Here is a 141,147-nt window from a genome sequence, read left to right as displayed (position 1 = left end):
AGAAATGAGATGAGATGAGATGAGATGATATGAGCGGGAGGGAGAGGGAAGGGGGCTGCGATGGGAGGGGAAGGGAAAGGGAAAGGGGGCTACGATGAGGGAGGGGGAGGGATTAGGGTTTGGAATAATATTTTTAATTACAAATTCCAACTCAAAATAAACTTCTCTTGTCAGCAAAAACCGGTGAACACGTAAGCATCTTACTCGCCAGAGCCATGGTCCGACAAGCTCGAGGACACGCTTGGCAAAATTTTAAAACATTCAGGTATCATTTTGTCAATAACAATAGTCAGGTACCAAAATGTCAGCATTTGAATATTTCGGGTACTGATTTGGTCATTACCTCTATATATATATATATATATATATTATTTTAGAGGTCGTAATACCACACCACCTCTATTTTATAGCTTAAGCGTAAAGTTCTGTGTGGTAGGTAGTTACAATACACATATCTGTTTGATTCCTAAAGTGGCTAACACTAAGAGCATGAAGCAAATCAGATGATCGACCTTAGTAGTGTGGTTTATAAAATTGTTTCAAAAATCTTTTTCACAGGATGCAGAATGTTATGGATAAGATCATCAGTGCTAATCATAGTGCCTTTATCAAAGGAAGACTCATAAGTGATAATATCCTTATTGCACACGAATTCATACATTTTCTCAAGAACAAGAGATATGGAACTCAAGATTTTGCATTAAAGTTAGATATGAGTAAAGCATATGATAAAGTTGAGTGGAATTTCTTATGGACTATTTTAAAGAAGGTGGGTTTTTGCCAAAAGTGGGTTAACTGGTTAAAGAAGTGTGTGACGACGGTCTCTTGTTTTGTTACTGTGGAAGGACAACCACATGGCTTTTTCAAGCCATGTAGAGAGCTGCGTCAAGGCGACCTTCTATCCCCTTATCTATTTCTTTTTTGTGTAGAGGACTTGTCCCACCTGCTCCACAGAGGAGAATAGAGACAAGAAGTTACTGGTTTGAGACTGAATCGCAGATGTCCTACAATCAGCCACCTTTTCTTTGCAGATGACTCTATCTTATTTAGCAAGGCAACGGAGGAAGCTTGTAATAATTTAATGAATGTCCTACACACCTATTCATTGATTAGTGGTCAAGTGGTTAACCTTGATAAATCCTCTATTTTCTTCAGCCACAATACGCCATTCTCCAAATTTCCCAAGTTGGTAATCAGGATAGATATCTTGGGTTGCCAGCAGTAATAAACAGGACAAAGAGGGCCACCTTCAACTATGTTAAAGATAAAGTTGCTAAGAAGCTTCGGCAGTGGAAGAGGTCCTTGCTTTCGGTGAGTGGAAGGGAAGTACTAATTAAGGCGGTAGCTACAGTTATACCGATATATACTCTCGGTTGCTTCAAACTCCCAAAGACATTGCTAGAAGAGATACATCAGATGATTACAATTTTAGTGGGAACAGAAGCGGGCAGAGAGAAGAATGCACTGGGTTAGATGGAGCATTTTGTGCAGGCCAAAAATCCAGGGAGGATTGAACTTTAAAGACCTCAGAGCTTTCAATCTGGCGATGTTAGGTAAGCAAGGTTGGAGACTACAAACAAAGCCTAACTCACTAATCTACAAAGTATATAAGAGCAAGTATTTCAAGTATTCGGACTTTTTCAAGGCAGAAATTGGAATCAGCCTCTCTTGGAGCTGGGGAAACTTGTTAGAAGGATGGAAGGTTCTGGAAAAAGGTGTACGATGGAAGGTTGGAAATGGTCATTCTGTGAGAACCTGGGAGGATACTTGGATCAAGGATCATCTGGCCCTATCTACCCAAATGGTTTCAAGTGGTGACTCAGAATTAACATGGGTTAATCAACTCATAACAGATACCAAACAATAGAACCAACAGCTCATAACAGCACAGTTTAATGCAGAGATCGCTCAGGCCATTCTACAGACAGATATAGAAGAAGGAAGTGATAGACTCACCTGGAATCATGGAAGAAGTGGAAATTATTAAGTGGCTTCAGGATATGACTTAGCTCACCAGTTCTACCACCCTCCCCTTGAGTTGATGCCTACACAGTGCCGGCAGAAAAGACTTTGGAGCTCAATTTGGGACCTGAAAGTACAACCTAAAATCAGAGTTTTCTTGTGGAAAGTAATGCATAAAGGATTACCAGTGGGTCAAAGGATTCATGAACGAATACCTACTGTTTCCCCAATCTACTAGAGATGTAACCAAGTTGATGAATCTATCCAACACTGCTTGATTAGTTGCATGCAGTCCCGAGATGTATGGATGAGTTCTAGAATTGATGCTCCTGATTTTCGAACCGGGCAAGAAACATGGGAATGGTGGTTCGAACTAACCAAAAAATTGAAGAACAAAAGGAATGGTAGGATGCAAATGAGAACAGCTGCGTACTTGATTTGGAAAATTTGGAAAGCCCGAAATAACTTCATCTTCGAGGGTGGTAGCTTCGATTGTCAATGCATTGTTGAAATAGTAAGGAAGAATGTTTCAGAATTTCAATATTGCTGGGCAGTCTGAAGAATATAGTGAAGATGCTGATGCTAGGAAGAAGAAACCCAAATGTTACTCTTATCTCTTTTCATAGGTTGTTTCATGACTTTTTACTTGTGGGAATCCCCTGTTTTGTCATTGTTTGAGGTCCAGTGTGAACCCAAAAAATTATTTTCATTAAATGAAAATTTATCTTTGATAAAAAAAAATTACACAACATCATATTAGTAAAAATAACTACCTTTTACATTGACCAAATAGTTATTCAAAAGAACGGATATGATTGTACGACTGTGTCATCAAAATTAAACTCGTATAATTTTTGATAAAATAATATGCTCCAGCATTCTCTATTTCTCCTTCCTTGGCTCATTATCCGATTCTGTTGATCCGCTCTACTTAGTCATAGCTTTGCCTTTAACTCTCTGTTGTATGGGTTTGCTTCTGCTCGCACCACAATCCACTTCTATGTTGGTCACCATTCCTCCTTTGTCTTGGCTGCTAGTTTAGATCTATTTCTACTTGCGTTCCTCCTTCTTTCGTTGTCATTAAATGTTGTTTTGTATATGTGCACCTTCTTTCTCCTGCATTTGATGCTTTTTCATTTTTTATCAACATCGTCTTGGTCAGAACCTTTTGGGTTCAAATTCGATTTGATTCACCGATTTTTTGACAGTTTTGTGGTTCATTTGCAACAATTCATTAGATTAAACATTGGTTTAATTTTCGGTTGATTTGTTTGATTGACGAATTCGGTCCATTTTTAGGACTATAGTGTTTAAACAAAAAAAATGACGTAATTGTATCATCAAAAAGGTATGTTTTAAAGTTAGTTTATTGTGTTTATCAAAATTAAAATACCTTATTAAATACTATTGTTATTATTTATGTTTATTAAAAGTAATTTTTATTTTGATTTATGTTAAATACTATCATTTTTAAAATTAATTTTATTAAATTATTTTAAAAAAATAAACATATTATCAAACCTACCATTACTATGATATTTGCCCTCGTAATGAAACTGTAATAATGTGTTTAGGGTAAAATAAGAATAGGTAAAAAATACAATAAAATAAATGTGTAAATAGTCATAGTTTTAAAAATCAAATCGAATCGAATTAGTTGGTTCAATCAGATATCAATTTTCTAATCGGTTCAGTTGTACTAAAAAATAAAAAATTGATTAAATTGATAATTAACCGATAAATGGTTTGGATCGATAGGTTTTTTTAAGGGATAGTTGTTTATTAAAAAAAAAATTTGTTTTGTCGCCCTAAACCCATTCATTATCACTCACACATACATAAGGCTGTGTTTGTTTATAGAGATAGAACACTGAGACAGGGACACAGAAATACAAAATCGTGTTTGACAGAAAAGACATGGACAGAGACAATGTATTTAGAGACACTAAATTAGTGTATTTTGTGTCCATCCTAACAGGAAGGATACGAAAACACTAACAAGGGACACAACTTATTTTTCATTTTTTCTTTCATTATTCTTGTTAATTTTTCATAATTATATTTTTTTATTATTATATTTTTTATCTCAAATTTTTTTAATGAAAAAAAATGAGAATAAATTGAATTTTTATACTTTGTTCTAGTTTGTCACCAAACAGAATATAAGAACACAAAATTTTGTGTCTCTGTCTATCAGTGTCTTGTTCTGTCTTGTTCTCATGTCTTGTCCTGTCTTGTTCTCAGAAACAAACACAGCCCAAGAGATGACTAGCCAGCCACCATAAACTGCAACCCCCAACTTCTCCACCTCCAAACTACTCTCCGTTAGCCAGAGGGTGTTGCACCACCGGCGTCTCCTTTATCGCAGTCCTCTTCTCCTTGGCATCTCCCTCTCATTGCTCACACTCTTTCACCGTCAAGAACGTCACTCCTCTTGCCCGCCTCCCTCTCTGGTTCCTAGCTACTACTACATCTCACGAACGTCGTTGAGTTGTCGCCCAAAAATTGCCGTTGGCCTCTCCTCTTGTCTTCGCCGAATGACATCTCTGCTTGTTTCTTCAGCGTGTCGACGGTAAGTTCCTCATCCTCGCCTCTGGTCTCTGTTTGTCGCTAACCCGTGTTTATCCTTGTCCTCGTTCCTAAGTCCTTTAGCCTCGTCCTCGTCTTTGGCCTTTGGCCTTTCTTCGTGCCCAACCCCAACCTCCCTGAGTCCCTGCTGTTTTAATTTGGTTCAATGATTTCAATGGCATAAATAAATTATTCTACTAGTCTTGAATAAAACGATGTAAATCAAAATAGGAAAATGCTAGGTAAACAATGACTATCTTGAACAACATGAACAATCACCAATCAAATAAAAATACACTACACTCTAATTTAATGCTATTAATTAAATTTACTCTTTTAACTCTATTAATTCACATTGTTCACACATTGTTCAAAAAAGTTGTTGATTATTTATACTTTTCCATCAAAATAATATAACTTGCCATTATTCTCATATATTGATACATGTTAAGAAAGATGGCATAATCTCTTTATACTCATTTAAGATTTAGTCGGTTCAAATTTTTTTATCTTTGATTAAAAAATAATAATTTTTTATTATATATTTTTTTTATTAATTAACTAAAAGTATCTTAACATATCAATTAACTTAATAAAATTTAAATATGTAAATTAGTTAATAACTTAAAACAAAAGAGACAAAAAACCAATTTCAAAATTTAATAATGTTGTATTTAGTCGGTTGATGTCTCCAGCAAGTACATATTGTCAAAAAGACATCTATATTTCAAGTACTAAAACTAAAAGTGTAAAAAAAATTTAAAGTAAAAAATTTAATAAAATAAGTGAATATCTCGAGTGCATTCATTATATCTATTTTTTTGTTTTGCCTCATATTTCGAATGTATTCGAACTATGTTCAGTTTTTAGTGTCCTGATGAGATAAGCCTCAATATAGTTCCTGAAGTTGCACTCGAGTCTCATAGTAGTCCCTAAACTTAAAAGTTCTTCAAATTCATCCCCGAACTTGCACTCCGGAACTCAAACTTGTCCTTCCGACAATTTCTGGACATCTAATGCAACCGGAAAACAGAGCTGGCAGCCTTCGTGACACGTGGGCTTTACTGAAACGACGCCGTTTTGGCTGTGGCACCAAAATAAGATGAAACGACGTCGTTTCATGCTGAAAGCCTCCTCCCTCAACGTTACACTAACCTATGATCTCCCTCCTCCTCTCAGAGTCGTCAATGAGAAGGTCGTCGGCATCGATTTGGGAACCACCAACTCCGCCGTGGCTGCCATGGAAGGAGGCAAGCCCACCATCATCACTAACGCCGAAGGTCAGAGGACTACCCCTTCCGTCGTTGCCTACACCAAGTACGGTGACAGGCTGGTTGGCCAGATTGCGAAGCGGCAGGCGGTGGTGAACCCGGAGAACACCTTCTTCTCCGTTAAGAGGTTTATCGGAAGGAAGATGTCGGAGGTAGACGAGGAGTCCAAGCAGGTCTCCTACAAAGTCATTAGGGATGAGAACGGCAATGTCAAACTCGAATGTCCCGTCATCCGCAAGCAGTTCGCCGCCGAAGAGATTTCCGCTCAGGTTTTCATTATTCCTCTTCGATTCTTTTTTTTTGTCTATTTTCTTCAATTTGTGCTGATAGTGTTTCATGCCATAGAATAGAGTTCATGTTCCGTGAGTGATTTTGGGGCATTTTTTGGGTGTTAGGTTTTAAGGAAGCTTGTGGATGATGCTTCAAAGTTTTTGAATGACAAAGTAACAAAGACTGTGGTCACTGTGCCTGCTTACTTCAACGATTCTCAAAGGACTGCTACAAAGGATGCTGGTCGGATTGCTGGTTTGGAAGTTCTTTGTAGTATAAATGAACCAACTGCTGCCTCCCTTGCCTATGGATTTGAAAAGAAGAATAATGAAACAATCCTTGTGTTTGACCTTGGCGGTGGTACTTTTGATGTCTCGGGTATGGAAAACAACACAATTCTGGTGTCCCTTGTTTGTTAAAATAGTTGTCTCGATACCTGTATTCATTTGTTTTTTACTCTGGTTCAGTGCTTGAGGTTGGTGATGGAGTGTTTGAAGTGTTGTCTACTTCTGGAGATACACACTTGGGTGGTGATGGCTTTGATAAGGTTGGAATTCTTCCATTCTATTTTAGCATGATAAGTTATTGGCTTTTGTTATGTATACTGTATTATATCTAAATGTTTCATGCTATTATCGTGTGGCTGCAGAGAATTGTCGATTGGCTGGCTGAAAACTTCAAGAGGGATGAAGGTATTGATCTTTTGAAAGATAAACAAGCTCTTCAGCACCTTACCGAGACAGCTGAAAAAGCAAAAATGGAGCTCTTGTCATTGACCCAAACAAACATTAGGTATTTTACTTCTTCTCGCAGCAGTCTCCAGCCAAGCTAATAGTTTTTTGAATGTGCTTTCCTTGCTTTGTGAAAACTTCTGAGATATTGATTTTTATGTTTCCAGTTTGTCGTTCATAACCGCGACAGCAGATGGCCCCAAGCTTATTGAGACCACCCTTACAAGGGCTAAATTTGAAGAATTATGTTCAGATCTTCTTGATAGGTAATGATAGCCAAATCCCCCCCTCCCCCAAATGACAAACCTTCTTGATGCTCCATATCTAAAATGCAGCAAAAATACTCATGTATCATGTATAATGATGTATAATCTTGTATAATGATGCTACTTGCATGAATTCTGTGACAGGCTATCTTGTATAATGATGCTCGCGCTTGCCATAACCGTCGGACTTTAAGGATGGAGAAGACAAGAACACAGAACCGAAGAGAAGAGAACAGAGTGAGCACTGTGGCCTTCAAATTTGGGGATTAGGATTTTAACTTCAATTGAGGGACCAAATTGATTCGAAAGAGTTTACTCTGCCACATCAGCTAGCCGTTGTAACGCCCACGTGTCACGAAGGCTGCCAGCTCTGCTTTCCGGTTGCGCCAGGTGGTTAGAAATTGCCGGAAGGACAAGTTTGAGTCCCGGAGTGCAAGTTCGGGGATGAATTTGAAAAACTTTTAAGTTGACTACTACGAAGCTCGAGTGCAATTTCAGGGACTACATTGAGGCTTATCTCGTGTCCTGATTGAAATATGTGTTTAATGCAATTAGATTTACACTATCCAAAATAAACAAAATTACGTATATCAATATATATTTTATGCGTTACGAATTTCAGTAAATAATACATTTAATTAATTTAAATAAAGAAAAATCCAATATTGGAACTTGAGTGGCTGGGGTTGGGAGAGACTGTACAGCCTTTGATTGCCAAAACTGGGCGCTACGCCTGGCCTTTCCTTTCCTTTCGTTTTCCATTTCTACCAGACAACTCCAAAACACACACAAACTGAAAAAGTGAAAAGTGAAAATAGCGGAGCACAACCCCCAAGTGCCCCAACCCCTTTCCCTTTCCTTCTCTCCCACTCCAAAAAATTAATTAGGTCTTCATTGACAGAACACAATCAAGTATCAACCAAAGCCGCAGCACACACACTCTCTTCCTCTCCAATGCTTGTTCTCTTGCCCCAAATACCACTTTTAGGTTTTTAGTGAAGAGAAAGAGAGAAATAGCGAACAGGGAAGGGAGTGACCGCGGCGAGGGATAAAGGGCGAGTGCCCGGGTGAAGAAATCGGAGAGGCACCGCGACTCGTCGGAGAAGAAATCGGCTGCGGCTCCGTGAACGACAAGCGGCGGCCGCGGTAACCGGAGGTGGCAGATCCTCTCCTTAGTTCCCTTGGTCTGTACTCTCCGTCTCTCTCTTCACGTACATTTTGCTTTTTTTTTTCGGTATTAAAAGGATAAGTAAAGAAGCTGTTGTTGAACTTAGTTTTAGGGTTTTGGATTACTAGAATTGTGCTGATCTTTGCAATGAAATGGTAAAGCTGAACCTAGACTTGATGAGGTGAAGATGATGATTTGTGTGTGAGTTGAAACTAATTAATTAATTATGGGTAAATGGTTAGAGTCTGCTCCATAATGTGTCATCATATTTCATTAAATGCTTCCATTTTGCTTCATTTTGATATGATCACTTGATTGGTTTGATTCACCTATTTATTACCACTTTGAGCTGAATTATTATTATTATTATCATTATTAATAATGATAATGATAATGATAATAATTGATTTGAATATCTCTGAAGATGACATAGATACCAAGAAACTTATCTTCTGATTAGGAGCCTCAACATTTTGATTCATTTTCTTGGTTTGGAAAATTTATATGTATCAATTCACCCATATCACCTCAAAGGAACCTTTACTCTGTTCTGTACTTGATAAAATATAAACTTATAAGGGGCCTTCTTAGGTCAGGGATAGGGATACTGACAAGGATGATTAGGGCAATTGCCAGTTTCATGCAGTAATATTCCCAGATTGAGAAGTTTCCTTAGTTTTCAAAAGAAACAAGTAACTTTCAGAACAGAAAATTTTAAAAACATAGAATATTGCTGCTGCTCATTCAAAACTAAATGTAATAAATAAATGCTTTGGATAGTTATGTTTTTAATTGATGCATCAGTATGAAGTTTAAAAGAATGAAAATTCTTCCCAAACAGATTTTATGTGCTTGTCAAGCATAAATCCAAAGTTGATTGTAGTTCTTTAGGGTATTCCATTCTCAAACTGAGTACTAGAATATATGAGACTTTTTTGGTGTGTTTCAAGGTTTGGGATTTTAACACAAGAAGTTAGAGCCAAGGATGTCTCTTCGTATAAAGGCTGTGGTAGATAAGTTTGTTCAAGAGTTGAAAGAAGCATTAGATGCTGATATTCAAGATAGGATCATGAAGGAGAGAGAGATGCAAAGTTATATTGAAGAGCGTGAGCGTGAAGTAGCGGAGCGTGAAGCTGCATGGAAGGCTGAACTTTCTCGTCGTGAGGTATCCATTTCTCTAAAATTTATAATGTTTGTAGTGGGTTTTGCTACACATCACTCTCATGATTAATCATATATCCTTGTATGATCATATGGATATATTTAAAATGTTAAAGAAATTAGAGAAAGGAGAAAGCAGTAGCAATCTAGCAATGCTAGTGTCACTTGACTTTTGATGATTATCCACTGATTTGATGGATAACCTGATTTTTGTTTAGATGAATGCTTTGAATTTGGATATCACTAAGTATCCCTTTACCCTGTAGTCATGCATGACCATTGACCAAGAAATGATTGTATGAATTCCAATTCTGATGTCTAGATGAAAGCTTGACAAAGTGAGATGTAGCAGTTTAATTTAAAGTTGATGGTATTGAAGATTTGATATAAGTGAAATTTTAATGAACTTTCCTGAAACCATAGAGACAAAGTAATGTGGCTTTTAGGTACTAGGCATTATACAGAGCAAATTATTTGACTAATCAGTTAGAGTTGGCAAGTATCACTGAAACAGTGGCTTCATGGTTGATTTTTAAGATGCTTAGCTGCTGCAACTTTCTGCAAAATTAGTTCTCCTTAGACTAGGACATTATACTTTTGAGATGCATATACATAGGACAACCTTTATCTAATATTTTTGTTGATATCATGTTTCACACGTTCAAAGGTACCACTTTTCATTGTTCTGTAATGATCTGGGACATTTTGTGAGTCACCAGCATTTTGACGGGAAAAAAAAGATGGAAATTGACTGAAGAAACTTTTTGGCATTATAACAATATTTTCTTTTATGATACTGCTGGTTTACAAAAATTTACAGTTACTTTTTTGTTTCAGGCAGAGATTGCGCGTCAAGAGGCAAGGCTGAAGATGGAAAGAGATAACCTTGAGAAAGAAAAAAGTGTCTTAATGGGAACTGCCTCAAATCAAGATAACCAAGATGGAGCTCTTGAAATTACAGTGAGCGGCGAAAAGTACCGATGCCTTAGATTCGCCAAGGCAAAGAAATGATGCTTGATGCTCTGCTTAGCAGACCAGAATGGGAAAAAAGTACGTTTTCCACTCCTCACCTCCAAAAGAGAGGGTTAGTCCAGCTAAGAGATGAACATGCAATTTCATGTCAAGTTGTGGTTTATTTGTTCATTATTCATTGCTCAATTTGGAAAGTCATTGGTTGGTCCATATTTTTTCATCTGTAAATTTTTAGAATTACAGTTTCACACTGATGAGTTGGTACTTTTTGTAGTGAAAATATATGGTTTCAGTTACATTAAGGACAACTTTGCCAAATTAAATACAAAGTTTTTATTGTTATCCGGACAATTGTTACGACTTCTGCATTAAAAATATGTAGCTTATGTTTTCTTAATCTTACATAGAATTGAACATAATTTAAATAATTATATACTTTCCACTTGATTTTATAGTGGAGCAGCATGTTTTTAAAATATGCAACAAGATTTTTTATCAGATAGTAGGAGTATTTGCTCTATTCTAAATTAAATTAAGATTAAGAATGTGTCCGAATGGTGAAGTATCTTGTCAATTCTAACATAAATTGATATTTATTTTATATGCATTATTAATGTAGAGGATTTTGTTTTTTATAGTTTAATTATTTGTTCATGTAGCAAATTCTCTCTTATTGATTTAACTCTTATTGTTCTTGGAGTTGCATTAATTTATGAATAATGATAGGAAATGATTGCATCATATTTTAAAATATGTTAACCATCCGGAAAAATTAGGCTTAATTATATGATTCATTAGCCAATTCAAATGAAACAATCCTAGGATAATTCATATCCTACTTTTGTTTGAATAATACTTAATGATGAAACCTGATTTAATCATTAGTATTATGTATTATTATAGATAACTTCTAGTTTCAACATTGTGATGAATGAAAAGAGTCCTGAAATTGGAAAATGCTTATAATAATGGTTTTGACAATGGATTGAGGACTTAAAGTGGCATCAACCGTAAGTATTCCCTCAGATTCATCAATCTTAAGCAAATCCAACTGAGATTGCAAAAGAGATGCCGGCATATAATGTGTCCCTTCTGCAGCTCTTTTATTTAAACGAACACTTAGCACCTCAGCAGGAGCTTCCAGCAGTACAAAGCTAACAGCACTTGTTTCATAACTTCCCATTTTGTAATCAGGGTCACTTGATCTTAATGTTTCTCTATATTGCTTCTTCAATGCAGAACACCCAAGAATCACACCATTTCCGTTAACTATGTGTTCTTTTGTGGCATCTCTTAGTGATTCAAGCCATGGCATTCTGTCTTCATCAGTGAGTGGGATTCCCTTGCCCATCTTTTCTGCAATATTTAGAAGAAACAAAATAGGGGGGAGAAAATTAATAGAAATGTTATTTCAACATTGCTAAAAGCTGTCTATATAGTTGGTAACTATGTAAATAATTTGTAATTTTAGCTTGAAAGGAATTGAACTTCTAAAAAGGTTTGTGACTTTTAAAGCCTTAAAGGAGGAATTTTTGAGAGTAAAGAACTTTGTAACTTCTAAATGAAATTTTTGTTATTATCAATGCAGGGAAAGCTCTGCTATGTTTCGGAAGGAAACTTTAGCAGAGAGAATGTATGTACCCTACATTTTTATTATACTCCATAAAAATTGTTAGACAATTTTTGAGTTATTAAAATAACATAACCTAAAAAAGTAAAAGAACAACATAAACAAATAACGAAAGAAACAAGACAGATAGAAACAAGTTCTTTATTTCAGGATAATATCACTCAAAGATGCATTGCATTTGTACAATTGTGCATGTATGCTCATATACCCACCTTTGTTTGATTCAGAATGAAAATCATCAGCATCAAGATACTTATATTTCATCTCTTTTCCCAGCATCTGCCCTACTGTGCTGTTGAGTAAATTTTCAATTGATTGATAAGTTTTGAAAAGAAAATAGTTAACCAATCAGTTTCATTCATCAGCTCAAAAATTTAAGAATGAAGATAGAACTATCCAACATATCATTATCAAGGCGTTAATCCAGAGAAATTGTTCAGCAGACTAGCAATTAGCGGAGCCATAATCTAGAATTATTATCATTATCAACACAAGAAAATTTGAATCTAAAACATATTACTTGAACTTTTTACAATATATGTGGGTTAATTTAAGATACAATACAAACTAAGTACACTTATCCTTACTTTATCTTAATTCTGAAATCAATTTTTTTTTTAATAGGAGACAATAGAGGTTTTGGTTATTGGATGGATGGACACTTACGTTTTTCCGGCACCGCTGACACCCATGATTACGATAATTTCACCTGCCAAATCATATGATATATATATAAGCAAAGATTAACATCTATACTTTCACATGGAAATTGAATTCTTATATACAAAATGAACCAATTGATTCACCTTTTTTCTTTGGAGCCATATCTAATGTAGGTATCTCTGTGTCTGATGAAGGGATGAAAAATCAAGTGAAGAATCAAGAACGATATATATTTTGACTTCTAGAAGAATAGAGGGAGCGAGCCTTGACAAGAACTCATCGCATAAGGATAAAAATAATGAGCCAAATGATGATAGTAATAATGATAGAAATTGAGCATTAAATGTTGCCGGCTATCACGTGACTCAGCTCCAGCAAAGCAATTGAGGTTAAGCTCTTAAGTCCTAGCTACATATATAATAACCACAAGAATAACTTACGCGCTTATAAATCTCCAACCATGGCATTTGCGTGCCTTAACTGAATTTTGCTCTGCATTCTCTGTATTATGGAATATAACGTGTAAAAATATAATAATGTTCTTTCAACTTTTAAGTTGGTGTCTCATTTAGACTTTAGTAATAGGGTAACAATGAATAAGATAGTATAAGATTTGGAATTAACTCTAATACTATTTGCAGGTTGAGGACATTTTAATTTTAAGTTTTTAACTTTATTCGTTGTTAATGTGCGAGTATCTAATCTTATTTGCAAGTTACATATTATATAACGCGATGAGCATACAAATTAAAGATTTATTAATTGAACATTTTGGTTGGGTGGTTAAATTTTTTTGTACCAAATAAAAGGTCTTTGGTTCAATACCCATTTAAAACATATTTTTATATAAGTATATAATATATACATATATAGAGTGCGAATTAGTCAAGATAGGATTGAGACTTAACTGGCATCCTATTCGATCTGCACTACCCGCTGTGGATTGGATTGACAATCTTATCCGATCGGATTAGGTGGGTTGGATACCCATAAATAAAATACACACTACCACCCCTATTTAGTATACCGTTAAGGGAAAATAAATTTTGAAAATTCTTTTTTAATTTCTAAATTAAATGGGTCATACTACTATGTTGAAGTGAAAATTTGTTAACATCTATTAAAATGAGGTGAATATTTCTTATTGAAATAACACGGAGGGTTTCTCCTCCAAGAACTTGATGTAAAATTATGTCACCAATTGTTCTCAATTGTTGATGCTAATGGCTTTCAGCTTAGCATACCAGGTAAATGCTCTTCCCGTCAACGACTTTGAAAATTCCTTGAACTCTGAATACCCTGAGATCGTTCAGGAATGATAGGATGTATTCCTTGGCAGTTCTTGTACCATCAAACTTGCGAATGGTAGGCGGTTAATAGCACTTAGTGTACAAATTTACTAGAATATGATGTCCAAATCGTTGATTTATCTCCCAAGTGGGTTTATTTGTCTCTCCTTTATCCTTTAGAATGTGTGCCAATTCCCTACAGTTATAGTGATGTTCTCATCTTTCTCCACATGCTCCTGGTTCATGACAGGAGGTGACGAAAGAGTTCTATACCTCATTTAGTTCCTAACCATCATTTCAGTAATCAAAGCCTGCATCTTTGCTTGGTTGTCTATCATATGGTTGTGCACGTGAGCAGGAATGGTAATGTGGGTATGCAGATCAATAGTACCTCACTACCTCCATCATGAGGTATGAAGAAATTTCCATGGCCGAAAGCTCCTCCTCTTTCTGCACCCAAATTCTGCTACTCCATGTGTTACTCTTCTTGGTTGCGGTTGTCCTCGTCTTGGGATGTTTCCAAGCTAAGATTGAGATTATGAGGGGTTATTAAATGTTGCTTAGGTGGTTAATTCTGTTCAAAATGAGTATTGTTAAACTCTGCCATTGTATCGAAGTATTCTTCTCCTGTAGAGTTACCAAATGATTCGAGTGTAGTTTTATGAGAATAAATTAAGAAAGATTAAGAAGAGAGATTAAAAATAGATAAACTTATGAAAAAAAATCTTCTATTATTGGTAAATAACCAACACAATAACTAAAGATGTGAAATGGTGATAGAAAACACGTGTTGAAACCTTCTCTAATGTCACAAAAAGATGAATGGGCTCCTTTAAAACCCAAAAACTATAGTCACATTAAAACACACTTTGAATTGTGGGCCATCCTATCTTTGGAGACTATCAAAGGTACATTGATCATTTTGCTAAATTTTGAAAAGGGAAAAACTACAGAGTGGTTTATCATATCATCAAATAGTTTATAGCTTGAGTATAAAAAATGGATAATTTCTTTAAACAATTGTAATTTCTGAAAAAGAGAAAAGAAAAAAAGTTAAAAGATAAAATAAAAAACACATTATAATTGCTCTTTTGAAAAAATATTAAAAAAACTTAAGTTGTTGGACGATTTTTGGTGTCAAAAAACATTGTTAAGGAAGAAAATACTAGAACCATCAACCATTCCACATACCTCTTTGGAAAGAGAAAAATGAATACCTTGAACTATAAATATAGCAACTTTCTTTCAAATCACTCCCAAGCAATCATTCTCTTTGTCATCTATCCAAACAAAGATTTTAAGAAACAAAAACTCTAGAAACTCTTATAGGAAAAAGCAATGAAAGACAGGAAAATAAACATTAATATATTCAGTTATTCACAATGCAATGCAAGTATATCAACTCATGCTACTTCTCTGAATTGCATACAGATCTGAGATTATATATATCTACTTGAACAAATGGGCAAGAGCAGGATCATCCAGATCCACATCCAACAATCCATTCAACTTCATGTACTCCACATAATGATCTGGTGGCTTTACTGCACGAGTATGTTTCGGAACAAAGCGATGAATTCTCTCAACATCTCTAGCAAGCCACTTGGCATATACCTGGTCCACAGGAGGTACGATCTTCAAAAATATTACATCATCCTTCTCTTGCTTCCCCATTTTGTTTCCCATGGAAGGCAAAAACAATCTGATCAGCTCCCAAATTGAGCACTGACATGTAAGAATAACTTGCGCATAGAATGAATAGTAAGTACTATAGCTATCAATATTATGAAGAATTCTGCAAATTTCATCTGCATTTGAATATGAATAAGTTGTATGCTAAAAATGGTATGCAATTGCAAACACTGGAATTAACAGAGCAGATTGATTCAACAGAGGGTGTTACATATTCATGAAAATTTGAGCTTGACATGGACTAGACCAAGTTATTACGATCATAAATAATTGACAGGTTCCATTACTGAAACTGAAATCTAGGTATTTGGCCTTTTTGCTTTTCTATATTTCTTTTGGGCACTGCACAAAAAACAGAAACAACCAAGAAGGAACCAAGCATTCCAAGAAGAATATTTCATCTAGCAATGAAACCTTTTTCAATTAACATGACATAACAAGAAGCATCTTCACAGATATTGATGTTAATTGAAATCAAAGCAGAGAGAAAACTGAACATTAAAGGAAAGGAAAGAGAATTCAATAGAATATGGCATAATCCCGAAGGATTTGGATGGATAGTAAAAAAGAGGTGAAGATTTACATGGGTGAATTTGATGCACACACGTATATAAAATTACACATGGTTGAATTAAACACTTTTTGCTTATATGGCAATACATAATTAGATATCTATACATCATTTTATTTACAGACATCCAGGACGCAAAATAACCCTTAGAATAAGAGTTAAAAAATGGATGTTACTGGAAGCATATCAATTTATCTATCTACTTTTTCCTGAAATTTTCTCCTCATAGATTAATCAGAATAATACACTTCAGCCATATATAAAACTTTTTAGCATTAAAAAAACAATATTATAGAGTATATTGACCCTATTATGACCAACTAAAAAATCTCTTAGAAAAATAACATGGCCATATATAAAACTTTTTAGCATTAAAAAAACAATATTATAGAGTATATTGACCCTATTATGACCAACTAAAAAATCTCTTAGAAAAATAACATGGAACAAGTGTCTACTGTCTACATGTAAAACAATCGTAAGCTTAGAAACAATTATTAAAAAAAAAATCAAATACAATCACAAGCTTAGAAACAATTATTAAAAAAAAATCAAATACAACAAATTCATAAAGGCTAGATTCAAAAGAGCTTCATGAGTAATAAAAAACACAGATATGAAAATCCAAAATTGACTTTCTAATATCAGATTTTAAATTTAAACTAAAGACTAGAAAAATTAACTAATATATGGAGTACTATCTTATGTTACCACTGTGAAAATGATCAAGACAAATTTCAGGCTCAACAAGATCAAATACCATTATCAATTACTCTTTAATTTGGAGTTTTCTAAATAATTCTCGGTTCTTTGTTGCTATCATGCTATTGAATAAAGAATTTGTTGTTGATTAAGGTTAACTTAAAACTTCTATGGTACATAAGTTAATGTTATTATCTTGATTCAGAAAACAACACACAAATAACTTATTATGAGATATGACATCCACTTCAATACTTAGTGACCTTGGTCTTTATCGGATTAAGCTAATCAACAAGGTTCCTTTGTTTACATTGAAAAACCATATTAACATAGCAATAAGGAAAAATCACTACAGTTGATAAACTAATCACAATAACAGTTAAGAAAATTCACCAAGATGGTACACTAATTAAATAATTCATACACTAGTCTATTCACCGAGTAAAACCTCCAATTGGTTTAGAAACGTTTTTTGAGTGGCGACTTTAGTCTTTCATTGTTGTTTTTCAACCATTATTCCCTAATTTTCAAATCATTACAAAGATTAGCAATTAAACATGCAAAAGAGGAATTTTAGTCCCCAATCAAATTTTACAAAATAGTACTCATCTGTCTCACAATGTGCACATCTAGGAACTAAAAGCTAATAAACCAAAACAAAAGAATAAAGTTGCCACTGGAGAAAAAAAAAGTTTAGGGAAAAAATTTGTGGTTTTTACTCTCTCTCACTTGGATCATGACATTAACATGGTTATCCAACTTATCGACTTATCCTCAAGCACCATTACCTGAGGCATCTTCACTAAATTGGAATGAACCAAGCCAATTTTTTCCACATAAATTTCAAACACTTTGTGGAGTCAAATTATGAGTATTAATTAGAGAAAATAATAGCAACGAGCATCGTCGGAGACAAATAGAACTCACGCGAGAGCGGAGGGTCAATGTTGTTGGTGGAAGAAGAAAGCGGCAAGGACGGTAGAGTCGAGAGAAGCTTCGCGAAGCGGAGCAGTGTTGGATTAGACGAGCGCTTTTCCTGTTTCAAATGAGAGAACCATAAATTGCAATTTCAGATTTCACAGCCACAACACAAACCACAGATTCGTGGGAAGGACTGATATTATTAGTTTATTACAGCCGAGACTTCTGGACTGGGAATTTACGGGAAAAAAGAGTTTTTGTTAACTTTGCGTCCTAATAACATAGATTAAACATATCATTAAAAAAAATATTTTATAAAAGTTGTTAAATGATAATTATAGAATATAGAACTCCCTTTTTTAATATCTTAAGTTGGTAGATGATAATTATAGAATAATTTAATATATTTGACTAAATTATTATCTAATAGTTTTAAACTATTAATTTTATAAAAATATTTTAAGAATAAAAATATATATTTTTTTAATGAGAACAACTAGGGAACCAAAAACATATCAGCCAAAAATCAGCCAAAATGTGTTTGGGCTCCATGAAAAATTGGGTTTTGGTTTGTGCTCCGTGATCCCAGGAGCAGTTTTCAAACAGATTATTCAAAAAGTGATTCTAATTAAACAGTTTTGTTTACTTTTTGGCTGATCACCTTTTGGTTCCATATACTTTTCCTTTTTTAATTATGCTAGTAAAAACCACATAAAAATTTATTTATCATTCATATTTTTCTTTCGATATTATTTATGTCACCAATATAAAAACAAAAATACTAAGTATCCAAATCTTTTTATAATAAAGTTTTTAATTATGTCTGTGCTTCTCTTTCTCCTTCTTTTTCTTCCTCCTCTTTCGTTGTCGTCGTCGTAACATCATTATTGTTATCGTCATTGTCGCCATCGCCGTCGTCATAGTTGTTGTTGTTATTCTTTAATTTCTTCTTATCTTTTTTTCTTCTTCATCTTCTTTTATTATCATTATTATCATCCTCATCGATTTCATCTTTTTCTTTTTTAATATATGTTCAAAAAACTAGAACATAAACATTTTGATGCATATACACAAATTTTAGTATATAACACAAAAACTTTTTAAATATTACATATTTAAAACACTGACACCCAACTAATAAAATATACAAACACATAAATTTTAGTGAACATTACAAAAATCTTGTTCCATAGCACGGAATTTCTAAGAATATTCAAAAAAGAAGTTCTATATATTGATTATATTCTCACAACTAAGGTGATAAACTCAATTAGGAAGATTTAGAAGATCCAAAATTTTGTATCATTATTGATGACAACAGGGATGAATAGGAAAAAACGAGCAAGTGGTTATTTTGTTGAGATTTTTCGATCTATATGCCATTGTTCGAGACAAATTTTGGAATCTTGTTCATGTTGGTGATGTTAGTACATCAACTTTAAAGAATGAATTAGTATCGGAAATGAATCTTCTCCATTTTTTTAACACTTGAGAGAATAAAGTGTGATCTCTCATCTTTAATTCTATAAATGGAACCAAAATTAAATAGGAAAGAAAGAATAATAAAGGGTGAGATCCTACACTGGATACCATCCAGTTTTTTTTTCTACTGGAGAGGATCCACTCCCATTAGTATCTACTTTTTCCAATCACAATTTTCAAATTGAAAATATTTAAGGCCGATATACTAGTGCTAATAGTATGCGAGGTGAATAGAATGAATTACTAGCTATGATTTTCAATAATTATCTATAAATATATTATGTACATTGTTTTACTCATAGATTGCGGTTAACACTTAACACTGATTGCAGCTTCAAGAAGTACTTCGAACTCATAAGATCTTTACACAAGTAACTGCATTGTCAATATTGTTGGTGCTTTTTGTAAGAGACATGATCAATTAAAAATCACTTAGGCAATTGAAATAAACATGATTGTTCTCGATGAACTCGAATTGGTAGAGGAGCAAACTAAATAGGGACTCTGAATAAAGATGAATAATAAATTTTTTGTAGATAATTTAGTAATTTATATTGAGAAAGAGATTGTTTTTACTTTCGGTACGAATTCTATAATCTATGATTTTGAATTGTAAGTTCTATCCTTTAGAAATTGTTTTTTTTTAGTTCATTCTTTTACACTTTTCACTTGCATCTAATTTTTTATCTTCAGCCAAAAAGAAACCGAGTGTTATATTGCTAGGACAATTCTTAGAATCTAGGTAGTTATTTTTATATGTTGTGACTTCTATTTTAGAAGACATATTATTAGCCCTATAGAAAACGAAACCACAGACAAAATAAATTTGATTTTTTTAAATAAATAAAATAAATTTAAATGTTGTGGAAACACTAGAAGAATCAAGTCCTAAAACTTGTCATGATGTTGATACTCCACTTCCTCCTCCTCCTCTTCCGACTCCACATCTAGATGCACTATCCGAGCTCTCGGGTAGTGGATCTTCTCCGCGAGTTGCCTTGTGTCTAGGTGGAACATCATTTGACAATTTTGCGAGTCTGGGATCGGCTAGGATGTCATCAACAGACAAGAACCGAACGCGACATTGTTCAAGCCACCAATTAAAATACTCCTGTGTGAGACGGGGATTAGGCTCAGGTGTGATTGTAATCATGTGACATGGCTGATGACGAGCTCTCCATCGATCGTACCACTCTCGAAGCACCTCAGGCCACCATACATCATCCCCTCGTGCCGTAGTAGATAAGTATTTGTCCACATTGACAGGATCCTCAGGAATCTGTTGGTCTGACCCCAACTGCCTTTTAACTCTGTCAATATGAAACTCGACAAAGTTGAAGCAAACTAGTGGCACAACCGCCCTCCATGTGTGGATCTCATGCCCACTCCTCAACCAGTCAGGACACAAAGCCTGCAACTCAGGTCGGTCATAGGGTGTCCATCGGAACTGAAAGACATGAGCTTGTTTGGACTTCTAAGAAAAGATCTTTTTTTGAGTTATCTTTTTTTAAAAGATCTTATGAAAAAGTAAAAGTAATTTTATGTTTGGATATCTCATGCAAAAAGATCCTTTTATTTATCAATTATATTTGAGTATAACGATATAAAAGTACTTTTTTGTTTATTTATTACATGAAAAACATCTTTTTTTTAAGAGAAAAAGATCGTTTAAAAAAAGATGTAAATTACAGCTTCTCAAAAAAGATTTTTTTTTTAATTTTTCTAGTGCTTTTACTTTTACTACTAGAAATTTGCCAAACACGCTAAAAAGTAAAAAAATATATTTTTTATTGAAAAAATATCTTTTTTTATCAAAATAATGGCGCCCAAACAAGCACTATATTTAAAAAGGTTAAGACATAATTAGTTAAAAGTATACCAATAACATGCTTCCAACTAAAGTTGTTCATAATATACCTGATCAAAACACACGGTGTCCAACCTGTGTCGCCATCTCAGCAGCCTCCCCTCGTGGTGGTCCCTGCTCTGCTGCCCTAGACCGACCAACCTAGTACATCACAAATTAACATTATGCATTAGTTATGAAATTTTATAAAAATTTAAAAGATAAAAAACAAAAGGGAACGTGGCTACATCTCTGTCGCTAGGTCCCCATTGAGGGAACCTGTGGTATATCCAAGATATCAAGAGCGGGATGCATCCAACAATGTCTGTCACATCGCGGTGGATCGCCCTACAAAGAGAATGGTACGTCCATGCAAGCACTGCCAATCCCCATGACATCTGTCGGCATCTATCGAAGTCTGCTAGCAATGGGAGCCACCGAATATGGACAAGAATGTTCGACTTGTCTGTTATCAAGTATCCCCCAATCAGCATTAAGATATAGCAACGCACGTACTGCCGCAAAGTGATCGTACACTCACCCCATGATAGATGAAATGTGTGTCTCCGGCCTCCATCTCTCAACAAATGCAGATATTAAGGTATTGTCAAAGATAAAGTCCTTAAGCTGGATAGCGTCTCCAAAATGAGCCTCCTTGAGAAATGGCAAAGGTACCTCTGGTGGAGACATAGTGTGACTACTCCGCCTAGGAAGTAATAGTCGATATCTCTATGGGAAAAGATTAAAAAAAATAAGATAAAAGAAAAACTAATACCATTAAACTCAACCAATAAAAATAAAGAAATATGAGTATATTAATACAATATAAAACATATATATGAGAAAAGGTAAACGAAATAAGCATATTAAAAAGTTAAAAGAACAACAAATTTAAAAAAATATATACTTGTTAACCAAAAAGTAAGTGTCATGTTCAGTTTTTCCTTTAGGCTCATGTTCACAAAAAAAAATCAGTTATCAAAACATGTTGCCGAAAAAATAGATGTTCACAGAAAAAAAAATGTTAAATTTTACCTAAAACAAATTATTGGAAGATTTTCAAGTGTACCGTCATACCGGTATATCAGTAATTTTTAACCGTTGATCTTAATTATATATATTATATATATTTTTATAATTAAGATCAAACGGTTAAAAATCACTGAAACACCGGTACAACGGCACACTTGAAAATTTTCCCAAATTATTATACCTAACACTATCACTTTATCTAATTTCATTCAAACATATGAAACCCACGGATAACAATGTATTATGTATATGCTACATATATAGTACATCTAAACAAGTTAACAAATTCTAAATATTGCATCTAATGCATAAAAGTGTTCCTAAATAACCCTAACCATAATTCTATACTAAACATAAGGTTTAATTTGAAATAATTCACTTTTTAATTGTAAAAAAATACAAAACATAAAATATAAACTAACCTCAAAGTCGAGTGCTCCAGCAATGTGCCATTTCTCGTTCAGTCTATTAATATCTGAAGAGCATGCCATAATGTCTTAGATGAAACTCAAAGAAAGCATAAGAAAAGCCAAAACTACGACAAACAAAAAAATGATTACTTGTCTCCACTCTATCTCATCATCAGGCTGGCTATTTAGTCACAACACTTACTTATCTCGTTCGTTGCGACAACAAGATAACATATATTTTATCGCCATAACAAATGATATAAGTAATATAACGCAAAAATATGAATAATTTAAAAAATACATGAGTAAATGATTAAGTTATTTTATGTATTTAAAAAAAATCCCAAATAAATTCCACTATAAAAATAAATAAATACCAACAACATAGTTTATATTTGCAAAATGAAAATGGTAGGAATATTTGCTAATCATTGTGGAGACATGAATCTTGAAAGCCAATGTATCCCTTTCATCAGCACCAACTAGATGCAACTTTGATCATCTTTACCATAACTATGATCAGATTTGCATATTGCAAGAGGCTATAAACAACCTTGGGAACCCAGTGTTATGTTCTGGCTTCAAGAGCTTCAAATAAGTTACCAAAAACAAACCTATATTGTTTCTACTTCCCAAAAAGCTCTCTCTTACCAAGCAAAATCAACAAAATCCCAGTGCTGTAAAAAAATTTTCAAACATGTTGTCGTCATCACTGTCTTTGTCTTCAATATTTACTGCATTGCACAGGCCATGATTGTCGTTGCTGGCTTCACTCCACACTACACCGGTTGGGGTAGCTGTTTGTTGCCTTCGCTTTTCATCGTGCGGCCTGTGCTCACTGTTTCAATCACTCGTGTTTGGGTCGGGAAGAAGAAGAGTTCGGAGAAGAACATTGTTAGGAGGGAAGCAAAATCAAAGTGAAAGAGAAAAATGGGGAAGGAAAAAAGAGAAGAATCAAAGAGTGAACACGTCCTTCTTTCTCTTTTTGATTTTTTAAAGACAAAATAGACTCACACACTTTTTCCTTTCTATGTATTTTGTGTTTGTAGATTATAGTTGTCAAATGTAAACATATTTATAGTTGTTGGAATAGAACAACCATTTCTTTTACACAAGTTCCTGTTCTTTCTTTTCATTCTCCTCATGTTCTGACAAATCCATTTCATTACTCTATACTTGTAACGACGATTGCACACTGATTATTCCGGATGAATTCCCAACACTTTTCGTCAGCAAATTCTTGAAAAGCATGTCCGAACTTTCTTGCCTAATTTGATAAAATATAGGCACAACTTTCTCTTTCTTTTTTCTTGGTCCCAATTGAACTACCAACATAACATCTGGTGACTCAAGTCCAACATAAAATATGAGCACAAGTGATAGGAGTTTGGTTACAACGTTTTGTTTTATATTTTGTTAAAATTATAATGCATGCAATCTTTTTCTGAGAAATTCTTGCATTGGCTGAGCATTCATATTTCATAAAACTAAGGCTCAACAACAAAAGAGTCACCAAAGGGGTGTTACCTATGCATCCAAAATACATGAATCTGAAATATGATGTCACCAATAATCACTTAACAGTATTTTCAGAATAAAAGGGCATTAAGCAACAAAAGGGGCACAATCCTATGCAGGGATGTCAAAGAGAAAAGAGAAAAGTGAGAACTTTTTGACCTTCCTCCAATACCTTCTTCTGATAACACAATTGCTATAGGATGGCACTCAACACCAATACCAGCATTCATCACGTCAAGGAGAGTAGAAAGCTCGAAGGCTTCATGTTTGGAGCCTTCCAAGCAAGATATAGTGGAAGCAATTTCGAAAGAAAGCTTCACTAACTCTTCCATGTTTCTTGGGAGGGAAGGTTTGAGTAGAACAGCTCTAGTTCTCTCAATCCAAGAACCTTTTGAACCCAAAATCAGAAAGATGCACAAGGACCTCAAGGACCTCTGCACTTAGAGTGGAATGAAGCTCCAAAAGATTAGGGGATGAAGAATTTCCAGATGTCCAACCAAGCAAGATAGCCAGATAGGCACTCCATCTATATTTTTCATTGATGGAAGAAGGAAGCAAGAAGCCATATGGGCAGAAGCAAACATAGAAATAAATTCCAAATCTGGAGGATCCAAGAAGGAGGCAAAGCTCTCTATGAGAAAAACTGCAATAACAATGATAAATAGATAAAGAAAGAAAGGAACTGTGTTCTCAAGCTTGCCAAGCTTTGTTTTCTATATGGTATATACAACGGGACAAAGGCGGGGAAAAAGAAAAAAACTCCAGCTATATCATCTCCCACAACACTTCCGAAAACCATTTCATGGAGAAAAATAACCACAAATACGGAAATATGAAGAATGTCAAACTGATACCAAAGAATCAGCAGCACAATTAGCTTCCTTATAGATGTATTGAACATGAAACTACCAATTACGATGCAACAAATCTTGCACGCAAGATGTCTCCAATGCATAAGGATGCTTAATATCAACTTCTTTATTGAAAACAACTGCATTCTTGCCTAATTAGAGATCAATATAACAAATTAATATGAAACAACTGCATTCTTGGTCCACAATGTTCTATACAAAAGAGGAGTATCAACACCTCTCCTAAAATGCGTATCAACCTCTAATACGAAAGATGTTCTAGAGGAAGTACACAGTGACATATGTGGGAACCACTAGAGAGCCCGGTCACTAGCCAAGAAGGTGATCCAAGCCGGCTTCTTTTGGCGACCTTGCAAAGAGAAGCAGCCGAGTTTGTCAAAAGGTGTCCGCCTTGCCAGAAACATGCCAATTTTCACATTGCACCTCCCAAAGAACTTATCAGCGTCACCTCACCATGGTCCTTTGCAAAATGGGGTCTCGATCTCCTCAAACCATTCCCTCAAGCTCAAAGACAAGTAAAATACCTTACAGTATAGATTAATTATTTTACTAAGTGGATCGAGTCGTAACCATTAGCAACCATCACAGCCCAGCGAAATCAGAAGTTTCTCTACAAAAACATTGTCACAAAGTTTGAAATTCCCCACTCCATCACCACAAACAATAGAACTCAATTTACAGACTCAACCTTTGAGAACTTGCTGGCCAGCCTCAAGATAAAGCAGCAATTCACATCGGTAGAATACTCTCAGACAAATGGACAAGTTAAAGTTGCGAACAAAATCATATTAGCCGGGTTAAAACGCCGACTACAAGACACAAAAGGGGGCATGGGCAGATGAGCTTCCTCAAATCTTATAAACATATCGGACAACTTCTCATTCACAGTAGGGGAGTTACCTTTCTGACTTGCTTACGGAATGGAAGCCATGATTCCTGTAGATGTCGTTGAAGAATCTCCAAGGGTCATCTTTTACAATGAAGGGGTCAATATCCGAGCACAAAAGGAAGAACTCGACCTCCTCCCTGAAGTCCGAGAATAAGCTTGGATCAAAGAGGAAGCAATAAAGCAAAAGATAACTCTAAGATACAATCAAAAGGTATTCAAAAGAATCTTCACCATCGACGACCTTATACTGATCCGAAATGACATCAGGATTCAGAAGTCGGGCAATAGAAAACTGACTGCAAACTGGAAAGGACCTTACAAGATTGTTGAAATCTTGAGAAAATGTTACTACAAGGTGTTTGAATTTACAAGGGAAAGAACTCCCAAGGTGGTGGCACGCATGTAATTTGAAAAGATATTACAGTTAGGAAGCGCTCCTTGTTCCCTAGTGTACTCTTTTTCCCGAATTCATGATTTTTTCTTGAGAAGGGTTTTTTCTAAAGGGAATTTTAATGAGGCACCATAGTAAAGGCTAAGGGTAGATAAAAATACTTAGTAGCAAACTTATGTAAGGCATTTTTCGTCTATCAATGATAAATCCACTTCTTTTCTAAAGTTTCCTATAAAAACGCATTAGTTTATACTCGACAAATCGCGAAAATCATTATCCGATCAAGAATGGTTGGCAAGACAAAGCGACGTGGTACAAATTAATGTAAAAAGTTATGTAAGCAATTCGTAAGACCGACCTCAAAAGTAAGGCAACACAAAAACAAAATGTAAAAGTAACTTGGCAAAGTCCGACTAACCTGAAGTCGGAACTTACAAAACAAAACGTGATATTCTTTACCGAATAAAATTGTTTAGACAATTACGAGTTATTACAAAAGATGTTCATCCAAGACCCACATATCAGGCATTCAAACTACGAAAATTAAGGAAAACTACAAAAGAGTGAGCTACTCTCCTATAACAGCATCATCGGTTCGGACGAAAGGGGTCGAGTCATACTCAGAAATCGGCACAACAGGAATCAGACCAGTCGGAGGAGGGATCTCGCCACTAACGACCTCATTCCCAGGAGGAACATCGGGATTCTAGGAAGTCTGACCGACATCTGCCTTCGAAGTATTCGGGTTGGACAAGGGAACCTCCTCATCTTCCTCGGGAGCAGGGACGATCTTTCCGTCTATCACAATGTTGTCTGGGCTGATCAGGGAAAGGTCCGCCTCAGGAGCAATGACACAGAATTGGGCCTTTAGATTTGCAAACATTTCGTCCATTCCCTCAGCCACAGAGTCCTCGAGTTCTGCATATTTGTCCCGGGCCTTAGTTAGCTCATCCACGAGGTCGAGCCTCTCCCCAAAGACGCGGGTGTAGCTCTCCTCTGCTTCCTTTCTCAACTCGTGCGACATAGCCAAGGCTGCCTCCGCCTGTTTCGCTTTGACCCGAGCTTTACCCAAGTCGGATAGCAACGCATCCCTCTCCTCCTCAAGCTCCCTTTTTGCCTCCTTCAGAGAAACCACCTCGGCCTGTGAAGCCACCAATGAACTATGGGTGGCATTAAGGGGAGTCTTCTCCAACTCCCTGGCCAAGGCTGCACATACGCCTGCCGTCCGAATTCCACCTCGGGCCAGGAGCTGGAGATGATTTTTGATGGACGCATCATCCATACTAATGTGGCTATGTGCAAGAATGTGCTTTTCACTCCAAGCAAGCCCGTCAAAGCTCTGGTCGTATATACCCTCCAACTCAGCAAGAATCATTTCGGAGGAAGAAGGTGGAGGACGGGCAGTCAAACTGTCCAAGGTGGAAATAGGAGGAATTGGCCGAGACGCCGGGATGGGTATAACCTTTCGAGAGGCTGACGCGCCCGAGTCTGATTTCGAGGGTGAGGACAGGGCGGTAGTTTCACCACCTTCCTTTAATTGTATGCCCCGAGCCACAACGTTTTTCCTAATGGCCCAAAGTGTCTTCATGGCAGCCGAGTTAGGAGTCATCCTTTCTGCAACACCCAAATAAAGACACATTAATCATCAACACAACCATACAACTAAATTTATAAGCAAAAGGAAAGAGGGCTACCTAGCTCGGATTGGAGTTGACTGTGATCTCCTAAAAAATTTTGGTATCCAAATAAGGAGCCCGTCCCCAACATTCATGGAGCAGGCCAATTACGCTCTCCTCAAGCTCATTTAAATCATATACATTATACTTAACTATTATAGGTTTCTCTTCCCAGTAAAAAGGAAAACAGGGTTCCTCGTTCTCATCAAAGAAGAAAGGTCGGACATTCTTAACGGCTCGGATTTTGAAAAAGTAATTTTTAAAATCGTGGAAGGACTCGTCAAAAATAACGAAACTTTCCTACCCTAAACAGCACGAAAAGAGAGCCATCCTATCTTTTTGGCACCGAAAGGTTTGGTTAGCTCAAAGAGGTAGAAGAAGACTTTAAGGGAAGGTCGAACATTTAATTCCCGACAAAGAAGCCGGTATATTTTCAAAAAAGCCCACGAATTATGGTGTAGATAGGAGTGACGTTGCAAACCCAGAGGACATTAATTCCAAAATCAAAAAAAGGTAGCCTAACGTCCAACTTGGTAAAAAAGCAATCATAGGCATAAAAGAAATGACATTTCGATCTATCAAGTTGGGGAAAACACACTCTACTCAGGATCAGCAACAATAATTTCACACTTTCTCTCATCCTCCAGATTTTCACACAGCCTATGATGTCTACAAAACTGTTCAGCATACTTTCTATCAATTACATGGACGGGAGTAAGAACAATTATATCTACCCAAGTCAGGTGAGATGAAACTTTGGTCAACATATTGTGGATTATAGATGGAGACATAAGGGCTATACCTACAAATACAACATACAAAGGAAAAATCGTCACAACAAATTATCATATACAGAAATGGCGTCATCTTCAACATGCAAAACAACGCCATTTTGGGTGGGGGGGGGGGGCAATACAACTATAGTCCGTAGCAACAAATCTCAAACAGTAACAGTTTCAATAGATTCAAGACACAACAAGTGAGCGACAATAAAAAATAAATCATAAAGTCTCCATCACCAACAACATCCTGAAAGTCACCAACATTTCAAATTACCATTCAAAACATCATTACAAGAACCACCCAAAGCAATCGAAACAAAAAACAAGGAAAATGGGCAAAGCACCAACCTTGATGAAACGCGAAAATAGAAGGACACATCAATCAGCAAGAAACACGAACATTCCTCTCCGAAATGCAAGTGAAATTTTCAAAAAGATTCACGATGGAGAAATCTTGAAACTGATAAACAATTATGAAGAAAGAGCGAAGAAAGTGAGAAGGTGAATGAGCATTTCAAAAATGGAAAAAGAAGGAAGAGGGAAGAGGTGAAGCTTATATAAGAGACAAGGGGCAAAAAAGACATTTTGCACCCCTCTTAACGCACCGCATGGATTCTCAGGAAACTGCCGCGTAATGTGTGCCATGTCACTAAAGTGCAACGTTTCAAAATTTTGAAACACGTCGAATACCCGACCTCATGAAGGCGGTGTACCCAACAAAGGAATCTTGAACCACAAATGCTTGAATCCGATCTCATGAAAAGTTCGGACTGAAGCAGAGGCACTGTTCATACCTTGGCCCAAAACAAAGTCAGGCCTATTAAGGATAAAGGCCCACCAAGGGTGACCTCTTCCACTTACTCGACTTTTTCAGAGGTCAGATGCAATAAGGAGGTCCAGCCTTACTTATCTAAATAAATAACTACTTCCCTAAATCTCTTCTACTATCTCTACCTCATCTAGAAGATAGATCTCAACAAATTCCCAAAATAAAGAGAACAGTTATCCATCACCAACAAAGGTGGAACTACTCTAAGAAAGTGGTTATCTATTCTACTATAAATACACTGACACCCCTCAAGTATGTTCAAGTCCCAATCTACTAAAATCCTGTTTAAAGCCCTTGCTAACTTAAGCACCAAGAACAAGTTGGTCGCTGCCACTAAAGGAGTCTGGACCTCATGCTCAGGCCCAAATCACCGTTTCAGATAACCCCGGAACAAGTTGATAAGACCCAACGAAGAAGGCAAACAAATATTAAGTTAGGTTAATAGGAAACCGTAGTCGTTGAGTCCAAGTAAAGTCCAAAATATATATTATAGGCACAAACATTGGAGTTCAGCTATAATGCTAAAACTAGTGTTTAACGTAATCTAATATTCTGCACAATATTCATTCCCTTGTAATATATATTGCTAGTATCACAAAATTATCGATAGGAGATACAATGCAAAAGCAAAGACAGATAAATTCAACAAAACAAGGATAAATAAGAATTCCAAATGCACCCAGTTTTCCCCCACAATCTTGTCTAGCTATTAATGCAACATACACTCTGCTGCTAATGCACCCCCTTTCCTGTAATTCATTATAGCTGAATCCCTTTGATTTACAAATTCAGATTATTCAACAAGCAGCTTCCATAGTTGCTCATTTATATTCCCAACTCTACCTTTGTCTATTCCTTCTTGTGTAAACAAGCCATGGCCCAGCAGGTGATCTTTCCTTAAATGAGGCTTCATTTAATGCTTCATCTCTAATAAAATCTGCTTCAAACTAGTTCAATGCCATTATTAAAACATTTTTCTCAACTTATCACAGCTATGACCTAAACCCTGCCTTAATAAAACAGGTAACATACACTGATGCATAGGTACTTCCAAGTTGAAACCAGTTGCTACATCTGTATCACATTTGTGTCGTATCGGATAACTCAATAAATACTTTAAGATACTTTTATTTATATATTATTATGTTTCATAAGTCTTACACCTATATTTTATTATCTTCTACAATAATCAACCAAATAAATACGTCATAATGTGCTTATCTATCTTCTTTTCTTTTCTTTTTATTTTTTTAGATTTTAATTTTAAACTTTTAAAGAAACTCAACTTGCTCCAGGAAGGCACAGCAAGGAGAATAGTACAAGAATCCCAGCAACATAAATATGAACTCATTAGGGCCATTAACAACAAACAATACAAGCAGAATTAAACCATGAAAACCATCCCCAAAGAGTTATCCTCTAGTTATTCCCCTCAATGCTCATTAATTTTCCATTTTCATTGGCTTAATACACCTAAATGGGCTCCAAAACCGCATGAACAATGTGTTTATGATAATTTCTCTGTGTATGAATACTGAGGTTACTATTCCATTCTTTAAGTCAACAATGTGTGTTTTATACTAGTTATTGAGCCTTATCATTCAAAATATCATGCTTTAAGTTATCTAGGAATCTAACCAAAGTATACAAATCCAAACATGTCTATCTAGTTCAAATGTTTGAAAGTAAAATTCAAGCGATTCGCAATTATATTATAAGAGAACCATGCATAGAGTTTCCATACCTGATTCACCAATGCAGTGTCCAACACCTTTCTTTCTTTTGAAAGGAGGAGAATCAGGAACAGCAATTTCATTCAAAGCCCTTGCATCTTCATTGATTTTCTCTTTTTCCAATCTGTAGTTCTCATCCTTCAGTTTCTGAATGATCTCCAAATTCTTCTTATTTTCATCCTCCAATTCACTGCATCTGATCCTAAGTGCAGCAATGGCATTGTTATCATCCAACCATTTTGTCTCCAAATTCTGATACTGTTGCTCTTTCTTCTTCAGTTGATCTTCAGTGTGAAGCCTCTGTAGCATCTCCAATTCATACTTCACAACGAGGGAATCAATCTCCGCTTTGTGTTTGGCATCTCTGGCCAACAAAACCTCTTCAACTTTATCACAGTTGGTGCGTAAACCCGAGAAGAGCTCCGAAGTGCTCAGCTCGTTCAAGCTTCCATGGTTGCTAGAAGAAGCGGGGATCGGAGGTGAACCAGGTTCGGTTTTAGGTTGCAAGTCCATGAGATTATAAGAAGACCCTAAAAATGCAAACTTTGAGAGGGGAAAATGTAGGAGTCGGTTTTGGCAAAGTTATTTGCCTTTGATGAAGCATAAAAATGCATATCCATGGAGAGAGAGAGAGAGAGAGAGAGAGAAGCGGGAGAAGAAGGTGAAGGTGGGAGTGGAAAATCAAAGAATGACGGTGCAGAATGGGTTTCAAAGATTGAGATGAGTAAAATTTGACCGTCAACGTGGAAGTGGAAAACGGAGAATCAGAATCACACAACCTGAGTCCTAATGTAGTTGATGTAGTCAAGTAGCAAGTACCAACACCAATTCACGCCACGTTTCAACCCAAACGAGTGCCTCCCAAGTATTTAGGAATTTACACTTGGATAAAACAACGGGTGCAGAATGGCGTTGAAAAGATTGAGATGAGTAAAATTTGACGGTCAATGTGGAAGTGGAAAACGTAAGAATCACACAACCTGAGTCCTGATGTACTTGAACTTGATGTAGTCAAGTACAAACACCAATTCACCTCACGTTTCAACCCAAACGAGTGCCTCCCCATTAATTTGATTTTGTCTCTTTTTTTTTTTTTTTATTTAGTCATAAAAAAAAAAAACGAGTGCCTCCCAAGTATTTAGAAATTTACACTTGGATAAAATCATAGTTATTAGAACCGAACGGACAATCGATCCGGCCAAGTTACTGGGTCATTGGTTCAACCGGTTGACTCGGTCATAATTAAATAATTATATAATTTTTTTTATATCAAATTAATTTATTTTCTAATTCATTAATTAATTAGTATTTATTACATTATTTAAATATATGTTAAAAAATATTAATATTAATAAATATCATATAATTATCAGTAACAAAAATATGTCATGATTAATAAAAAAAATTTTGCTTATCTTTTTTAATTTATAGATATTTAACAAAGTTTAATTTTTATTTTAATAATGATATAATTAAAAAATAATTAATCTAAGAAAGAGTAAATATAAAATAAAAATAAATTAAATTAATATGAACACTATTCATTAGAACAAAAAGATAAAAAAATATATTAAATTTGCATGACTAAAAGAATTAATATATAAATTATTAATTAGGATATATCTAATAGTTAATATTATATTCATAAAAAGATAAAATATAATACAAAAAGTAAGCTTGTCCTAGTGGTAGGAGGCTCCCTTTATAACTTGAATGATTCAAGTTGGAACCCCAGTGCTGGCATATTTTTGAAATTTGAGTGACGCGTGAAAATTTTTTTATTAATCATGACATATTTTTGTTACTGATAATTATATGACATTTATTAATATAAAATTCAGTTCCTCTCTCGTATACGTTCTTTTTTCTTCTCTCTCATGTTCTTCACAAAAATTTCGTGTTATTTTGTTCCTATTTAAAGTGACTTGCATGCTAACTCAAAACTCATTCATCATCATTGTCGAATGAAATTTTAATAAGATTATATCAACATTTGAATTAAACAATAAATGAATTATCAGTCTATGCATCAATATTTTTTTCTTCTTCTTTACTTTCTTTTTTCTTTCTTTCTTTTTATTTTTTTAATCTTTATCTCTAGAATGATTAGAGATGACCACCAACATAAAATAATTAGACCGAATTAAAGATAAATAAAAGAGCAATTGCAGGTATTCGGAAGAAAAAAAAGATAACAAATAAAAATTTGATAAAGGTTTATAGTTTTCAACAATTTTTTTTATTATTAGTTGAATTTTTTCATTACTTATTTGTATAATAACGCTTTTAAAAGTATTGAAATGTATGTTCGTAAAAATTAATTTTTTCAATTGTAACACATCTAAAATTATTAAGTTATACAGAAAATATTTTTGAGACACATCCAAAATCATAAATCTAAAATTTAAATTTAAACATTAAAAATAAAATTAATTTTTTATATCTTATTCGATAAAAACTCATCTAATATTTCTCTTTTTTTAATAGTTAGATTTTTTTGTTACTTATTTGAATATTAATGCTTTTAAAAGTATTAAAATGTATGTTTGTAAAAATTCGTTTTTGTTTTCAATTATAACACATCTAAAATTATTAAGTGATACATAAAATATTTCTGAAACACATCCAAAATCATAAATCAGAAATTTAAATTTAAACGTTAAATATAAAATTAATTTGTTTATATTTTATTCGATAAAAAACTCATCTAATATTTCTCATTTTTTTATTATTTGTTGAATTTTATCGTTACTTATTTGAACACTAATGCTTTTAAAATTATTAAAATGTATGTTTATTATTTATTACATATCTAAAATTATTGACTTATATACAAAATATGTTTGAAACACATCCAAAATCACAAATCTAAAATTTAAATTTAAACGTTAAAAATAAAACTAATTTTTTTTATATTTTATTCGATAAAAACACATCTAATATTTCTTATTTTTTTATTAAAATGAATAATTAAGCTAAGTTTTTTAGATCTTATTCAATAAAAGTATATCTAACATATTAGTTCAAAATATGATCTCTTTTAAGGACTTTAGATGCCAATGAGTAATAGGTCAAATGGCATAGTCTCCCCATACTCAATTAAGAGGTTGCGGGTTTGAGTCTCCTATCTTTGGTAAAAAAAAAAAGACTTTAGATGTGTGGGTTAATAATTAAAATTCTTAAGATTTATTTTTTGAATTTTAAAATTAAAATATTCAATTTTATTGAATTTAATTTTTGAATATGTATTTAAATGATAATCTGTTAATAATTAAAAATGCTAAAATTGAAACAAAAATTTTACATTTTAAATTTTAAATTTCAGTTTTATTTAGTTTGTATTTTGGATGTGTATTTAATTTTAAAAAAATACTAAATCTATTTAGATGTATTTGTTTTAATTTTTTTTTAAATTATTGTAATAAAAGGCTGATTAAAGGATTACCTTTAAAGGATACCTAGTCGTACTGGTATATTTTATCAGAAGAACTGCACATTTATGTCTTTTTGCATCCAAATTCAACAAAACAAGTCCAACAAACAAAAAATCACTCTCATTAAAGAGTGCTTCTAGCTTATTAAGAGGAGTTTCTAGCTCTGATTGCTTTGTCGAAGTTTTTTCGTAGGTCTATTGTTGGAGTTTCGGAAGACAGTTGAATTACACATAAAAGTGTTTAAAAATCAACCGAAATTATTATTATATTGCATCAAAACTAATAATTGGATTTTAAGAAAAACTTACTCTTTTACAGGAACTTCTTGCTCTAATTCCTTTGGCGAAATTTCTTGGTGAACTTGCTGTTGGGATTGCGGAGGGCAGCTGTATCAAATAGAAAAGTGTGTAAAAATGAATCAAAATTATTATTATATAGTATCAAAATTAATAAATTAGATTTTAAGTAAAATTTACTCATTTATAGGAGCTTTTAGCTCTGATTCCCTTGCCAAAATTTTTGCCGAGGTTTGCTGTTAAAGTTGGGGAGGATAGCTAGATTACACAGTAATGTGTTTTAAAATGAACTGAAATTATTACGATATAGCATCAAAACTAATAAAAAGTATTTTAAATAGTACTTACTAATTAAGAGAAGCTTCTTCTGTTTGAGCTTCTAAAGGGACAGAGATAAAAAATTTTTCATTATTTTAGCTCTTCCAACAAGAGAGCTTGAAAGAGCAATTGCAATAGGAACTCTAATGAAGGTAAACAAAAAAAAAAATTAACAGTCTAAGCAAAAAAATAAATATTATTCAGTAAAACCAAAGAAATTACATTAGAATTTAGGAAAACTTAGCAGAGAAAGAAAAAGAACTTTATATAAAAAACTTAATCTTATGTCTGTGATAAATCATATCACGCGTCCGTCGAGTCACGGTCATTTTTCTGTGTTTCATCCAGAGCAACTTTTATTTTTGCAACACCATCTTTTTTTTCTTCATTTTTTTTGTTTTCTTTTTTTTTTTTTACTTATTTGCTCTACTTCTTCGCTGATGAGAATTCATACAAAAAGTTTTGATTTTTAAAATTAGGATGAACCTTAATTTAACATGAAATGAACCGAAATTTTTAAACATTCACAACATACAATGCATGTTCGAAAACAAGTAGAGACAAACATTCAAGTGAACCTCAATTAATTTACAAATGAATTGAAATTATTTTAGATTTGAACAAGCAGTAAAAAAGACTCAATCATAAACAAAAATACATTTAATGTATACATCTGACAAATATCAGGACTATAACTAACTTAACAAGCACACATGAACAAGTTCAGCAAATTCAAGTAAAACTAAATCAAATGAACCTCAATTAAACTAATAAATGAACCGAAATTATAAATACTTATCAGCATCATCAAGTGAACCTCAATTAATTTACAAATAAACCGAAATTATTTTAGATTTAAACAAACAGTCAAAAAGACTCAATCAATAAAAACATAATATATATTTATAACAATAAAATAATCATTTCTAAATCTTACTCATCTTCGGATTCAATTTCGATTTTTGAATCCATCTGAACAATCTTTCTTTTTTTGCTTTGTTTCTTCGCCATTCTTTGAGGTTGTTTTCGTTTCTTTGGTGGTGTTTTCTGCATTTCTTCTTCTTCTATGCAATACAACAAAAATTTTTATTAAAATAATAATATAAAATTTTAAATAAATAGATAGTTTTCGATAAGTAATGGTGAGAAGTATACTCATATTCAGAAACAGTTTCTTCTTTCGAAGACGAATGCAGGATGATAAGTTTGTTTTTTTCTTTCTTCTTTTTTTCCTTCATTTTCCCTTCTTTTCTTCTTTCTTTCTCCCCTTCAATTATTCTCTTTTTAGAAGTCCCTAAAATAGAAGCTTATTTAGTTAGCACAATAATTTGGAAGTACCTGAACTGAAATTTTAAGGGAAATAATTTTTTTAGTTACCATTTTATTTTTTGCCTCAAAGACAATCTAGTTGACCAGTTTCCTCCGTGTCCAGAGCATCATCTGCTTCTGCATCAAGAAATTTCGTTTCATAGAAATATATTATCATTAATACAAAGATGCAGCCATCAACTGAAAATTTCTCTCCTGCTTTTTGAGCTTTGATCACTTTGAGCAAGAAGCTGAACACATGAGACGCCCAATTCCAATCTTGGACTGTCTCCACATGAAGGACAGGTGGCATATGGATTGGGGAGATTGTGCTTATTGTTGTCGGCAACAAAAAGCATTTCTGGACGAAGACAATGAACGTCCTCTTGAATTTCATCAAATTTTTCTCCCCTTCAACGTCCATGCTACTTTGTCAAAGACGCCAAAGTAGCACCTTTGAAGCTGTCAACAATCTCCTTTTGCTGCTCATTCAGTTTGCTGTACACAACTTTTTTAGAAAAATTATTCCCTACAATAGCACTAGCACCAAAATATTTTAATATAAACAAATCAGTTTAGATTTGAACAAGTACTCAAAAAGACTCAATCATCAACAAAAATACATCGAATTCATTTCTGTTATCCAAATGAACCTCAATTAAACAAGAAATAAACTGAAATTCATTACGGAATAAAAAAATTTGTTAATACTTATCAGCTGCATTAAGTGAAGCTCAATCAACATACAAATGAACTAAAATTAGTTCAGATTTGGACATGCCTTCAAAAAGGCTCAATCATCAACAAAAACATATCAACTTCATTTTCTATATCCAAATGAACCTCAAATAAAATAAGGAATGAACCGAAATTAATTAAAGAATAAAAATTTTTTGTCAATACTTATCACCCATAAACGAAATATTTTAATATAAACAAATTAATATAAAAATAACAAAAAGATCAAAAAGGAAAAATATAAATGTAAAAACTGGAAAGTATAATACCGCCTTAATTTAGGCCCAGTGCATATCCTATCTTGGCAGGGGTTATGTAGATTTTCCCATAGCGCGTGTCCAACAATGCATGATAGAGATCAAAGCAAAGAATCAATTTTCTTAAGAGCTTGTGCCCGACATTTAATTATGAGATATGTCTCAGTGCACCAAATCTCATTTCGTCAACGATGGCTTTCTTTTGTTCACTCAAGTTGGCGAATACCCTAGCTATCGATCTCGTTAAGCATCTCAAATCGTGAGTTTTCTGCAAGAATTTAAAACATTATGTTATATGATATAATTATAATACAAAAATAGAGTTGATTTAATGTGTATATGCTTACATTGTAATGTGGCTTCTCTTGTTTTGAGCTGGTCTTCTTTTTCATTTTGGCTGTAAGAAATAAAAATTTGGTCAATACTTAACAGTAGCATCAAGTGAACCTCGGTTAATTCACAAATAAACCGAAATTAATTTATATTTGAACAAAAACTAACTAACAACCACACATGAACAAGTTCAGCAAATTCAACCGAAATGAAACCAAATGAACCTAAATTAAACTAAGAAATGAACCTAAATTTCTTAAGGTATAACAAAAAGTCAATACTTAACAGTAGCAACAAGTGAACCTCAGTTAATTCACAAATGGACCAAATTTGGTTCAGATTTGAACAAAAAACTCATAAAGACTCAATCATCAATAAAGACACATTCAATTCGTTTCTAGATTCAAATGAACCTCAGTTAAACTAAGAGATGAATCAAATTATTTATTAGAATCAATAAACTAACAACACAGTTTCATTCAATGCCCTAGTTATAGAGAAAAACAAGAAAACTAGAATCAGAAAAACTCGATTTACTAAATGAAGGAACTCGATTCACTAAACCTTAAACCGTACTAGTAGAAATGTAAGAATTGTGAGAAAGTAATTGAACATAATAACAATAGTTTTGTCAGTACCTTGAGAAATCTTTCTTGTTCTTTTTGTGTGTTTTTTGTTGATGATCCCAAATGCCACCGGATTTTACAATAGTTTTTCATAGAGAATTTGAAATTTTTTTGAGAGATTTTAAAAGATATTTGAAATTCCTTTGTTGCAGTTTTGAGTAGGAAATATGAATGGTTTTTCATATTAGAGCACGAATAGATGGGTAACATTTTTGGAGTTTCCGATGCATGTACACGCGATAGTTATTAGAATCGAACCGGCAATCGACTTGGCCAGACTACAAGGGTCACTAGATCACTGGTTCAACCAATGGATCATAGGTTAAACCGGTTGAACCGATCATAATTAAATAATTGTATAAAATATAATTTTTTTATATTAAATTAACTTATTTTCTAATTTATAATTAATTAGTATCTATTACATTATTCAAATATATGTTGACAAATATTAATATTAGATGTAATATAATTATCAATAACAAAAATATGTTATGATTAATAAAATTTTTTTGCTTATCTTTTTTTAATTTATAGATATTTAACAAAGTTTAATGTTTATTTTAATAATTATATATAATAAAAAAAATAATTAATTTAAGAAAGAGTAAATATAAATAAAAAAATAAATTAAATTAATATGAACACTATTCATTAGACTAAAAAGATAAAAATATCTTAAATTTGCATTACTAAAAGTTAATACATAAAGTTATTAATTATGATATGTCTAACAGTTGGTGATATATTTATAAAAACACACCATACATTACAAAGAGTAAAATTTTTCTAGTGGTTGTCAGGTTTCAAGTTCGAACCCAGCCTAGCATATCTTCCAATTTTTTTGACGGGCCAACCGGTCCGGTTCGATCTTCGGTTTAGATTGGATTTGACCGAATTTTTTGAATTTGACCGATTCGTTTGCTTGTCCAGTTAGAATGTTAACCGGGACCGTTTTAAGGTCCGATTCACCAGTTTTTCGATTGAACCGGTCGGTCCGGTTCGAATTTGATATCTGGTACACGCTCTCTTTAATGAGAGTGATTTTTTTTTGTGTTGAGCCTGCTTGGTTGGATTTAGATGCAAAAAGACTTGGATGTGTAGCTCTTCTGATGAGATATATGTGTACATAGATAAATATACTACAGATTACACATTTTCGTAAATATTATATTTAAATAATTTAAATAAAAAATCCCTAAGATCACCCGTTGTTTTGTCCAAGTGTAAATTCCTAAATACTTGGGAGGCACTCGTTTGGGGTGAAACGTGGGATGAATTGGTGTTGGTACTTGAGTACATCAAGTACATCAGGATTCAGGTTGTGTGATTAAGGATAGCAAAAGTACTCGAACCCGCAGGGTACCGGACCCGCCTTTATTCGGTTGGGGCGAGTTTCAAACAGGACAGGGTGTTGAGCGGGGCGGAACGGGGTCAGGTTCAGAGTGAACCTTCCCCGGAGTGCATATATATATATAGCCAACTACCCTCCTCTCAACCAAACTCCAAGTCTCCAACGAACCTAGCCAAGTTCCACTTGCCATTCACCTCGCCATTCCACTCGTTGTTGCTCACCGCCGCCGTCGCTCACCTCGCTCAGTCGCTCATCTCACCATTCCACTCACCAAGCACACCGCTGCCATTGCTCACCAACCCTCCTCTGCTCCTCATTCACCTCGCTCAGTTGCTCACCTCGTCGTTGTCCCTTACTGAGCTCACGTCGCTCCCACTTCTCTCGTTGCTGTCATTCTCCTCGCCAACTCGTCTCTCCGGTCTTCGGTCGCTGCTCACCTTGTCGTCCCTCCTTCCTCCCTCGTTGTCTCACTAGTAAGCAGTAAGCACTCCTCTCTCACTCACTACTTATTGAGTTAATTTTTAGGGTTTATTTTTTTATGTTAAAACAGTTAAACTTCTTACCTTTCTGACTCATTAATATTATATACAAGTGTAATAACCCGTGCCATGCACGTGATAAGATTGAAATTATAATTTTAAGCTGTTGTGTTAAAATTAATTTCAATTATAATAATTGCAAAGGATATGGAATTTTTAATAGAAATACTTGCTACTATTAGAAAAAAATTATATAAATAGAGACACCTGCTAAGTATATACAGTAGATTATATTGTCCACATTAATTACATGACAAAATTTTGAGAAAAGAGATAAAACATGAGATATATAAATATGTATAATATTATTGCTATATATAAAGCAAGTTTATATTGCTATAATTATAGAGACTTACTATAATTATATTAATTTTAATTATGACTGTAAATAAATAAAATAGAAAACAATCAAAACTATTTTTTTTCTTTTTATAGTCAAAATTTACTGTAAATGTAAAAAATAAAATCACTAATAATAAAAAATTTGATTGAGAAATAAAACTCCATAATCTAAATTTATTTGGTTAACTAATTAATCTTGTGTCCATATAATATTATTATTATTATATACTGATTAGAACTATATCAATTATATGAAGTCGAAACTATTATTATTATTATTAGGGATAAGTATGGTTTTGGTCCCAAAAGTTTTGCGCCAGAATCGAATTCGTCCCTCTTCTAATTTTCGATTTAGAATCGTCCTTAACGTTTTTTTCGTATTAAAATCGTCATTTTTAATAAAATTTTTAATTTTATTCCTAAACTACCCTTACTTTAATAAAAATTATAAAATTTGAAAAAAATAAAATAAAACACGCAGGGGGGAGGGGGAAAGGACGCGGGGGTGGGGGGAAGGGGAGAGGGGGAGGGGGAGGGGGAGGGGGAGGGGGAAGGGGAAAGGGGGGAGGGTGACCGCTGCCGCCTCGTGAGCCTCGCCCGCCTCGCCGCCTTCGCGCCTCGCGAGCCTTGCCTGCCTCGCCGCCTCTGCCTTCTCCTCCTCCTCTCATCTTCGCCGCTTCATCAACTCGGGTCGTCGCGAGCTTTCCCTTCGCGGAGGTGTCGCTTACTGCCACCGGGTCGTTCGTCACGGTCTTTCTCGCAGTTGCTTCGCCTACGACCGCCGCGTCCGTGAACCGCCGCCGTGCCCTCGCGCCTCGCCCTCCTCGTCGAGCCGTTTCTGTTCCTCCTCTTCTGCTCCTCCTCGCCCTTGCCGTCGTGACCTCCTTGTCGTCGTCGGCTTCCGCTCCGCTGCTTCTCGCCGCCTCACCGCTGCTCCTCGCCGCCTCTGCTTCTTGCTTCGATCTCTGTTTCTTCTTCGTCTTCTGCTTCTTCTGCTTCTTGATTTGTTGAATCTTTGATTTATTGAATCTTTGATTTGTTGAATCATTGTTGGTTTTGAGTTGTTGGTTTTCTTAATTTTTGAATTGTTGTTTGTTGTTGATGGAAGAAGTTTGCTGATTGATCTCTGTTTGTTATTTGCTGTTGTGTTGGTAGTGGTGGTGGTGGTGGTTGTGTTGGGGGGAATGGGAGGGGACGCGGGGTGGTGGTGGGGGTAGGGGGAAGGGGTGACTGGGGGTGGGGGTGGGGGGAAAGGGGAGGCGGGGTGGGGGTGGAGGTGGGGGGAAGGGGAGGACGTGGTGTGGTGGTGGTAGTAGGGGGAAAAGGGACGCATGGTGGTGGTGGGGGTGGGGGTGGGGGTGGGGGGAAGGGGAGACGGGGTGGGGGTGGAGGGGGAGGGAAAAGGGAAAGGGAGAGGACATTTTTGTCCAAAAAAAATAAAAAGGACGATTTTAATACGAAAAAAAAGTTAAGGACGATTTTATATCGAAAATTAGATGAGGGATGGTTTCGATTCTGGCGCTAAACTTTAGGGACCAAAACCATACTTATCCCTTATTATTATTATTGCATAATAGGTAATTAGTCACGTGAATTATTATTATGAAGTCATGTTAATTATGCTTGAAATTGATATAATTGCTATAATTGCCATATACTCTCAATCATATCGATTATATCAATTTAACTATATTAATTATATTCAAATTATTGGTCAATTATTTTAATGAAAATTCTTGCTATAATTAGATTATTCCTATGTTATTATCTTGTATCAGTTGTTATAATTAATTCAATAAAGATATTTATTCGATATATATGTTATTTATATTAATTATATGTCAATATTTATAAGAATGAGTTAAAAAAAGTGATATATAAATATATATAATATTATTTTTATATAAAAAATAAAAATAAATGGATATAAACTGTATTATAAAAAAAATAAAGCCTATATATAGGAATAACGAAAAACTCAAGTAATTATTTATTGATTTTTATGGTTTCTATTACGCTTAATGAAAATTGAGTGATCTAAAAAATAAATATGGAGGCGACATGCACACTTATACTAATACAGAAAGAATATATATTCAAAACACAAATCTATCCTTTATCTTCATTAAATATTTAGATTAATTTAGTTAAATGAGTATTTTAATAAAAGGATAGATTATTATTATTATTATTATTATTAAAATAAAAAATGTCATTAATTGATAATTAGTTTAATAATATATTAAATATTAATTTAATATAATTATAATGAGAATATTTTTTCAAAATAATATAATCATACATTATTCATGAGCTTATTATAATGTAATTAAAGATATTATTATGACATAATATTTACTTTATTTCTATTACACTTTGTATATATCATCAAAAGATGCATATTTCATTATTTTTTCATGGAATAAAATCTGTTTTTATCGGCAAAGAAATTGTGTTTAGGTCAACGATTTACTATATGTTTAGGTAGAGATTTTTTTCGAATATAATGAAAATACAATTAAAGAAATAAAGGATAAAAATAAACTTAAATATATCTGAGAGTACTTCATTTTATTAAAATATTTAAAAATAGCACATCTACGGAAAATACTCATAATATATAAATTGAGACAATAATTTAAAATTTTCTAATACTAATTTAATCAAATACTAATATTAAAACCAAATTACTTAAATAATATTGATTCTATTCTAGTCCTTAGTCATGTATAGAATAGAGTCATTCTCGTAACGACAACCAACTGAAACAACATCGTAAGTTTGAACATTTAGAATTCGTGCAAATTCAGACCATCCTCGTGTTAAATAAGCTTCATCATCCGCTATCCATGCAATGCGGCAAGGTATAGAATTGCCACACCGAGAAACCAAACTAACCCTTATTCCCCTCAATGGCATTGCATGCATACAAAAGAAAACCGGTAATTTCTGAAAAAAATCACAATATGTTATAAAATTATTCTAATAACAAAAAGCTTAAAATAAGAAAATTTAAATATATTACCAATCGTTGAAATTACATATCCGAGTTTGTCACGAATTTAACAAAATTGAACGTAAACTGAGGGAATTCAATCTCATTATGTGCTCCACTTCGAAGATTTTCGGGCAGACGTAAAAAGGATGGAGGGGATGGAACTTAAACTTGCCCTATAAAGTTCTGTGGAAACAATTCCTCAATCAAAATCGAGCTCCTCCCAAGAAAGCTAACTTTAACCACATTCCATTAGGTTGGTCATAATAGGTGAGTAGATCCAACCATCCTTCGGTAAAGTAGAGATTATTTTCCCATTTTTTGAACGCTTACATCCATGTAGTTGGAATCCGAATCAGTAAAGACAACTCAATGAGGTATTTCATGGATGTGATGCATTGTAAACAATTGTGGCAAAAGACAATCGAACTGGAACATTAGACGATAAGAATAACTTAGAGTAACAACAATCAATAAATTATCAAAAGAATAATATAATAGAATGAGTATATGAAAAACATTATAAAAAATTATAAATTGTACCTTAAAAGGATCAATTTCAATAAAAAAACGAAGAATACATTCTTATTATATGAAGTAGTTAAAAAAAAAATTATGAGTTGACTCTCAAATTTAGATTTATGTACCACAGAAAAATACTATATATAGACTTTAGTAAAACAAAAATAAATATGTAAATTATTTATTATTAATGTAATTTTTTATTATATACAGTAATTATGCATCATATATTAATTTTGTTAAAGTTATATATTTTTATCATATCATAATTAGAATCATTATCTTCTATCATGATCAAAGAAATCTCAGACAATAAATAAGAATATTATACCTAATATACACAGATTGAAATAGAAAGGGGGTAGAGATATATTATTATGGACGGATATAATAACTTAAAATGTTTGAAATAAATATCATAAGAAAATAGAATTATAACGGGTTAAAGTAATAAAAAAATTAACTTGTACAATTATTATATGCTAATGCTAAAAATAATTTTACGTAACCCTATTATAATTTTTACGATTACCCGTGATAAATTATTATAATTTTAAGTTGTTACTTTACCCACGTGATAATTTCAATTTTATTATTACAATTTATTATTATTATTATTATTATTATTATTATTGAATAATGAACAAGAATTAAAATTATATCAATATTTTTATAATTAATATAATTAAAATAACTAAAAATATTCAAAATCAATGTGCGTTATTAATATTATAATATTTGATCATTTTATGATTAGAATCAAATATTCTTATCATGATTATCACGACCGGTACCATTATCATATCATTATTATTATTATTATTAAAATGATTAAAAGTATTTTTAATTGATAATTGAAAAGTAGTTTAGTAGTGCATTAAATATTGATTTGATATAATTATAATGAAGATATGTTCCTAAATTGGTATAATTATAATAAAGATATTTTTTATAAAATAATTTAAAATTGATTGAAAATTTCATGCATTTTGGAGGGAGAACGGACTCACGAGAGATCGACACGTCATATTTATTAGCTAGGGGAAAACTCAATTTTAGTATATTAAGTAGATGATTATTGTTGTCTTGTTGATTGTTGATAATCTAATTTTGTGTTGTTAATTGTTGATTTTGTGTTGTTTATTATTGATGGCTGAATGTTTGTTGATTTTGTGTTGTTTATTATTGATGGCTGAATGTTATATTGTGTTCTTAGTTAGTTGTTGTTAAATAAAATTGATAATCTGACTTTGTGGTGGAACATTATGAATTTGAATGTGGATTAGTTATTTATGCTATGATTTATCATTTTTGTGGTAGAACAAGGTTTAAGTGCATTCTGAATTTTAAAAAAATTATAAATATTAGAAACAAAATCAATCTTTACTCTAATTAATATTTTTAAAATATTATTAAGAAAATACAGCTTAAGGTCCAATCTATCTCAATCTTTTCATTCTTCCATAAGCCTGTATTTAAGTACTATATATGTCACTGAAATTAGGCTTCCATTTTTGTCTACTATGAAATGGTGATGATTTTGGGACTCACATAAAGCTTGTATCAGAACAAACTTGTCATGGTATATATTTCAAGAAATGTTATGTCATTATGATCTCAACAATTGAAGAATTTATACTAATATATATAATGAAATGCATGTTCTTGTGCTATAGAATTCTTTATATGATTTGAGTAATTAATTCTCATATATTTGATTTGATTAGTAGGATTCAGATAATGTATAAGTCATGTCCTTCTGATTAGTTGATAATTATTTATTTGGATTTTAGAATGCCGATATTCAATAATTTAGGGGCATTTTTAATTTTTTTTAGTGGCAACTTTTTTCAATTTTAGAGAGTAAAAGTGATAAATTACTTAATATTTATTTATATTAATTTTTTACTTAATATTAATTAATTTATTAATTGTTATCTCTTCAATTTTCATATATGAATCTTGACTTTCAAACCTTTTAATGATGATGGAAATGTGAAAAGTGATCAAGAATAAGGATTGAAAGTTTATATTTAATGATGTAATATTTTTGCGAAAAGTGCTACACATACAAGTCGTTTTAGTTTACAAGTCATACAAGTTGGGCCAAACCCAACAAAAAGGACGCTCACCCATATGAGCGTGTTAACACGTGCGTTACTCAACAGTTTCATAGCGCGCTTCACGTTCCTTCTCCTCATCCTCCTCCTCCTCCTCCTCCTCCTTCTTTGCGTTTCTCTTCCTTTTTCTTTGCGTATTTCATCTTCATCGTCATTTTTTTATTACTGTTGTTGTTGCAACATTTTTTTCCTCCTTCTCTTTCTATTGATTTTGCAACATTATGAATTTTTTTTTCTTTGTTTTATTTTTTTCTCCCAAGAAGAATTATGAAAATATGAAATAAGAAGATGAAGAAGAAGAAGCAGCATAAGATGAGGAGGAGGAAGAGGAAGAGTTTTGAATTATACAGAACTTATCAGCACACATATACCAAAAATTCTTAAAGAATACACCCAAAAATCTTCGTGTTACACCCAAATATCTTCGTGTTACACCCAAATTTGTTGCAAATACAGAAAAATATTTTCTCTAATACTGTATTTTTTTCCTTCTTTTTTCCTTATTTTTTTCCTTCTTTTAGTTGAACGAATGTAAGTTCATTATATTCCAAGTAATTTTGTACCATTATGTGTTTCTTCTTCTTCTTTGTTTGATTTTTTTTTTGTTTTTATTCTTGTTAAAAGAGTAAAATAAGAAGAAATTTGAGAAGATGAAACAAGAAAAAAAAATGAATAAGAAAAAAAAGAAGATGATGATGATGATGATGATGATGAAAAAGAAGAAGAAGAAGCAGCAGAAGATGAGGAGGAGGGAGAAGAAGAGTTTTAAATTATACATAATTTATCAGCATACATACACCAAAATTTTTTAAAAAATACACTCAAATATCTTCGTGTTACACCCAAATGCAGAAAAATATTTTCTTTAATGCAGAACGTTTACATTACATTAAATTCAAATGATCAACGATGAACAATAATTTTCACAAACAAAAACAACATTATTCACCTACAGAATCATAAACTACTAACGAAAACACTAATAGAATTGAACCATACCTCGGCCACTTGATTGGATTCAAAATAATCAATTTTGTTCTGGTTCAATTGACAATCCGAACTTGAATTATTCATTATCTTCAACAACGAAATAACTGATGATAGAGGAGAAGGAGAAAAATAAAGGAGGAGAAGAAATTCGAATGAAAAAAAGAAGGAGGAAGAAAAGGAGGAGGTGGTGTTGCTGGGTTGGTGAGAGGGTAAAATAAGAAGAAACTTAATAAGGTAAAATAAAAAGGAAAAGATGAATAAGAAAAAAAAGAAGAAAATGGTGATAATGATGAAAAAAAGAAGAAGCAGCAGCAGAAGATGAGAGGAGCGAGAAGAAGAGTTTTGAATTATGCAGAACTTATCAGCACACATATACTAAAAATTTTTAAAAAATACATCCAAATATCTTCGTGTTACACCAAAATATCTTCGTGTTACACCCAAATTTGCTGCAAATACAGAAAAGCATTTCTTCTAATGCTACATTTTTTTCTTCTTTTTTTCTTTATTTTTTTCTTTCTTTTAGTTGAATGAATGTAAGTTCATCATCTTCCAAGTAATTTTGCACCATTATGTGTTTCTTCTTCTTCTTTATTTGATTTTTTTGTTTTTATTCTTGTTAAAAGAGTAAAATAAGAAGAAACTTGAGAAGATAAAAACAAGAAAAAAAAGATGAATATATATAAAAAAAAAAAAAGATGATGATGGTGATGATGAAAAGAAGAAGAAGAAGCAGCAAAAAATGAGGAGGAGGGTGAAGAAGAGTTTTGAATTATGTAGAATTTATCAGTACACATATACCAAAAATTCTTAAAAAATACACTCAAATATCTTCGTGTTACACCCAAATTTGCTGCAAATACAGAAAAATATTTTCTTTAATGCATAACTTTTACATTACATTCAATTCAAACTATCAACGATGAAACATTATTCACCTACAGAATCATAAACTACTAACAAAAAAATTAACTAGAATCGAACCACACCTCAGCTATTTGATTGGATTCAAAACAATAATCAATTTCGTTTTGGTTCAATTGATAATCTGAACTTGAATTATTTATTATCTTCAACAACGAGATAAGGAGGAGAAGAAATTCCAATGAAAAAAGGAGGAGGAGGAGGAGGAGGAGGAGGAGGAGGATAACAAAAGAGAAGAAGTGCGCGCGTTGATTGAAATCTGTTAAACTAAGAGGCGCGTGAAATGTGCGTGCGTAAGACCTGCACATGAGAGTAATTTAAAGAAAAATGACTTGTATGGACTTGTATGGTAAAATAGCTTGTATATGAAAAATAATTGTATTTTTGCTATAATATTAAATTTGTAGCGATCAAATTTTAACTTTTTTTAATTTCAAGTTATTTGACATTGTATAAATCTTATGTTTGTATTTTAATTTTAAGTATAAATTTAAAATTTTTATCTTAATTTATATATGAATATAAAAAAATAAAATATTATTTAATTTTTATAACAGTGAATAGAGACGAGACGGACCCCTGTAGATGCGGATTAGAGTAGAACAATCTACTATCCATACATAGGGATGGAAAAAGGCCAAGCGGCCTGCTAGGGACCTGCAGCTTGGTCTGTGTTTAGACTGGCCTGACCTGTTATAAAATAGGCTCAAACTTTTATAAAAGCCTTATTATGTTAATAGGCCAAATCCAGGCTCACTAATTAATCTTATTAGCCTGTCAGGCCTGCCTGGACTTGTTAATACATAATTATATATATATAAATAATTTTTTTATTATTAAAAAAATTATGAGATATTTTAAATTTATTATATTTAATTATAAATAGTTTTGTATATTTTAAATATTTTAAAATTTAAATTTTTTTATAAATATTAAATATAACATATTACATATAAATATATTTATTTAAAAATTATCAGGTCTTTTAACAGATTTTAGTCCAAGTCAAGCTGAATAAATGTTTAATACTTTAAAAAAAGTCTATAACAAATAAGCTCAGACCAATTGACTACATGACAGGTCAAACCTGTTAAAAACAAAGACTGGCCTGGCCTGACCTGATGTATTTCCACCCCTATCCATACATAAACATTTGAAGAATAATAATAGAATTAAAGTAAAAATCCGTCCCTACCCGCCCACTGTCACCCCTGTATGTGTGATTCTATGTTTCCACTCCCACATTAATGGTCAAATTTTACTCATCTCAATCTTTGGAACGTCACTCTCCAGTGTGATTCTTTGTTTTTCCACTCCCACCTTCACATTCTTCTCCGGCTTTTCTACATCCCATTCTCATTTCATTTTCCACTGTTTCTCTCTCTCTCAAACACATTCTCTGTCCATGGATATGCATTTTTATGCTTCATCAAAAGCAAATAACTTTGCCAAAACCGACTCTTATATTTTTCCCTTTCAAAGTTTGCATTTTTAGGGTCTTCTTATAATCTCATGGGCTTGCAACCTAAAACCGAACCTGGTTCACCTCCGATCCTCGCTTCTTCTAGCAACCATGGAAGCTTGAACGAGATGAGCATTTCGGAGCTCTTCTCGGGTTTACGCACCAACTGTGATAAAGCTGAAGAGGTTTTGTTGGCCAGAGATGCCAAACACAAAGCGGAGATTGGTTCCCTCGTTGTGAAGTATGAATTGGAGATGCTACAGAGGCTTCACACCAAAGATCAACTGAAGAAGAAAGAGCAACAGTATCAGAATTTGGAGAGAAAATGGTTGGATGATAACGATGCCATTGCTGCACTTAGGATCAGATGCAGTGAATTGGAGGATGAAAATAAGAAGAATTTGGAGACCATTCAGAAACTGAAGGATGAGAACTACAGATTGGAAAAAGAGAAAATCAATGAAGATGCAAGGGTTTCAAATGAAATGGCTGTTCCTGATTCTCCTCCTTTCAAAAGAAAGAAAGGTGTTGGACACTGCATTGGTGAATCAGGTATGGAAACTCTATGCATGGTTCTCTTATAATATAATTGTGAATCGCTTGAATTTTACTTTCAAACATTTGAACTAGATAGACATGTTTGGATTTGTATATTGTGGTTAGATTCCTAGATAACCGGAAGCATGATATTTTGAATGATATGGATACCACGACATGACATTGTTCATAACTTACAAGATATGATAAGGCTCAATAACTAATATAAAACACACATTGTTGACTTAAAGAATGGAATACTAACCTCAGTATTCATACAACGAGAAATGATCATAAACACATTGTTCATGCGGTTTTGGAGCCCATTTAGGTGTATTAAGCCAATGGAAATGGAAAATTAATGAGCATTGAAGGGAATAACTAGAGGATAGCTCTTTGGGGATGGTTTTCGTGGTTTAATTCTGCTTGTATTGTTTGTTGTTAATGGCCCTAATGAGTTCATATTTATGTTACTGGGATTCTTGTTCTATTCTCCTTGCTGTGCCTACCTGGAGCAAGTTGAGTTTCTTTAAAAGTTTAAAATTAAAAACTAACAAAATGAAAAAAAAAAAAGAAAAAGAAAAGAAGACAGATAAGAACATTATGATGTATTTATTTGGTTGATTATTGTAGAAGATAATAAATTATAGGTGTAAGACTTATGAAACATAATAATATATAAATAAAAGTACAAACCTACTATATATACAAGTTTTTTTGACTTACAAGTTATATAAGTTATGACAAGCCCAACAAAAACAACCCTCACCTATACGAGCGTGTGTAAACACGCGCTAACTCAACGGTTTCAATAGTGCGCTCACTCACGATTATGAAAGATGGTTCTTCTTCTTCCTCGATCAAAACCCTAAACCCTGAAGATTCAAATGACGTTTGAAATCTCTCAAAAAACTATCAAAATCGTCGCTAACACTCAAGGAAATCAACAAGAAACCTTCAAACTCTCCATAATAAAATACGGAAACAAAAGAAGAAAGATTATTCAAGGTACTATTTCACTAATCGTCGAGGTTTTTCACTTTTCTCTTTCTCATTTCGAACGTGAAACACTATATAGTCGTATTTCTATTTATTAAGTAGATTCATTATGTGTTCTTGGTTTAAAATAGATATTACTGCTCTCATCAAACTGTTCAATCGGTGATAACTGTTTTACGTTCTATTTCGCGAATAGTTTAATGTATATTTTCATGTGTTTTTGTGCATGTTTGCATGTTTGGAACTGAGTTTGTATAAATAGAAACTTTCGCTGTATTTCAAATAAATTCGACTGTAACTGGTGCTGTTGTTCTTGAATATTGTATTTGTGTCTCTGGTGTCATTTTATGCATGTTTGGTTGACTTGAATATCATTTTAAACTCATATAAATATCATTTTCTTTTTCTTTAGACGGCGCTGCCTTCTTCTACCCTTCCTGCTTCCATTTCTGCTCTTCTTCCAGGTTACCCCGTGTTCTCCCCTGCTTCAGGTTGCTCTGTTTTTGCTTGTGCTTTAATCAATTCTGTTCTGGTAATATTAGTTAGCTTAGTTTGAATTCTGTTTGATTAGGTTAGATAGAATTGCATGTGGTTAGGTAGCTAGGATGTGGTTAGTGGATTTAGGCCTGATAATTGTTCTGTTCTTGTTATCTGAAATGGTTGAATGAATTTGCTTTGCTGAATGGTGATGATGTTTATGTTCTGTGTATAGTATGTTACTGCGGTGTTAATTTTGGATTCATTTGAATTGTTTGATTGCTGCTATGCTGATCCAATTTGTGTTATTCTGCTTGATGTTGCCTGAACCATATGAATTGGTTGATTGTTTTACATGTTTGATGCAATCTGGATTCATGTGTTATTTTGCTGCTGTTTGTTATCCGGGAACGTCCAATTTACTGCCGGAATGCTGCCAAAATTCTTAGGAAGCAATCTGTTGTTAACTTGCAACTTAGGGATGGAACTTGGCACTTTTTGGTTTGAAAATTCATTCACGTTATACCAAGTACAATTCCTTAGTTGATTTGGTCAGCATTCCCGTTTTATTTTGATTCCCGTTTGTCATTGAAATTGGTTAATTCAAGGAACTATTTGACGGATTTCTGTGTCAAATAGAACCTCGATTAATCAAGTCAATATGAACCTTCTTGCGTTTTCAACATTTCAAGTTAAGTCAAAAGCTTTATGACTTCTTGGTTAAGGTTCAATTTTCACCTTACTTGACCAATGAAGCTAATGCCAAAGCTCACCATTTGATTTAAACTTGTATTTTTTCTTGATTAAGGTTCGTACATTTGTAACAATTGGTGCTTTCCACTGGTGTGAACCCTTTTTAACTGAAATTGCTTTCAACTTTCTTTTGGTTACACCAAGTGCTAATCCTAATTCCTTCAACACCAATTTTTACAAACTTAGTGACCATGAACATTGATGAAGGCTTGCTTTTCTATTGTATGCTTTTATGCAATTCATATTTCATCATCAATGATTTGCATCATCCTTATGAACGTGAGTGTGCTTGTTTCTTATACATTGTGGACTTCTCTTGGTTAAGCTCCATAATTGTCATGCCACTAATTTCTAACCACCTTTCTAACTTTTGACTTAATCGTCTCTCTAACTTGTCAAATTAACCCTTTTCACATTCTTTTGGGGTATGACAGTTGTGATTGCTTAACAAACAAGCATTTGCTGTTATTGCATGAATTTCTTGGTTTGTATTCTGTCTGAGATTTAAATTCTGTTTTCTTGCATTCCAAGAATTCCCTTCTTTAACTCACTTCATGAATATGTCTCAATCCTCTGGTTACCTATTTTCTGTCTGCTACTTGATTCCTTGCTTTATATTCCTCTACCTTCCTTAATTGTCTATATCCTGTTATTGCTGTTTTTTCAGGATGTCTGATAGAGGGAAAGGAAAAGCAAAGGTTACTCCCCGAAAAAGGAAGCAATCTCAGTCTTCCACTACTTCTGCAATCTCCGGCTATGCCAAGATATCTCTTTCTGACAAAGAGAAAGCGGATCAGCTCTTACCTCCTGTTGACGGAACAAGGTTCCCTAATTTGTACTGTGAGCTCCGCTTTCCGGTCTTTCAGAAACGGCATCTGAATTTGGAGAAGAAGCTGTCTATCCCTCCCGATCTGAGGCAATCTATTGAGTCTCGAATTGAGGGGTTAGGCCTGTCTTTCGTGGATCGGGAGTTAGTTAGAGTGAACGAGTCCTGGGTTCAGGAGTTCTACTGCAACTTCTTCAGACCGACCCTCGACTCGATTCACTTGAGAGGTGGGCAGATTCTGATGATGGAGGCTGATATAGAGGACGCCCTCCATTGCCAGCCCAAGGCCAGCGACAAAGATGCTTATCATAGGGCTGAGGAGGAGATACATTGCCTCACCTTCGACTATGATGCACTGAGGAGTGTGATTGCCCTACCGGACGCCCCGTGGGTGTTGGATGCCGGCAAGACGAAGCCTAAGGGGATGTTGTTTGATTACCTGACGAGGGAGGCGAAGACATGGCAGCAGATTCTCGCACACTATGTCATGCCTACCACGCATTTCACTGAGATCCCGATCGACATGTTAGTGCTCGTTGGATGCATTATGGAGGGGAAAGAGCTGTACTTTCCCCGATTGATCAAGAGGTTCATGTGGCGAGCTCATGTTAGAGGCACACTCCCATTCCCTACGTTGGTCACAGAGATGGCTCAGCGGGCTGGAATTCCATGGCTGCCAGAGGATGAGTCACCACCCACAGTCCACGGAAAGGAGAGATTTATTCCGTGGGGAACGTGGGTGAGTGACAAGCCACCAGCCCCGCGTAGAGCTAGAGCTTCAGCAGCAGCGACACCTGGCCTGCCCTCCTCTTCAGCTGCAGCAGGACCATCCACAACACCAGCAGCACCTATCGGACCAGCACCACCACCGCCAGCACCCCAGCCGACTTACCTACTGGTACAGCATCTCATCAGACTCATGGAGCGCAGGGAGCGTCGCATATTGCGACGCTGTAATGGTGTGAGTCAGATGCTAGTTTCGCTGGGCGCCGAGATGCCCCCTGATTCCGACACTTCTTCCGCAGAGGAGGAGGAGCAGACTTAGCAGCCAGAGGCACCCACACAGATTCAGGTTCCCACGGAGACGCAGCAGACCTCTGTGGAGCCACAGCCTCAGCCCCAGCCAGATGCGGACGTGGACCCTCACACCCAGTCTCAGCAGTAGCATCGAGGACGATGCTTCATTCTAAGTGTGGGGAGGTCATCGTTGTCACCGTCGGTGGAATTGCTATTTTGGGTGACAATTTCAGACATTTATCTCTTATGTTGTGTTACTTTGTTTTATTTGCACTTTTGGATTATTGTACATATTAGTATTTTGGGATACCTTTGTTTTAGTTTGTTGCATTTTGCACTTTGCACTTTGGATTGTATATATTTTATATTTTTAGTTGGATTTGCATTTTTAGTTGATAGTTTATAGGTTGTGATTAGAAAAATTTGGATTGTTGAAGCCTAGTTTATCCCTCTTTGCATAAGAAATTTGGTTTGTTTGAAAAAGAGAATAAACTAAGGAATTTTTAAACTTTCTCAATCACAACAATTCATTTACGATACATATAATAAACTCAGTTAAAACAATGAAATTCTTCAAGAAATTTATCTATAGGGCACCACCCCAATTGATTGAAAATTTTTATGAAAAACTTGCTTGAATTATATATATTGTGGAATATGTTTTGAGCTAAGAACACAAGTTTGTGAATTTTGAACTTAATTGTGTGGTTATATCTTATAACCACTTATTTTTCTTTTTGTGTGTAATTGTTCTCTTCCTATGATTGTGATCTGTGATTTATTTGATTCTTTATGTCCATTATTCCATGTATACATGCAATTGTATGATTGAGGTCATCATTTCATTGAGCTCACTTACCCAAATAGCCTACCTTTCATCAACCATTGTTAGCCAACTTTGAGCTTATTTTAACTTCATTTGTTTTTAATTTTAGCACATCACAAGCTTTAAGTGAAAAACAATAAATGTTCTTAATTTGGATCTTTGATTAGCTTAGGCTAGTGAGTGTGTGAATCATTCAAGTGTGGGAAAATTTGGGACATTGGTTGGGATAAAAGGGTATTTTGTATTTCCATTGGAAATTTAGGGGATTGGGTACATGCTCATGCATAAATGTAAAACCATATGCATTGATAAGTTTGTATATACTTTATTGTGAAAAATAAAAGAAAAAAAAATGATAAAGGAAAAAAAATATGTATGTAGAAAAAGAAAAAGAAAAAAAATAATAATAGAAAAAGAAAAAGAGAAGCAATAAAAGGCGGACAAAAATGCCCCAAAGTGGAAATCAAAAGAGAATGTATGAGTATGTGAAAAGTGAAAAATGGGTAGTTAGGTTAGTTTTGAAATTGTATAGGTTGTTATATAGGTTAGGTGGAAAACTTAGGTTAATCAAATACTCAAATTCTAGTCCACTTAACCATATACAATCTTACTCTTGTCTCAACCCCATTACAACCTTATGGAAAGTCCTCATAATAATTGTGTGCATGCATTGAGTAATTGTTGATTGTTAGATGAAAAACAAATCTTGGAAAGCATGATTAGGGGACAATTGAGTGAATCAACCCCAAACACTTAAGTGATTAGAGCGGATACACATCCGGTGAGGGTTCGATTGCTCAATTACATGTTTCCATCATGATCATCCCTTTTCTTGCGAGTTTGTGAATCTTTTTGATAATTCAATGCAATTGTGGGTTTGGTTTGATTGTTATTGCTTTAGCCCTTATGCTTATGTTGGTTGCTTGGGGATTGATTTGTTTTGACCTAAGTAATTGCATGCATCTAGGTAGTTGCACTTGGATAGGTTGCATTTAGGTAGTTTGCATTCATATAGATAGATGTGTTTAGGTTATTTGCATTGAATAAATGTTTATACCCCTTTTCTTGTCCTTATTGGTATAGCATGAGGACATGCTATTGTGTAAGTGTGGGGAGGTTGATAAACCCCATGCTTAATTTGGGGGATTTTATCACATTTTCCCACATTTATTCAGTGAAATAGCATGGTTTTGTTATTCTTCCTTGAATTGTACTTAAGTGTGAAAACATGCTTTTTAGATCTTAAAATAGCTAAATTTAATTCACTCCCTCAAGGTTATAGACAGTAACATTAACCACCAGGCTAACTTGCTTGTTACTAATATATATACAAATTAAAATATATATTGATATCTTTCAACAAATAATTTACTTCTATTTAAGTTATTTTAATTTTAATTATAAGCTCACTCATTCTTAAATTAATTTTATTTTTATTTAACAGTAATTATAAAGTCACTTATTATTTTCTTTTCATAATTATATAATATCTATTAATATTATTTTTCAATAAATACTTGTAGTATATAATAGTATAATAGATATAAGCTAATTAATAAATTATTAAAATTCGAAAATAATAGTTATTTTAATATAAAAATAAAATAAAAATATTTATGATAGAGTAAAATTAACAAAATACTTATTATTTCTGTTCCATATTATTTAGAATAGCTAGATATTTTTAAAATAGGTTAAATTACACAGTTGGTCCTATACTTTCGATAAAATTACAAATTGGTTCCTACACTTTAAAAGTTTATAATTGGGTCCCCTAAAAGGATTAAAATTTGCAATTTAGTCCATGCTGTTCAAAAAGTGTTTGATTTAACAGAATATTCTTAGCATATTCTCTATTTTAACAGAATATAATCAAACACTTCTGAATGGCGGAGACTAAATTGCAAATTTTAATTCTCTTTAGGGACCCAATTACAAACTTTTAAAGTCTAGGGACCAATTTGCAATTTCACTAAAAGCATAGGGATCAACTATATAATTTAGCCTTTAAAATATTAGTAAAAATATGTATTTTAAATTTTTAATTATAAATTTTTGACTATATTTTATTTTTTATTTACATAGGACTGGGTCAATCGGTTCAACCAATCACTCCCCGATTAAACCAATGACCCAGTAACCCAATAACCTGATCGGTTCGATCACCGGTTCGGTTCTGATAACTATGGTGCTAAGTGATTTCAGGTTTAGAAGGCAAAGATTGGATTGAGTGAATGAAGAGAAAAGCATACAAAGAGGAGAATGCATGGAAAACCAAGGATTTGGAGTGCATCAATCGACGTGCACGCGCAGCACACGCGCACGCGTAGAAGATGAAGTTGTATGGCGACGCGTACACGTGGATAGAAAATGCCATCAAGGCGTATGCGTGACCCATGCGTGCGCGTCGATGCTCACACGTGACTTCATTAAAGTGAAAACGCCGAGGGCGATTTCTGGGCTTCCCAGGCCCATTTCTAACTCAATTTTGATGCTATTGAACCCAAGGATTGAAGGGGGATGAACCAAGTAGTCATAGTAGAGTTTTCACCATGTTTTAGGCTAGAATTCTAGAGAGAGAAGAGAATTTAGGTTAGAATTAGGGTAGATCTTCTTAGATTTAGGTTTTAATTCTTGTTTTCATCTACTTTCCCTTTCAATTCTTTGTTGTTACATCTTGTTTCTTGTATCCTTTGTTGTCATCTCTTATTTTGTTCACTTTGTTGTTGATACACTCTTATTCTTTTTATTTTCCTTTTATGCAATTCATGTTTGATTTCTTTTATTGTTTAATTATTTGTTGTTGTTAATTTCCTTGCAATTAGTAGTTGTAGATTTAAATTTCTTGTAATTTTATTTTGCTTTCCTTTTATGCCTTCCAAGTGTTTGACAAAATGCTTGGAAGGATGTTAGAGTAGATTTTTGTGTTCTTGGCTTGGGATGGTAACTTAGGAACTCTTGAGTTACTAATGTTCAAGTATTTGATAGTTGGTAGCCATTGACTCTAGCTTTCACTAAGTCAATTAGTGAGTGGCTAGGACTTATGGACTAGGATTGATATATCTCATTTGACTTTCCTTCATTTGTTAGAGGATGACTTAATGGGATTGATCCTTGCAATTATTATATTGTGGTTAGTGACAAGGATAGAGATCCTTAACCACCAACCCTTGCCAATACCTTTTATCATTTAAGTTTCATTTACTTTCTTGCCATTTTTGTTTCTTGCCTCTTATTCAAAACCCCAAAATATACAACTCATAACCAATAATTGAGCACACTACCCTGCAATTCCTTGAGAGACGACCCGAGGTTTGAATACTTCGGTTATTTTTATTGGAGTTTATTCTTGTGACAACCAAATTTTTGATTGGGGAATTATTTGTTGGTTTAGAACTATACTTGCAACGAGATTTCATTTGAGAAATTCTTTACCATAAAAAAATTCTGTTCATCAGGTGTATGTGGCTGGTATTTCGGTATATATCAAGCAAATTTGAGTGTAACTGGTGATGTCCTATACCTAGTGTAACTAGAAATAGAATATTGTCTTTGTGTTTCTGGTGTCATTTTATGCATGTTTGGTTGACTTGAATATCATTTCGGAGTCATATTATGTCATGTAATCTAAAAAATAATAGAGGTGTATATGGTTAGTTTTTTGGGTGTATATCAAGGAAATTCGAGTGTAACTGGTGATATTTTTATCTATTAACCATATTTTTTATTCCTTACAGTAAAAATGGCAAGCAAGAACCCTGCTGCAAAAAAACACAATGTAAGCACATATATCTTAGACTAACTCAATTTTTTCTTGTATAAATATAGCTTATTTAAATGATTCTCATTTCATTTATTTACAGAAAACCAAAGATTTGAGATGCTCGACAAAACTATTGAATGAAAAGTTCCAAAACATGAGCGAAGAAAAGAAGGCCATCGTCCAGGAATTAGGATTTGATGGTTTGATGCACATTCCTCTAATGAATCTGCCGCATAAACTTTTGAAGGGGTTGGCATATTCCTTTGATGTGGTAAGAAACAGATTGGACACCCAGTATGGTGTGTTGATCATCAACAAAAAAAAGATAGAAGCTGCCCTTGGCTTGAATGCATCTGGTAACTGATTACACAAAACCTCTATACTTGCATTCTTTTTAATCTATTCTTTTGAACTCATATTATCTCATGTAATAAAAAAATAAATAAAGGTGTATATGGCTGGTATTTCAGTATATTTCAACTGAATTGGAGTGTAATTAGTGATTTTGTTTTGCTGCTTTTGTAGGAGACCTATTTCCAGACAAAGTTAATTTTAAAGAGTTATCTGAGGAGGATAAAAAATTTTATAGAACGTTCCAAGGCAAAACATTGAAGAATCTGATGGATTTGATGATGGATATTGGTATTGACACTGATGAAGATCGGCTTATGTTCAAGAAGGTGTTCATCCTCTATATTCAAATGGCGTTCTTGTTGCCGACAACGATAAACAAGGTTTCTCCCGTCCACATGCCTCCAATTTTTCGTGTGGACACCATAAGAGAGTGGAATTGGGGTGGCCATGTCCTCAAATTCCTCATCAAGGGCATAAGTGACCAGCACTTGAAAAAGAAAAAATCCATTTATGGCTGCCTCTATGCCTTGATGGTTGTATACTTTCATAAATCAAAACACAAAAACAAGAATGCAGATGCAATCCCTCGACCGCCCTGGGTGAGGCACTGGACTAGGGAGTTACTGCTTTAGAGGATCAAAACTGAAACTAAGGGACATATGGTAACTGAACAGAATTCTTTATCTAATTTGGGTGTATTTATTTTATGTACATGATGTAAACTAATGTTTTGTCTGTTTCACGGCATCGTCAAAAGGGTAGAGCTGAAACAGAAATTGACGACAATAAAAAGGAAGAAAAGAAGGAAAAAGAAGAAAAAAACACAAAAAAAGGATATTTCATCGGAGAGTGATACTGCTACTTCCTCTGAATATGATTTTGAACAAGACTCAGAGGAGCCACCAAAAAAAAGAAAACAACCAACTAGAAAAATAAAAAAGTAATATTTTTCAGTGTATTTTGTCATTTTACTGCGTTTTTTGCTAATGATTGTTTGCTATTCAGAATGGTATCCAAAAAGAAGAAGCAGATTGTTGAGGATTTGTCTTTGAAAAGCCAAAGTGGATCTGATGATGAGTAAGATTCTGAAATTGTCATTACATTGCTATGTTTTTTGTTTATAAGAAAATTTTATGTATTAATAGAGTGTTTCTAATTTATTGTCACAAGTGAAGAATCGGAGCGAATAATAAAAGAAAAATCAAAGAAAAAAGTTCAGACTCTACCAAAAAAGTATGCATTGCTTTCGGGGGTATTTTACCAATTTTGTTGTGTTTGTCTGATTGATACTTCTTTGATTTCCAGGATGCAATTCAGAAAAAGAAAGCACATTATTGAGGATTCATCTTCTGAAAAAGAAACTGAATCCGATGATGTGTAAGATACATTGTAAAGCTATCTTACTCTTTTTCATCAAAATTTTGTTTGTTAACATATTCTTTTGCATGTACTGTCATAACTGATGTTAGAACTGATGAAGAAATACAAGAATTTTTTAGAGAATCAAAAAATAAAAAAGCAAATGAAAAGGTTGTACAAGGGTATGCTGATTTTTGGTGTATATTGCCAATTTTAATGTGTTTTTGTTGCCGGTGATTGTTTTTGCTTTTTCAGGATGCAGGAAAAAAAAAGCAGACATACCGGAAGCTGGGCTCCCCTCCAAGAAAGCTCACTATGATTTTTTCCAAACGTAAGATCTTTTATTTGATAAAATTTCGTAGAACCTGATATAATTAAATAGTTTGTTTTACTGAATGATGTTTATTTGATTTTTGGAATGCCGGAGGTAAACTTGGGAAGTGAAAATTGTAAACCTCGTGAAATTAATAAATAATTAACTAATAAATTAATTATTATTCAAAATAAAATTAGGCAATTGAATTTTTATAATCTAGGAGAGTAGAAATATTAAAATACGAATTTTGACACTAATTTTAAAGATTTTGGCTCAAAACCAGGCCAGCGGGCCGAACCAGATAAACTGGGCCCAAGCTCATAACCAAATTCACATTTAAAACTTTGATTCAGCCTTTCCTCCCCTTTAAAATTCAAGAAATACGCTGAATGAGAGGAGAAGGAGATGAAACATCGTAACCCTCGTTTCCAATTTTAATTTCATGTAACTTTCAATCTGGAGCTCCGTTTGACGAGCTGTCAGAGGCTACATGTTCCTCTCGGAATTCTCTTCAATTCTATACAAAGTGGTAAGAAATTTACATTTCTCACCCAGTTCTTCCTCTTCTCAATTTCGTAAATTTTGAGTTTGGGTATCGAGGAATTGAATAATTTTGATGGTTTAAGAAAATAAAATAATTTTGAGTTTGGGTATCGAGGAATTGAATAATTTCCTTAAAAGTGGGTAATCAATGGGTTTTGTCCAATTGATCCATGGGTAAGGTAAAAAAAAATTTGAATCCTTGTGAATCAATGAATTAGTGAACCCTATGATGATTATAGTGATATTTTGTAAATTAGATTGTGTTCTTGTTGATTTGGAGTTCAATTGGGCAGTTTGAAATAAAATTCGGGTGATTAAGCTTGAGAAATTGACAGTTGGAAGTTTGGAGCTTGTGAAAGGAGAGATTTTTTAGGTGTTCCGAGGTTAGGGAGGAAACTACGAATGTATGGTTTTGGTTTTTCGTAGTTAATATTTAATGTCACGTGAAAACTTAGGCTAGAAGACCTTAAGATAGGAATGAACTGAATGAATTATTAATGGATTGTGTATATAGTATATGATGTGTGGTTTGGTTTTTTGTAAATGATTTGCTATTGGAGTTGATTAGTTTTGGAAAAAGATTTAATATCAAAATTGGTTTGATTTTGAAATAATTTGATACTGGAAATGATTTGAATGACTGAAAGGTGTTTGGTTTGGTAGTTGGGACCCTTAAAGGGTGGCAGAAGTTTGACTTTTAGAGGAGATACTGCCAAAATTTTTATAAAAATTAGAGTCTTGATTTGAAGTGTTATTTCAAAAAGAAAAATATTATTATATGGCTTGCATATTTGAGACTATTTGTTGAGCCTCTGTTGCAAGATGTGATCGGGTACTTTAACTTTCCGGGTTCCTTCATGGGCATGCATATATATATATATGAAATATTATTGAGCTTGGAGTTTGACTCCATGGAATATTATATTTGAGCTTGGAATTTGACTCCATGGAATATTATATTATTGAACTTAGAGTTTGACTCCATGGATATTATTTTTGAGCTTGGAGATGCGTGCACAGAGGGACTGTCCAATGGTTAACTACCACGACATATCGGGTTGGCTATATAATCGACAGATGAGACTCATTAGTCATAGGACAGGCATACATCATGTGCATTTATATGTTTTGCTTGAGTGTGTATTGTTTTGGTTTGCTTAATTGCTTAACTCTGCTTATCTCCTACTTGTTCTACTTGCTGTAATTGCACCTCTATCTGTGTTTTCCTTGCTTAAAATGTATGTGTATGCTTCTGAGAGACACTCTCTTGGAGGAAGAGTGAAAGAGGGTTGTTCCACCGGTGATTTGGAAGTTTAGAGTTGGCAGAAGGTACAGAGTTAGAACAAAGTTGGGATCCCTTAGTTAGATTACCGATATTATTGATTTAGAATAAATTTTAAGATTAATCTGAGTGTCAAAGTTCTAGGAATACCTATGGCTTTCTCGGGACCTTTTATATTAACTATGCGGACACCTTTACCATGCTGAGAATCACCGGTTCTCGTTCCATACATATTTCTGTTATTTTTCAAATGCAGGTCAAGAGACACCTCGTTGAGCGTCTGGAGACCCTCCTTACAAGCGAAGAACTGTCTTTTGGGCTATTATATTTTGTTTTAGGTTATGCATATATGTATATAGAATCTTCACATGTATATTTTATATTTTGTCCCTCCTAGAGGTTGATTTGGAGAAACAGGTGTTTATTCTGTAGTTTGAGTTATATATTTTGGGTTGTATATATATGTGTGTGTGTGTGTGTGTGTGTGTGTAATTACATACTCTGGCCGACCTTAGCTTCACAGGTCGAGTCTAGAACTTGATATCTATATTTTGGAACTCCGGTCTGTATATTATGTTTTTAGCATTCTTTTGATTTTATCTATCCGTTTTACGATTATCCATGCGACTGTAATATGATTTTTTGTTTTTACTTTTGTTTAGCTTATTCTCCAAGGCTCCTAGATATAAATTCTTTCAACTATATTTATGTAAATATTTTACTTTTAGAAGTCAGAATACCTCGCCACCTCTGCTTTACTACTTAAGCGTAAGGCTCTGTGTGGTAGGGTGTTATAAAAATGATCCTGTCTTTCAAACACAGACAGATCAAAATAGTGTAAACAAACCAAGTGATAACATGTAATTTCTATTTCTATTGCCATTTTTTTAAATTCTTGTGTTACCATCTTCTGCTGATTCTGTATATATTTTTTTTAGAAAAAAAATCCTTTAATGATTTATTCAAGAAAAAAAGGTAGGAAAAAAAGAAAAATCTGCAACTATGTAAATTTTCATAAAATAGAGGCTGTGTTTCTATTCAATGTTTGAGGTGTATTCTGACATGATTTTGGTGGATTTCAAGTTGGGGGGGAGAAGAATTATTCAATGACTCGACTAAAAAAAATGATCGTTCTTCGGAAAGAGACTCATTCACAATCTGAACCGCTCGAGATGTAAGTTTTCCAACTTACTTTTAACCTTCTATTCTTCTATTTTAAGAAAGTTTATTAACTTTTTATTTTTCTCTTCGTTAGACTTCCAGTTCAAGTATGTGCACCTCCATCAGAGACAGTAGCATCAAGCCCTCTGTAGAATCAACCAACCCCCGTAAAGTCTCCCAGCCAAGGATCTAAAGAACAAATAATTAATGCATAAGGAATAATACTTTTGGTGTATCCGGTCTGTCTTTTGGTCTATTTGTTCATAGTTTAATGGATTACATCTCTTTTATATAGAGCTGTATTTGGTTATTATTTCGGTGTATCTCTTGTGAATTGAGGTGGAATTAGTTTTTTTTCTAATTTAAAACATTTTCTATAATCCTACAACACTCCACAACCCCATTAACCTGCTGAAAGCACACCCACAGAGCCAGCAGCTCCTTGTAAAATGTAAGTTCTAAACAATATAACTCTCTTTTGATATCTTTTGCCTATTCTTATTCTTATAGTATTTTATATGTCACCATGCAGTCATTTACCCCCTCAAGGCACTATTGCATTAATGATGATTGCCAGGATAGCATTGTTTGTAAAGCGTGAATTTCCTACGCCATCGTTCAGCCTTGGCTTTACTGATTCGAGTAAGGAAGAAATAATGACTCAGCAGGGGGGATCAACTGTTGAGAAGGGGAAAAGTCAAGAGAGCCCGATACTAATTGAAGATTTAGAGGACCTGGTAGAGCATGTTGTAAACATTGGGGTTGTGGCAGCCTTAAATTTTGCTGAGGATAGAACTCCCTTACTCCAAAAGGTACAGCCCGCCGAGCACTTTGTTGACAAGTTTCAAACTCCTGCGAGGTGGAGTGAAGTATCGGGTGACCTCAAAGAAAGGTGCTTTCTCTGGGCCACAAACATAAAGACCTATGATGATGGAAGCAATAACGAGTGGAACGTAATGTGCATCCTCAACCATCAACAACCGATGAAAATAACAAAAGGTCATTTTGCATCCTTAAAAGCCAACACATATATTTAATTTGCCTGGGATCTTCTTTATGATATGCCAAATGCATCACCGGTGAATTGTTGTTGGCATACAGCTCTCAGTAGTCCTTTACATTGATGCACATTGATCGGTAAGAATTCCTTTTGATGCATTTCCTGCCATGCAACAAAGCCAACATTCAAATAATCATTTGAATGACTGAATATTCTCATTTTTTATCAAAGCACATCCGAGAAGTGCCGACTGACTGTGGTGATTCACACCCACAAAAGAACCAAAAACCAGATTGTACCTGCAAAATGGACACCAACAGGTATGAACCAAAATTTGTTAGCCGTATGAACCGAATACTATATCAAAGTGAACTGAATACCTATTTGTATTGTAAGTGGTATCAAATGAAACATCTCCAAAATACTCATATGCATCCCTGCTTCTTGCATCGGCCCAAAATGCATTTTTGATAGAGTGATCAACTTTAAGGTTAAGCTCAAAAAAGAAATTTTGATTCCTCTCTTTCATTCTTAATAAGTACTTGCCAAATTATTTGGCTTCATCTCGTTCAGAAACATTCTGTACTTCCCTTGTAATATAATTCCTCACATCTTTTTCAATAAAACTTAGTTTACGATGATCGCCCACTGCTGCTATAAATGACTGATATGTTTTACTCGTTCTGATTCTGGTTTCCTCGTCATTTTCAATGGTACAACACACAAACACGCTTAGCTCCCTGTGTTGTTTAAGTATCTCTACTCGATCTAGATAGCAAGGGTGTGAAAGGAGAGGTTTTTGAAGTGTTCCGAGTTTAAGGGGTAATCGGCCAAAGTATGGTTTGGGTTTCTCGTAGTTAATATTTAATGTCAAGTGAAAACTTAGGCTAGAAGGCCTTAAGATAGGAATGAACTAAATGAATTATTGATGGATTGTGTAAATGGTATATGATGTGTGATTCAATTTCGTAAATGGTTTGCTATTAGAGTTGGTTGGTTTTTGAAAAAGATTTAATATAGGAATTGGTTTGATTTTGAAATAATCTGATACTGAAAATGATTTGAATGACCGAGAGGTGTTTGGTTTGGTGGTTGGGACCCTTGAGGGGTGGCAAAAGTCTAAGTTTTAAAGGAGATGCTACCGTAATTTTTATGAAAATAGGAGGCTTCATTTGAAGTGGTTATTTAGAAAGATTTGGATTTTTAAGGATTTTATAATTTAATTTTGAGTTATTAACAAAAAGGATTACGTTTTGAGTTTGCTTTATTTAGAAAATAATGAATTATGTTTTGAGTATGAATTGTTGATGAACAAAATGGGAGGTGTGATAATAAGGAATGAAGGTTGATGAGAATTGATTTTTAAGTCTATTGTTGAATGAATATGAATGAATTATAATGATAATGAGATATGTGTGACCAGGAAAGAAGCGGTGGCGTTGTCCACTCACTCCGGGTATATGTTGTGACTCTGGATAAGATGCAGTGGTGTTATCCACTTCCTCCGGGTAAGATTCAATAAGCCGTGTAAGATGCAGTGGTGTTATCCACTTGCTTCGGGAGAGTTCGAGGCTTCGGGTAAGATGCAAGGGCTGAGTTCTGTCACTGCTTGCTCTGGGTCGAGAACTGTAACACTGCCTGGGTAAAAGGCAGTGGTGAGATTGTCCCCTGCTCCGGGTATGCAGGTAAGATGCAAGGGTTGCGGCGTTGTCCCACTTGCTCCGTGTTTGGTATTTTGTCCAATGGTTAACTACCAGGACATGTCGGGTTGGCTATATAACCGACAGATGAGATTCATCAGCCATAGGGCAGGCATACATCATATGCATATGTACGTTTTGTTTGATTGTGCATTAATTCGGCTTGCCTATGTGATTATTATGCTTACCTGCTATATTTGCCACCTGCTGTATCTGTATCCTACTTGTGTTTGCTTTGTATGTATTGCTTGTCTGTGCACCGGAGTTTTGGAGGAATGGAGGAAACGGAAAGTGAAGGATTGGATCACAATTAGATTGGAGGAGACAGAGAGTGAATTGTAGGCTTAGAGTTTAATGAGACAGAAAGTGAATTGTAGAATTAGAGTTAGATTGAGACTTGAATACCTTAGAGAGTTTTACCAAATTTATGGTTTAGTTTATTCCTTTAAGTTTATATCTGAGTGTCGGAGTTCTAGGATTGCCTCTGGTTTTTCCGGGACCTTTTATATTAACTATGTGAGCACTTTTATTATGCTGAGAACCTCCAGTTCTCATTCCATACATATTGTTGCTTTTCAAATGCAAGTCAGGAGGTACCTCACTAAGCATTCTGGAGACTGTGGAAGCGAAGAACTCTGGGGACTTAGGCTTATATTTTATTTATGTTTATATATGTATATAGATTCTCCATCTTGTATTTTATGCTTGTCCCTCTTAGAGGTTGACTTGGAGAAACAGGTTGTCAGTTTTACGAGTCTGGGATACTTTGGGTTATATGTATGTATATATATACTCTGGTCGGCCTTTACTTCGCAGGTCAAGTTCGGAGCTTGATATTTGTATTTTAGAATTATAATCTATGTTTATGGTCTTTTAGCCTTCCTTTCAATCTTGCTTATCTGTCTACGCTTATCTTTCGTGAGCGACGCGATTTCTGTTTCGATTTTGCTTAACTTCTTTTTCAAGGCTCCTAGTTATAACTTCTTTCAACTATATCTATGTACATATTTTATTTTTAGAGGTCGTAGCGCCTCACCGCCCCTAATTTACGTCCTAGGCGTAAAGCTCTGTGTGGTAGGGTGTTATATAAGGCACTCAGAGAATGATGGCACGGTATACCCCTTGACTTAAACAATAAGTACTGGCACTTTATTTCGCGTGATATTGCATCGTATGTAACAACAAACTTGTTGAATGTTGAGTTAGAGACCTGCTCTACAACTTCAAATGCCATAAAACCTAGAGCAAACTTCGTTGATCTTGTGATGCAATTCACCTTTCCTCTAAATTGTACTTGAACTTTTCTGAACTTTTCGTGAGTATACACGTGCTGAAATTGAGCCTCTATTGGTGATTTTGTTGCACACAGTATCACAGTATAAAAATCTGCAGCATCAAATAATTCTCTCTCTTTCTTTGCTCTCTGCTTCCTAGGCAATTATCATATTGCTTCACAAATTGAATCACTGAGCTATTGTGCGTAATAAACTTGTTTAAAAAATTATGCATGCTCTCACTCCTTTGTTGCTTCTCATCCCGATCCAAAAGTGGTGATCGAGATAAACTGAAATCCATAAATGACGATCTTCAAATAGCTCTGCAAAATGGGACACAATCCAAAAATCAGACAAGAAAATAAACCGAAAGCTATACCCGTTTGAACCAAAAAAATAACATCAATTAATTCAAATGAAACCACGGTTACCTGAAAACTACTTATTACCTCCAGCACCATACTTCATGAGAAAATCATTTCAATTTTTGTCAAATGCATCTTTTGTAAACGAGTTTCAAACAACATGACTCATCTCTTGTTCGAACTTTTCGGGTCGCTTGTAGCCATTTAATTTACTTGGGATCTTCTTCATGATATGCCAAATACACCACCGGTAAATTGTTGCTGACATACAGGTCTCAATAGCCCTTTGCATCGATGCACATTGATCAGTAAGAATCCCTTTTCGCGCCTTTCCTCCCATGCAACGAAGCTAACATTCAAATAACCATTTGAATTACTGAATCTCCTAATTTTTCATCAAAGCACATCTAAGAAATGTCGATTGATCGTGATGATTCACACCGACAAAAGAACCAAAAACCAAATTGTACTTGCAATGGACACCAGAAGGAAAATCCATTATGAACCAAAACTAGTTATGCATATGAACCGAATAGTATATCACAATGAACCGAAATCAAAATGGAAAAAATTACCTGTTTTTGTTGTAAGTCGTATCAAATGAAACAACACCACCAAAATACTCGTACCCAAACCTGCTTCTTGCATCAGCCCAAAATGCATTTTTGATAGAGTGATCAACTTCAAGGTTAAGCTCAAAAAAGAAATTTTGATTCTTCTCTTTCATTCTTAATAAGTACTTCCCAACTTCTTTGGCATCATCTTGTTTAGAAACATTCTATGCTTCCCGTATAATGTAATTCCTTACATTTTTTTCAATAAAACTTAGTTCATGATGACCACCTACTACTGCTATAAGTGACTGATATATTTTATTCGGTCTGATTTCGGCTTTCTCGTTATTTTCAATGGTACGACGCACAAGCATGCTTAGCTCATTGTGTTGTTTAAGCATCTCTATTCGATCTGGACAACAAGGATGTGAATGATTTAGAACAACTTTAGAAATGATCCAAATACCAACATCCTTCAATATATATATATATATATATATATATATATATATATATATATATATATATATATATATATATATATATATATATATATATATACACACATAAATCCTGGTTGGACAGTTTATTCCAGCTAGGGGTGTTCAAATCCAAACTGATCCAAATTAAACCGCTCATCCAATCTGATCCAAACCGAAAACCAATTAAAACCACACTAATTCGGATTTGATTGGATTCTATTTTTTGCAAACCGCTGGATTGGATCGGATTTAGGATCTACTTTTCATAACCGATCCAATCCAATCCAAACCGCACAATGTGCTATAATATTATTATTTTATTATTATATTTACAATTATACTTATAACATGTTCAATTTGTTATACATTTTTTCTATTATTCATGTATTATTATTATTTAATAAATATTTTATGTTCAAAATGTTATTTATTTATTTATTTTAACTAACCTATAATTTTATTTCTATTGTTATGTTATCGTTAGCTTTTTAAGATATTGTTAAAACTTGTTATGTCATTATTGATTATTTAAAATTTGATATTGAGACTTGTTATATGTATTTAATATTTTTTATTAAAAAAACCGCAAATCCAAACTGATCCAAACCGCTTGTAATCAGATCGGATCGGATCGGATTTCAAAAAAAATTCATCCAATCCAAACCGCACCGCACATAAATTAAGCGTTCGGATCGGATGACTTTTTCCCTTAAAACCGAACCAAACCGCACCGCGAACACCCCTAATTCCAGCTAAGGGGTTTGTCGTCAGAGTTGGAGATATCTTGGATTTCCATTTTCTCTCTCTATTACATGTAATTAATTGATTCTTAATTTCATCTCTCTTTCGAGTGGTGTTCCTTATTTTCGTAGAGAAACTAACAAGTTTGGGATAATCTTTGTAGAACTTTTCAGCTTCTTCAAGTGTCTTAAAAGTCATTCCAATTTTTGGGACAAATTATTCATCAACAACACACCTGGATTGCAAAATAAACTGAAATATTATCATATACAAGACCATTGTGTAATAACAAATGAACCGAAAATTGTGCATTATATGATTTCAGAAACTCCTGCATTCTATCCAAGTTCAAATTCATAAAAAATACTGGTTTTAGCAAAGGATGAAAATAACATGAAATTATTCATTATCACTTTATTCAATTGCATTCCATTCCATTCCATTTAATTCAAAATTTTTGAAGAGTAAACCAAAATATTATAATAACAAGATCATTGTGTAATAACAAATGAATCGAAAAATGTGCATTATTCAAATTTAGAAACTCTTGCATTCTATCTAAATTCAAATTCATAAACAACACTGATTTTAGCAAAGAAGGATGAATTTATTCATTATCACTTTATTCAATTGCATTCCATTCCATTCAAATCAAAATTGTTGAATAATGAACCAAAATATTATCATAACAAGACCATCGTGTGATAACAAATGAACCGAAAAAATATGATCATCAAATCTCGTCCACTTGATTCAATTCAGAAGAATAATCTAAATCGCTCTCATTCAACTGATTTGAACTTGAATCATTCATTGTTTTGATAAGAATAATACATTCGATTCAGAAAAATAATATATAGTTCGATTCAACGTAAATGCAGATCGAAATTTGACGAGGAAGAGAATAAAATCAGAGGACAACACAACGAAATAACAAATCTAAAGAAGAAAATGAAAATCTAACAAGAAAGAGAGAATAATCAGACAAAAACACAGTGAAAACAGAGAAGAATGGAAGCTTTGCATTGAAGAGGAATGAAGAATGGAAGCTTTACATTAAAGAATGGAAGCTTTACGTTGAAGTTCTGTTATAAGTAAGTGGTGCGGCGCGTGAGAGTAAATCACTTCTTGGATGGACTTGGTTAAGAAAATCACTTGGATGCAAAGCATTATTGATATCTCATATCCCAAATACAGTGTCTACAAACTAGTTAAAAGTACATCTTGAGCCCGGAATATGATACATAAAGTTAAAAAACAGCAAATCGAGTGCACTATACCTAGGATACAACCATAAAAAAATTTCTGACATTGTACTTAGGATACATACAATTTATTAAAAAAATTTTCTTTAAAAAATATTTATCTATCTTTTATTCTTATATATTTTACTTATGAATTTTTTCGTAGATGTACTACTTTTCATTACAGTGTTTTTCATAATTTTATTGTAATTAATATTTAAAGACTTATTATCATCATCATCAGCATATAAAATATTTTTTATAATATATATTTAGTTTAATTTCTACTTTATTTTTATGATAAATTTTACCTATATTTAAAATATTAATAAAATAAAATATAACACATATTGTCTAAAAATAAAATTATTTAATTTTTATTATTTTTGAATTATTAAAATTTTAAATATAAAAAATACTCGATGACTATAAATATTATATAAGAGTCTTAATTAATTTAAATTTTATAAAATTTAATTTAATTACTTTTAATAAAATAATTTTTAAAAATAAAATTTATTTTTGTGCTAACAACTTTGTTTAAATTGTGTATAAATTATTAATGTCTTCATATAAAGAGTACTAAATTGTTAATAATTGATGAGATCAAAGGTTATTTATACATTTTATGATTTACAATTTCAACTATGAATAATAGTATCAATAAAAAAATACTTATTATTTAACTAATAATTTTTGAGTTTGTATTTTGATAAGATCATAAGATTTTTGTTGATGTAGTGCTTTAAATTTAGATAACATTTTAAGATTTATATTATACTATAATTATGTTTCAGTGTGTTTATTTAATTATTTAAAAAAATATTTTTTTATAAATTGTATGTATCCCAGCTGCAGTGCACCTAATTTGTCGTTTTCAAATTTTATGTATCATATCTCGGGTACAATATATTTGAGATGTGCTTTTAACTAGTTTTTAGACATTATACCCGAAATATGAGATGTATGTGCATATAGATAAATACACTACAGATTACACATTTTCGTAAATATTATATTTAAATAAAAAAATCCCACGATCTCTTAGAGCGATTTTTTCTATAAAAAAATAATTAATTCCATAAACAAATTAATTTAACATTATATATCAACAATTCACTTTTTTCTTTTTAAATTTTAGAGTAAAGTATCGTTTTTGTCCCCAACGTTTGGGGTAAATCCTATTTGTGTCCCTAACGTTTAAATCGTCCTATTTGTATCCTAACATTTATAAAATTGATTCAATGTTATCCTGCCGTCAATTATACATCATGAGCGCTTTAGTTTGAGTTTTAAAAATTTCTTCTTGAAGTTAGAATACAAATATCTGGGATAGAATCGATGATCTACTCCGAAAAATAGCTTATCAAATGTTGAAACTAATTTCTACAACATTTACATAATTCACTTTTCTAGGACATAATTGAATCTAAACACAAATAGTGGGTATAATATTAAAATCGACCACATCCAAGTGAGACCTAATTGAGAATGAATACATCCAAGTAAGAATAATTGAAAAATATAATCTGATTTGTTAGTATAATTGATAGTAGGATAACATTGAATCACTTTTATAAATGTTAAGGATACAAATAGGACGATTTAAACGTTAGGGACACAAATAGGACTTACCCCAAACGTTGGGAACAAAAACGATACTTTACTCTAAATTTTAACAAGTTCGCCTAATACAACAACAAACTTTAAAAAATTAGATAAAATTTGCTTAGCTTAGTGACGAGCTTTAAGAACCAGTTTGGGTAAACAACTTAATTAAGCTCTTTTCAAAAAAGAGCTTAAAACATAAGAACTTATATTAAAAGCAGCTTATAAATAAGTTATTTTGTATTTAAATTTTTATCATAGAAGTACTTGTTTTAAAGTTATTTTAATAAATAAGAGTGATAAAATAGCTTTTGAGAAGAAGAGAAGTTAAATTTTTTTACTTCTTCAGAAACTCTTAAATAATTTTTTGAGAAGTTAAAAGCATATTTAAAAAACAATACCAAACAACATTAATATGACTTTTTGTATGTCAAAAACTCAAAAAAATAACTTTTCAAACGGGTTCTAAGCAAACAACAAAGTTCTTCTAACTGTACGACGAATTTGTTATATAAAATGGCCCCTCTTCATTTCACTCGCCCGAATCCAAAAATTTACTCTCAAAATTTATTCTCTTCCTTTCCTCTCCTCTCCTCTGATCTCATCTCAGCATACATCAAATTTCAAATAAGTTTTTTAAATTATTTTTTTGTTTTTAAATTTTATTTATTTATTTTTTATAATGTTATTTTATTTAAATATTTAGAATAGATATTTTGTAAAAATTAGGATTAAGTATTAATATAAATATAATTAATTAGATAATAATAAAATAGATAATGGTTATAAAGTGTATTTACTTGAGATAATATGTTGTTTAATTTAGATTATATTATATTAGATAATTTTAAATATTAATGTATTTAAAGAATATTTAGATCAATATTTCATTTAAATTTGTTATGTATATTTATATGTTTTAATTGTTTCATTTTTTATTTTTAGTTTATGTTAAATATGTTATAATAGTCTTGTGCCATTTGTTGGTTATATTTATTTTGGGTTAATTATTTAGATTAGGGTACTTTGATTATTGTTATTTTTTTAAAAAAAATTAGTTGAAAACTATTGATATTAATTTTTTAAGTATTTTATTTTAGTTATTTTGATGGAGCAAAAATTATTAGGCTACAAGGGCACTCTTTATAGATTAGACTAGAGGAATATATTGTCAAATTTTTTCAACTGGTATAACATTGAAGTTATATCTTTAATGAATATAAAATTTGTATTATTTTGAGCATAAAATTTACATAAGTTTTTTTTTAGTTTAATAGAGTCTTATGGACGCGATAGAATTTACAGGCAAGGCCTAACAAGCGTATGAAGATATACCTCAAAGGTTCAAACGTGCTAATTTTGAGCACCTGATCTATATGATTGAGTGAGACCATTCCATAATTGAGTATTGGTCTCCGTATTGGTAGAGAGATGTCGTCTAAAGTCTCATATTTTTCACCTATCCTATGAGATGTCTATTACTTAATAGGATATGACTTATCAGTTGGGTCTTAATATTGATAGAGATCTTGTTAGTAACTGCATGAGTGGATGTGAGTAGTTCTACTATGGACATTTTATAGAGGACTTATGTCAAATGAATAATACTCTTTTTTTATATCAAATGATTTTTGAAAATAAAAAAATACATTGATAATTTTATTTATTGTTTTAGTTTAATAATTAACTAATTGGTTAATTTAAGAAAGTACATTATTACCACTCGTTAATTTTTTATTAAATTGATCTATTTTTTTTTTAAATTTTAATACTAAAACAAATTTAGGAAGGTAAATATTACTGCATATTAAGTTTACAAAATAATTTTTTTTAAAACATAAAACTTCGAAAAAATCATTTATAATTTGCTTTAGGGCAAAGACAATATACCAATGGAGGCATATATAGCTATATATAATTTTTAGGGTAAATACCCTTTTCGGCCCCTGAACATTTTAAAGTGGGACATATCACACCTTTATCATCCAGAAACCTCTACCCGATCCTCAACCAACGACATAAGTGAACGAATCGACCCCTGTGACCGGTTGCTAATAGGTTGCCTGGATGACGTGTCAGGTGGAGGCTGAGGTGTCAACTGAATGTGCCACGTGTAAGTAGGAATTGTTGCAGGGACTCAAAACCCCCTCCCTGCAACTCAAACGGCGTCGTTGCATTGGGTTAATATTCCCCCATTCTTGAATGATTGAAATGATTTAGGGTTTGCATCTTCTGGCTATGTGAGAGGACCTGCAACGGTGGGTATGGCAACTGCAAATTCTGGTGCTTCATTCAGTCGCGAGAAAAGATGCGGTGGGGGTGACGAGAGTTGGGGCAGTGGAATGACTGCCGATGGAAGCATTCCGGAAGGAGCGTCGAGAAGGATGAAGAAGAAATTTGTTCCTCCAGTGTGCAATTGCGGATCATACGCCATTTTGTTCGAATCTGGAACTTCAAAAAACCCTAGGAGGCTTTTCTTTGGTTGTTCCTATTTTAAGGTAAATTTTTTGGAAATCGTTTTTGTTTGGGTTGCTGCGTTATTTTGGTAACTTGTTGGAGCTGAACAGTAGGCATGTTTGATGTAGAACAACACAGGACATTGTAAATACTTTGCCTGGCTAGATGAGTATGTTGCCTCTTTTTGTATTGATGAGGTGGTACAAGATGGAGTATCAGACCCAACGAAAAAGATGGAAGAAAGAATTGCAGAGATAGAGAAGAAGATGGAGGAGGTCAAAAGCGATGAGAAGAACAGTAGTACTCTTAGCAGATGGAAAGTGTTTGGGTTGATTTTGCTGGGCATTGTAATAGGAAAGGGATGTAGTATAGTAACAGCTGCATAATGTTAATATGCCTATTGACATTGTAAATTCAGTATTTTGTAATGGGGGCAATGTCTGGATGTAGTGAAAGAAAAGAATGTGAAATTGTAATGAACTATGTTTCTGGATTAATAGAGTTTGTTTAGTCAGTTATGAGTATTTTCTGTATTTCATGATTTGTGTGTAATTGATTGACAGAATCATGGTAAACCAAACTGAAAACATAGTAAAAATGCACATTTACACAATGATTAAACATTGTCATTTCACAAATCCAAGCCATGTGAGGCAAAGTTTCCATAAGGTAACACAGAAGGTACACCAGACAAAGTTTACATAATAAAACTCACACACTATGTGAGTCCAAGTAGTTTACCAAAAAAACATGTCCTTAAACATATGCAGTTTTCAGAATTCTGGTGCAGCAGCCAAAAAACATAAACAGCAAGACAAACAGATTAGTCTTATAATCTAAAATTCCTAGTTAACTAAGTCTGCTTTGGTGGCCTGAAATTTGGTGTTGGAATGAACTTCAATAAGTCTGAAGAGGTTCCTCCACTTGATGCAGCAACTGTTTCCTTGGTGATGGCCTCAAGATTTTCTGGTGTAGATGCTGGTTGGTGGCCTATTTGTGGAGACAGAGGACCTGGTGGCCTAAAGGTCTTCAGCTTGGGCCTGAGTCTGGCACTTGGCTGGGATGGTGGTGCAGGAGTGGGCTGGGATGGTGGTGCAGGAGTTGGCTGGGCTGTTGGTGCAGGCCTTGTCTGGGCTGGTGGTGCAGGACTTGGCTGGGCTGGTTCACCTTGAGATTGCTATGCAACAACATCCAAAATAAGCCAGTTAGTAAGAACAAAAAATGAGTAAACAAGTTAGACTGCATAGTATACTATAACATTTACCTTTGGAGGGGCAGATTGAGAAATTGGCATTTCCTCTTGTGGAGCATGTGGCCTCTTGGGCATCTTTTTCTTATGCTTCTTTAGCTTAGCCTATTCCAGGAGTAAAACAATAGTATGGCAAACCATTCAGTTCTAAAAAGACACACAGCCAATGAAACCAATAAACCTAAAGAACAAAAAGCATAGCAAAGTAAAATTCATATATCTAAACCTAATTTCCTCTAAAGTAGGGTTCGGCCTCTGATGCATGGGTTTGTTTTGAGCTTGGCCAGAAGTACCACCCTGAACAATGAGTTAAGAGTTCAATTAACTTTGGTAGTATTTCATGGCTGCAAAAAAAAAAAAAAAAACCAAATTATGGAGAAAATTATTCCATACCTTGTTAGTTCGCCTGCTTTTTGGTTGCCAGTTAGGGCTTTTAGGTGCTCCCTTACATGTTTTGAAGTAGTGGCCAGCCTCTCCGCATTTGTTACAGGTAACCTGGAAGGTCCTTCTAACCTTGCTGCCATCAGTTGGAGCTGGAGGGGTAGCTGATTCCTTTCTCCTCTTAACTGGTCTACCAACACGTCTCACAATTTTTGGTGGATCTGCCTTCAGTTGGTCAGTTGGTTCCCAAAACTCCTCACTGGGTATAGGGTTGATACAGATGTCATATGTCTTCCTTATTGCCTCCATAGTGAGAAATGGAGAGACGAAATCTTCAGTTGCCTTTACCCTCACTCTGGATATGGCTGCAACAGCATGAACACAAGGTACACCTACATGACAGAATTTAGCAATTATAACATCTGCCATAGCTCAACAACATTGCCAAAAAAATTGAAACTGATTTGACATGCATACACCTAACCTGTGAGCTGCCATAAGTTACATGTGCAGGTTTGATTTTTCAGGTTAACCCCCAGCTTGTGTGTATTCCTGGACACCTCAAATACAACCCTGTCATTGTCACCACACCATTGAACATTCCACTTGTGACTTTCTGGCTTAATCCATTTGTCCAATTTCATTTGTTGTATTGGAGCCAGCTTTCCTTTATATGCCCCTAGGATCCTCTTGTGTCTAGCCATTTTGTTCATAACATGAACCCGTAGCTCCTCACACAGTGTCAGGATTGGTTTCTTGCTAGCCTCCACAATGACTGCATTCCAAGACTCACACATGTTGTTTGTCACAGCAGCGTTCTTAGGATAGTGACTGAAAAATGCCCTACACCATACCTTAGGGTCAAACTTACTCATGTATTCCCAAGCTACATTACTCACAGTTTTCAACCTATCCATAGCAGCCTTGAACTGAACTGGAGTTGTGCTCCTAGCTGCTTCCCAAACACAACCCTTAACCTGTTTGTCCCTAAACCTCTTTTCACAGTTTTTCCACATATGCAGCACACATTTCCTATGAAATGCATTTGGCATCACCTTTTGGACTGCCCTTACAAGACCCTGCAGAATATGATATCACACATTTAATCTAGCAGAAAACTCAACAATACATGATGCTAGCTAGTAATTATGAAACTTACTTTCTGTTGATCAGACATCAAATGCCATCCAAAGAGCATGCTTGTCCCAAAATCATCTTGAAGGCAGGTCAGAAACCATTTCCAATTATCAGTGTTCTCAACCCTGGTTACACCAAATGCGATCACAAAGACATGATTATTTGCATCTTGGGTCACTGCAGAAAGCAGTTGGCCTCCATAGTAATCCTTCAGAAAACACCCATCCAACCCGATGAGTGGGCTGCACCCATTCTTGAAGCCTCTTTTGCAAGCATCAAAACTGATGTACAATCTCTGAAACAAGTTTGGCCCTTGTGGCTGGGGTAAGGTGTTCATATGTGCTGTGCTCCCGAGATTGCTTTTGTGTATCTCATTCAGATAGTCCCTCAGCTTCCCAAATTGAGCCCCTTCACTGCCCAATACAGTCTCCCTAGCTTGCTTTATTGCTCGTGTAATCATCTTCCGATTCAGTTGAACATTATAGTCTTCTTTCATATGTTGCATTGCCTCCATAGGTGTCAACTTTGGTTGCGTTTTTAGTCTCAATCCCAATTTATCAGCCACCCATTTTTTATCAGCAAGGTTGCTTCCATAATCCCGGCCACATGTGTGCTCACTGTGAAATGTCTTGACCTCAAAAGACTTGGTAACCGAGTTCTTCGACACAAAAATCAGCCAAGGACAATCTTCCTCAGCACAGGCTGCTCTAACTCTCCCCGGCTCATTTTTTAGGTACATGCAATCCCTTCCATCTTGCACAAAGACATCCTTAAGTGCCCTTTTAAATTGCTCCATAGTTGCAAACTGCATCCCTAGTCTAAACTGCACCTCTCCAAATGTTTTGCCCTCATTAAAATCTGGACCAGAAGGGCCCCTCTCATCATCAGATGAAACTGGAGTCACAAAACCCTCAGACTCATACTCATAAACAATATCATCACCATCAACGAATTCCTCACCAGCCTGAGTTGCAACCCCCTTCTGCCCCACATTTCCCTCACTAGCTGGGCCTTCCATATTACCCAGATCCGGCCCAACCATGAATCTCCACCGCTAGGCCCACTTTTCATTTCTCTATTCAGAACATGTTTCATCCTCCTCTTACCAGTATATCTCCTGGAGGCCCTTCTCTTTGCCATGGTGTTAGGTGAGCAAGACTTCCCATTTTTCTTCTTTTTACTTTGTACATCAACAGACTCCTCAGAACTGTCAGTTTCATACCCAGGAGGAGGGGCTTGTAAGCTTCATCTTCAGCACTCTCGTATGAATCGTAGGAGGAGGAAGAAGATTTTGAAGAATCTGTCACCACCAAGACATCCTCATCTTCAGATACCCATTCCTCCTCCACAGGCTCATCGTCAGTTACATCAGGGATATCCACTCCATGCTCAAAGTAAAGGTGGAACTCCTTCAGATTATGCCTCATAGTGAAGTCGCACATGTTGTTGATCTCCTTATCACCATAGAGCACATGCAGACCATCCTCGAACTCAATAACAGTTGGGTCGTGCCAGTAGATTTGTTTGTATGTCAAGTACCCTAAACCCTTGAAAAGTTCCTCCAAGTCCTTCTTGTTTACGAAATCAATATCCATTGGAGGAAACTTCTCTACCTTCCCGTCTAAGTAATGTAGCTTACCATTAGCTCTAATAAGCTTTCCGCCATGGTTAAATACAGGGATCACAAACACAGACATCTGCAACATTTAAAAACAGTTTTACCGTAATGCACAACAATGCCACCAACATTATCATCACTAAAACCACTACATACAAATTTTATTACTCGGATTACTCACTACGTTTATCAACCCCTAGCATTATCAAACCCTAATTAAACTAGTGTTTCTTCTTAACCACTTTATCCATTAATCAAACTAATCATCTCGAACGTAAAGTTCCTCACATCACACCCCGCATAGACATGCATGGAAAACAACTACATTCTTAACTAACACAATGTGAAAATCGAAAAACTGAACTAACCTTTCACTGCCGTCTCACACAGTGAACGTCTATGCCCTACACACGTTCGTCGCAGATTCGATTATACCAGACTTCCGTTCTAGCGTTGTGCAAAGGTTCTGGAGGGAAACAATGGTGGAAGATGAAGTGTTAGGGCTTTTTAGTGAATGAATAAAAAGAAGAGGGAGATTACAATAAATGTACTTCGAAAGTGAGGGGGAATATTAACCCAATGCAACGACGCCGCTTGAGTTGCAGGGAGGGGGTTTTGAGTCCCTGCAACAATTCCTACTTACACGTGGCACATTCAGTTGACACCTCAGCCTCCACCTGACACGTCATCCAGGCAACCTATTAGCAACCGGTCACAGGAGTCGATTCGTTCACTTATATCGTTGGTTGAGGATCGGGTAGAGGTTTCTGGATGATAAAGATGCGATATGTCTCACTTTAAAATGTTCAGGGGCCGGAAATGGTATTTACCCTAATTTTTACTTTTTCTTCAAAATTTCAATGGGTGCAAGTGGCCCCTCTTCTCATAAAGTGGGTCCGCAGTCCGCTCTTGGTTGGTACTTGGTAGTGTGGGAGGAGAATAGATCTTTTTAATTTTTTTTTAATTGAGAGAGTAAAATATGATTTCTAATTTTTAAAATTTTTTTTATGTTTTTTTTTGTTTTACCTATAAAATGTATAATAAAAAAAATCATACTTTATTCTTTCAAATAAAATAAAAAAATTAAGAGAATTCATTCGCGTCTTGACTGTGTTGTTCATGGCGATTTGGTAAGGGGTAAGAGCAGACGAGTTTATTCGACAACAGAGGGAAATTGCATTCACCTAATATCAAGCCAGGACTTACATTTTGCTATCTACTGAATTTGTAACAGTTAATTGATAGTTTCTTTTCTTTTTATAGTTAAACGAGAATCTCTTACCACATGTTAGAGTGCTGATCACATATCAAGGTGGTAGTCTGGTAGATAAAATAAATAAATAAATAAATACTTGACGAATGAATTTTATTTATAAGAAACATGAAGATGGGATGGGGCAAAGGTTCCAATCAAGTCCAACATTATACATAAAAACTCAAACGGTGGAGTTTTGTTAGTTAACGTGTAGTAAAAGCTTTTTACACGGGCTTAAGAAAAGGAAAAATAAAGCATTTAAATGCGTATTAATCCTAAATGAGTGTGCTAATAGTCGTGTTTCCTGAGTATTTTAAATTTAAAGGGCTTAAGTCGTGGTTGTGATCAAGATCTACCTTTCTAATCATCCACTTTCCATCTTTCCCTTTCTTCACATTGATCTTTGCAGAACATTTTGTGAATTGGGTCGGAAGAGTTGTCAAAATACTAGATACACGGCGATCCCCACGAGTGCATGCAAGTACCACATAATTTGGTCTCCCATCAAACCCTTTTTTCGAGGTCCTGATCTTCCAACCAAAACCAGTTAGCCTGGCATACCTCTTGTAAAATGTCTGAACAGCTTCTAAGGAATCAAACTCCATTCTAGGAACTGGTTCTAAACGTCCATCGTTATCACTCTCTGAGTAAACCTCAGCAACAGCTTCAAATGCAGCATCCCCTGACACATTGTTGCATGAATCCATATCCAACACTTTAAAGAACAGTCCACCTACATAACCAAACAATTTATCAAAACGTTGTAACCAAATTAGGTGAAGGACAACGTTCGGACAACCGTTAAAAGTTGTCAATCCTCAAGGTCACTGTTTTAAACTGTGTAATCAGCCACTAATACTTATGTTGCATCAACCATTTGGATGTGACTGTTTGCTAAACTCTATCTAAATACACAAGATGCTTGTACTGTTGTACACTAACCTTTGTTACCAAATCAAGTCCAAAAATTACAACACTTAAATAAAAATAGAACCTTAACATTGTAATACCATAACACTCATAATTCAATTAATGACATCATTATTAAGGGGTTTTTTAAAAGAAATCATTTTTTCCTAAAACAACATGTATGTGTAATACAATATTTTTAGTGGTTCCCACATACATGTATTAGAAGGTTGCCGTTGTCGAGCTGTTTATATAGCATAATTCTAATGTAAATATGTTCTACTCAAAACTGGTCAGTCTTCTGTTAGCCCAAAAAGAGAGAAGAGATTGCACTAGCAAATACTTCTCTAATGCAAACTGCAATTTATTATAATTTCCAATTATTCTTTGGAATAAACTATCAATCGTTCCAAAAAGTATATCTCGAAAGAAAAAGAAGAAAACCAGTATTTATTCAGTTGAAGTTACAACAAATAGTTACCAGTTACACGCTATTTTCTGATTTAAGTTATAACAGTATGAGAAGTTACAAGCTACTTCAGCTCACTTAATAGAACAGGAAATCATATACACTGGGATCAACCAATCAATAACAGAAAAAGACCCAAAAGAAAGACATTCAAACATATCCTTAGTAAATAATGGTGCATTTATTGATGCAAGTCCTGGATCGATCTATTTATTCATTTGGCTAGCCGTATTTATCCCTCATGTTAAGTCTCTCTTCCTTACTTCTACTAATAATAATAATAATAAAACAGGGGGGACAAGAACCATGTAAGCATTTCACCTTACCTCAAGCAGAAATGTTACACCACCAAGCTAGTTGGTTATGTTCTATCACACTAGAAAGCTGAGCCCACCACACCACCACGATTTCTCTTCAAGTTACCCTAGACGGGTAGCTTCTCTTGGAGAACTCAATTTGGGTGGCAAAGATTGGAGCCTTGCCCTATTTATATTAAATGGATTCCTATCGGTAAAAAGAAGCAAATATTGTTAATGAAGGGTATCAAAGGCGCTCATGTCAGCACTTTATGGTTACCATAAAAGCACCATTTAAGCTAAAAAAAATAGTTCGAATAAGTGAACCTAGTGCGGGTCAACATGTCAAAGGCATAGGCTTTTCTCGCCTCACTATTTGTGCCTAGTCACTGTTTGTGAACCTTGATTACACTGCTTTTCTCTTATTTTGGTGGTGAAGTCTGATTCATTGGGAATTTGGGATTGAGTTTAATATAGAGGTATACTTTTTTAATTTTTGCTTGGGATGCAACATTGGTGTCTGCACCCATTCCGGGTTCAAATAGCATTGTTGTGATCAAAATACCTGTTTAAGCAACCCGGTAACTGAGCAAACTACATCAAGGCAAAGACTTCTACTTCTATCTAGTACAATTCAGGTTTTTCTTTATTGGTCCACCACCATCAAACACTGTGACTAAGTTCTCACTGGCTTGATTCAGGGAGGATGGGCCATTGCTAGGACTAGAATAAGAATAATTAAGAATAAAGGAAGATGTAGATAATTGAATGTATAACTGTGATTGTATTGAAATTGAGTATAACTAAGATGAGTAAAGAACTAAGTATACAATTCAGTCTACTTCAAATGAATGATACAAAACTCCTAAATGAACCAAGGCTCTACGATATTTACTATTCACCTCCCTATTAAAATAGACAATTGTGTAGTCCCTTATTTATAATAGGGTCCTGCTAACATGTGCACAAGGACACATAAAAGAAAATGTTTTACCAAAAATTATCAAAAAAGATAACTTTTTTGCATTTTCAATAAATTAAATACATCAAAAACTTAAAAAGTTTCTATTATTATACTATTAAAATATGCTACACAAGATAGTTAAATCCTTTATAATAATATTACTCTCATTACTAATATTCACTAATACCCAAATATCTAGTTTCTCCCTAATTACCATCATACAAGTTCCTGGCCCAAGCAAGAAACCTATCCATCTAGTTAGTTACAAGCAAGTAGAATTTTTCCATACCTGATGAAGATTGGCCTTGGCCAATGTCTTTAATTCTTTGCAAAGAGGCAGAACCGCAAAAATCCATTTCATTGAATTCCTTGTCTTGTTCATCTTTGACTACAACATTAACCCCTTTATTCAATTCCTTTCTCAATTTGCAATTCTCAACCCTAAGCTTCTCAATGGTAGCCAAACTCACATTCCTTGCATTCTCCAATTCACTGCATCTGATCCTAATCGTAGCCAATTCATCAGTTGCTTTGTTATTTTGAATCTCCAACTCTCGATTCGTGTTCCTTAATTCTTCAATAATAGCATTGTTCTTATAATCATTTAACCCGCTCTTCTTCACTTCCTTCAGCAACATTTCGTAACCCTCTTGTGTTCTCTCACACTTGTGACAACGCTGCTCCTCCTGCTTCGTCTTCAGCTCCGATTCCAGTCGAAGCCTCGTTAGCCTCTCTAATTCGATCTTTTCATAAAGTGGACTGATCTCAGCTTTGTGTTTGGCGTCTCTGGCCAACAAAACCTCTTCAACGGTGTCAAAATCGGCGCGCAGAACGGAAATGAGCTCGGAAATGGACATGTCCTTGAGGCTCCTGCGGCCGATGGAAGCGAAGGTGGGAGAGGAGCTCGTTGCGGTTTCGGGGTACAGGTCCATGACATACAGGAGGTGGTAGAAGTTGGTGAGATTGGGAAGAAAGAGGAAAACAAAGGAAGTGGGGTTTGGTGACGGTGGTTGAGGTAGGATGATGGGATGAAGTGAACACGAGTTAGTTGAAGAGGATGATTGAACTTCGCTGGAGCTAGCAGGCCATTTCAGGTGGGACAAATTTTTTTTTTTAATTTAAATAGGACATTTGAAACTTAAAGACCAAAATTACGTTTAAATGTAAGGTAGTATTGGATGGATAAACAGACACGAAAAGATTGAAACAGAGACGCTAAGAGATAGAGATTGAAATAAATTTTAGTATTTTATTTGGTGTAAAGTGGGAGACAGAAATTAAAATAAGAATAAAATTCTAATTTAATTTGTATAAAGAGTAAAATTAGAATTAATTAATTGAGATGAGAATATTTTAAGTATAAAATGTTATTAAAGTTTCTGTCTTTATCTCTAAATATTTTAGTCTCCTGTATCCTTACTTTTTAGGTAGCGTTTGGTGGAGAGACAGAGACAGAAAGACTGAGACCGAGAGACAGAGACTAAGAGACAGGAATTGAAATAAATCTCAGTATTCTGTTTGGTGCAATATGGGAGACAGGAATTGAAACAAGAATGAAACTCTATTTTAATTTGCACAAAGGGTAAAATTGGAATTAATTAATTGAAATGAAAGTATTTTAGGTATAAAATGTTATTAAAGTTTCAGTTTCCATCTCTAAAAATTTCAGTCCCCTGTGTCCCTACTTTTTGGAGGTACTGAAATACTGAAATTTTAGAGACAGAGACAGAAATTTTAGTACCAGTCTCTAAACTAACAAACACGATACTGAGTCTCAGTCTCTCAGTCTCTGTCTCAGTACCTCAAAACAAACGCTACTAAAAGTACTGAAATACTGAAATTTTTGAGACAGAAATAGAAATTTTAGTACCAATCTCTGAACCAACAAACATGATACTGAGTCTCAGTTTTCTAATCTCTGTCTTAATACTTCAAAATAAACGCTACCTAAAAAGACCAATTTAGGCCCAGTTTGGGTAAATAACTTAAATAAGTTCTTTTGTAAAAAGAGTTTAAAGTATATGGACTTTTATTAATAGCAGCTTATAAATAAATTATTTTGTGTTTGGATTTTTAATTATAGAAGTACTTATTTTAAAGTTGTAGCGTTTGGATATATAACTCAAAAAATACAATTTTTTTTACACAAGAGAATGGATATTAAAATAACGATAATAACAAATACTTTCCATTATTAAAGGTTGATTTTACATAACCAAATCACTGAGATTACAATCGATCAGGCAATTGATTTTTTATTTGTTCTCTAATTACTAATTAGTTCCATTTTTCTAGCGCTTTCAGCATTTGGTTCTTCCCATGTAATATCATTAGAAACTGGTTCTTCTACTTCACCTTCACCTTCACCTATAAAATCAAAATTTTTATGGAATTCTTCAAATTGTTCATCGCTCGTGTCATTCCGTCGAATAAAATTGTGTAAAGCCATACAAGCACCAATAATTCTAACTTGTGTGTCTAAAGAAATCGATGGCATGGCACCTAAAATTTTTCATCTTGCTTTACAACATCTAAATGAGCCTTCAATTGTACATCTAAGGCTAGAATGATAGTAGCTTGAATACTTCATTTCTTCCTCTTACTCTGGGACCCAATCTAAAATGCGGAAGATGGTATCTGTGACCTTTATAAGGACTTAATTAAGAACTCCATAAAATACGGATAGTCAGAATATACCAAGTAGTACTTATCTAATAAAAATTTAGTGCACCACAAAATCAATTAATAAAAATAAAGAGTTTAATGTAATATAAATAATATTAGTCTCAGATATGCTAACCTTTAGGAGGAAGAGGGAAATGAAGACTTTATCTACGCACAGCTTGATTGAAAATTTTAGTATCGTGTGCATATCCCTCCCAACCTGCCCATACAAATGTGAAACACATGTTAAAATCATATACTGCCATCACATTTGTAGTTGTGATCCCCTTTCTACCAATGTATGGAATTTTTTTGTCCGTAGGAACAATAACAGGTATATGAGTTCCATCTATTGCACCAATGCAATTTTTAAAATATGGATAATATCTTTCATCATTTTTAATTTCAACTGTGAAATGGTTTCACGGGATTCAGCCAATTGTCTTGATCGTGGGATATCATTGAAACATAGGAATCCGTGTTATCAAAAGATTTCCTGTGATTCTTTCTAGTATGGAATGAGTCAATCATCCACTTTGGTATCTTATTGAAAAAAGATGGTGTGAATTGTGGATCAGTTGGTTAAATAATATGTTGAGCAAGCTTGCAAACAGAATATCTAATAGCTCAATTGAAAGTGCCCATACACCTACACCAGTAGGTACAACATCTTCAAAAAGGAACTCCATTTCATCAAGATATTTTGGACCTTCCTCTCTAAATTTTGCCACATCAAAATTTTCCTATGAGACGATCAAATGGCAATTAAAAATCTCTCGATAAAATTGATATTTTTGAAATAGATTTAAAAAATGCAACATACCTGAATCTTAGCATCCCACCAATCATCACCTGCTTGTATGGTCTTTTTAATAGGATCCCAATCAAGATTGGTCTCCTTTTCTTTTAGTTTAGCCCATAGTCCCAATTCTCTTTTCATAGCCTCCCACTTGTTTTTAAATTGTTTAGACTCATAATTTAAACCGGTCTCTTTCAAGAATTTTGTTTTTAAATTTGTCCAACCAACTTTGTTAAAATGTGTTCCAAGTTTATTTCCAGCCACCATCTCTTCTTTACATATTTTCATGAATATAATAGTATTTCGTTCATTACAATCAGCTTTAAATTTTCTTACGGACTTACCACTTTCATGAATTTGTTGGGGAAGAACATAAAAAAAAAAAAATCAAACAAACATTTCGTACATGAAAAAATACATAAAAAGTGGAGATACATAAAAAAAAATTATTATTGTTTTTTATTTTTTTACTCTTATTAAAACTCTCTCCTTTTTTATTGGATCAAGAACTTGCTATAACTAATTTTAAAAATAATAGCAAGTTGTATAAAAATAAAATCACATATAAAAAAATAAAATTAAAACTGAGATTTCATAGCATACATAATGTTCAATACAAATTTAATAATAAAAATAAAATGATAAAATGATTAAAAAATACCTAAAAGGAATATATGCTTGTTCAGAAAATGGTGGTGGAAGGTCAATACTTCCAGCAGATGAATCATTATGTGAAAATGGTAGTGGAAGGTCAGCACTTCCATTAGATGGAACATTGCGTGAAGATAATGGTAGAATGCCGGTGCTTCTAGAAGATAGAACCTTAGGTGAAAATGGTGGTAGAGGGCCAGTATTTCCAGCAGAAATAGGAATCATTTTTTCACAGAACCAAGAATAAAAATAGATTTTTTTATTTTGAAATCAATTTTTTATTTTACAAAAATAATAAAATGACTTGTCAAAAAGAAGAGAAATCATATATTTCTACTCTTTAAAAAAACTACAAATTAACTTTTTAAAAAATTAAATTTTATTTTTTAAAATGATGCCAAAACAAACATGCTTATGATACTTTTTATAATTCAAAAAAAAAAAAAAAATAGCTTGTGTCACTTTGCAAACGGCTCTTGGTACTTTACCCTTTTATCTAAGTTGACTTTTGATTTACTAATGAGTCATGACTCATGAGAAACCTTAAGAACTATGTACGTAAAGACTTTATTAGAAAATAGAATGAAATAAAATTGCAAACGGAATCCTAGCCTCAAATTTTTTTCCGCTTCTCCCTCACGTCCTCATCCCCTCATTTTTTTTGACTTCTCTGTCTCTCTTCATCTTCCTTCTCTTCTCAATCACTCTTCCGTTGTCTTCTCACATTTTCATCACTTCGCCGCCGAGCTCACTGCTTCTATCTGCTCCCGCTCAAGGTCCTCTTCTACACTTCTTCGCATTCAAGAGTTATTGAACAATTCAATATAATCCTCCAATTGAATTACGCTTCTCGTTGCTTCTGATTTGCTTAATTGCTTAATTGTTGCTTGATTGATGCTGTTTCTTCTGATTTGACTGTCATGCTGATATTGCTTATTGACTTAATGCTGGTTCTGATTTGCATACGTTTCTTTATTATTGAAGACGATTTGCTTATTCTGTTTCATGGCTTTGAGCCAAGGTTACTGCTAGCATTTCTAAAATAGTTATGAATTGAACCCTGCATCTATAACAGTTAAATTGTAAAAGTTTATTTTTTCATTATTTTTTTTCTTTTAACCCCATTGTGTTGAGAACCCCTACCCCTAGTGTATCTCCTTCTCTTGTTCAAGGCTTACCATAGTTACCGCATTCACACTGAACGATCATTCTTGCTTTATGTACTTTTGCCTAGTAACAAGATGCAGGCATCTTAACCAAGGAAAGGAATAGATCATTCAATGTTGAATTCCTGTACTAATATAATTATATAAAGAAACCCATTTCATGTACTATATGTATAAAAGAAAGGATGGATGTTGTTGCTTTTATAACTTCTGCTTGGATTAATCTTTTATGATTCAAATCAAAATCACTTGTTTTATAAACATATTTTAAAGCATATTCTGAAGTAAGTTTCTTAAGAAAATTATCCAGGGATTGGTTAAGCCTTGGACAAGAAAAGGGGATACAAGAAGGGATTCAACACAATGGAGTTAAAATGAAAAGAAAATCAGAAAATAGGAGAACTTTTATAATTTTAGAAAAAAAAGCATAGGTTGAATTCATAATTTTAGAGAGGGTCATCGGTAGCCTTCCTTTAGAGATGGCTACCAAATCCAAAGCCATGTTTCATTATTTGTTATGAAAATATTTCTAATTATTTTCTCCTTGTTTGTAATTTAATGGTTGAATAATTACTATTTAGGTACCTTACACTCAAACTTTGAGGTTTATCAAATTACATACACACCTTTATTTGACCAACATAAACTCCCATTAAAAATATTTTGTTAAAAAGTCTTTTCTAAGCCAAAAATCTCTTTGTGCATAGAAAACAGATACAAACCGAGAACAATTACAAAAATACTTTTTTCTTTTAATATTGTTATGAAGGTTATTTTTGTTATTTCAGTTGAGTAAAACAAAACAAAATAAAATAAAAAATCATTAAAACATAGGTGACAATCACATGTATAAGAATTTGTTAGTTACATTACATCAAGGGGCTTAAGTGTATTATTTAGATGTGTAATTGGCATAATACAGGGAATGGTGAGTGTATATTTGATCAAATAAGAGGTGGTCTGTGTAGTTTTGATAAACCTAAGGGGATATGTGTTTTAATATATATATATATATATGTATGTATTCTAGATAAATTGGTTGGACTTCTATATCCCTGATTCGGTAGCATGACCGGTTCGACGTTCTGTCCAGTTTTAAAATCCTTGTATGATTTATACCATTAATCATTGGTTTTAAATTATCTTAGTCATTGATTTAACTTTTATTAAAATTAAATGTTTCATCTTTGCAATGCATTAGAAACATAAAACTTTATAATTTTCTATTATTCTCTTCTTAATAAGTGTCTTTAGGGATAATTTTAGCTCAATTCTTAAAGAAAAGGCAAGTATAATGTTCCAAATGTATAGATAGATGTTGTTTAGTGGTTAACAATGTACAAACCAATATTTCTCTAAATATAATTTAAAATGATTTCAGTTTATGTTGAATTTATTACTATTTTTCTTAGTTCTCTTAACTTCTAAACAAGGTAAAAGTCTAATATCTTTATTATTTTGAAACATATAAAAAGAATGATAAAGAATTTTTTTTATTTAAGCATTATTAGATATTTAGAATGATGAAGAAAATATATCATTCTTTTATTTATTTATTTATTTATTTATTTTTAAAAAAGAGATTGGTTGATGGTGCCACAAATCTCTATATCATTTCTTTTACTTGAAGTACACAATGCACAAATCCAAAAAATGCAATGATAAAACTTTCTTCCAATAAGCTATCTGGATTGATGTTGGTTAGGTCGTGGCTTGACTAGATGGTGATCCATTGTATCTGTGATTGCAAAAGTGTTATGCTTTGCCATATTCAGCTCCCCATGAAGCTCTCAACCTTTCAATCAACTTCACTTCGTGCTCATCCCTCAATTGCCACCTCCAACTGCAACTCCTCCTACTCCATCAAAACACCCACCACCAAGTTTGCTCCAAAGGCTTCTACTTTGTGCTTAAAATTTTCCAGAAACAGCCATTCAACTCTACGATATCATGACAGAAGACTCTCGAATAGACCCACTTCCATCACGGTGTGTATTTCTTTTCCCCTTCATATGCCGATTTTGCTTCCTCTATCTGCATGCTACCTTGTTTGTTTTAGTCTGGGATGTTCAATTTTTGCTATTGTTGGTAATTAATCAGTGGCAAATGGAGAATCACCTGGGAAATTTGCATGTACTAAAATATCATGAGCTTTGTTTTCTTTAATTTGTTTAACTCCATGGTGTTCATGATATTCTATCACTTTGATTGTATTGAAATCAGTGGCTGGGATTGATTTTACAATACCGACCCCATTATATTTATATATGGGTAGGAAGGAGCAAATATTGGCCATATAATATAACTATGCACAATGATAAGTTATTTATAGGTCATATGGTTACTTAAAATAGTCATGCAATGCTTTAATTTTGACCATTTATGTAAGATCCGATGATCAAAATTAACTTCTAGAACCATCACAATTAATAGCTCCTTATAGAATTTAGTGAATGTGCAAGTTGAACCTGTTAATTTTCATTGAATCAGTGTAACTAGGACTGGAAAGTTTGCTTTAATGACTCCTGTATACCACATATGGATAAAGACATGGACAATATGATGTTAGTTAACTAAATATATAAAATTATAGCCTTGTTCACGATTGATAACACAAAGGTTAGCATGAAAAATTTCTTATTCAGCACTAACTGCAGGTGTGCAACCTCTGAATATGCTCATAGCTAATTCAGTTTGTTAGTACTCACATTTTTACATTGGTTTTAATATATGATATTTTAGTCTGGTTCATCAGTTTAGGGTGAAATACCTTATGCTAGGCTTGTACCCATGTTGGAGCTGCTGGATCAGATCGTCCATTTGCAGACAAAGTTTCAGAATTCAAAGATGCATGTTGGAGATTTTTAAGGCCACATACTATACGCGGCACAGCACTAGGTTCTTTGTGAGTAACTTTACCATATGCCTGCAATAAGCAATGCAGTTATTTTTTTCTCAGAAAGTTTACTGTACTGAATGCCGGTTACTCGTTCTGTTTACAGTGCTTTGGTGGCAAGAGCATTGATTGAAAACTCAAATCTGATAAAGTGGTCTCTTCTGTTCAAAGCATTCTCTGGTCTTTTTGCCCTGATTTGTGGGAATGGTTATATAGTTGGAATCAATCAAATCTATGACATTAGCATTGACAAGTATGATGTAATCATTTATAAAATTCTCCGTGAAACTGACTTCCTCTGCCTTTTCCCATAGCTTGCTTGCTAAGTTCCTATATATTGAATTTGTGTCTTATGTAACTCTAATTGTTTCAGTTTCACATTCTTTTCCTGGACCTAAAGCTGTTTCTGTTGTTGGTTAAAGCTCAACCTAAGTAAATGTATATTGGGTCATTTATCTAAGTAGCTTTTTATTCATTTTCAGGGTAAACAAACCTTATTTACCTATAGCTGCTGGAGATCTTTCAGTCCAATCTGCATGGCTATTAGTTGCATTTTTTGCTGCTGCTGGCTTGTTGATTGTTGGATTGAACTTTGGGCCCTTAATATTTTCACTTTACACGCTTGGCCTTTTTCTCGGCACCATCTATTCCGTTCCTCCATTAAGAATGAAACGTTTTCCTATTGCAGCATTTCTTATTATTGCCACGGTATGGTTTACCCTCCTATTCTCCCTATCTAGGCTGAGCTAACAGTACTTAAAGTTCAACTAAATAGTTACTTCATATGATTACTTTCAAGATTCTTTTGAGCAATTCAATGGTTATTTGAATTTGAAGCATCTATTCATATGGTTGAGCATTGACAGAAGAGGCTTGTGTAGGTCCGAGGTTTTCTACTTAACTTTGGCGTGTACTATGCCACTAGAGCTGCCCTCGGACTTGCATTTGAGTGGAGGTTTGTGTTTTTCTGTTGCTTCATATTTGTAGTTGGTTAAGGTAAAGAACCAGGTTCATAGGAACATGTTGTGCCAACAATACCTCCATGAAGTCGATCCTAAATATTAATTTGTCTAATTCTATGATTACATGACTTGGCCAGTGAACTTTGCTTGAAAAGTAGGACTATGCTTCCCTGTATAATCGAATCGATCTTATAAAGCATTATGTTCTCATCCAATATTGTTTACCTTACTTATTTGAGAACACATTTGTTTTTGTGTCTTTACCTGCAGCTCACCTGTGGTTTTCATCACTACATTTGTAACATTGTTTGCATTGGTAATTGCTATAACGAAAGATCTTCCAGATGTTGAGGGGGATCGCAAGTAAGTCACATAGTGCTAAGCTTATTTATCCGAGTTGCCGATACAGAGAACTTGTATTTCATTATATCTGCATTTATATATTGTACATGCATAAAGGTTGGCCCGCTTCTTGCACTGGGCTATTATCTTATTCTATTCTAATAAGGACTTTCTTGTAATGACTAACTTCAGGTATCAGATATCAACCCTTGCGACAAAACTTGGTGTACGGAACATTGCTTTCCTTGGTTGTGGAATCTTGCTAATGAACTATATTGGTTCAATATTGGCAGCAATTTATATGCCACAGGTTAATATAAACATCTTTGGTCTGCCAATCACTCTAATGAAATTTTTTACTCATCTTAAAGTCCAGTTGTATGTTACAGGCTTTCAGGCAATGGTTACTGATACCAGCTCATATGATTTTTGCATCCTGCTTGATTTTCCAGGTTTGCTTCTTGAATTAATAACTATTATGATTTTCATTTTATTTTATTTTATTTTATTTGTGTATGTTTGTCTTGCATTTGCTTTGTCTCCTACTTTGATCCAATTACTCTGAACAGAATGTACTTTGCTAATTATATTTCAGGCATGGGTATTAGAAAAAGCAAATTATACCAAGGTAACATACTACCCCTTCTGTGTGAAAATCAAGTAGTTACTCTTTCGATGTTTTTAACATATTTATTATTTTATGGGTAAAGTATACTTTCGAAAAGTTTTAAAAATACTCCTAATGTTTAATTTGATTTAATTTTGTCCTTAATGTTTAAAATAAATTTCAATTTCATTCCCCGTGTTAATTTATTAACAGTCACCTATATAGTCAATTCAGCTATCAGTTGCCCAAACCTTATATAAAGATTTGCAAAATATCTTGAACATCAACTATTGACCACACCTCTCCTCTTTTCGTCAGACTTGGGACTGGGAATTTCTTTGGTGAAGAGTAGAATTGGGTGAAGAATAAAATATATTTTTATGGGTTTTTTTTCTTTACTTTAAAGAAAAATGGTAATCTTCACTCTTCAAAAAAACTTAACTCTTCACCGTAGCATTACCCTTTGGGACTGACGGTGTGAACCTGCTACAATGCTTAACACCAGCCGAGTTTCAGAGACTTCGTATAACTTGTCAATTTTTTTTAATTTCTTGTTCCATGTCAGTTTTGGGTCATGATTGGTTAAAATTTCAAGTTTGGGCACCAAGAAAAGAGGTCAATTTTGCTTTTTACAGCAAATTAATTTCATTGTATTTTTTATAGGTCTTTAAAAAAGTACTTGTTTTGCTTGTTTGGTAGTTCAACTTTTTGTGTGGAGGGCAAATCAACTTAGGGATGGCAAAATTCCCCGAGACGCGGGGATCCCTGCGGGGACTGCCCCGAATGGGGATCCGATTGTGGGGAATTTTTCCCGCGGGGATGGGGATGGGGAACAAAATTCCCCCGAAGCAGGCGCGGGGACCCGAGCGGGGATCCCCACCCCGTCCCCGCTATTCCCCGAAATTTATGAATTCATTGAATTATCCTTAATAGTTTATTTCTCATATATGTTTTTTAGACATTTCTCACACACATATGTATAAAAACCCAAAACTCCTAATCTTTATTTGCATAACCCTTCTTCAATTCAGAGATTCCTAAGGTAGTCCATACTTCATCCAACCTCTCTGCAGCCACCCCCTCGTCACCCTTCTCACCGCATCGTCACACCTCACCATGCCATCACCCTTACCGCGTCGTAATTTCTTTTTGCGGCGTTCCTTTGCGTAACTCTGCCGTCGTGTCCATTCTCCTCTCTATTGTCGCGTCTCCCACCTCGTCTACTACTTTGTCCTTTGGCTCGTCGTTGCGTCCCCATTGCGTTATTTCGAAAGAAGTCACCATCGTGTCATTTAGACTTTTTGTATAAAATCTTGCAGTTTTTGTATAAGATAGATACTTGTAGCTCTATTCATATGGAAATTAATAATTAGTTAGAACTATTATGTACATGGGGAATGGGGTCCCCGCGGGGAATGGGGATGGGGAGCAATATTCCCCCACGGCGGGGAATGGGGTGGAGATGGGGAGCAAATCTGAGGGCGGGGATGGGGAGCAGGGAGGCATCCCCCGCCCCCGCCCTGCCCCATTGACATCCCTAAGTCAACTAATAGTTAAATGCTCTCTGTGACACTCCATATAACCGATCTTATCACTAGGATGAATTAAAATTGGTGGTTACATTTTTATAAAGCTTTAGTGACCCTGTTTTCAGTCATTGGTCTAAACTTCTCTGTCAATTGCCTCAACATGCAGGAAGCAATTTCAGGGTTCTATCGATTTATATGGAATCTATTTTATGCTGAGTACGCCATATTTCCTTTCATCTAGCTGATACCACGCTTCAGTTTTCTTTGAAGAGATGCACACGTTGAGAGTCATTGATCTTCATGGCTAAGCCAAATCAACTGGTCATTTTTGTTGTAATTAGTATTGTTGTATATAAAGTTCGACGGCGTTTTTCTTGTAATAGATATAATGTAGAGTGATGGTGGAAAATAAAGAGATTATCCTCATTATATTCGTAAAACGAAAATATATTAAAAGTGATATTATCCTCTTTTAGATATTGGAAAATTAGCACAAGTAACATGTCAAGTTCATCTGCAATAATTTCTACTTCCAGTGATGAAAGAGAAAAGGATGTTTGAAATATTTTCATACCTCTTACTACAAAAGTTAAGATATTGTCGGTGGGGAGTGGATCCTCTCCAGTGGAAAAAAAAAATTGGATGGTGTTCAGTGTTTAATTTCACTCTTCATTGCTCTCTCTTTCTTATTTATTTTTGGTCTCATTTATAGAATTAAAGGTGAGAAATTACACTTTATTTTTTCAAGTGTTAAAATAATTGGAAAGAATCTATTTCCTTCTGAAAGTATGGTGTTGATTATGCTTATCATGGGTTAAGTGCATTAATGCATGTCATATAATCACTATGGGGTGGTTGCTTAATACTTAATAGGTTGTCACTAGGATTCGTCTCCTATATAGCTAGCGACACAAGGTTTGATTAATTTTTCAACTTACCAATTAGAAAGATTAATTTTTAAACTTACCAATTAGAAATGATGTTTGTCATAATCCATGTGTCAGTACTATCATGCAAAAAAATTTTAACTGTCACAAACTTTACTTAGTATATTATGTACTCCTTTAAATGTGAGCATAAGAGATAATAATTTTTTTATTACCCAAAATACAAGTTTAGTTTTTTCTAATATGTCAAAAACATTACTATCAGAAAATTTCATAGTTACTGTTGATCCATTGACAAAGTTTCATCAACGGTTAAATGAAAATAATTATAATTTGGTTAATATATTAACTCATCATATGACAACAATACTTAGTCCTTTTATTTAGTCAACAAATATTAAGTACGAGTAATTAATCTATAAAGTAAACCAAATTGCTACCATAGTTATTGTAAAGGAAAATCAAAATAATGTTAATGAAGTACAAGACAAAAATGCAGAACCAAATCCTCCTGAACATGATATGAATTTGAATAGACAAGATAAAAATAATGGTAATGTGATAAAATATGATATTAGACTACAACAAAATGTTAATCAAATTGTTGAACGAAATGGTATTATGGGACAAAATGTCAATCAAGTGATTGAACAAATTCTGAAAAGATTAGGATTTAATATTGGATTTGCAAATTAACCTCACTTTGTGACGTCTTTTTCTAAATTTATTTAACAAGCTGAATTGTTTGGGGATAGAAGTTTCCTAAGTCATTAACTATATTCTTTGGGAAGATGAAAAATCGTCAATAAAAGCACATTGCTTGCTACACTGTTAAAATCAATGAGGTGATATCATTTTTTTTTTTTGTATATCAAAGACTTGAATCCAAAACTTTTAATAAAATTATAAATAATTTATCATCCCAACTAATTTTATTTGTATTATTTTTATATATTTAATTAATAAAAAATAAATCAATAAATACATTAGTGCATAACTGCATTACTATATAAAAAAGACTTCGGAGTAGCAGGTTTGTTTTTTTTTTTATATTATTATTCACGTTGTTTAAGGATTTTTTATTTAAATAAATAAAATAAATATCATAATTACCGAAATAAATAATTTAAAAAATATTTACCGTTTTGTATTCTTAAGTCATATCTCGTTTATAGTGTAAATGAGATGAAAATTTATGTATATTGTTTACATTGTAAACGAGATACGACACGTCAGCTGCAACGTGAGTGTAAACGAGATATATAGAATACAATCGTAGTAGCTATAAAAGGATGTCTAACCCTTGGTATTTCTCACAAACTTTTCCTATCCTTTTTGTGTCTCATATTTCTCACAAATACAAGACATTAATGACTAATAATAGTCCATACATAGTTGTGCTTGTTTATCCCAACTGTCGTATGAGAAATGATGACAACGGGATGACATTTGAGTGTGAGGATCCGATATTGTTTCGCACTCAGCGTGTGAAAACGTTGTCGGATTTGAAGAGTTTGATATTGAGCAAGCTCGACGATACACAAGTGAGGGAAATCGGAAGGGTGGCATATAGGTTGCTGGCACCCATGGGTAACGGAGTCTTCCGGTTTCGACTATTCTGACTTCAAGGGGACGAGCATGTGCGACTGATGTTCGACATCCATGGGATGATCATGGTGGAGCAGGTAATGAAGCTTTCCGCAGAGGTGGGACACAGTGATGGTGGGAGTTCCGTACACTCAACCTATGTACAGGACGACCGATGTCCGTGACGCTCCGTTGTGCCGCCAAACAATGTGACTAGTACGTCCAGGCCAGCATAGCCGAGCCCCAGGATAACGCCCTATATTCCGCAAAGTCACGGAGAAGCGGTAGCAAACGTATGTGCACCAGGTTGTTGGACTTGTCTGTCAACAGATACCCTCCAATTAGTAACATAATAAGCACCTGGCGTACTGTTGGAGGGTCTCCGGGTCGTTGGTCGGGGGCATCTGGTGGACACGATCACGTAACCACACCAGCTTTAGCGTGAAGGACTCCTTCCTCTGCGCAGCCTGCTGTGCCGCCACCGGAGGCCTGGCACCAAGCAGCTGCTCCACCATGGCCCACGTCTCGGTCTGGTACCACCTACCGAAGTCACGAAGGCACCCCCAATAGTGTTCCCGTGTGCACGTAGGCATAGGTGGTACGCCACGTCTTGCAAGGTAATAGTGACCTCACCCAACGGGAGATGAAACGTGTGCGTCTCTGGACGTCATCGCTCCACGAGTGCCGAAATCAGGGAATTATCAAAAGTGAAGTCCCTGAGGGGCACCGTGTCACTGAATTCGGCCTCAGCTAGATACGGGACAATAGCGTACGGTGGAGAAAGGGTATGGCTGACTCGTCGAGGCAATAGAAGGCGAGGCCTCTGCGAAATAAAAAAAAATTAACTTATAAAGAGATAATCATAAATTTTTGTCGTCTATATAGAGATACTTCTACTTAAGAATATACTTCCATGTTTCAAGTCTACACATGTCTCTAAATTACATACGCCAGTAAGAAAATCCTAATTAAGTCATAATAATCTTACGCAAGCAAATACAGTTCTAAATTCATCATACAGAACGCTTGTCACTACGAGACTACCCTAACAATGTCCACATACTTAAATTAACCAAACAGAACACAACGTAACTGTTGGGAATAATACACCATTTTCCCTTGAGAAAACACCTTTGACAGAGAAATAAAATAGACACAATCACAACACAAGAATTTAACGTGGAAACTCCAATTACCGGAGAAAAAATCACAGCCGTTGTCAAATGACAACCAGAGAATATCACTATGTGAAAATTGTTACAACACATAGACTTCTTTCTCTCATCGGCACCACAGTACACCCACATTCTCTCAAAGCAAATATCTAACTACACCTCACAACACTCTCTAATAAAGAGTACAGACGAAAAAAAAAATCAGATACAAGCTTAAAGTGTTTCTGACTGGTGCAAAAATAAATGGAGAACTTAGCCTCATATTTATAGCCTAGGCCACTCACTCCATTTGCTATCCTGAGCAATGTGGGACTAATTCAACCAAATCCTAACAATCTCCACCTTGATTGAAATAGTCACACATCTTCAGCTTCCATTGTCAACACCGACAATTCTTTGCTGTCATTGTCTATACCGACAATCATAGTTCAGAGAACTATCATACTCCACCATGAAGTATACTCACTTGGAATTAGACCACTCCAAGCATTTCGCCTTGGTACAGATCGAAACTTTGCTGAAAATTCATGGTGCAACTTCCAAATTGGCTTTTCCTGGAAGTTCTTCAGCCATCGACCTAACTCCGCCACACACCTTGCATCTCAACGCCAACCAATGCCCGTGTGCAATTGTGGACCCGATTGCCACAACTCATCCTTATCCATGGCAGTGCGGTAATACCATGAGGATACTTCTTGTCTTCTAGAGAACATCATCTTCTCTCATAGAGAGAGCAACCAGAGATCTTCTCCTTCAACGCCTTGTGCAAACCTGATTGTATCAACACATCCTTGACTTGTATTTGCCACAAGCCAAAATTGATTCTTCCATCAAATTTCTCTATTTCAAGCTTCACAGCACTTGAATATCCTGACATTGTTGCAACTGTATACTGGAATAGTATAACTCAACCGTGCACTAGGAAGGGTCCCCAGGAAAGAGAGGTGGGTCACAATGGACACACTTAAATACCAGGTCTTTCCTTAGCCAGAACCTTTCCAAACAGCACTCTTACAGTGTCACACTGCCTTCCAGCAACAACAACAGCAACCAAAGATCAACCTCAAGCCACATGACAAAATTCTTTTCTGATGTGGAAGGTCAGACTAGGCTGCAACCACAGAGCATACTAAGAATAAATCCCACCGAACCGAAGCTCTTGATACCGCTTGTTGGGAATAATACACCATTTCCCCTTGAGAAAACACATTTGACAGAGAAATAAAATAGACACAATCACAACACAAGAATTTAATGTGGAAACTCCAATTACCGGAGAAAAAACCACGGCCGTTGTCAAATGACAACCAGAGAATATCACTATGTGAAAATTGTTACAACACATAGACTTCTTTCTCTCACCGGCACCCCAATACACCCACACTCTCTCAAAGCAAATATCTAACTACACCTCACAACACTCTCTAATAAAGAGTACAGAGAAAAAGAAAAATCAGATACAAGCTTAAAGTGTTTCTGACTGGTGCAAAAACAAATGGAGAACTTAGCCTCATATTTATAGCCTAGGCCACCCACTCCATTTGCTATACTGAGCAATGTGGGACTAACTTAAATTAACTTAAATTAACCAAACAGAACACAACGTAACTAACTTCGAAGTCGGCCGCCTCGACGTAGTGCGATGTCTCGTTCAGTCTGTTGATGTCTCCGTCGTTTCTCGTCTGGCGTGCCATCATTGTATCAGTCTCAAATATAGTAGAAAAAGGTTAAAAGAGAGGAGAAAGAGATTGACTAAGTCAAAATGAAACTCAGACGCACGCTGTAAACAACTTATACTTATAAGCGTGGTCAGGCCTTATCTCGTTTACACTGTAAACGAGATGTTTACAATGTAAACAAGATAAGACCAAAGTATTTAATTCGATAAATATTATTTAAATTATTTATTTTAATAATTATTATATTTATTTTATTTATTTAAATAAAAAATCTCGTTGTTCAAAATTCTTATTGTTTCTTTATACTTTTTCTATTAAAAGACCTCGATCTTTGGAGTCTTGAGGGTCACAGGATCCAAACCCGTTTCAGGCGCTCCAGATCCAACACAAATTCAAAATCCGCATCTTCGCTCTCTCCCATCCCAATTATTCAAAATTCTATCTTCTACTTCTCGCCCCCAACGGCTACTTCAACTTCCTCTCTCTCTCTCTCTCGATCCACCACCAACAAAAATGAAGCACTTCATGCTGCCCAAAAACGCGAGCCTAAGGGACGCTTCCGCCGCGGAGCTCCCCAAACAGAGGCCGAGCAACTCTCGCAAGCACAAACCCTCAAAAGAGAACGACCCTCCCTCAGATCCCAATATTTTCGCTGTCGCTGCTTCCGATTCAAAGCCTTCGCCGGCCAAATTGAAGAGCCCCCTGCCTCCAAGACCTCCTTCTTCCAATCCACTGAAGAGGAAGCTCAGCGCCGATGCTTTTGCTGACAACTCGGTCCCCACCGGATCCTCCGATTCCGGCGTTAGGGTACTTCACTGTCTCCTCTGCTTGATATAGTAACAGTCAATACTGCAATTTTGATGAACTGATTAATTTATAAATTTATTTTTGGTGTCACTAGGTTGTTGTGAGGATGAGGCCACTGTGCAAGGACAAGGATGAAGAGGATCCTATAGTTCAGAAGATCTCTGATGATTCGGTGTCGATCAATGGCCAGACTTTCACCTTTGATTCGGTTGCAGATATGGAAGCTACGCAGGCATGGTTTAACTTTCTATTTGACCCAAAATTTGATTATCTGTAGTGTTTTTATCTTCTTTTAAGTTCAAAGTAAAATAATAATTACTTTTCCAGAAACAAAATAATTTCTAAATGTTTACTAACTGCTTGTGGTTTTTGGTTTGATAATCTTTTTATTCCAATTTTCCAGCTGGATATTCCAAAGTTCAACTTATTCTTTGATTGAGTCACAGTGTGTGTTGGTTTCTATTAGCTTGTTTTGAGTTCAACGTAAGATAATGATTATTTTTCCAAAAGAATCAATTGCCAAATGTGTTAATTACTTGAGTTTAGTGTTTGATAAACTCTTAGTTCAACTTTCCAGCTGGATATTTTCGAGCATGTTGGGGTGCCTCTGGTTGAGAATTGCTTGGCTGGTTTCAATAGTTCAGTGTTTGCTTATGGACAGGTAAAAATTTCTACGTTTTCCTTTTGAATTTTGTTGTGTTCATTGTAAATTATGGTTATATAACTTTTATTTATTTAAAAAAAAAGACTGGGAGTGGAAAGACTTATACAATGTGGGGTCCTGCTAATGCTTTATCGGAGGAAAATGCAGCCAGCGAACAACGGGGTCTTACACCCCGTGTCTTTGAGAGACTATTTGCACGCATAAATGAAGTGAGCACAGAATTCTTTTCCTTTTTTACATTCCCTGAAGAATTTGTGTGTGCACTATTTGGTGGTGTTTATCTGTTGTATTTTTTCCTGCACAGGAGCAAACTAAGCATTCAGACAAACAACTCAGCTACCAGTGCCACTGCTCTTTTCTTGAGGTTGGATAATTCTCAGTTACATGTTTCCAATTCCATGATGATGCACATTTTTCGACACTTTTTGACAGAAACACAAAAGAAAAAGAAAAGTAATAATAATAAAATATTTTTTGCAGATATACAATGAACAAATCACGGATCTTTTAGATCCAAATCAAAGAAACCTACAGGTAAATCTAAAACATTAAGTTCTTTATTTCCTTTTTTTCCTGCCTCTTGTCAATTATTTTACTGCTTATGTTACATAGCCAATCCCAAGCCTGGATGAAAGAGGAGGGTTGTGTTAAGTCTTTGATGTCCATCAAAACTTTATCGAATCTTCATGAAAATTATTTTTCACCATTTTATACTTTAACTGATCTTTTGTTGTGTATCCAGATAAGGGAAGATGTTAAATCTGGTGTTTATGTAGAAAACCTTACGGAGGAGCAAGTGTCAACCATGAAGGATGTAACTCGTCTTTTAATAAAGGTGTGATCATGGATTCATCATAGTTGCTTTAGCACATGTGTTGTAGTTGTAGTAATGTAAAATGTTCTCTTAATGTCTTCTTTCTTATGATCTCTTAATGCACAATATCTAAGGATATGATTAGATAGTCTTATCCCGCTGTTCTTTTTTCTGTAGCTGGTCATTTTTTATGTTGAGAAGCTTGACAGAAAGTAGTCACGTTGCTTACTTAATGCCACAAAGTTGAATGATTTCGTTTCATGGAATTAGATGAAGATATTTTAAAATTTAAATTTCAAAATATATTGTTATAGGAATATCCCTGAATTTCTTAGTGCTTGTTTTCGGTTTCAATAAAACATTTATTTAATTAATTAATACATTGTCAACCTGGAAAAATGTTGGTTGGCCCATATCATACATATCCCTATTTGTTATTTTTTAACCCTTTTTTTCGTATTTTACATCATCAGTGTTTCATTTTGCAGGGATTCACAAACAGAAGAGTAGGTGCAACCAGTATAAATTCTGAGAGTTCTCGCTCACATACTGTTTTTACTTGTGTTGTTGAATTTCGATGCAAGGTGATGCACTCCTCTCTCATTTCCTGGAAACTATCAAGCTACATATTTTAAGTGTTACAAGTAAACTGGCTATATTATATTATAGAGGAGTTTGTTTTGATAGGATAGTAGGATATAAAATAACGTGTTGATGTCATAATGTGTTTCAAGTGAGAACAGAATTACTGAGATTTGTTTGCTCAATGAACTGCTGTATGGTAGATACTACGGCTCCTGACAATGGAGCTGTAGATAGATATGTTTACTCAATTTCTTGTGACATATATCTGGAACTGGGCTTGAAGTAAATACTTGCTTGCAGAGCTCAGTAGATGGTACAAGCAGATTTAAAACAAGTAGAATCAATCTTGTTGATCTAGCTGGATCAGAAAGACAAAAATTGACTGGTGCTGCAGGGGAGCGTTTGAAGGAAGCCGGCAATATCAATAGATCACTCTCACAGCTTGGGTATGGTTTAACATGTTTGTATGCTACTTTGCGAGCTGATATCAGAGATTTATGATATTTAGTTAGTAGTTACGGATAGTGTATTATGGCTTTATATCACATCATTTGGAACCGTATTTTATGGAAAGTGAATAACCATTCTGTTACAACTTGAAAGTTGAATCAGCTTTAATCAATGTCTAGATTCTGCTCATATTCTATGGTTTTCATGGAAAATTGAGCTCAAATAATCAGCCAATAAATAAAGCAATATGAATATAAGATATCCTGAGCAGGACATTGGATAAATGTGAAATGTGAGAGTTATTGTGGAACAATAAATATTTTGCTTAATGTTAACAAGCATATGATATGGACTGCTCAGTATATATTCCGGCAAAAAATTTTTCCATTACCTGACTGAGTTTCGGGTGTGGTGCTTTATTTGCTGCAAAGAACTGCTTCTGTAATCTGTGTAGCTCAAACATGAAAAGCAAAGTTTCTTGATGCTCTTAGCCTCTTACCCTGTTTCAAACAAACTAAATAGAAAACACAGATGAAATTTATAAGAGCAAAATGTTGAAAAAGGGAAAAAATTATATATCATAGGCAATTAGGCATACATGTATATTGGGATCAAGAATTTCATCTTAGCTAGTACTTACTGAGGTTAAATGGCGGTGCAGGAATCTGATAAATATTCTTGCAGAAATTTCTCAGACAGGAAAGCAGCGCCATATACCATATAGAGACTCCAGGTTGACATTTTTATTGCAGGAGTCTCTTGGAGGAAATGCAAAATTAGCAATGATTTGTGCTATTTCTCCAGCACAAAGGTAGTATGTAAACCAGTGCTTATTTTATATGTATTTGTCTTTGATGTGTATTTTATTGTGATCGTTATGTATTATGGATCCCTTTGGATGTGATTTTGGCTCTGCAGTTGTAGAAGTGAAACTTTCAGTACACTGAGATTTGCACAACGTGCCAAAGCTATCAAGAACAAGGCAGTTGTTAATGAAGTCATGCAGGAAGATGTCAACCAATTGCGAGAAGTGATACGACAATTAAGGGTGGGTACTCTCTGTCACAATGGTCCATCATTTTATTTATTTATGTATGTTTTGCTTTCGTATGGAGTTCGTGTTGGATAACATGAAAGTATGAAATCATTAGGATGAGCTGCATCGAATCAAAGCAAATGGTTACAATCCATCAGACTCAAGTGGAGGTCATTCAGCAGCTTGGATTCGAAGAAGCTTGAATTTATTACAGTCTAGCCTCAGTCGGCCTCTACAATTATCTCGCGTTGATGAAGATGGTGATGAAGAGATGGAGATTGATGAGGAAGGTGTTCGTGACCATGATGCTGTTTCCTGCAGTGCCACTATGTTGGATAATTGCAATCTTGCACAAAATGACAAGGAGCAGGATATGGGTAAACCCTGTGATGATAAAAATACTCCTAGTTGCTCTGGCAGCAGATGCCTTAATGAAAAATCATCCAGTTCAATAGTAACAACCAGTTTCTCACTTCCTGTAGGTGAATCCGTAGGAGATTTTACTGGTTTTTCAGCCCCTAAAACGTCCAGTGATTCTCCTAGTGCTACAATGGATTGTGTCACCCCAGATAGTCTCAGCATAGTTCCTTGTGATTCATCCCCATTACTTAAATCCCCAACTCTCAGTATTTCTCCTAGGCTCAGCAGTGGAAGGAAAAGTCTGCGGATGTCATCAGTGGTCTCCCCTTCTGAGAATGACCTTGATGTTGAAAGTGAGATGGGAATTAAAACTGGGAATCAGAAAAGCTCATCCGCTGCCTTTTCAACTCAGACAGATCCAAATTTCCTTTCTAAAACAGAAAACTTAGCAGCAAGCATACGGCATGGTCTTGAAATTCTTGATGGCCATCGTCGTAGTGCTGCTTTGAGGCATTCATCATATAGGTTTTCATTACTACCAAGAGAATCCAGATTAGTTGTTCCAGCTAACAGAGTTGATGTTGGAGTGCAGACTTTTCTTGATGATACTGTCAAAGAAGATTCTTCTGTATTCACATGTAGTAATTGTAAAAACAGAATGCAAGTTGATGCTGATGAAGCTGACAATAACTCAAACCTACAGTTGGTACCCGTTGATTGTCCTAACTCAAGCCTAGAGTTGGTACCTGTTGATAACCTTGGGTCCGCTGATAAGTCGAAGAAGCATGTTCTGAAAGTACATACAAAAACTCTAGCTGTATTTTCCTGTATAATTTGAATTCATTATATCATTTATAAATCTTTCCTGCATCACAGGCAGTAGAAAAGGTTTTGGCAGGATCTATAAGGAGAGAAATGGCACTTGAAGAATTCTGTGCAAAGCAGAACTATGAGCTAATGCAGCTTAACCGCCTGGTAAGTTTCTCTTGAGTTTCTGTTGTTTATCTACCACCATCCCAGTGTCCCTGTCAAAAAAAAAAAAAAAAGAAACCAGTGTTTTACTAGTTTGTTGCCGTGCCCGCAACCATTTGCAATCATATTTGTAGGTGCAACAGTACAAACATGAGAGGGAGTGCAATGCCATAGTAGCACAAACAAGGGAAGATAAAATTCTTCGCCTTGAGAGCCTCATGGATGGTGTTTTACCCTCCGAGGACTTCATGGATGAAGAACATCTGGCCCTTGTCCATGAACACAAGGTAGAATATGTTCTTCTAAGGTTTTTGAATTCTTACTATATCATGTGCTTATAAATTACTTATCTACTGTCAACAGCTTTTAAAGGAGAAGTTCAAGAATCATCCCGAAGTTTTGAAGATGCAGATAGAGTTAAAAAGGGTAAGAGATGAACTAGAACAGTATCAGAGTTTCTACAAATTGGGTGAGAGGGAAGTGTTGATGGAAGAAATACAAAGTTTAAGAAGCCAGCTTCAGTTTTACGTTGATTCTTCATCTCAATCTGGAAGGAAGCAATATCCCCTGTTGCAGTTAACTAGTTCCTCCCAACCTAGATTGTCAGCAACACTCACAGCCATCCCAGAGTCAACAGATGAGAAAGCTGAAACAGATGAAATTCCAGAGTCAACAGGGGAGGAGAGGGCTGAGGCCAATGAAATTCCAGCATCATCAGAGGAGAGCTCTGAAGCGATACTTGAAAGAGAAAGAATTAAATGGACTGAGGCAGAAAGCAGATGGATTTGTCTTTCTGAGGAATTGAGAGCTGAGCTTGAATCTAACAGATTGCTAGCTGAAAAGAGGAAGCAGGAATTGGATGCCGAGAGGAAGTGTAGTGAGGAACTTCAGGAAGCAATGCATATGGCTATAGAAGGCCATGCAAGGCTTCTCGAACAGTATGCAGATTTGGAAGAGAAACATATCCAATTGCTTGCGAGGCATAGAAACATGCAGCAAGGAATTGAGGATGTCAAGAAAGCAGCCTCCAGGGCAGGAGTAAGAGGTGCAGAGTCTAAGTTCATAAATGCCCTTGCTGCGGAAATTTCAGCATTAAAAGCAGAAAGAGAAAAAGAAAGGCGAATCCTAAGGGATGAAAACAGAGGCCTTCAATCCCAATTGAAGGATACTGCTGAAGCAATGCAAGCTGCAGGTGAATTGCTTTTGCGGCTTAAAGAAGCAGAAGAAGCTGTCACTACTGCACAGGTTAGTAAGAATCAATTGTACTTCCACTGTTCATATTATGGTCCAAGTAACTTAAATTTATTAATGATATCTTCTACACGGAGATCTTCTCTAATATTTTATGCTTCTATTGCTTCCATTCATTTAAACCTTTAATGTGCTTTTAAATTGTCTATTTGGTTGTCAAAATAATCAAAATATTATCTCCTCGCACCAAAATTAGTCTATAAAATGAACAAAAAAAAATGAAAAACATATCATTCTTGTGGAATTTTAACACTCATGGTGACCCTAAGGAGACTAACTTGTTACTTTCTTGAATGATGAGAGACCACTGAAGAGGTTTGAATCCCGAGAGACTTGTCTCTCAATTTTTTTGAGTGATAAAAAAGGATCCCTTCATAAAAATTTTCCTGTGATTACTTATGGCATTAAGTCTCTTTTATCTACCAATGTGAAAACCTGAAAGGCTCAGTGAATATTTGAGACTGACTTTTTATAACATATAATTGCAGAAACGTACAATGGATGCAGAACTGGAAGCTACAAAGGCCTATAAACAAATGGAGAAGCTTAAGAAGAAACACGAAAAGGAAATCAGTGAACTCAATATTCAGCTCAAAGAAACACGTGCGAAAGAATTGATGCGACCAGCCTATGATGATGACATTGTAATGCCCATATATGATGAGCCACATAGTAGTAGTGTTCATGATCTTGAGCACTTTGATAATACAGAGGATGGGGAGTTTGAAAAACTAGCAGAACCATCATGGTTTTCTGGCTATGATAGATGCAACATATAGAAGAGATAATCACACCTTTTTTGTATGTCCCTGTTACAAAGTTTGTTGATAAATGATTGTATTCTATTCTTTCGTTCTTACTCTTTGTGAGCATAAATGAGTTTGTCTCTTGCTTGCTCCGAAGAGAGATTTGTGTAATAGAAATGTGACTTTTACATGTCTCATGTCTGATGTGATAATCAAAGGCCCTTTATGATATGTATCTATGTAAGAGGTTATGAAAATGAATGAACCATGAGGAAGCAACTGTACCGACATATTAAATATTGAAAGGGATTTTTCCAAGGCTTTGATTTTTTGTCTTCGTCAAATGTCAATAGTTTAATACCATGTTTGAATGAATAATTTTCTTACATAATACGTTTCTTTTTTTATTTTTGGTCAGGTCTTATATAGTAAGGTCATGTCTAACAAATCACCAATAGCCTGAATAGAATAGTCTCACAATATTTACCAAAAAAAAAAAAGAATAGTCTCACAATAACTACCGCCCCAAGGAAAAAAAACTGATAATATAAATTAATTTAGTATTTAGACACTGCTTGATTCGCCGCTTTTTTCCTGCTTTTACTTCAGGTTATAAAGGAAGGGTTATGACTACCTTGAACTCACTCATTCGGGCGCAATACCCATCCTTCTTGAGCCTAGGATATGAAGAGTTAGATTCGGAAAACAGCTAGAGAAGACTGCACATCACTGAAGATATTGTCAGATCTTTCTGGTCGGTTTAAGCCAAGAAATGGTATCCGGGGGCAGGGCAAGATAGAATCCTTCTTTTATGAAAGAGAATGCGATCCACTAGAGAAAAATAAGATTTTTGCTGCTAAGAACATAATTATCCAAAACAGTTAGCTAACAGCCCTAGCACGGCTCTCGAAAGAGGAAGATTCAGAACGCTTCGCATTGGCTAGCTTGCTTGGCCGCACACATATGTATCTATTAGTAATATATTAAAACAGTTTAAAGTAGTCTATAGATATATTGTTAGCTTTTTAGCTTTCTACTATTATGTCAGGGCAGCTTAAGTGGCTAATTCACACAAATTAAATACAATCTTTTATCTTTATAATATGTTATAGAATTCTTATTGTATTTTTATCACTTCATAATAACCTATTTTTATATAATGTTAGGATTTTTTTTTTTTTTATTTTAACTTTTTATATTTTTTTACTCTTTATTTTTATGTAGGTTATACTATTACTTTTAATGTTAATGTTAATTCTTTTTAATAGGTATAAATTTAATTAAAATCTAATTCCCTCTCTTCTCCTTTCATACTTATATTTACCATATAAATTAATATTCACTTCACACATTTTTTTTTATCTCTTCTCATATAATCTCGTACTCTTTCTCTTTCTTCTTCTACCTGAATTTAGTTGATGACCATAGTTTTTATTTATTTTTTTAATTTGCTAAATATATGTCTTTGTGTATGATTGTATGATTGTATTCATTAATTTTTCTATTTTTTTGTGTAATTGTATTCATGAATTATATAGTGTATTTGTCGCTTATATATAATTTCTTTTTCCTTTCAACAATTTATATTTTGTAATATTATTTAGTTGTAATAATATTGTTGAAAATACATATTGTCATGATTTATGAAAAATAAAATTAGAAAATTGAATACTGAATATCGTTTTTCATTATCAAAACATTAATAATATTTACATTTTCTAATATCATTTACTTGTAATAATATTGTTGAAAATATATGTTGTCATGATTCACAAAAAATAAATTTAGAAAATTAAATATTATTTTTAATTATCAATACATCAATAATATGTACTATATAAATTAACATTTACTTTACACATTTTTTTTATCTCCTCTAACATAATTTCATACCTCTTTCTCTTTCTCTTTCTCTCTCTCTATTCTTACTAATTTTTTGCACAACTAGAATTTAGTTGATGACCATAATTTTTTTTTTAAAATTTGCTAAATGTATGTATTAGGTGATTATGTGATTGTATCTATTAATTTTTCTATTTCTTTGCGTAATTGTATTCATAAGTTATATAGTGTTTATGTCACCTATATATCACTTCTTTTTTTTTTCAACAGTTTTACATGTTTTAAAATCATTTAATTGTAATAATATTATTGAAAATACATAGTGTTATGATTTACAAAAAATAAAATTAGAAAATTTAATGTTGTTTTTAATTATCAAAATATTTATAATATTCATACTTGTATTTTATCTAATAGTTTTATCATTGTACCACAGTATTTAAATATAACCTAAAAAAATTAAAAAAACAAAAGTAACTATTTGAAAAATAAAAATAAAAAATAATTATATAAAATCAGATGAATATTTTTATTATTTATAATCTAATTTATGTATAATTTTATTTTTTATAATTATTAAATTTTGAATTAATTTTTTATTTTAAATTATCATTTATCATCAACTATTATAAAATTAAATTAATTTTGATATGCTACTATTCTACTAAACAAAATTTTAAACTTCTTAATCAATTAAATTTAATTCATATTATTATTCAATTAAATTACAATTAAACACAATTATTATCTATACTAAAACGGTATATTTTTTCTTTATATTTCTTTTTTGTTGAATAATAATATTATTAAATCATATATAAATTGCCAAATTAAATAAATATATTATACAATATTTTTTACAAATTAACTTCTAAGTTTAAAATTAATTTACATATGATCTAATATATCTCTAACCAATATATAACATTTTAAATTTATACTATATAATATAATTAATTTAGCTCTCTATCGGACGGGTCTTAATCTAGTTATACTTATTTAATTTGACATTAATTTGTCATTATGATTAAATGTATTCTTAGCCTGCTGTTTTCATATAATCTAAAAATCTCTCGATTTGTTCAATGGAAGAGCTCATGCCCTTTTGTGAATATTTTGCTGCTCACCGGAAGGTTATGGCAAATGTAGGCTTACATTACATGATATACAACATTAGTGGCATGTAAATACAGCTCCACGGTTAGCCACCTTATAAATGAAGTTTCTATGCACTTCTATTTGCTCATATTAGCTTTTTTCACTATATTTTTCTGCACAATTCCTTGTCAAAATATTTGCCTTTAAGATACCAAATAAGAAAACAAAAAATCTCAGCCCCTTTAAGCACAGTGAAATCTGATGTTGAAATGATCTCGCACGTATTCTAGCAGATTTACCTTCACTTCATGAATTGGTTAAATAACACTTGCTTGGGCCACAGCTTTCTGGCTCCGAGCAGCAAGTAGCTCAGAATCCTGCAAAACTTTTTAGTTATGCCTCAAAGACAACAATGCAATAGATAGAAAAGAAAAAAAAAAATAAATCAGGCAAAAAATAAAAGTTATTTAAGATTGAATAAACTCATTCTGAAACATTTTAGTCTTTTACTAGGGGCTTAAGCTTATTAGGACTAGGCAGGTCGGTACTCCTTACGTTATCTATTGATATTAAATTATTTCAAACAATGTTCATAACCAAAAGGTTTTAGAAATACAAATGAAAGATCATTCACAGGCTTTTTCTTTACAGCACAAGTTGAAGATAATTGGATCATAAAAAAATAAATCGACTCTAATTGAATGGGAAAAGTGTTTCCCCACAAAATGTACAATTAATCATCCTAGCCAATCAATATTTTGAAAGAGTGTTCTTGTTTCTTTCTTTTCTTTTCTTTTTTTTCGCTAGAATATAGTGATAGTGGCATTCCTTGCTAATGATTCTTACATCATGGAGCCACAATTTATATTGAAAACATTATTCAACGGATTTTACCTGTACAATAGCCTGTGCACATAGCTTCCCTGACAGAACAGCACCTTCCATTGAAGCTAAATATTTTTGTTTTGTGTAATCTCCAGCTAAATAGAAACCTTCTATAGGAGATCGTTGTATGGGACGACAAGGTTCACAATTTGGAACAGTTTTGTAAACCGACCTGAAAGAATGTAGTAAGTTCTATTAGAGTTTAAGAGACAATTGATTGTGACAGCTACAAATATCATCAGTTACAGTACAAGAGATTCCACAACACATGTTTGACACGAGGAAATATTCAATCTGACCTGGGTGTTTTAACAACATGGTACTTAACAATCTTTGCTTTTGTCTGGTCTGCACAAATTTCATCAGGGAACAGTTTGGCAAGTTCAGACATCGTAGCAGCAATGATGTCTTCATCACTTCGAGAAACCCATTCTTCAGCAGGTGCAAAAACCAACTCCAACATAGACTGGTTTGGGTTATAATATTCCTGCAGAACGTGAAGAGTTACACAAACAACTTACCAACGTTCAATGATACCCAGAAAAATAGCTATATGCAAATGAAATCCATTCATAAATGGGCTCAGATATTTTGACAATCTGAGATTTTGAGCAGAGACATTAGACATTTAGACATATGGAGTTTACTGTTTATCCAGAAAGCTAAACTATATTCAATTAGGTGTCTTTGTTCACACACATACACATAACATGGACCATACTAACTGGTCCCACCTAATAGGGAACAAAACTTAGTTCTTACTGATGTATACACTAACATGGACACTGGCAACAACTTTTGAACAGGTTGAGGAAATACATTAAGTACAAAATCATCGACACATGAGAAGGTTTTAGCTTTTACCTTACAAGTTACTGACATGTCAGCATATACACTCAAAAGTGGACTTCTGCATTAAGAAATACAAAATGTACAAATGAGGTTATTGAAATGCTTTATGATTCACAAATGGCATCAGAAGCAAAGAAGAAAATAGTTTAATCAAACACTGAAGTGAAGATACCCTCATACACAAAAAGCTTGGATACTAGGAACAAAACAAAGCACAATTAAAAAACATCTATTTTCCAAAGCAAATATGATGGTATCACTTGCAATCATCGAAAAAAGTTCTCTCTAAGTTAGCAGTTAACAAGATGCAGTCATTCTGAATTTTGAATGAAACACAACCATATAGGCAAATCTCACTCTTGATTAAGCAAGGGAAATTGCCCATGCAAAGTTTTTCTCTCCTTTTTCCTGACTTTTATAGTTCTAGATATAGAATACCATGGTCCATGGGACTTGGAAATCAATACTCTAACTTAGAAAGGGAAGCTAAAGAGTGTTCCAAACTAAGTGTATGAATTTTGTTATCATGTTAGTAAAAGAGAAGTCACCCATCTTTTTTCTTGCAGATAAATAAGTGAATCTTTATTACTTGATAAAGAGGTTATGTTCTACACTATTACTGCAATATTAGAATTAATTTTCCAACTAGCGGATAGAAATATGAAAGCACATTAACTTTGTGAGGCACAAAGTTATAAGCATTTATGTATCACAAAAACCAAATGAAACATTTAGCAAACAGAATTTCTATCCCTTTCAGCTATCAATTTCATTTTTAAAGTCCAAGTAGCACCTGCTGAAGAGAAGATGATCATATGTGTTCTTCAGTTTTCTGTCAAACCTGCAAACATGATACATATATACATCACCACACCAGTGAAGCTAATAATAAAATCATCATTGACAAATATTACAGATTAATTCTATTCTAATTACTATGATTACTGAAAAGATATATGAACGTAATCAGGGACATTTTTTGATTAAAAAGAAAAGAAGTATATTAGTATATTTGTTGATGATAATGGCGTTATTTAAAATACTAAAATGGATTTACATACTCTCATCTTCACAGTTTCACTTCTCAAAATTATAACCACCATTCGTCATTAAAACAATTTTACAGGCACATATTTCCAACTCCATACTGTCAGTAAATAAGAGAGTCTGTATAGAAGACAGCAGCATGAAATAATAATGACAAATAAATTAACTGAAAAGTTGGTAGACGAATTTTTCAACATCATAAACCATTACTGACCATATATGAACATTTATAACCGGGACTCCTACTAGTTTCTCCAATCTTTGGAAATATGGAATCTCTTTCCAATTGTTAGGCACAAGAAGCTTCAGAATATCAACTGTTCGAAGAAAAAAGTGCACAACAGTGTTAAAAGATGGATATCAAGAATGCTAGATGACCAACTAATCAATATAATGAGGGGATATAAGAACAAAAATACCTGGAGTTGCAAACACATAAGCATCCCCTTCAATCACCTTCCCATTATTTAGCAAGAAGCTCTTCACAGTGCCATCATCATTTAGATCGATCTTTTGAATGCGAGAATTTAGATGAACTTCACCACCCAAGGATTGAATATGATCAACAATAGGCATACAAAGTCTTTCAGGGGGATTACCATCCAAAAAGGCCATTTTAGAACCATGCTTTTCCTATTGAAGAATTTGAATTAAAAAATTGGATAAATAGCGGAGTTTCAGTTTTGGAAGAAGCTCTCATAAGGGTTACTGCTAATCTGATTCCCTCTAAATATGGCAATGGTAATGTTACTGATGTGACCTTGTCAAATTTATACTAATACAAGTTGAATAAAATTTAAGAAAAGGAAATGATTGCACCTGAAGAAATCGGTTTAAGGCAATCAATATACATTGCATTGAAAGTTCATCCGGGTTGATGAAATTTAGTGCCTTTGACATGGCTATGAACACCTCATCAGTTACTCGATCAGGTACACCCTATAATCAGGAGAAAACACTTTTGTTATTCATAAATACTTGCAATTCAGATCTGACAGAGGTTGCAACCTGTTCTATGAAATCAACCAAAGAAATGAAAAATTTACAATTAAGTAAATACAATAAGTAATTTAATATAAAATGTATAACTACAGATATCCATTTTTGTTTCTCATACTACTGTGTTCATAAAAGTATGAGATGATCAACCAAATAAACAAGGCATAAAAGATTTATTTATTCTCCAGTTCTGGGAAGAATTAAGCCCTTTCTTCATATAAATTCAGGCCAACACCAAGCATCTCAACTTTAAATCACTAGGAAATCCATTCACTAGTGACCTTGGTACACCACCCTTATCACTAAAGTGATAAAGACATTGACAAATGTGCAAGACCTTCCTCTTGAAATTTTAAGTCAAAATAAGCCACAACATGATTAGAGAAATCCTTTAATTGTTAGCTACAGCAACACAACCAAGACAACATTTTATACCTGCTTTCTCATCCAATCTTTAACAGAAAGGCCATCTTGAGCTTCAACATAAGACTGACCACCAAGCATAGCTGGCAGAAGCCCAATTGCAAACTTGACTTTTTCTGGCCAAGTAAGCATCTCATTGTTCCTCAATATTGCCAATATTCCTACAATCACCATTCACCGGGTCCAATGTATAAGTATGGGTTAATAGTCAGGAAGAGGAAAGTGAAAGCATGGCAAAGAAGAAAACATTTCAAAGCCCGTTAGACATCAACATAGTCATTATGTGCAAATATAAGTCTTGAATCTTACCATTTAGTGGAGCTGGTAGGGCTTCAGGAAAATCAAATCGACTAAATTCTCCAGGTTTACTTGGCATTGCAAAAATCATAGAATGTTCCTTCCATTGTAACCGATCATTAATACCAAGTTCTCCAAATAGATTCTGCACATTAGGGTATGCCCCAACTTTGGGGGAGGGGAAAAAGAAAGAGGAGGTTATGTAAAGAAAAGACAATTACAAACTCATTCCAATAATTGACACAACCATATTGATTAAACATTTTCTTTTCCAGTGATAGTGTTTTGTAGCTGTAGGAGGATTCTTCTTCTTCTTCATCCTTTTTACCTTTCTCTTAGTGGTCACTTATATGTTATAGCAAATAAAAAGGAAGGTTCACCACAGGAATCTTTTTTCCTTTTTTTTTTGGGTATGTAGGACTTATATTATATTATTAGATTGAAAGACTGCAGAATTTTAATGAACTTACAGAATATATGCAGGCCTGTCTCATACCAGTCTCCATCTTCATCTTGCCATGCAGCAACCTTACAAAATTGGGACAATAGTATAAAAATACAAGACATTTAAATCTGAGATATGATTAGTAATTTAGTATGCTGCAAGCTGTGGAAGTATTCAATCATCCTGCCAATGAAGTTACCACAACAAAGTCTTGAAGACTAATTCAGACAAAAAGAAGCCATATTATTTATCATTTAAAGGCAAGGTAATGCATCTGTCAGATAATATCGAACAGTGAAAGAACACTTTGTTTTTTCAATCACACAGCAAGCTTAAATGATGAAAATGCAAAATGCAAAATGAAAACTAGAAATGGGATTAAATTAGCAGAAAAACCTTTCCACCTAGAACATCTCTTGCCTCCAGTAATACAGGCTTGTGACCAGCATCTGCCAAATATTTTGCAGTCGATAAACCAGCCAATCCTGGGATAATTTGAAACATTCATTGATCCAAAATAATAATTTCAGAAAAGGAGCATAAGAAGTACATGCAAACATGGTCGTTTCTCTTATCTTTAAATATCCAACATGATTTTATTTGACCTTTAACTTGAAATTTAATACTTATAATTTAGAACCGAATTCTTCATGGAGACCAGAGCATCTCAATATCATCAAGCATAAACGTGTGTACATTTAGTTAACAAAAATACAGTAACCCCTAAAACCATTTCAAAATACTACTATTTTAAAAGAGATTTAATTTGTATTTAGTCAATGTAAAAAAATTTTACACAGATATCCAATCATGTATTGCCATTTGCCGCATAAATGCAAAGGTGTTTGACTCAAGTCTCAACAACTTACTATCTCAAAATTATACAAATGCTTGCTGAGTAAAACTCTTCTACACTTAATAACAGAGTAGCACACACAGCAATTGAACTAAAAATATGAAGCTTGAGTGTACCAATTACCAAACATATACAAGTCAACACAGAATCAAATCCCAAAAATGAAAGACACACAAAAAAAAAATATAAAATAAAATAAAATATGCTAGAAAGATAAAAACTTTGATTCTGAGTAAGTTAGCTCACAAAATCTATAACTAAAGCAATATCATTTGAATTTAATTTGATACCATGTCAGGATAAATCAATTTTACACGTCCATCTAATTATGTAACCTGCATCAATAAGCTACTTTTTACAATTCATCCGAAAGAACAAATATGATTGGATTGGACCGGACGACAGTCAGTGGATCATAATTAAACGCATATAGTTTATCCAAAACACACATAAGATAAGTTGCTGAGCATAATTTTGATGAATATAACTTATTTATGAGCCAAAAAAACAGAAAACTGCACTGGTACAGCTCAAATTCTACCTGCTCCAGCAACAACGACCTTCAACGGTTTCGCTGGTCGTGGTGAATCACGAAAAGTCGAAGACAAGAACGCTGCTTCGAGGAAATTCACGGTGTTCTCAAGCTCCGGCCGAGGGTAATCGACGCAAAACACTCGCAACGGAAGAGAGCCATGCTTCTTCCTCAACAACCTAGTGGTGGTGGTGGTGGTGCTCTTAGCAGCACGAGTCAAAGCGAGTCTGAGACTCGGTCCCATCGACTCGCTCGCGCCAAGCGAAAACGACGCCGTTTGGTCCGAGCTCGTCGCAGAACTGAATTTCGAAACGGTTCTTGGGGCAATTTGGTAATTCAAGTTCACAGCAGATATACACGTGGCCATTGCTCCGGTTAAAAAGAGAAACAGGATTCAGCTTTATCATCAAAGAAAGAAAAGAAAAGGCAGTCAATAATATATAGATACTATGTTAATTAACGAAAGATAATATGGAATAAATTAAAGTGTTTACTTAAATGCTTTGAAATTCAATTAATGTGTTGTTTATAGTGCTCATCGACGTTTTTATAAAAAAAAAAAAAGGTGAACTAAGAGTTTAAAACTTAAAATTGGTAAATTACCTAGTTGGAAAGAGAGGAACTGAAGGGGATGATGTAGTTGAAGAAGAAGAATGTTGGTTGTTTTAATAGTTAACTTAACTGTGTGAAATGGGAAATGGGAAGTGGGAGAAAGACGAAGAAAGAGGAAGAAGCAGTTGGTGGAGATAGCACCACGCCACTGTGTGTAGAGTGTAGTAGCATTATTTGGTATTTGCACTTTCCACTTGCATGTGCGTCACTTTTTTATTTTTAATATTGGAGTAAGTATTTTTTTAAATTGTGATCTACTGTCATATTTTTTTAAAATATGTGATGACTTAATATACGGAATACAAATCGGACCGTCCGATTTTTAAGAGGTATAAAAATCGGACCGTCCAATTTTTAGGTACACAAATTGGACCGTCTGATTTCTGTACTCGGACCATTGGATTTGTGTTGAAAAAATTAAAAAAAAATTGTAGTACACAAATCCAATTTGTGTACCTTTCATAGTTTTAAAAAACACAAAAAATTATCATATTAAAGTATAACATTTATTCTACTTCCATATCCAAATTTTTTAGTCCATGTGTGTTGGGTTTTTTTTTTAAAAAAACAAAGATAAGAGTAAGACTCGCACCTCCGAATAAAGTATATAAAGATAATGTCATTTGAATTATAATTCGATAATAAATATTTTTTTTAAGTTAAAAATAAGACTCAAATCGACAAATTTTTGGTGAATATGAAATTTGTTGAGTATTAATAGATTGTTTTTTTTTTTTATTATTATCCTTTTATTAAAGATTATTCAAAGTCATTCTTTCTCTTTAATGAACTTATTTAATATGAAAAACAGAATATTAATTTAACTTAAAAAAAGGAATTTTTATTCATTAAAGTTGATGAGTTGTATGTACCTAGCTAGTAGCTAGCGGTACCAAATAAAAAATGTGGATTAAGAATTTGTGTGTTAAGAATATTCTTGAGTGGATGGGGAAGAAGAATACGACAAAAGCCAATCCATTTTGACGATTGTGACTATGCGGTCATTAAAATTTGATGACATTGGCACTTTGCTCTTTTCTCTGTCTCATTCAATATATTTTATTTCCTCACCCTATTTTTCTGCCTGTTCCCATGAAATTATTTTCGGAATGAATGATATGAATGATGTGTGTTGGTGTTTCTTTAGGTTGTTATGCACATCATCTCTCCATTTAATTTGCAATATAGTGCGGTACATGAATTCACCGTATTTATTGAATACGATGGTACTTGACCAAAAAAATGAAAAATCTCATAAATACGTCTTGGGAGTGTCAATGACAAGAATAGTTAATTAATTCGATACCATGTATATTATGCAAAATTATTGGGAATTCAATTCCAAATTCCAATTAGCATTTGGCATAAAAGGTCATAGGACTAATATATCTTGTAATCGATCCCTTTTAAAATAATGTAACTTTTAATTGCCATGACCACAAGTTTTTTAAAATTGAACTCCATTGTAATAGTAAATTCGTCTTTTTGAACAATAAGAACAAAAACACAGGTAAAAATATGTATCCTTAACGAAATATTGTCGTAATAAAAAGTATTATAGATTCACATACTTATACTCAGTATTCGGTGCACCCATAAAAATTAGCACACCAAAAGAATGTAGGTTTGTCATTGGGTGTATTGTAATATGAACTTTTATATTGGTTGTCTCATTTTCTTCGTTATTTTCTCCTAACGATTCATAGTTGACTAAAAATTCTTTTTCACTAGCACTATTATTTTCTTCTCGATTTGTATTGGAGTATTTATTCATTTTAGTCTTCAAAAAATTTTGGATCGGACACTTTAGTCTCCAATTAAAATTAATTATTTGATTGGTTTCTAACAATTAATTCCGTCAGTCACTTAACTTTTTAGCTTTGTCAACTCTAACGAAACACAAAATTGTCTTTGGCAATTCTAATAGGGAACAAAATGATTCCTGACCTCTTTGTTCAAAAACGACACTATTCTTTTCCAATTTTCATCGTATCTCGCATAATCCTAACATTCATACTCTCCTTTACCTTCACAGTCATCTTTTCCATCTTTTTCTTCCCCTTATTCAGCTCCAAAATCAAACCACGTGTCGCACCTACCTCAATATGTCATGGACTATAGACTTCCTAAATCTCTGTGACTGAGCATCCACCTCCACGTCCTCGATAACAGCATCACCTCCAACCCCTGCAACGTTCACCACATCTTCAAGACCAAGTTCCACGGCTATTCCAAGAGCACGCCTTTCTCCACTCTCCGACAAGCAATATAGATTGTTGGACATTAGGACATCATGAGAAGATTCTCCTTCGACATCATATGCAAATTCTCATTTGAAATGGACCCTGAGTGCTTCATTCCTTCTTTCTCAGAGTCTAAGTTAACAGACAGTTTCGACCTCGCATCTAAGCTATCAGTACAACGAGCAATGTCGCCGTTGCCGCTCATATGGAAACTGAAGCGATTACTGAACATTGGTTCAGAGAAGAAGCTGAAGGAAGCAATCAGAGTGGTGGACAATGTGGTCATGGAGATGATAGGACAAAGGAGGAGGGAGATGGCGACGATGACGGCGGGTCTTAACAAATCAGACTTGCTGTCTAGATTCATGGGATCCATTGAAGACGACAAGTATTTGAGAGACATAGTCATTAGTTTCTTGAGTATGAATTGGTTGAGAATAAATTAAGTATTTTTCTTTTTGTGAACATTAAAGTTGCAGAGTGTGTATTATGTAGCTTGAAGTTACATTATTAAACTATTAATGTTATGCAAGATAGGATGGAAATTGGGGGAGAACGATGTCATTTCCGAATAGAGGAGGTCAAGGACCATTTTGTCCCTTGTTAGAGTTGTCAGGGACTATTTTGTCCTCCGTTAGAGTTAACAAGTGACTGACGAAGTTAATTGTTACGCATCAATCGAGTAATTAATTTTAGTTGGAAACTAAAGTGTCTGATTCAAAATTCTTTGAGAACCAAAGTGGATAAATACTAAATACTTGCTATATAATTTATGTAGGTTTTAATTGCAAAGCCAATTGCTCATACAACTCAAGTTTTTTTTTTTTTTTAAATGGAAAAATTAACTTATCGTGTAAGGTTCTGTGAGTTGTTCATTTGCCATGAATTCTTTTTGAAGTGTCGCTCAATTTAACAATTAGAATATGTAGCAGAAATGAAGGTTTCATTTTCACTTTATATTAACATATTGAGATCATATGTAGTGGATGATTTACACCATTTAGGATATGGCATGTGTTTTGGTGTGAGGATTTTTTTTCTATTATAAATTAAAAAAATATTTTATTTCCAAAAACAAAATAAAAGTACATTTTTTACTTAGACCTATTTCACAAGTGAGTAAAAAATTGGACATTTTCTGCTTCCTACACTTTTATTGACAATTATATTAAAATATTAAATAATACCATAAATCAGAGATAAAGGTTCATGTCAAACAGGTCCATTTAACATAATTAGTGATCACTGGTGTGCAGTGTTTTTCTTTCCTTAACCAGATAACAGCATCCATAATACAAAAGTTCTTTCTAAGTTACTGCAGTATTCAGTACAAAAGTTCTTGCTACTTTTTAAATCCAAATATTTGATTATTTATTAAATTCTATTAGAAGTCATAAAAAATTTAATTAAAAACCTAAGAAAATAAATAAAAAAAATCCTTAAAAATCGCTTAAGATGACATGTCATCACTTGCCTGACATGTTAAATATAATTACATATATCAGAAGAAAATTTGTAATATTTGAATTGTATATCATTTTTATGTTTTCCTTTTCCCTCTCTTAATAATATTTCTATTAATGATATTTTCAATGTTCTTCTTAATGACTACTTATTATAGGAAACTTAGTCATATTTAGTTGTGTATATTTTTCAGCCAAAAGAATACCCTTTTATATTCAAATGATTGCATATTAGCATCTGCCTTTACAATTTCTGATCTAGCATTGCTTTTACACTTTACATATGATTACAATTTCAAATATACAAATCTTTAAATTGCTCAGATTTAGTTTTGCACAAAAGTCAAACTTCATGCCTTTTCCATCTACACATATCCCTGCAATCACATAGAAAGATAATAAGTAATCATAAACAATTAGTTTGTATTATAACCATAAAACAAATTATCAAACTGGCAGAAATATACTCATAGTTCTTATAGAAAGAATTGGTCCTTAAAAATCATAGCAAGTACTGTGTCTGCACAAGTTAAATACTTCTACCATTAATCAGCAGCAGTTGCCAGCATATGAAGTGAATAATTTGCACATTAATATATACACTGAGCAATGAGGCAAAGGAGCAGAGTATCCCTGAAGAAACCAAAATGATATAAAGTTACCAAGATATCTAATATTCTCATTATCATAGGTAGTAAAAAATTTTCTTGGTAAAAAATATTGATAATTACCTTGAAGACCTCTATCGTTGAGATTAAAGGCTTGCACCAGAATGATACTGTAAGCGAGTGAAATCAGCATTTATTAGGAAGTTGAGCAAAGGTTTGTCTGTTGGGGCTGCACCCCTGTACCATCATCTTCTTGTAGACATTGAAAGCTCTGTCTTTGTTTCCCGACAAACTATGCCCTCGAATGAGAGCATTATAAGTGAAGACATTAGGTTCCAGACCCCTTGCTTGCAGTTCCTCGTACATCTTTCCGGCTAGGTCCACCTCTCCAATGATCCCAAGATGGAGAATCAATGCATTGTAAGTGTAAAGATCAGGAGAAATTCCCCTACACTTCATTTCGTCGAAAAGAGAAAGAGCATTGTCCAACCTGCGTGATCTTCCGAGCCCATTGATCATAAGATTGTACGAAACTCTATCAGGATCAAGGCCAGTTGACTTTAGTTCCTCAAAGTAGTACACGGCGTCGTCGACTCTTCCGGCCAAGCATAGGCACTCTACAAGAATTGTGTAAGACTTCAGGTCTGGCCTTATTCCCTCTTTAACCATCCTCTTGAACATATCACAAGCAACATCAATTTTTCCAGCTTTCCCAAATCCATTGATGAGAATATTGAAGATAGCACTGTTTGGCTTGCATTGATAGTCTAACATCTCCTCAAAGATCTTCATTGCTTCCTCAAATCTCCCGCTCTTTAAAAGTCCATCTATAAGAGGTCCATAAGTGCAGGGAGTGGGAGAGAAATCACCACTTATGAGCTCATAATACAAATCTAATGCCTTATTGATGCTATTAGATTTCACAAGCGCAGAGATGATAATGTTATGGGTTATGGCATTAGGCTGGCATCCCCTACTCTGCAGCTCATTGAAAAGTTCAAGGAGTTCATCAATCCTCCCAGATTTACCATGAGCATCGAGCAGCAAGTTATACGTGAAAATATTTGGAGGACAACCTGCATCCTTCATCTCCACAAAAAGATCCCAAGCTTTTTCGGTCATATAAGATCCAAGAACCCCATCCATCAAGCAATTATATGATTCAATGGTTGGGCGAACTCCCAAAGTTTTGGTGAACTTATCAAATAATTTTTGAGCATCAAGGATCTTGTTCCGCTTACACAAGGCTTTAATTAGAGGTAATATTACACAGTCATCCTGGAAACCAGAAGCACTTACCAATCTTTCGGCAAATAGAATGGCATCTTCAATTTTCGCTTCAACTAAAATGGATTCCATTAGTTCTTCCAAGGATTGTTTGCCTTTCTCTAAACCTGCCTGATAAACAAATTCCATGACAATCTTGATAGCATCCTCTATCATTCCATACCGTACAACACCAGGAAGGAGGGTGCACAAAGTTACAAGATCAGGGTAGAGAGATTTCTTCATCTGATGGAAAAACCAGAATGCATAACTAACTCTGTCTTCTTTGATCAACCCATAGATGATGGCGTTATAAGTCAGAACATCATGACTACAGTTCATCATCGTCATTCTGCATAGCATTTTCAATGCCAAATCAACTGCGTCGTTCTTGCAAAGACAATCAAGGAGTGTGTTGAAAGTTATTGTGTTTGGAGGACATCCAGACTCTGTCATACTCCCAAACAGTTCAAGAACCTTTTCGACTTTTCCTTCTTTCCCCAAGCCAGCAAGTAGAGTATTGTATGTCACTACCGTCGGAGCCAGCTTCAAATCCTTCAGTCTCCCAAACATTTCCCATGCCTCATCAACTCGATCAGCCTTGTAAAGCATATAAATTAACGAATTAACCATAATTATATCTGGTTCACACCCATTGCTTATCATCTCATCCAAAAGCTCTATGGCTTTGTCTATTTGCCCTGCTTTGCTATAGCACTTCATCATCATATTATAGGTTACTGAATCTGGTGAAAGTCCGCAGTTGTAAAGATCGTTGAATATATCATTTGCTTCTCTGATCCTACCCATTTCTGCAAGACTATATAAAGATACATTACATGCTACTATACTAGGCGCAATTCCTCTCTTTTTCATCGTTTCAAAGGTCTCAAGAGCTTTTCCTGGATCACCGGACTTTCCATAATAGTCGATGAACAGAACATATGAATAAGCAGTAGGTTCAACGCCCAAAGATTCCATATTATCGAAAAGTTCTAATGCCTCATTTAATCTTTTCCTCTTCAAAAGTCCAGAGATCAAAGTGTTGTAAGTATGAAGATTTGGAAAAGTTCCTTTCATCTTCATCGTTTCTAACATAGCAAAGGCCTGATCAATGCTCCCAGATTTGCATAAAGCATCAATGAATGTTGTGTAGGAAACCACGTCAGGTTCATAACCATCAGCTTCCATCTCCCTCCAGAATCTTTTCACCATATCCAAGTTGCCACAGTTACTAAACTTGTCGATCAAAGTAGTATATGTTATCCGATCAGGTTTGTGATGGCTCTCTCTCATCTTTGTATATAATTCCTCGGCCTTATCAAGCTTCCCCGCATTACAAAGAGCATCAATCAGAACTGTATATGTGACAACATCAGGCCCGCATCCTTCATCATCCATTTCCCTTAAAATCACACAGGCATCATCAATTTTCCCTACCCTACCAAGTGCTCTAATGCATATGGTATATGTGTACATATTTGGCCTCAATCCCAAAGTTTTCATCTCTTCCAACAAATCCATAATGGTTCTGGTATCCCTTTTCTTCCCCAGTGCTACCATCAGTGCTGAGTATGTCTTCATACTAGGCTGAAGCCCTTCCGAGATCATTCTTCTATAAATCTCCAAAGCCTCTCTACAAAACCCAGGTTGGAGTAGTAAATGGATCAGCCCATTATATGAATAAGCATTCAGGATGAAACCAGCTTCCCTCATCTTTCCAAGTGCAAATGGCGCCTGCCGAATCCCACCTTTAACTGAAAGAGCCTTAAATATAGTGAGATACGTATTCAAATTTCGATTAATAACTTGCTTTTGCATTACATCAAAGACAAAGACCATATCCTGAATCCTCATGTGAGCCCTCAACAACTCAAGCATGTAATTGCATGCTTCAGTGGTATGCAAAATATTCGGCAACTGAGCAACCATCTTGAAGTAGGAAAGAGCAGAATTTGGATCCGAAATAGACTTCAGAACTCCAATAACTTCTTCAGAGGACACTCCCGTTTTTCTCTTGCGATTTTCCACAACCACCTCGTGTGCACTTTTTGTGCCAAAGGCATGAAGACCCACTTGTCTTCTTCCAAGTTTCTTCTGATTTAGCGAAGAGCCATTAGTCAAAATCTTCACTTTCACAGAACTGCTTCCACCCAAGAACCCATTATTGCTCAGAAGATAGACATTGGTGTCAGCGAAGGCACAGCAATATGACATACTGCTAGAACACATGGTTGAAGAGCAGAGTATTAAGATGACCATAAAAGCTACACAATTATCTAAACAATGAAGAAAAGAAGCAAATGGATTGAGTAAATTTAATTGAAGTGCATACGAAAGCAGAAGAAGAGGTTTAACCTGTTATGCAGGGATGAATGGAATGGAAGGAGCAGAAGCAGGAACACAGACACAGATGCTTTACAATGTCTAAGCAGATTCAGGCATGTCGATGACCAATTATAAAAAAGTTTTCGTCTTTGGTTTGGATAATTTTGCAGCAAGATAGATAGTAAGATATCTAGATAGCATCATGTTCTGTAAGGTGAGGTGAGATTGTGAATGGACCAAGGTTCTGAAAACCAAACCAGTCATCAAACCGCTCTAGTCACTGGTTTATTAGTTCAACCGAAAAAAACTGTTTTATAATAAAATAATAAATAAATTATAAATAAACATTCTAAAACATAATATAAAATAATAAAATAAATTATAAATAAACATTCTAAAACATAATTATAATCTAATATAAACCTTAAAATAGGCAAAAATATCCTAAATTTGAAGCATTATATGAAATATCATCAACCAAAGTCTTATAATCTTATAAAAGTACAAATTAAAAAATTAACAAAAAAAATCTAAATATGAAATGACAAATTATTCAAAATAACACGAAGCTTGTGACTATTGTTGGAATTAGGAGAATTAGGATTTGCAGCATTATTCAAAACAAGAGGATTTAGCAACCAAATTATTATCCACAAATGCATTATTATCAGCAAATGCTTCTTAATTGATACTATTATTTACAACAAATCAAGAAATCATCAAAACAGTCACAATCTAAGCATAATTAACTAACTAAAAATGACATTGTTAAAGCTCGACAGTATTTCTTCTTTACAGCAAAGATACATTCACCAGAAGTCCATAACCATTGGAGGAAGATCAAGGTAACACCAGTAAGCTCCCGTGCACAAGCTGTATAGGTGGTGAAGATCTTAATACGAGCAAGGAAACAAAGCACCAGACAATGGAGCAAGACGATGAGCAGCTGAGAAAGATTAAACCGCAAAAACCAAATTTATTCCTTATTATTATCTTTCAACAACAAATGATTCCACAATTTAAAACCTTATTCACCAGCTTCTCTTCTAACTCATCTGGAAATGCTTAAATGCATTCACAGTATCCAAATATCCAAATACAACAATCCAATAATCTCAAGTTCTCAACTCTCAAGGACAGCAATAGGTACACAACACAAAAAAAAAAATTAACAATGGAAGACAGATGCAGAACCATAACAGAATCAAACAAAATCAGTCAATCACTGTAAAATCTAAAATTCAAAACAAAAATTAAAGACAATAGAACTACAGAATATCAATCCTAAACCACAGACAACAATAATTGAAGGAGAAAAATAAAAAACCAATAAGTCACAAATTAGAAATTAAAAATCCTAAAAAAAGTACCTTCTAGAGCATAGAGGCGAGGGAGCACTGTAAGGCTGGACACAGCAGAACTGGAAAACAGGTGGCCCGGACCGCTGCGGAACTGGAGCCGAGGACGGTGGTGCGAGGCGGAACTGGAGCAGAGGGTGGAGCGTGGCGGGAATGGATCAGAGGAGGGTTGGGCGTGGCTGAACTGAAGCAGAGAAGGGCTGGAGCGCGGTTGAACAGGGCCGGCGCGATGGAACAACGGCTGCTCAACGGTTGAACAGAGCCAGCGACGATGGTTTCGAAGCTCAAACGGTGGCTGCACGATGGAACGGAAGGAAGTTGTGACGGTGGCTTCGAAGCTCGAAGTTCGAAGTTGCGACGGCGGCGAAGGAGGAGCTCGATGATGGTGAGAGGAAGAAGAGGCTCGAGGTGGAGGGGAGTGCTGGGATGGAGCGTTTTGGCTTTGCCGTTGTGGATGGATAATGGATTAATGGCTTATGTGGTATTTTAGGAGTTTCATGTCTCTACGTTAATAAAATCAAATTATTATTAAACCTAAAAGCATTCATTATGTTTGGGAAAGATTAAAATTTAGGATGTTTCTATTAGTATTGTGAAAATTGTTCTCTTTTATTATTTGTATTATTAAGATTTTGATTATCATCATTAGGTTTGAGTTGATTAACTAATTTAATTGAAAATTTTGTATATGATTATTCTATTTTCACAAGTCTAACAAAAATAAAATTTTTGCAATGTCTATATTTCTGATATTGTAATAATTATATGGTAAAAATAAAAAATAGAATTATCTTAAACAACCAAGTTTATGTTAGTATTTTTTTTTTTACTTTTAAAATTATTATTAAGGATTAATTGTATTGTTCATATTATTATCAATTGATATTGTGCAAAAAAAATATCAAAATTACACATATAATTTCTCTGTATAAATGTGCATTTTAACTTAACTTTATCGGATGTAAATATTAAAGATTTTTTTTTTTTAATTTATCTGTTGAAAATAACACATGTTGTCCCAAAAGAGAAGGTAGTGATGTGAAGGTTGGTGAACTGAGAGAAGGAAAGGGCTACAATGCTTGAGGAAGGGAGAAAGGGAAAGGAGGATTGGAAGAAAAGAGAAGGGTAATGGCTCTGTTGGGAGAAGAGGAGGAACGATGGTGATGGTGGAGGGTGATGAAGCCTACGTAGAGGTGGTGGAACTGCCAGCTCAGCGCTCTGGCTGCTGAGTCATGCCGGAATTAAGTAGAAGGACCAGAATTTTGCACGGAGTTCAAATTGGAGAGTGCATTTAGAGCATTTAAAAACTGAGGGACAATATTGATGCACGGGTCCAATATAAAAGACCATTTTAGAGATTTATTCAATTCCGTGCAGATGCACAGGCTTCGAACCAGTAAGTAGACAAACTGAGAGTGGCGTCATGCCGTTCATCGAGACATTAGGCAAACGACTTCACAGACCCAAAAAAAAGGTCCAAGTAAAAATTGTACTTTTATTTTGTTTTTGGAAATAAAATATTTTTAATTTATAATAGAAAAAAATCCTTACACCAAAACACATGCCATATCCTAAATGGTGTAAATCATCCACTACATATGATCTCAATATGTTAATATAAAGTGAAAATGAAACCTTCATTTCTGCTACTTATTCTAATTGTTAAATTGAGCGACACTTCAAAAGGAATTCATGGCAAATGAACAACTCACAGAACCTTACACGACAAGTTAATTTTTCCATTAAAAAAAAAACTTGAGCTGTATGAGACAATTGGATTTGCAATTAAAACCTACATAAGTTATATAGCCATGGACATGAAGAGCAGCACTCTTAGAAATCTCGAAAACTCATTTTTGGATCCACCATTTTTCCGCGTCCTCTACCCCTATAACCGCCTCTTCTTCCTCCCCCTCGTCCTCTTCCACCCCGTGAACCCATACGTCTGAAGCCTCTCCCATGTTTCATCTCTACAAGGGAATGAAGCAACTCATCACAAAGAATGCAACCACGGTGTAAGGTGGATCCGTCTTCCAGTGGAGTTGTCTTCTTGTTGAAGTCGACTTCTACGACTGAAGAGTCACACTCAGGGCATCGTTCTTTAGTAGTTGAGATTCTGTGAGCCCCTTGTGCAAGAAAAACAAGGCAGTTGCACTTGTTGCAACAAAGTCGCCACTTGGGAGCGCTTAACGGGTCCAAAACAAGCGTTCCACTGCACTCTGGACAAGCACATACACCCTGGGAAACCAGAGAATTCGGGCAAGTTGGATGAGGGCATAAGGTGCATGGCATGCCAGCTCCCTTGCCAATCTTGCCAGAAGGACCATTTTTCACTGTATTAATAAGTGATTCGATCCCTTCGAACGGAGGATTACTATAGCAGTATGGGCATAGTGGGAATGCTTTACCCTCAGGACCCGGCATGGAGCAGACCAGAAGCTCAAAATTATCTAGTGGACAAGACAGTTCCTTGTACAGCTGCAGAAACAGTTAAAAACAAATGCAGCATATATAAGGAATATAATACAACGCAATAAGGAAGCAAAGAAATTCTTAGATAAATGAAAACATTGAATACCAAATGATTAAATACAATGATTCTGATTGATTTAAACCTTCCAAATTGATATTGATAATCAGATAGTCTTAATCAACCTGACAGCAGTATTCTAATACAGAAAATTACCAAAACCCGTACCACTTCCTTCTTGTTCTGTATCCATCTAAGAGTATAGCCCAAACAATAGAGAATATGATTACACACCAGTGAGGGCACTGTCGCACTGATACATGCTAATGTTGTTGGCCAGCAGCAATCTTAAGAGGAGTACCAATACTAATAGGCACCCTTGGATTAGTGGCAGGGAAGGTTGTTCAATTAGATCAGCCTAGAGATGAGATCTACCTATGAAAGGCGCAAAAGATTCTGATTTTGAAATGGCAATCTCCAAGTGCCTTCTAAAAGCAACCTGAATGCAAGAGATCTGGAGTGCTGAAACTCATATTGCACATGATATTCTTTTAAGGCCAAAGGCACAAGTACTTGGAAGAAAGCTAGCCCTTACACTTTGACAAAGTACAATAGACCATAGAAGCAGGAAAGACAATAAAGATGAATAGGATAAACTGTAAGGAGAGAAATACAGAATAGAACAATGACGAGATAAAAGAAGACAAACAAAGATAATTGTAGTTATGAATTTCATTATAATATTTCTTTTGATAGAAACCACCATTCATAATAATATTGGTAAATCAAATTTGAAGTGTTTGACACAGGATTATAGTTAAACAGATCAGGCTAACTATTCCAGGTGCATGCTATGATGCTTATGCTATGGTGGCTATGGTGTCTTAAAAACTATTGCTAAAATTAAATTAATGCTTTTTTACTATTTAACAACGCTTTTAATTTAAAAAGTAAAAGAATAAGTTTGATCAAAATGTAAAAGAAGTATGATTTTAATTTTAACAATACGTGTGTAGCTACCCTAACCATAGGCACCAACCATAGACACCACCAACTATTTATTCCTGGTTATTGCTTTGCAGTACAATATATGATAAGGAACCAAGCAGATTATGAAGTTGGATCAGGCTTAAGTTGATATTATTTAATAGGTTCTTGGAGACTACCTTGATTGTGCCCATCGGTGGAAGATAATAAACCTCCTCACATGTACCACAATACAAACGTGTTGGCTGAGCAGAAATGTACTTCATATACCGCAAGCATTTACCACATTTACTCATAGCGCGTCCTGAATCAGTAAGGGCAGAAAATTGTGCTTCAAATAATGCATCCATATCTTCAATCTGATCCAGATAAAAAGAAACTCAAACATTAGGCCAATGTCACATGTATCTATTAACTGTGAACTTAAGTAAATCAAGATGGGCTATATCCAAAGATGAAAGAATATAGAAGGAAGCTGAAGAACATCTCGTGATCAAATAAATAAATCCAACTAGACAAATGTTGAGTCCCTTGAACACACAACTTCGGAACTCATTCATTTACCCAAGTTATCAATATACACAGAGCAGGAGGTTTGCACCCCACTGCTATAGATCAAATCCCGAGGTATTTTTCTATGTTCTACTACTTTTTCAGCATCTGGTACCAGTTCTTAAAATAGATAAGAATGAAACCATGATAAAATTAACATATGAGAATCCATTACCAAGGAAAATAATCACATTGAACCACATTTTGACTAGAAAGAAGTCTAAATAATGGTTAGTCAACCTTCTTGACGAAGTAACTGAACTTCTGCTTGAATTGTTGTATAACATGCTGCACTACACAATGATGATCTGCCTGACCCTTAGCAATAAGAGTTATTTGTTGCTCAATGAAGCTACGAATATCAGGAAGGCAGAGGTCTGGATCAATTGATTGATAACCCCTCACTAAAGTTATACCTAGTGTAGTTGGGACAAGCCTCCTACTTGCTTGTACCTGCAATATGGTGGGACAGATTCAGGAAATGTAGAAAATGATACAGATACCACATCTATATCCACTACCTGCACATAGTTCCTCTCACATATGTTGTTAATATGTACAGGAATAGACGCATCCGTTCCTATTCCATGCTTCTCCATCAGGGAGATCAACTCACTTTCAGTAAGATAATCTGGAGGTGAGGTAGTCCCCTGTAGAATTTAGGGCCTTAACTATTCAGTGCAAAGAGACTAACAAGGAGAAATAAGGAATAAAATCTAAAAGCTGTATGCAGAATCCAACACAGGAGGTTAGACAATTACCTCATATAGTTCAAGTTTTGACACTTCTATCTTCTGCCCTTTTGTAAATGAAGGAATATTTTTATCATTTATGGCCAGCCAAGGCATTATTGCAGTAAATCCTTTGGCAATGACTTGATGTCCTGTACAATGAAAGGACTCTCCACCAATTGAAAACTCAACCTTTCTCCTGAAAGGATGATGATAAATTAATAATGCATGATAAATGAATGACTAGGCAAGACCGCAAGAAGCATAAAGTACATACTACATGGTTTATCGGATAACATTCAATCTACACAAAAGGCAATGGACATTCATCGAATCACCGGAATGGACTAAACCATAAAAGGACACGCTGAGAAAAGTTGAAAAAATATAGTTTTTACCTTAAATACTTGCAGTCTGGAGAGACTGTCCCTATGAAGTGTTGGCAGATGTATTGGTATAGCTTCCAAGCATCACTTCCCAGGGTATCTTCTGTTACTGATTTCATTGGAGTAATGGGAGGATGATCACCGACATCTGTTCCAGATCGAGGTTTGTGATAACCATTGGCGAGTAGCCCTTGTACATAACTACCCCATGTAGGACTATTTGCCTGTGCAGAGAGTGTACCACGAAAATCAAATGAAGGAGGGTATGCTGTGCTTTCTGTGCGAGGATAGCTTGATTAATATACACAAACCAATAAAAAGTTATTACAAACTACAAATTATGTAGATATTCCATTGTTAATATAAAAGACAAACAAATTATGGGAAAACCTGATGTATCCTTGAGTATACAATCGCTCAGCTATTTGCATAGCCATGTGAGGACCAAATCCAAGAGCACTTGAAGCAACCTGGAAAGAAAAAGTGTATTAAAAAGAAATTAAATATTGCACAAGTAAATTTCCAGACTCTTGGTAAATAAAGAAAAACTCCTTTATCAAATTTGAAATGTCACATACTAAAGAACAAAAAGAACTATATCTTGAGTTGGAAAATATCAGTAACAAAAAATAATAAAAACAGGGGAAAAAACAAAAGTACCAAAAGAAGGAGATTAAAATTGTCTCCTTAGTAACAACAATAGAAAGAAAAACATCATCATATGCTTCCTTAAAAACCACAGGCAACCTTACTCATACCAATTGCTTTGCGAAGGGCTAATGGCCAATAATGGATCCAGCATCATGAGCAGATGATTCAATTAACAATTCCAATGGTTGATTATTGTGATCTTGTGCTACATTTGGATGTAAAGAGAAAATGTCGAGAAAAGAAAATATGGAGGAAATGAAAAATAAATCCTTCGTCCTACTGTTTGTTACAGAACAAACTAGAGAAAAGAAATTGCGATTGTATCTGTGACTTTTTATATAACTACCATCTACGATTTTAAAAAAAAAAAGGGCTATAGGATTAAACTGGTAACTTAAAGCTATTAACTCTCGGCCCCATCCTCTTCTAGTTTAGCCCATAGAACTTTCTCTTGGTGGGCCCTACACAATTTTCTCTGCGCTCTAATCAAAATAGAGAAGAGGTCACAGTTCTCCCATTTTTCTCCTTCCCTAAGTTCTTTTTTTTAAGTATTCTCTGGTTAATACAACCAGTTCATGTTTGACTTATCTAATACTTTCCCTTGATCAACTATCCAGGCAGAAATCAAGAAATAAAATCACGCATCCTCATAAGCAAGGCAAGTTACTCTCATCCATCCATGTTGTATATAGTCATCCATTTAAAAGACCAGCATGAAGTATGTTATTTTAGCACATAATCATTAAAAAAAGTTTAGGTTATGAGATCTAAATCCACACATTAGCACAATGAAACACAAAGTATTTAGTTGTTCCAAAAAACAGAAAAGTCACACTGTTAACTGTACCGCTTTTGAACCATTATATGTGCACCAAAAAGTTAGCTTTGAAGCAAATTCCATAGTTATGGCAATGAAATTTTGCACATTAAAGTTGAACACACAGTTTAAATGTTGCTACTGCTTCTCAATAGTTTTTGCCACATGTCTACTAACCTTCAGAAGATTCACAGTATTTAGACCAACAGGACGACCTTTAGTTTCCTGCTTTTCTGATATTTCAGTAACTTCTAAAAATCCATCTTCTGCAACCAATTTCTGAAACATCATAGCAACCTGCAATGATATGAAATATCAAAACGATGTCCATTGTTTGTCAGGGAGAGACAAAGTAAGAATGATATAAGAGAATAGAAATTCTTACAGTTTTGTCAAATAATCTGCCACGTTGCCATTCTAACTGAATTTCATATCCTTGGAAAATTATGTACGGGTGCAAACTCCAAAACTTTTCTGGCTTGAAAGTATTTATTTGCAGATACCTCTGCACACAAAAGCCTAAGGTAGGCGTTTGACATGGTCCATAACTGAAATATGCAGCAACCAACAGAATGTCACAATCCATGATCGTCAATGCTTAACTAAAATGAAAGCACATATGATTTCCTGCTATTAATGAATAAAGCTGATATGCCTGAAGATCAGGGAAGTAAAACATCTGTGGGTTGCATCACCTCCTGGGAATTCATATCAAGCCATGATACATACATAATTATTACAAAGGATTACCTGCAACTTGAGTTTCAAACAGATGGAGAATCAAGCTAGAACACCAGGTCATATTACTAATATGTCCGAAAAGATAAAGCCATAAGAAAATGGAGTCATGACATGTAGCAATCTAATCCTGAAAAAACTGGCAATCATTTTACGAACAGCCACCTGCCAGGTCCAAATAACCTTTGATTTTTTTATTTTTAATTTTTTGGAGGAGTTGAAGTTTATCAAACAAATAGAAAAACTAGCCCCTTATATACATGGTTCATACAGCATCAGCCTGTAGGTTAGACAGTATTCGTAATGGGGGAGTTCCATCCAACCAAGACCTCACCTATAACTGACTTTTCAAATAGGTTTGTGTAGCTTAAAAATCATAATTAGGTCATCATTCTTTTCATTTTGAGGAGAAAAAGAAGTACTTAATTGCTAACTTTTCCCCCAAATAAAGAGACCTTCAAAAAAAAAAAAAAAAAAACTAAAAGAAATTATACGAACATATATGATGAACAGTGCAATTGACAATGATTGTTTATTGTATATGACTAAGGATTAATTTATTAATAATAATAAGCATTTGCTAAATAGTTTCCAGTAGTGCAAAGTAGTAGAGCTTTCAATGCATTAAAAGTCTTGACAACTTAAAAACTTTACTCTTTAAATACAAACCTTCTACTTTGGAAGCCTTAAGCAGTGCCCTTAGCAAAACCCTATAATAATAATGATAAGAATCTAACTATAAATTTCAAACTCTAGTGTTGTTAAAATTACAAGGACTAATACCTTAATTTAGCCTAATATTTATACTTATTCGTTCTGAAATAGCAGGAACAATGAAGCTAAGCACAACAATGACAATATTAACATTTTGGTGTGGTTCAGTAGTGCTTGACTGCCTGAGATTGCTCTAGGTCATTCACAAGCCTAAAACTAAGCAGTTCTTCAACAATTTTAACATAACTTTAACAATTTTAACATAATTTCTCTTTAAAACAAAAAGACTAGTAATTTCAAATCTCTATTCAGCTTATGAAAGCAGAAAATAAAAAATATGGCATAACAAATATATGACCAACAGCAGCAAAATGCAAAAGAGAGTAGGAACGCACGAGATGACCCTGGAATCTAGGTTCCCATATTTTCCCTGGAAATAACTCGTCTGATATCGAGTAAAAGCAACCCCAACCTTTAAATCTATCTCTTGCCTAGCATCAACAGCCAATGCCTCATCTCTATTGGGCGTAGAAAGGTTGTCTAGAGCTTTCATAACATCTTTCTCAGTAACAGCTGAAAACCGTGCACGATAAGTGTCTTTTATGTTGAAACCAGTTGATTGTATAACTGCAATAGAGTGAATATTTCAATTACAAGGCTGAAGGTTCATAGTTTGAAGTATTATTACTAGGTGTGGATTTCGTGATTGGGAATAAGGGATAGGATTTCTTTTTAGAAAACCAAATCAAAACCCACATCTCCAATATAATAGTTTTCCATTCTAACAGCATAGAAGAGGCATGTTATATGCATTGATATTTCAAGAAACGAAGAAAAAGTGTAATAACAATGGTGACACATGTTAAGAGGGCAAAAACAAACAAACAAACAAACAAAACTATTATTACCCTCGAAACATATGTTTTCTCCTTCACGATCACAATCTAACCACAATACCAAATAACGGCACCCACGAGCTTCTTGATTTAAGTGTCTACAAATGTGAGCCTGAATGAAATACCTCGTGTTAATAATGGAAGGAAACCATTAAAACATAGTAAAATGTTACTAAAATACTAAAATATCTGCAAAGGCAGTAAACTCAATCCTAAGTGGTTATCATCATTGCAATTAACACCTTTTAAATGAAATTGGATGGAAGAAAAGCAGATGAATTATTTCAAGTCGTTTCAATGTAATCAAGCATTTACAAACCAAGAAAGACAAATTAAATTGGTAACAAGTCCTAATCACTGGAATATAAAGTACTTAAATACAGAACCAATACAAGTTTATAAAATAAACAAATAAGTAAACAATTTTATAATACCCTTGCCAATCGAAAGAATCCATAAATAAAATAAAAATAAAATAAAATAAAATAAAACTAAATTCCCTAAGAGTTTAGATCAAGTGATAATTTGGAATGATACCAAAGTTTATATCACCACTTAATTAAACCAATTCTCCTTTTTCACAATGCTATAAATAAATTAAACACAAAGTAGAGGCTCATTATCAACACACAATTGTGAAAATCATGTGCAAAGTTCATATTGAAAGCTAGTATATTCACATGAAATGACATGTACAGGTAGAGAAATTCTTGGCATCCTTGCTCTTTCAAAGCTACTAAGGCTTTGCCGAAAAAAGCAACAATTGCACAAAGTTTATGTACTTCAGCCTTTTCTTTAGAAACCCAATATGCATGCTTTATAACCACTCAACTCTTATTTGGGCATATGCCATATGCACAGGGGCAGTTCACTCTGAGGTGTGGGGCAGCCATCCACCCCATAACTTCTAGATATACATAATTCTTTGGGATAGTGCAGCTGTTCAGAGCTGCAGATCCTATATCTGTATGCATTGAAAAGAATAGTAGCCTGCCTCCAACCGCACACATGTTTTGTAGCTCAAAGTTCGGGAAAATTTCCGCCAAACAAATTATTCATAATTTTTCAGAAAAGATAAAACAATAAAATTTTTCAACAGTAAATGTACAGAGACAAGTAACTGAAGCAAGTTTTCTTCTGCACTCTGCTCTAATTGTAAGCAGACAAATTATTGTCAAATTGGATCCCAGCTCTGAAAAAATACCTTTGGGTTTGATTCATTCTTTACAATCTGAGCTTCAAAAAGATCTAATGGATCTGTGGCTGCCCAATCTTGATATTTGGGAGGAAAATCTACACTAGATTGAGCAAACAATAGAAAAACAACAGTGAATATTAAAAACGCACATGATAGACATGAGCAGCATGCCAAAGACCAAATTGCTTGGTGAACACCATAAACTGTTAAGTCGATTTTCACAAGTGAGTAAAAAACTGGACATTTTCTGCTTCCTACACTTTTATTGACAATTATATTAGAATATTAAATAATACCATAAATCAGATATAAAGGCTCATGTCAAACAGGTCCATTTAACATAATTAGTGATCACTGGTGTGCAGTGTTTTTCTTTCCTTAACCAGATAACAGCATCCATAATATAAAGTTCATTCTAAGTTTCTGCAGTATTCAATACATGTAATCTATGGTAGCCCCAAGTTCAAAGGACTGTAATTATACCATAACAACATTGAAAGAAAGAAAAATCTTAATAAGTGATCTTTTGTTTCCAAAATTGAAAGGTAAGGGACCTGAAAACATGTCCAATGACTGATGTCACTTTAAACTGCGCAGGAGATCCAAAAAACACCCCATCAAATTCATGTACTTCAGTGCTGACCCTCCTTGTAAACATCTGTTTACACAAATGTGTTTGAAAAAACAAATGATTTAGAATGTCAAAAAAATAACTGCAGCAAACATTTTAAAATGACAAATATTCTAATAAAAACGAAAAAGAAAAGAAACCAAAACAAACAAACAAGCCCCATTGCTTCTTCTTCTTCTTCTTTTTTGTATATTTTATTCTTATCCATTATTGGCTGTTTCCTTAAGTTTCTTTTCATTTTCTCATAATAGGACTTGCAAAGCTACTGATACCAAAATATTAAAACCTAAATTCTAACAAAAATATTTACCAAAATCTGCCACCAATGTATTTGTATATAAATACATGTGTAGTTTAATTTATTTTCAATGTATATATGTATTCCAACATGTATTTTATACTGATGCTGACTTTGGTAGCTGGTTTTAGTGTTCACTTAGCATAGGCAAAATTCTAAACACCCCCCAAATAATGAATCAGTCAACCTCTTCCCAAAGATTAAACAGAGCAAGTACATGTTCTCAAAGAAAGAAGATTTGAAATTGAACTCTTAAGTACCTTGCCGCGCGAGAGAACAGAGGCAATAGAGACAGCGATGCTAGGCTTCTCTGCAACCTGAAACCAGAGGCACAAAAACGTTGCAAAAGTAAGAAACTCACAAATAAACCTACATGCATTGATAGGGAAGGGGACGAATTGAATTGAAGAGGGTGTGATCCGTGATTTTGTTAGGGACCATTAGAACTTTGGGAGGGGCCATAGCGAGGCTTTGAATTCAGCTACTACTCTACTACCCTCTGCTTCTGTGCCTATTCTTCAATGTTGAGCGTCTTCTTTCTTATTTTGCGAGAGGTGAGTATAAACTATGATGTGCTGTTTTTTATTTTTTTTTTTTACCACGTATCTCTTATTCCGAGGTTAAGTACTAATTCGTCAGAGACCAGAAAGCACCAATACGACACGCGATGCGTACACGACACGACACGGATACGCCGACATGTTCATTTTATAAAAAATTAGATACGTTTATGATACGTTGTGAATTAAAATTTAAATAATATATTAAATTAATAAAATATTATATTGTAAATATAAGAGTAAATATAGTTGTATAAAAAGTCTTAAAATTATGTAATTATTAAAAAAATAAAAAATTTTAATCTACTATTGCGATTTTGCTAACAGAAAATGTATCAATTTCTTCTCCTCTAAGTCCATCATCCGCAAACATCACAGTTTCAAATCCATCATCTTCTGTATCTTCTATTCTTCTTCTTCTTATTTTTCAACATAATGCAGAGAACTAAGAACGGCTAAGCTAGTGAGTAAGTAAGCCACCAAAAACAAACAATAAGTAGATTTAGGTTTTGATTTATTAATTATTTTATTTTTAAATTTTAATTTTAATTTGTTTTGATTTTAAAATATTTTAAAATTAAAAAGAGAAAATCGGTTAATTGGACATAAAATCACAAAATTAATTGCAGATTTGTAGCCCAACAGAAAGATTCGTCTCATGAACATCTAAATCGGGTCGGACTCGTTCGGATTCATGACCGCTTTACTAACATTCTGCACCGCAAAAAGACACGCCGTCGATACGCTCGTTTGACGTATCCACCGCGTGTCGGCGTCGGATTCGCGTCCGACACGGATACGCCGGCACCATGAGCGAATCCGTGCTTCATAGGTCAGAGATCTAAAATTTATTTAAGGAGCTAATGGATTACTGTATGTATAAGATAAAAGTCAAATTTTTGACACTTATTTAAACAGGCCAATGAACTAACTAATAGCCTATTTCAAGTTGGTTTGATGTTCTCTTTTTATGTTAAATCAAATCAAGGTACAGTTGTTTTTTTGGGTCCAAATCAAGGTGTAGTTACATTTATAGTCGGAATCTATCGTACTACTGATTTATTAATTTATTAGTTTAAGCAATGAATTATTGATTCAACTAGTCCTATATAAATAAAAAATAAAAAATATTCAAAAATTAAAATTTAAAATATATATTTTCATTAATATTTTAAAAATAATCAAATTTTAATAAATTATATTATAATTCATAAATTATAATTTAATTATTATTAAATAAATATATAAAATTTTAGTATTTTTTCATAATAAATATTTATATTTATTATATTATTATATACTATATGTATTTATTGAAAAATAATATTAATAAATATCATATAATCATAAAAAAATAATTATATTTTAATTAATAAAAATATTTGATATTTTTATTTATATAAGTTTAATAACATTTATATTAATAATTATGAATGATAAAAAATATAATTAATTTAAATATAAATGAGTATAAAATTAAAATAATTATAAAAAAAATTATTTTACAATTTTATTACATAATTAATAAGTAGCATATAAAATAACAAAAAATAAAGATTCAGATTCAAACTACACTAAAAAGACCATAGGACCAGTTTGTGATAGTGATTTTAAAGAGGGTTGCTCTACTGTAAAGATCAAAGTTGGGAAAGATGTAAAGATATTATTTTTTTTTCCTAGAGATGAGACACGTGTACTGTTGGGTTGCATAACGGAGGGAGCTGCGAGAGTAAATATTCGGTGTAGGCTTAAATGGAGTGAGCCTAGCCATTTTTATAAAGATAGCTTGAGCTGTTGATTTAGGGATGGTTGGGCGTGTGGGTTTTTATCGGGTGTGGGCCTTGGAGAAAGTAGAGTTTTGGACAGCCCCCAACCTCCCAAAATATTATGTATTAGTGAGTGGGGAGAGATGTATTATTTTCACTATCCAGCATGGTCCTGAAAAATGGGGGAGCCCAAAAATG

At 34.2% G+C, this 141,147-nt stretch overlaps 15 protein-coding genes, 1 long non-coding RNA gene and 1 pseudogene across 35 annotated transcripts; 5 read left to right on the top strand and 12 right to left on the bottom strand.

The window, feature by feature from the left end:
- The first annotated feature begins 5,632 nt into the window (after positions 1-5,632).
- Positions 5,633-7,315, top strand: LOC107635797 (stromal 70 kDa heat shock-related protein, chloroplastic-like). The gene is made up of 6 exons (XM_016339362.3): positions 5,633-6,070; positions 6,197-6,449; positions 6,539-6,618; positions 6,721-6,863; positions 6,970-7,068; positions 7,213-7,315. The coding sequence occupies exons 1-6, from the start codon at positions 5,633-5,635 to the stop codon at positions 7,259-7,261; spliced, it is 1,062 nt and encodes a 353-aa protein (XP_016194848.3). The 3' UTR covers positions 7,262-7,315.
- Positions 7,316-7,742: 427 nt separating this feature from the next.
- On the top strand, positions 7,743-10,720 carry LOC107638259 (uncharacterized). Of its 2 annotated transcripts, XM_088485838.1 has the most exons (4): positions 7,816-8,127; positions 8,175-8,252; positions 9,187-9,401; positions 10,235-10,720. In XM_088485838.1, exons 3-4 carry the CDS (start codon positions 9,222-9,224, stop codon positions 10,406-10,408), a joined length of 354 nt encoding a protein of 117 aa, XP_088341964.1. In that variant the 5' UTR covers positions 7,816-8,127; positions 8,175-8,252; positions 9,187-9,221; the 3' UTR covers positions 10,409-10,720. The 2 variants fall into 2 exon arrangements, with proteins under 2 accessions (XP_016196929.1, XP_088341964.1); XM_016341443.3 differs by having other exon boundaries at positions 7,743-8,252.
- A 421-nt stretch (positions 10,721-11,141) lies between these two features.
- Positions 11,142-13,050, bottom strand: LOC107638258 (gluconokinase). Of its 2 annotated transcripts, none has more exons than XM_016341441.3 (4): positions 12,806-13,050; positions 12,666-12,708; positions 12,212-12,291; positions 11,142-11,725 (listed from the first exon to the last, which is right to left on the bottom strand). In XM_016341441.3, exons 1-4 carry the CDS (start codon positions 12,822-12,824, stop codon positions 11,286-11,288), a joined length of 582 nt encoding a protein of 193 aa, XP_016196927.1. In that variant the 5' UTR covers positions 12,825-13,050; the 3' UTR covers positions 11,142-11,285. The 2 variants fall into 2 exon arrangements, with proteins under 2 accessions (XP_016196927.1, XP_016196928.1); XM_016341442.3 differs by having other exon boundaries at positions 12,212-12,286; positions 12,806-12,897.
- Positions 13,051-15,279: 2,229 nt separating this feature from the next.
- On the bottom strand, positions 15,280-18,088 carry LOC107638261 (aspartyl/glutamyl-tRNA (Asn/Gln) amidotransferase subunit B). 4 transcript variants are annotated; one of them, XM_021120408.2, is made up of 2 exons: positions 17,844-18,088; positions 15,280-15,759 (listed from the first exon to the last, which is right to left on the bottom strand). In XM_021120408.2, the coding sequence occupies exon 2, from the start codon at positions 15,635-15,637 to the stop codon at positions 15,401-15,403; it is 237 nt and encodes a 78-aa protein (XP_020976067.1). In that variant the 5' UTR covers positions 15,638-15,759; positions 17,844-18,088; the 3' UTR covers positions 15,280-15,400. The 4 variants fall into 4 exon arrangements, with proteins under 4 accessions (XP_020976067.1, XP_088342018.1, XP_088342019.1 ...); XM_088485892.1 differs by having other exon boundaries at positions 15,280-15,693; XM_088485893.1 differs by having other exon boundaries at positions 15,280-15,676.
- A 2,012-nt stretch (positions 18,089-20,100) lies between these two features.
- LOC107638262 (serine/threonine-protein phosphatase 7 long form homolog) lies at positions 20,101-21,564 on the bottom strand. Its single transcript, XM_088483169.1, has 3 exons — positions 21,414-21,564; positions 21,237-21,327; positions 20,101-20,730 (listed from the first exon to the last, which is right to left on the bottom strand). Coding segments are annotated over exons 1-3 (606 nt in total). The 5' UTR covers positions 21,416-21,564; the 3' UTR covers positions 20,101-20,217.
- A 4,491-nt stretch (positions 21,565-26,055) lies between these two features.
- LOC148566454 (uncharacterized) lies at positions 26,056-32,232 on the bottom strand. Of its 2 annotated transcripts, XM_088483168.1 has the most exons (3): positions 31,309-32,232; positions 26,975-27,891; positions 26,056-26,830 (listed from the first exon to the last, which is right to left on the bottom strand). In XM_088483168.1, the coding sequence occupies exons 1-2, from the start codon at positions 31,808-31,810 to the stop codon at positions 26,984-26,986; spliced, it is 1,410 nt and encodes a 469-aa protein (XP_088339294.1). In that variant the 5' UTR covers positions 31,811-32,232; the 3' UTR covers positions 26,056-26,830; positions 26,975-26,983. The 2 variants fall into 2 exon arrangements, with proteins under 2 accessions (XP_088339294.1, XP_016196932.1); XM_016341446.3 differs by having other exon boundaries at positions 26,056-27,891; positions 31,309-32,231.
- Positions 32,233-49,594: 17,362 nt separating this feature from the next.
- On the top strand, positions 49,595-54,862 carry LOC107638263 (uncharacterized). Of its 2 annotated transcripts, none has more exons than XM_016341450.3 (3): positions 49,595-50,407; positions 51,804-51,855; positions 53,289-54,862. In XM_016341450.3, the coding sequence occupies exons 1-3, from the start codon at positions 49,906-49,908 to the stop codon at positions 54,490-54,492; spliced, it is 1,758 nt and encodes a 585-aa protein (XP_016196936.1). In that variant the 5' UTR covers positions 49,595-49,905; the 3' UTR covers positions 54,493-54,862. The 2 variants fall into 2 exon arrangements, with proteins under 2 accessions (XP_016196936.1, XP_016196935.1); XM_016341449.3 differs by having other exon boundaries at positions 49,654-50,407; positions 51,804-51,882.
- A 21,484-nt stretch (positions 54,863-76,346) lies between these two features.
- LOC148566453 (uncharacterized) lies at positions 76,347-78,040 on the bottom strand. The gene is made up of 4 exons (XM_088483659.1): positions 77,608-78,040; positions 77,136-77,515; positions 76,758-76,847; positions 76,347-76,670 (listed from the first exon to the last, which is right to left on the bottom strand). Exons 1-4 carry the CDS (start codon positions 78,038-78,040, stop codon positions 76,347-76,349), a joined length of 1,227 nt encoding a protein of 408 aa, XP_088339785.1.
- A 218-nt stretch (positions 78,041-78,258) lies between these two features.
- LOC148566452 (uncharacterized) lies at positions 78,259-79,278 on the bottom strand. The gene has a single exon (XM_088483658.1). It carries the CDS (start codon positions 79,276-79,278, stop codon positions 78,259-78,261), a length of 1,020 nt encoding a protein of 339 aa, XP_088339784.1.
- Positions 79,279-81,230: 1,952 nt separating this feature from the next.
- Positions 81,231-84,875, bottom strand: LOC107638264 (uncharacterized). The gene is made up of 2 exons (XM_016341451.3): positions 84,061-84,875; positions 81,231-81,866 (listed from the first exon to the last, which is right to left on the bottom strand). Exons 1-2 carry the CDS (start codon positions 84,701-84,703, stop codon positions 81,409-81,411), a joined length of 1,101 nt encoding a protein of 366 aa, XP_016196937.1. The 5' UTR covers positions 84,704-84,875; the 3' UTR covers positions 81,231-81,408.
- A 1,162-nt stretch (positions 84,876-86,037) lies between these two features.
- LOC148566451 (uncharacterized) lies at positions 86,038-87,375 on the bottom strand (annotated as a pseudogene).
- Positions 87,376-88,457: 1,082 nt separating this feature from the next.
- LOC107638265 (homogentisate solanesyltransferase, chloroplastic) lies at positions 88,458-95,833 on the top strand. Its single transcript, XM_016341452.3, has 11 exons — positions 88,458-88,661; positions 90,757-91,039; positions 91,832-91,956; positions 92,054-92,200; positions 92,430-92,655; positions 92,829-92,902; positions 93,180-93,272; positions 93,444-93,561; positions 93,641-93,703; positions 93,847-93,879; positions 95,554-95,833. Exons 2-11 carry the CDS (start codon positions 90,773-90,775, stop codon positions 95,626-95,628), a joined length of 1,221 nt encoding a protein of 406 aa, XP_016196938.1. The 5' UTR covers positions 88,458-88,661; positions 90,757-90,772; the 3' UTR covers positions 95,629-95,833.
- A 1,836-nt stretch (positions 95,834-97,669) lies between these two features.
- LOC148566450 (uncharacterized) lies at positions 97,670-108,561 on the bottom strand. 4 transcript variants are annotated; one of them, XR_015881273.1, is made up of 4 exons: positions 108,449-108,561; positions 104,676-106,456; positions 104,427-104,549; positions 97,670-98,684 (listed from the first exon to the last, which is right to left on the bottom strand). It is a non-coding gene; the product is annotated as an uncharacterized LOC148566450 (long non-coding RNA). The 4 variants fall into 4 exon arrangements; XR_015881274.1 differs by lacking the exon at positions 97,670-98,684 and adding an exon at positions 100,400-100,718; XR_015881272.1 differs by lacking the exon at positions 97,670-98,684 and adding an exon at positions 102,670-104,066.
- Positions 101,022-108,698, top strand: LOC107635800 (kinesin-like protein KIN-12B). 2 transcript variants are annotated; one of them, XM_021120254.2, is made up of 17 exons: positions 101,035-101,522; positions 101,617-101,754; positions 102,100-102,183; positions 102,270-102,395; positions 102,491-102,550; positions 102,667-102,720; positions 102,929-103,021; positions 103,489-103,584; positions 103,886-104,031; positions 104,697-104,846; positions 104,954-105,083; positions 105,187-105,448; positions 105,554-106,227; positions 106,308-106,406; positions 106,538-106,690; positions 106,767-107,648; positions 108,143-108,698. In XM_021120254.2, exons 1-17 carry the CDS (start codon positions 101,229-101,231, stop codon positions 108,431-108,433), a joined length of 3,732 nt encoding a protein of 1,243 aa, XP_020975913.2. In that variant the 5' UTR covers positions 101,035-101,228; the 3' UTR covers positions 108,434-108,698. The 2 variants fall into 2 exon arrangements, with proteins under 2 accessions (XP_088341807.1, XP_020975913.2); XM_088485681.1 differs by having other exon boundaries at positions 101,022-101,522; positions 105,187-106,227.
- A 2,621-nt stretch (positions 108,699-111,319) lies between these two features.
- PDS3 (phytoene desaturase 3) lies at positions 111,320-118,509 on the bottom strand. Its single transcript, XM_016341453.3, has 14 exons — positions 118,280-118,509; positions 117,686-118,074; positions 116,685-116,773; positions 116,314-116,371; positions 115,856-116,011; positions 115,559-115,707; positions 114,944-115,063; positions 114,544-114,757; positions 114,339-114,441; positions 113,871-113,918; positions 113,090-113,135; positions 112,525-112,712; positions 112,235-112,397; positions 111,320-111,717 (listed from the first exon to the last, which is right to left on the bottom strand). The coding sequence occupies exons 2-14, from the start codon at positions 118,041-118,043 to the stop codon at positions 111,658-111,660; spliced, it is 1,752 nt and encodes a 583-aa protein (XP_016196939.1). The 5' UTR covers positions 118,044-118,074; positions 118,280-118,509; the 3' UTR covers positions 111,320-111,657.
- A 3,671-nt stretch (positions 118,510-122,180) lies between these two features.
- On the bottom strand, positions 122,181-128,048 carry LOC107638267 (uncharacterized). Of its 8 annotated transcripts, none has more exons than XM_088485903.1 (5): positions 127,567-128,048; positions 126,227-126,503; positions 122,726-126,089; positions 122,538-122,627; positions 122,181-122,371 (listed from the first exon to the last, which is right to left on the bottom strand). In XM_088485903.1, the coding sequence occupies exon 3, from the start codon at positions 126,083-126,085 to the stop codon at positions 122,789-122,791; it is 3,297 nt and encodes a 1,098-aa protein (XP_088342029.1). In that variant the 5' UTR covers positions 126,086-126,089; positions 126,227-126,503; positions 127,567-128,048; the 3' UTR covers positions 122,181-122,371; positions 122,538-122,627; positions 122,726-122,788. The 8 variants fall into 8 exon arrangements, with proteins under 8 accessions (XP_088342029.1, XP_020976064.1, XP_088342028.1 ...); XM_021120405.2 differs by having other exon boundaries at positions 122,726-126,086; XM_088485902.1 differs by having other exon boundaries at positions 122,726-126,086; positions 126,227-126,476.
- A 1,124-nt stretch (positions 128,049-129,172) lies between these two features.
- On the bottom strand, positions 129,173-139,211 carry LOC107638269 (DNA topoisomerase, type IA, core). Of its 2 annotated transcripts, none has more exons than XM_016341460.3 (15): positions 139,062-139,211; positions 138,884-138,940; positions 138,249-138,352; positions 137,701-137,794; positions 136,509-136,608; positions 135,996-136,227; positions 134,534-134,696; positions 134,326-134,445; positions 133,071-133,150; positions 132,693-132,971; positions 132,325-132,493; positions 132,085-132,213; positions 131,804-132,016; positions 131,191-131,370; positions 129,173-130,032 (listed from the first exon to the last, which is right to left on the bottom strand). In XM_016341460.3, the coding sequence occupies exons 1-15, from the start codon at positions 139,083-139,085 to the stop codon at positions 129,388-129,390; spliced, it is 2,589 nt and encodes an 862-aa protein (XP_016196946.1). In that variant the 5' UTR covers positions 139,086-139,211; the 3' UTR covers positions 129,173-129,387. The 2 variants fall into 2 exon arrangements, with proteins under 2 accessions (XP_016196946.1, XP_020976061.1); XM_021120402.2 differs by having other exon boundaries at positions 137,701-137,789.
- Between the last annotated feature and the right edge of the window lie 1,936 nt (positions 139,212-141,147).

This window comes from Arachis ipaensis, chromosome B4 (genome assembly GCF_059453495.1).
Source record: "Arachis ipaensis isolate K30076 ecotype BB chromosome B4, ASM5945349v1, whole genome shotgun sequence".
Taxonomy (NCBI): domain Eukaryota; kingdom Viridiplantae; phylum Streptophyta; class Magnoliopsida; order Fabales; family Fabaceae; genus Arachis; species Arachis ipaensis.
This window is presented reverse-complemented; position numbering and strand designations above follow the sequence as displayed.

Bases quoted from the DNA above. Each gene is read 5' to 3' on its own strand.
- LOC107635797 (XM_016339362.3), top strand. From the start codon at position 5,633: ATGAAACGACGTCGTTTCATGCTGAAAGCCTCCTCCCTCAACGTTACA. The intron at 6,071-6,196 runs GTTTTCATTATT...TTTGGGTGTTAG, and splicing joins CCGAAGAGATTTCCGCTCAG to GTTTTAAGGAAGCTTGTGGA. The intron at 6,864-6,969 runs GTATTTTACTTC...TTATGTTTCCAG, and splicing joins TTGACCCAAACAAACATTAG to TTTGTCGTTCATAACCGCGA.
- LOC107638259 (XM_016341443.3), top strand. From the start codon at position 9,222: ATGTCTCTTCGTATAAAGGCTGTGGTAGATAAGTTTGTTCAAGAGTTG. The intron at 9,402-10,234 runs GTATCCATTTCT...TTTTTGTTTCAG, and splicing joins CTGAACTTTCTCGTCGTGAG to GCAGAGATTGCGCGTCAAGA.
- LOC107638258 (XM_016341441.3), bottom strand. The intron at 12,292-12,665 runs GTAAGTGTCCAT...TTTACTCAACAG, and splicing joins GTCAGCGGTGCCGGAAAAAC to CACAGTAGGGCAGATGCTGG. The intron at 11,726-12,211 runs GTGGGTATATGA...TAAATATTGCAG, and splicing joins TCATTCTGAATCAAACAAAG to AAAAGATGGGCAAGGGAATC.
- LOC107638261 (XM_021120408.2), bottom strand. From the start codon at position 15,637: ATGGGAAACAAAATGGGGAAGCAAGAGAAGGATGATGTAATATTTTTG.
- LOC107638262 (XM_088483169.1), bottom strand. The intron at 20,731-21,236 runs GTATATTATGAA...CCTGAGTTGCAG, and splicing joins ACACCGTGTGTTTTGATCAG to GCTTTGTGTCCTGACTGGTT.
- LOC148566454 (XM_088483168.1), bottom strand. From the start codon at position 31,810: ATGGACTTGCAACCTAAAACCGAACCTGGTTCACCTCCGATCCCCGCT. The intron at 27,892-31,308 runs GTATGGAAACTC...TGGGTGTTGCAG, and splicing joins ACACTGCATTGGTGAATCAG to AAAGGATGACTCCTAACTCG.
- LOC107638263 (XM_016341449.3), top strand. From the start codon at position 49,906: ATGGGCTTGCAACCTAAAACCGAACCTGGTTCACCTCCGATCCTCGCT. The intron at 50,408-51,803 runs GTATGGAAACTC...CTTTTTCTTTAG, and splicing joins ACACTGCATTGGTGAATCAG to ACGGCGCTGCCTTCTTCTAC. The intron at 51,883-53,288 runs GTTGCTCTGTTT...CTGTTTTTTCAG, and splicing joins CGTGTTCTCCCCTGCTTCAG to GATGTCTGATAGAGGGAAAG.
- LOC148566453 (XM_088483659.1), bottom strand. From the start codon at position 78,040: ATGGATAGGTTGAAAACTGTGAGTAATGTAGCTTGGGAATACATGAGT. The intron at 77,516-77,607 runs GTTAGGTGTATG...TCTGTCATGTAG, and splicing joins TAACTTATGGCAGCTCACAG to GTGTACCTTGTGTTCATGCT. The intron at 76,671-76,757 runs GTAAATGTTATA...GTTGTTGCATAG, and splicing joins CTCAATCTGCCCCTCCAAAG to CAATCTCAAGGTGAACCAGC.
- LOC148566452 (XM_088483658.1), bottom strand. From the start codon at position 79,278: ATGGAAGGCCCAGCTAGTGAGGGAAATGTGGGGCAGAAGGGGGTTGCA.
- LOC107638264 (XM_016341451.3), bottom strand. From the start codon at position 84,703: ATGGACCTGTACCCCGAAACCGCAACGAGCTCCTCTCCCACCTTCGCT. The intron at 81,867-84,060 runs GTATGGAAAAAT...TTGGTTATGTAG, and splicing joins CCAAGGCCAATCTTCATCAG to GTGGACTGTTCTTTAAAGTG.
- LOC107638265 (XM_016341452.3), top strand. From the start codon at position 90,773: ATGGTGATCCATTGTATCTGTGATTGCAAAAGTGTTATGCTTTGCCAT. The intron at 92,903-93,179 runs GTTTGTGTTTTT...CTTTACCTGCAG, and splicing joins GGACTTGCATTTGAGTGGAG to CTCACCTGTGGTTTTCATCA. The intron at 93,880-95,553 runs GTAACATACTAC...CTCAACATGCAG, and splicing joins AAAAAGCAAATTATACCAAG to GAAGCAATTTCAGGGTTCTA.
- LOC107635800 (XM_088485681.1), top strand. From the start codon at position 101,229: ATGAAGCACTTCATGCTGCCCAAAAACGCGAGCCTAAGGGACGCTTCC. The intron at 102,551-102,666 runs GTTGGATAATTC...TATTTTTTGCAG, and splicing joins GCCACTGCTCTTTTCTTGAG to ATATACAATGAACAAATCAC. The intron at 104,032-104,696 runs GTATGGTTTAAC...ATGGCGGTGCAG, and splicing joins AGATCACTCTCACAGCTTGG to GAATCTGATAAATATTCTTG.
- PDS3 (XM_016341453.3), bottom strand. From the start codon at position 118,043: ATGGCCACGTGTATATCTGCTGTGAACTTGAATTACCAAATTGCCCCA. The intron at 116,774-117,685 runs GTAGAATTTGAG...AAATTATCCCAG, and splicing joins GGTCGTTGTTGCTGGAGCAG to GATTGGCTGGTTTATCGACT. The intron at 114,442-114,543 runs GTATTTTTGTTC...TTCTTCGAACAG, and splicing joins TTATGTGTTTGCAACTCCAG to TTGATATTCTGAAGCTTCTT.
- LOC107638267 (XM_016341454.3), bottom strand. From the start codon at position 126,130: ATGGTCATCTTAATACTCTGCTCTTCAACCATGTGTTCTAGCAGTATG.
- LOC107638269 (XM_016341460.3), bottom strand. From the start codon at position 139,085: ATGGCCCCTCCCAAAGTTCTAATG. The intron at 138,353-138,883 runs GTACTTAAGAGT...TTGTGTAAACAG, and splicing joins CTGTTCTCTCGCGCGGCAAG to ATGTTTACAAGGAGGGTCAG. The intron at 133,151-134,325 runs GTTAGTAGACAT...TTTTCTTTCCAG, and splicing joins ATACTGTGAATCTTCTGAAG to GTTGCTTCAAGTGCTCTTGG.